The sequence below is a fragment of the Canis lupus genome, chromosome X, assembly GCF_003254725.2.
Source record: "Canis lupus dingo isolate Sandy chromosome X, ASM325472v2, whole genome shotgun sequence".
Lineage (NCBI taxonomy): Eukaryota > Metazoa > Chordata > Mammalia > Carnivora > Canidae > Canis > Canis lupus.
The window spans coordinates 55,420,159-55,557,574 of record NC_064281.1 but is presented as its reverse complement, the minus strand read 5'-3'; the positions used below and the strand labels follow the sequence as shown (position 1 = coordinate 55,557,574).

The window sequence follows — 137,416 nt, the reverse complement described above, 5'->3', positions numbered from 1 at the left end:
TTTGATGTTGTTGTTGTTGTTTGTATATTTTTTATTGGAGTTCAATTTGCCAACATATAGCATAACACCCAGTGCTCATCCCATCAAGTGCCCCCCCTCAGTGCCCGTCACCCAGTTACCCCAAACCCCCGCTCACCTCCCTTCCACTACCCCTTGTTCGTTTCCCTGAGTTAGGTGTCTCTCATATTCTGTCATCCTCACTGATATTTCCCACCCATTTTCTCTCCTTTCTGCTTTATTCCCTTTCACTATTTTTTATATTCCCCAAATGAATGACTTGATGTTGTTATGATGAAAATTAGAGGGGGAGACAAACCATGAGAGACTCCTAACTCTAGGAAACAAAGGGTTGTGGAAGGGGAGGTTGGTGGGGGGGTGGCTAACTGGGTGACCAGCACTGAGGAGGGTATCTGATGGGATGAGCACTGGGTGTTATACTATATATTGGCAAACTGAATTTAAATTTTAAAAATGTAAAAAAAAAGAGAGAGAGAAAATACTCCCCAAAATGATCTACAGATTCAATGTAATCCCAATCAAAATCCCAATGTATTTTTTTTGCAGAAATAGAAAAATCAATCCTAAAATTTATATGGAATCTGAAGGGTCCCTAAATAATCAAAACTATCTCAAGAAAGAACAGTTAGAGGATTCAAACTTCCAGATTTCAAAACTACAAACTACTACAAAGCTAGAGTAATCAGGGGTGCCTGGCCGGCTCAGTCAGTTAAGCGTCTACCTTTGGCTCAGATCATGATCTCAGGGTCCTCGGATTGAGCCCCACGTCAGGCTACCTGCTTAGCAAGGAGTCCGCTTCTTCCACTCCCTTCTACTCCTCTTCCCTGCTTGTGTGTGCTCATTCTCTTTTTTTCTTTTTTTAAAAGATTTTATTTATTCATGAGAGACACAGAGAGAGAAAGAGAGAGAGAGAGAGGCAGAGACACAGGTAGAGGGAGAAGCAGGCTCCATGCAGGAAGCCTGACACGGGACTCGATCCCCGGTCTCCAGGATCAGGCCCTGGGTTAAAGGCGGCACTAAACCACTGAGCCACCTGGGCTGCCCTCATTCTCTCAAATAAATAAAATCTTAAAAATAAAAGTTGTAGTAATCAAAACAGTGTGGTACTAGCATAAAGACAAAACATATAGAACAATGGAATATAGAGCCCAGAAATAAACCCTCAAATGTATAATCTACTGATTTTCAACAAGAATGCCAGAAGATTCAATGGGAAATTGACAGTCTTTTCAACAAAAGCATAGATAACAAAATAAAAAGTAGATAAATTGGAATTTATCAAAATTAAAATCTTGTGTACATCGAAAGATACTATCAAGAAACTGAAAAGACAGGGTACCTGGCTGGCTCAGTCAGTAGATCATGACCCTTTGATCTTGGGGTCATGAGTTCAAGTCCCACATTGGGTGTAGAGCTAACTGAAAAAAAAAGAAAGTGGAAAAACAAAATACAGAATGGGAGAAAATATTTGCAAATTGTCTATCTGATGAGAGGCTTAGATCTAGAACATAGAAAGAACTTCTACAGCTCAACAAGAAAACAATTCAAAAATGGGCAAAGGACTTGAATAGATATTTCTTCAAAGAAGATATATCCAAACAGATAATAATAAGCACATGAAAAGATGCTTAATACCATTAGTTATTATGGAAATGCAAAACAAAATCACAGTGAGGTAAAACTTCATATTCATTAGGATGGCTATGATAAAAACAATGGAAAATAATAAGTGTTCATGAGAATGTGAAGCAATTGGAACCATAGCCAATTTATGTCAAAGGAGGCAAGAATATACAATGGGGAAAGGACAGTTTCTTCAATAAATGGTGCTCAGAAAATTAGGCAGCCACAGCTAAAGAATGAAACTGGACCACCATCTTCCACATTATACAAAAATTAACTCAAAATGGATTAAAGATTTTAATGTAAGACCTGAAACCATAAAACTCCTAGAGAAAACATAGGCAATAACCTCCTTGACAACAGTGCTGGTGATGATTTCTTGAACTGACACCCAAAATAAAAGCAACAAAAGCAAAAATAAACAAGTGGGATTACATCAAACTAAAAAGCTTGCACACAGTAAAGGAAATCATCACCAAAAAGAAAAGGCAATCTACTGAATAGCAGAAAATAACTGCAAGTCATATGTCTGATATGGAACTAATATTCAAAGTATATAAGGAACTCATACAACTCAATAGCAAAAACCAAAAACAAACCAAAAAAAAAACTGATTAAAAAATAAGCAGAAAATCTGAATTAGACATTTTTCCAAAGAAGACATATAGATAGCTAAAAGGTACATGAAAAGATGCTCAACATCATTAATCATCAGGGAAATGCAAATCAAAATCAGGTTATTACATCACACTTGTTAGGATGGCTGTTATCAAAAACACAAAAAATAACAAGTGTTGGTGAGGATGTGGAGAAAAGGGAATCCTTGTACACTGTGGGTGGGAATGTTAATTGGTGCAACTACTTTAGAAAATAGGAGTTTCCTTAAAAATTAAAAATTGGGGGACCTGGTCGACTCAGTCAGTTAAGCATCTGCAATTGGCTCAAGTCATGATTCTGGGGTCCTGGGATTGAGCCCCACACCAGGCACCCTGCTCAGCAGTGAGTCTGCTTCTCCCTCTCTCTCTGCCCCTCCCCCTTGTTCATGCTCATGCTCTCACTCACACTCTCTCTTAAATGAATAAATAAAAAATCTTTAAAAAAATTAAAAATAGAACTACCGTATAATCCAGCAATCCCTCTTCTGTTTTTTTTTTTTTTTTTTTTTTAAGTAAACTCTACTCCCAATGTGGGGCTCAAATTCACAACCTGGGGATCAAGAGTCGCATGCTCAGGCACCTGGGTGGGTCAGTGGTTGAATGTCTGCCTTTGGCTCAGGTCGTGATCCCAGGATCCTGGGATCAAGTCCCACAACAGGCTCTCCGCAGGGAGCCTGCTTCTCCCTTGCTTATATCTCTGTCTCTCTTTGTGTGTCTCTCATGAATAAATAAATAATATGTTTAAAATTTTTTTCTACAAAGCAGTAAGAAAAAGAGAAACAAAGCTAGGCAAAGGATATGAACAATATACACTTATATTCACACACACACACACACACACACAGGAAATACATGTGACTTTGAAGCATATTAGAAAGAAGCTTAACCTTACTTATAATAAAAAGATTGTGTTAAAATACAATGAGATAACATTCTTTTCCAGTAAATATGGCAATATCAGAAAGTTTGACAATACATTATTTTGGCAAGGGTGGGGACAAACAGACACTCTTGTATTTTGTTGTTGGCATTGTAAATTGGTGTAACTTTTGGAAGGCAACATATCAAAAACTTCTAAAGTACATATGCCTTTTTATTGGTAACAGAAAACCCAACTCCAATAGGGTTAAACAATAAAGAGGATTTATTGGTTTATACAAATGCAAATTCCAAGGGGTGAGAGAACTTTGCAGTTGATTTGATTCCACGGATCAAAGATATCACCAAGGACCCAATTTCTTTCTGTCAGATCTGTCTTCAAAAGTGTGAGCTTCATCATAAATTTGACTTCCTTCTTGGTAGCAAAAGGGCTATAGCATTTAAAGGCTTCACATCAGCTACACCACACTGTCCAAAAGAAGAGATAAAGTTGGCTTCTGTTACCTGTCTCAGAAGAGCAAAGAATGAAACCAAAACCAAAATCTTTTCCCAAATACTTCAATGAATATCCTCTAAGATTTCATTAACTTGAATTGGGTCAATGGCCCATTCCTGAACAATCCCCTTGACAGGACAATGGTATGCATTCATTGGCTATGGCTTGGGTTGCCTGAACCAATCACTGAAGCATGGGGGATGGGCTTACCCTGTTTGGGTTGAGGGTGGTACACCCCATCCAGAAGCTGAGGCTGAGATCAATTACACCAATTCAAACTTTATAACCACTAAATAACAGGGAAGATGTGAAATGGATCTTGGGCAGGGAATCACATCAGCCACAAACTACTTTGATCCAGGAACCATACTTGTAGGAATTTATCCTATAAATATACTGGCACATGTGTACAAATAAGTATGTTCAAGGAGATTGTTTATAAAACAGGTTATTGAAAACAACAAAAATGCCTGGGACTGGTCAAATAAATGATAATATAGCCATAAAAAATAAAAGGCAGCTATAAAAGTATTATTATGACACAATTTCAAAGATATGTTAAGTGAAAAAAAGCAGAGAAATAGCCTGCTGCCATTTGTGAAAAAAGGGAAAAGAGATGGAGATAGATTTTTAAAGGGAAAGGGGAAAGTAAACTTGTTTTCATCAAAATATCTGCCAGATAGAGATATCCAAACACATGTGCACACAAATATACCCACTTATACATGCATGATTTGTATAGACTGTATCTGGAAGATTCATGAGTAACCGACAATAGTAATCTCTGGAAAGGAAACCAGGGAACTAGGGACTTAGAGTAGGGGTAATACATAACTTTCATTGTATACCTTTTATACTGCTTGAATTTTCTTACCATGTGCATGTATTTTTAGTTAAAAAACATGTAGTAATTACATGTTTCTACGTGTTACCTGTCAGACTGGCAAAGATAAAAATACTTAATAGTTGGAAAGATGTTGGGAAACATACCCTTATCTATATTGTTATTTAATATATTAACACATCCTCTTTGAAGGCAATTTGGCAGTTTATTAAAACTAATAATGCACATAATCTTTCATCTAGCACTCACAACACACCTAAGATTTTATCCTACTGATTATGCTTATACACATTGGCAAAGATGCGTGAATAGACATGCAGTGTTTGTAGTAACAAAAGACTGAAGAAACTTAAATGTCCATCAACAGGAGATTGGTTAACTATATTATGATATATCCATAAAATGGAAGTTAATTTTAAGAAGGTAGAATTCTAGACAGCAATGAAAAAGAACTACTGATATATTCAACAACATAGATGAAGCTCACAGAAAATGCTGAATGAAAGAAGTCAGAGGCAAAAAGAATACATACCATTTATATGAAATTCAAATACAGGCAAAATTAATCTATAGATGTAGAAGTCAGAATGCAGTTAATCTTGGGAGTGGGTAAGACAGTGAGGGAGCATAGGAAGCCGGCCTGCTATGGTGCTGAAAATGCTCTGTATTTAGACATAGGGTAAGTTACATAGATGTATATACATATAAAAATATATACTTAAGATACATGCATTTTACTAAAATGTATGTTATATTTCAATACATGAAAGAAAGAGGTAGATTTTACAGTGATATGGAATGGATTTCAAGATATATTTTTAAGTGTGTATGGTGAGATAGATAGATATTATCTATCTCCATCCATACACATATATATATATATGGTACACTGAGAGGAAACAATGTATAACTACAATTCTGCTGGGTTAAGTGCTGGAGCACACTTTTGCCCTGAAGTCATTTGATTCCTGGTGGCCTACAGTTTTTTTTATTTATTAAGACTTATTTATTTGAGAGAGAGAGTGAGTAGGAAAGAGAATCTGAAGTAGACTCCCACACCAAGCATAGAGCCTGATGCGAGGCTTGACCTACCATCTCAAGACCATGACCTGAACCCAAACCAAGAGTAATATGCTTAACTGACTGAGCCATGCAAGCACCTCCTTACTGCCCAAGTTTAAAAGGCCCCATGCTTACAGGTGATGTCCAATTGGAGTTCAGGTGACTAACAGAGAAAACAGTGAGTGGAATAGCAGTATTTGAAGAAAAAGTAGCTGAGATTGATGAAAGATGACAATCTCTAAGATTCAGGAATCCTAAACAGGAAAACGAAACAAAGAAATACCCACCCAGACACATTGTTGTGAAACTTCAGAATATCAAAGAGAATATCTTAAAAGGAACGAGAGTCTTGTTATCTACTTATAAAAGTATACAATACTACCTATGACATATTCTTGCCCTCCAAAAGAGGAAAAAATAGAACCTGAATCTAAATGTAATCAAACCTTAGATCTACTCAATATTCAGGAAATAAAAAGAACAGAGAAATAACACCACAGGGATGCAATCACTAAGATCCATTCTATGGGAAACATGACAGGACAAACCACCCAGTTCCTTCAACAAATAAATCCCGTGGGAGAAAAAAAAGGAGGAGAAGAAAGGGGCACCTATAGATAAGAAATTTAAGAAACCTATCAACCAGCTGCAGTGTATAGTCCTCATTTGGCACCTGACAATCCTTGACAACAAACTCAAACATTTATGAGACAATGAGGAAAATGTGAACAGTGACTGTACATTTAAAGTACATGATATTAAAGCATTGTTAATTTTTATGGATAAAATGAAGTAATACAATGTCTGATATTTGCTTCAGAATAACCTTGGTGTGCAGGTGGGGGAGCAGGGGTTAGAGGAATATAGATGAAAAAAGATTGGCCATAAGTTGATAATCACTGAAGCCAGGTGACAGGTACACGGGGATTCAGTATACTACTCTTTTATAAAATTTTTAAAAAGATTTTATTTATTTATTTGACAGAGAAAGAGAGGGAACACCAGCAGGGGGACGGGCAGAGGGAGAGGGAGAGGTATACTCCTCACTGAGCAGGGAGCCTAATGCCGAGCTCGATCCCAGGACCTTGGGATCATGACTTGAGCCGAAGGCAGATGCTTAATTGACTGAACGACCTAGGTGCCCTACTTTTTTTTTTAAAAGATTTTATTTAAAAAAAAAGATTTTATTTTTTGATCAGAGAGAGAGGAAAGAGCACAAGCAGGGGGAACAGCAGAGGGAGAGGGAGAAGTAGGCTCCCCACTGAGTAGAGAGCCTGATGCAGGGCTTGATCCTAGTACTCCGGGATCATGACCCAAGCTGAAAGCAGACACTTAACCAAATGAACCATCCAAGAGCCCCTATTATACTCTTTGCTCTTGTATGTTTGAAAACTTCCATAATGAAAATAGAAAAAAAAGAGCTGAAAAGAAAAGATATGACTCAGAGATGCCTGGGTGGCTCAGTGGTTGAACGTCTGCCTTCGGCTCAGGTTGTGATCCTGGTGTCCCAGGATCAATTCCTGCATCAGGCTCCCTGTGAGGAGCCTGCTTCTCCCTCTGCCTATGCCTCTGCCTCTCTCTGTGTCGCTCACGAATAAATAAAATCTTAAAAAAAATGACTGACAGCTGATTTATCAGCAAAGAGTTTAGAAGGTGTTTATAGTATGACATTCTTTGTATAAAAAATAACATATTCATATATTTTTTTCATATATATTCTATTTACATTGATTTATTTCTGGTAGTTCATAAAGAGTATAGATAAAAACTACAATCATCATACTCAATAGTGAGATATTATTGGCATTCTCCTTAAAGTAAGAACAAATCAAGAATATTCACCTATTCACCTGTTTTTTAAAAATACCACTACTCAACATTGCTTTCCAGGTTCTAGTGAAACCATTAAGACAAAAGAAGGTAAAAGTTATAAATATTATAGAGGAAGAGTCATAAAATGTCCTTGTTTACATAGAATATACAATCTAAGAAAATTGAGAAATAATTAAACAGGAAAAGCATTTGTTTGAAATCAATAATTTCTCTATATAAAAATTCCTCTATATAAAAATATCCAATCAGAAAATATAATGGGGAAAAAAATCCCATTCATAGTGGGAAAAAATGACAGAAGTAAATCCAACAAGAAATGTACAAAAGTGGGTGCCTGTCTGTCTCAGTCAGTAGAGCATGGGACTCTTATCTTGGGGTTGTAAATTCAAGCACCACATTGGGTGTAGAGATTATTTAAAAATAAAATCACACAAAAATGTACAAAACATTTACATGAATAAAACTACAAAATACTTAAGGCTATACATACAAAGACCTGAAAAATAGATAGATGTACAATATTCCTGAAGGATTTCATAATTGAAAATATTTCAAATAACTATAAATTTCCATTAACAATCTCATTGGGATTTTGGGGGCACAGGGTGGGAATACCAGAGAAGTTGATTCTGAAGTTTATCTGAAAGAATATATAGAAAGAGCCAAGAAACTTCTCAAAGATAGAAGGGAAGAAAAAAAGAACAAGGGAAGACTTGCCTACCAGATATAAAATTACTATATAAAGGTGTGATATACTTCAAGAATAGACAAACATGGGTGCCTGGCCGGCTCACTTGGTAGAGCATGCAACTCTTGATCTCAGGGTGTAAACTGGAGCCCCATGTTGGGTGTACAAATTACTTTAAAAAATTAAAATAAAAAAATAAAAAAGAATAGACAGATAACTGGAACTGAACAGAGAGGCAGTTATATGCAGGAATTTATTTCTAAAAGTAATCTCTACACACAATATGGGGCTTGAACTTACAACCCCAAGACCGAGTTGCATGCTCCACTGACTGAACCAGCCAGGAGCCCATCATGTGGGAATTTAGTATATGACAAATACAGCATTTCAGAACACTTCTAAGGCACCACTCAATGTATACTAATATATAAAATACAAACTCAAAGGACAGAAAGTTCCAAGTGTTCTCTAGAAGTAGGCAAGCCATTTGAGAAATGGTAGCTTAAATAGTAGCCAGGAAGAAATCCTAGTCTAGTGCAAAGGATACAGATGATGGCGCACCTGGGTGGCTCAGTGTAAGTTTAAACATCCAACTCTTGATCTCAGGGTTGTGAGTTCAAGCCTGGCATTAGGCTCCATGCTGAGCACAGAGCCTACTTTTTAAAAATGGGGAAAAAAGATGCAGATAAGAAGCAAATTTACCAGTAAAACTATGGAAAGGCCCCAGGATCTAAGACAAGATACAAAAGAGTATGAGCATGATACATGGGGCTGAAAATGAAGTTAACTGAAAGTCTGCACATGAATATTCAGTAAAAAAAAATGCTCACCCTTTGTTTTTTTTTAAGATTTTATTTCAGAGAGAATATGTGAAAGTGGTGGGAGGGGAAGAGGGAAACTCCCTGCTGAGCACAGAGCCTAGCTTGGGGCTCAATCCCAGGACCCTGAGATCATAACCTGAGCTGAAATCAAGAGTTGGACACTTAACCGACTGAGCCACCCAGCCACCCCTCACCCTTTCTTATAATCAGAGAAAATGCAAAATAAAAACAAGATACCGTCATTTGCACATCTAGTTGGTAAGCATTTTTTAATTGATAACAAAGTATTTTTTCCTTTTTTTAAAAAAGATTTTATTTATTCATGACAGGCACACAGAGAGAGGCAGAGACATAGGCAGAGGGAGAAGCTGAAGGGAGCCCGATGTGGGACTCAATCCCGGGACTCCAGGATCATGCCCTGGGCTGAAGGCAGGCACTAAACCGATGAGCCACCCAGGCATCCCTGATAACAAAGTATTGATGAGAGTATTGGGGAAACTGGTACCTTATATACTGCTGGATGGCCATGTAAATTGGAATAGTCTTTGTGGAGGAAAGTCAGACAGTATCTATTAACATTTTTAAAAATTTATTTTTAAAGTAATCTCTATGCCAATGTGGGGCTTGAATTCATGACCTCGAGATCAAGAATCATATGCTCCTCTCACTGAGCCAGCCAGGAGCCCTTCTATTAACATTTTAGATATACAAAATGTATATATCTTCTTTCCAGCAATCCCACTTCTAAATTTAAGAAATATTAGCACAAATAATCAAAGATATGGGTAGCCTGGGTGGCTCAGTGGTTTAGCGCCGCCTTCAGCCCAGGGCGTAATCCTGGAGACCCAGGATGGAGTCCCGCGTTGGGCTCCTTGCATGGAGCCTGCTTCTCCCTCTGCCTGTCTCTCATGAATAAATAAAATCTTTTAAAAAAACAAATAATCAAAGATAAATGTAAAATGATTTTCATTGCTGCATTTCTTTTTTTTAAATTTTATTTATTTATTCATGAGAGACACAGAGAGAAAGGCAGAGACATAGGCAGAGGGAGAAGCAGGCTCCCTGAGGGGAACTCGATACGGGGACCCCAGGATCACGACCTGAGCCAAAGACAGATGCTCAACCACTGAGCCATCTAAGCGCCCCTAAATTTTATTTTAGATATGAGTTTGAAATTATGGCAAAACATGAGTGGAAATGCTAGCAAGAAGTTAACTGTAAATGCAAAATTCAAATTCATGAGAAAAGTCAGCACTGAAAATAGATGAGTATCATCTTCATCAATGTGACATTTAAATATTCAACTTTCATCTTTAAAAAAATTGCAGAAGTGAATAAAATGGAAAATAAATTTTTAAAAAATAATATATTTGAACCTTTAAATTTATTCTTCAGAGAAAGTCACTGTTAGTTTGGTGTGTATCCTTTCAAACATTTTCTATATATTTGTAGTTTGATCTGTAAAGCTCCTCCCTGTGGATTTTGCTGATTACATAGGTATTGTGCAGTTCTTCTATTTCCTGCAAATTGGCAGCTGGATCCAAAGATCTGACCCCAAAGATCAGATCAAACTTGGGTTCCACTCTTTGGTATGACTATAAGATGGACACAATGTCTCTTTAGGATCTTAAAAGCTGTTGATGCTTATGTCTGTTTATCAAGGATTGCTAAAAAGTGATGTTCTGATTTTATTATTTCTTTTTATTCATTGGAATAGTTTTGTAAAAAGACATATCCCCCCATCTATTTTGTTACTCAGTTCAGATAGGAAATACAGGATAAATGCTAGATTCTCTCCCTTTATTGATTAATTTTCAAGATAATGAATTGGTTACCTATCATGAGCTCAGACATGAATGACAAGAAGGAGCCAGTTATTCAAAATCCTGGAAGGAGACTATTCCAGGCAGAGGGATCAGATATAACAGAGGCACTGAGGAAGGAGTGAGTTGTGTTAAGTTCAAGAAACACAGCACAGCATGGCCACATTGCTTGCTTCTTCCTCTCTTTGCTCCCTTCACCCTCATCAGAACTCACCTGTGTTGGCACCCTGATCAGACTTCCAGCCTCCAGAATTATGAGAAATAAATTAGTTGTTTATGAACTGCCAAGTCTATGATACTTTATCATAACAGCCTAAGCTAAGACGTAGCTCTTACATCTATGACTCCATTCTTACTACCACGCCCACTTAGTCTGGGGCTTAGCTTTCTCCCCTGGACCACTGCCAATTATCCTCAACTAGTTTCCCTGCCTCCAAGTATCTCTTCCATCCTACTCAATTAACTCCTTACTCATCATCAAAAGTTTTCAATTCAGTGTATAACTATTTTTGGCAAGAATGCATCTATAATATTTTAACAGATGTCACTGGCAAAATAAGATTAATTTAGTAGAGGAGGGTGTTTGCTGGAAAGTACTGCTTAAACACCAAAGAACATGGGCTTTGTAGTCAAGACCTAGATTAGTGCCCCAGGCTCTGACACTTGATAGTTGTGTGACCTAGGGAAAATTATGTAACCCCTCTGAAGCTCAATTTCCTCATGTATTATAAAAATAATAATGCTTTTAATACACTGTTGTGAGAATTAAACAATATATATTTTCATTTGAGATACATGTATAGGTTATATACAGAGACAGAAAAAGATAACAGAGAATAGACAGATTATTTATTACAGTACTTAGATCACAGTAAAGGCTCAATAAAGAGTAGTTTGTTACTCTTCCCACTATGCCTCTTGCAGAAGCTACAATTTCAGTGATGAACTCCACCTGCTTAAAACCTCAGTTATTGCTAAGAGCTGTTCTAGAGCCATTTGAGAATATCCAAAAACCTAAGGACCCCAGTGGAGTTCTAGAAGAGTCCCTTTGACAAGCCTATTGAGAAACTAATAAGGCCTTGGTTAATCACTGATATCTCACCTAGATATAATACTCTTCCAAACAAGTTTTATGTCTTTGATCTCTTCAACTCTAACTTCAGTGGGACCCCTAGGTACTTTACCTCTCACTTCATCCACATCAGTTATTACCTCCCAGTTACTTCAGATTCAGTGTTAATAGTCTTTGGGATCCCTGCTTCCACTGTCCCCATTCTCTCTTTCTTCTGTTCCCCAAATCCCAGGACACTACTAGAGGGAGAACCAAGCATACCAATATAAATTCATGCTGTCCAATTTCAACTTGGCCCTTGCAGCTGCTCAGCAATCCTTTTAGTTGTCTCATATGTTCCCTGGCACTCTCCCCACAGATGCTGTTCCAGACTCTCTTCATTCTACTTAATATCTCTGCTTCTACTTCCACCGAATTCATAGCAAACACTTTTATCAGGCTACCTGTCCCTCCTGTAACAAATCAGTAATATCTTTCTCCCTTCCAGCCCTGTCCTCTAGCCATCTAGTTCCCTTCCTGGAAAAGCAATCAATATTCTTTTTTTAGGCTATATTAGAGAGAGTATGCATGCATGGTGGGAAGAGGGGGCAGTACAGAAGGAGAGGGAGAGGATCTCCAGCAGATTCTGTGCTGAGTGTGGAGCCCGATGTGGGGCTCCATTCTGTGATCCTGAGATCACGACTTGAGCTGAAACTAAGAGTTGGATGCCTAACCAACTAAGCCACCCAGGCACCCAAAACAATCAATATTCTTGATCTCTTATTTATCCCTTCAGAGATATTTTTATGATTCTACAAGCAAAAATATGGAAAACAAAGAACTTTCACTTGTCATTAAAGATAAATAGGATTTGGATATGTGGCGACAAAGGAGATGATACTCCAAGCAGAGGAAACATCCTGGGCAAAGGCACAGAGGTGGGAATGAATAGATAAGATATATTTAGAAAACAGGGTATATAGCAAGTAGTGTAATCCCCAGAGAAACAATCCCAACTGCTGCTTCAAGTACTATGTCTCCTTTTCCAGCTCTGACTTCAGCCTGATCACTGCTTCATTGCCTGCCCTGCTCTAAATACCAGCAGAGTGGAAATCTGACACTGCTGGCCCCTCACCCATCCTATCTTGCCTGGACCTCCGTTACTATTTATTGAGCTCTGACCCCAACTATCTGTTTCAGTACTGCTAAAGAGTCTTGGCTCTTTCCTGAGTCACTTGCCAAGCCAGACACCTTCCACATCTTTGGTCACATGGACAATTTCCCCACCCTACTGAAAATAGGACAATGAATATAGAAGATGCATTGTACAACACTAATTTTACCAATATATAGAACAGAGGTCAAGGAAACATTTTAAACTATATAGCAGAGATACAATAAGCAAAATCCAGACTGTGTGAAACTCTACTGAAAAATAATCTGATTTCAAAAAAAAAAAAGGAAAAATAATCTGATTTTCTCAATAAAAAATTGTAAGGAAAAAAAAGAGATGAAAGGGAACTGTTAGTTTAAAACTGACATATGGGGCACCTCGCTGGCTCAGTGGGTGGAGCATAGGACTCTTGGTCTCTGGATCATGAGTTCAAGCCCCACGTTGGACATAGAGAGAATACTTTAAAAAAATAGATAAAATTGACATACAATACATATCCACCAATCACAATGTATAGACTTTATTTGGATACTGATTCAAACTAAGAAGCTGTAAAAAAAATTCTTTTGACATTTATGAAACTACTGGAAATTTAAATATTGATTGGTACTTAATGATATTAAAGGGAATATTGCTTGTTCATGTGTGCTAATGATATCACAACTATGATTTTTTAAAAAAGGATCCTTACCTCTTAAAGATACATACGGAAATATTTAGGTAGGGAATGATATCATGTCTGGGATATGCTCCAAAATAGTATAGAAAGGAGGAGATAGATGAAACAAGAGTGTGACAGTTGATACTAGGTAAAGCTGAGTGTTTGGTAAATGGGGATTCATTATACTATTCTGTCTACTTTTGTACATGTTTTAAATTCTCTGTAATGAAAAGCTTTAAAACGTTATTGAATTGTCAAGCATCCCATGAAAGTGTGTGTATTAGTCAGAAGGAGTGGAACAGGAGGAGCTGGAATTTGAGAAGAGGATGGTCTGTTAAGAGCCTCTGTGGGGAGAGTGCCAGGGAACGTATGAGACAAAGAAAAGGGTTGCTGAGCAGCTGCAAGGGCCAAGTTGAAGTTGGACAGCATGAATTTATATTGGTCAGCTTGGTTCTCCCTGTAGCAGTGTTCTGAGGTTTGGGGAACAGAAAGGGAGAAAGGGGACAGTGGAGGCAAGGATCCCAGAAATAGTAACACTGAATCTAGTGTAAAAGTTGTTTAGAAAGTGTTACATCAATGTAAGATATCACTGATTCACCAAGGGCTTCGCTGGTTCCTAGACAGGCTTGTCAAATGAAGTCCACTAGGCTAGAGAGGCTTGGTGTTATGCTCCTCTTCTAAGACCCCTCTTCTAGGACCCCAGTTGGGTCCTTAGGTTTTGGATATTCTCAAACGGCTCTAGGACAGCTCTTAGCAATGACTGAGTTTTGATCAGTAGCTATGTTACTTCATGCAAGATATTTCCTTCCCTGAGGAGGTATCCTCATTTATAAAAATTTGGGATAATAATACTTATCTCATGGAGCAGGTGTGAGGATTAAGTAACATAATGTGGGTAGAAGTGGTTAGCACAGTGGCATTCTACACATGATGCTTTATTTCTTCAGCAGATGAATACAATCTCCCTTAATCCTGGAGCTGAGGCAATGGTATGTTAAATATGTTATCACTTTGTGGTCAGCAAAACCTGACCATCAAGAAAATCTTATTTTCTTATTGAAACACTGTAAAATTGGATATTGAAGATGTGTTCCTCCTCTCCAAGAGTAAAAAATACCCCAACTTTCCTAACAGTCTGAAGTGAAAGCTTTTGGTGAAGAGGAGTAATAGTAGTACTTATAATAGGAAACACTTACATAGTTCTTACTATATATTCCAGGCACTGTTCTAAATATGTGTTAGCTACTATTACCATAATATAAAAATCTGGACCTCAAAAGATATGGCCTAGAGATAAAAATGTTTGAGTCATCTGCATGTGGGTGATATTTGAAATCATGGACATAATTGAAAATGTCTAAAAGAGTTATATATTAAGAACAGTGCAAGACTAGGACTAAGTTCTGAGGAACTTCATTATTCAATGGCCAGGTAGAAAATGAAGAGTCTGCAAAGGAGACTGAAAGGAATGACCAGAGAAGTGGGAGGACAACCAAGAAGAGCCATACAGCATAGAAGCCAATGTATTGAAATGTATTTCACAGAAGAAACCATCATGGGTGTCAAATTTTGCTTGTGAGATCAAGTAAGACAAGGACCAAAACTATCCATTGGATTTAGTGATTTGATGGACAAAAGTGACCTTATCACCACAGACTGAACAGGTTGGAAGTGTGTTTAGAAGGGAATGGAAAGGAGGAAATAGAAAATGAGTATTATTTTGAGAAGTTTGCTTATAAAGGAGAGAAGGGAGTTAAGCAGCAGTTGGAAAGGGTTATGTAGTCAAGGGAAATTGTTTTTGTATAATCAGAGAGACGTGAGCATGTTTAAATGTCAATGAAAATGCCCAATGGAAAAAAAAAAGAAAATGCCCAATGAGAGGGAAAGGTTGAATAAACAGGAGAGAGAGGATAATTAATAGTGTAAAGTTTCTAGGAAGGTGTGAAGGAACAGGATAACAAAGCACAATGGAGAGAAATAAGAAGTGTAAAGGAGGTAAGGAGAAGATTTGTGCTAATTTGAACAAATATGTATATTTGATGGTGGGAAGTGGGGAAGTAAATGAGATAATGCATGCAAAGCACTTAGCATAGTGCCTGGCAGGTTAGTTTGTATGAGAAATGGTAGCTGTGGTTATTGTTGTTATTATTATTGTTATGCACCTGCTTGAAACTTTCTTACATTTTAGGCTTTGTACTACATAAAATAAGTACACTACTTTATTAATTATGTAAACCTGAAATTTTATATATCAAGTTTATATACAAGGGTTACTTGAACTTTTTGATTCCTCACCTTCATCCTCTCCAGGAATTCTGGGTAGTTACTGGTCCCCTGATTTTGATAAGATAGAAAAAAGTTGTACATTAAAGATCAATGCACTTTCTGCACTTTTCTACACACATTCTATGCCTCTAAATTTTTTAAATGTCTACCAAAGCCCCTATTGATGTCAACTCACCTATAGAAAAATGACATTAAAAATAACCTGCTGCCAGGGTTTGAAAGGATCTGAAGGGTTCAGGTCAAGGGGGAGATGTTATTTGCACTTCAAATACATAGAATGAGAACAGAGAAATGAGCCATAAATGTGGAATATCCTGGAGGTCCAGGAAGCCCCTTTAACTCTGATCAAACTTTTCTGTGAGGTAGAGATGCATTCTCCAATATCCTCTAATCTTGCTTCAAGCTCCAAATCCTCAGCCATGCTATCCTGTGATCCCTTACCTTTGCTGCCCACGTCCATTCTTCCACCTCCATCTTACCTGTAGCTCCCAATGAGATATTATGTTCCTTAAATCTGAACTGAGAGCAATGGGTGCTATGAAAAGAACTTGAGATCATTTTGAGGCTTGGTGAAGCTTTCTAGTTTGATGTTTCTTAGAGCCTGAATCACCCAGATTCCTGGCCACCCTGTTGAAGGGGGGTGGGTAAATCTGACTCAAAGGAGACTCAAGAAAGAGATTATCACTCCTTTGATTAAGAATCTACATTTTAGAGGCACCTGGGTAGCTCAGTCAGTTTAGCATCTGCCTTCAGCTCAGGTCATGATCCCAGGATCCTGAGATTGAGCACTCCCAAGGGGCTCCCTGCTCAGCAGGGAGTCTGCTTCTCTCTCTCCCTCTGTCCCTGCCCTTGCTGGTGCTTGTGCTCTCTTTCTCAAATGAATACATAAAAAATCTTTAAAAAGAAGAATCTACATTTTAAAAATGTCTATACTGCCTTTTTCTTTATAAATTTTATTTAAATTCAATTAATTTAGTGTGTTGTTAGTCTCAGAGATAGAATTCAATTCTCTCTTTTATTTATTTTTTTTTAATTTTTATTTATTTATGATAGTCACAGAGAGAGAGAGAGAGAGGCGCAGAGACATAGGCAGAGGGAGAAGCAGGCTCCATGCACCGGGAGCCCGATGTGGGACTCGATCCCGGGTCTCCAGGATCGCGCCCTGGGCCAAAGGCAGGCGCCAAACCGCTGCGCCACCCAGGGATCCCCAATTCTCTCTTTTAAATCATGTTCAAAATCCTGCATCTAGAATTTTAGTCTCCTCCCAATCTAGCTACATTTAACTTTTTGTTCTCTCCCTTAAACACATCCTCCATCTGATATATTAGCAGTGGTTAGAAACAGCAAAGGGACTAAGCTTGGAGGAATTGGAAGAAGAACATTTACTGTTTATATACTTCTGCATTGAGTATTTTACAGTGACAATGTATTACTTTTGGAATTTAAAATAAAACACAAAAAGGAAAATAAAATACTTTCCAGGGGTACCTGGGTGGCTCAGTCAGTTGGGTGTCTGCCTTTGGCTCAGATCATGATCCCAAGGTCCTGGGACAGAGCCCAGCATGGAGCCCCTGATCAGCAGAGTCTCTCTCTTCCTCTCCATCTGCCTCTCCCGCAGCTCATGTTCTCTCTCGCTCTCTCAAATAAATAAAATCTTTTTAAAAAATAAAACACCTGGCCTCAGTTTGGCTCTCCGCACTCTTCCATACCCATCCAAATTTCTCATTCCTACAAATTTCCATTCAAAACTCAAAATTTCTTATCCTTTACATTTTTGGCCAATTGATTTTCAACTAGGGTGCCAAGACAATCCAATGGAGACAGAATAGCCTTCTCAACAAATGGTGCTGGGACAAGTAGATATCCACATTCAAAAACAAAGTTGGACCCCTACCTCATGCCACATACAAAAAATAACTCCAAATGGATCAAAGAACTAAATGTAAAACCATAAAACTATAAAACTCTTAGAAAACATAGGAACAAATCTTCATGGCCTTGATATTAAACCATGGGTTTTTGGCTATGACGTCAAAAACGTAAGAAACCAAAGAAAAAATAAATTAGACTTTATAAAAATTTAAAACTTTTGTGTACCATCAAGGACCCCATCAAGGAAGTAGAAAGACAAAACACAGAATGGGAAAAAATATTTCCAAGTCATGTATCTCACAAAAGACTTGTCTCCAGAACATGTTAAAGAAATTCTTAGAACTCAATAAAAAGACAACCCAGTTAACAAATGGGCAAAAGATGTGAATAGACATTTCTCCAAATAAGAACACAAATGGCCTGGAGGGTATTATGCTGAGTGAAGTAAGTCAGTCGGAGAAGGACAAACATTATATGTTCTCATTCATTTGGGGAATATAAATAATAGTGAAAGGGAAAATAAGGGAAGGGAGAAGAAATGTGTGGGAAATATCAGAAAGGGAGACAGAACGTAAAGACTGCTAACTCTGGGAAACGAACTAGGGGTGGTAGAAGGGGAGGAGGGCGGGGGGTGGGAGTGAATGGGTGACGGGCACTGGGTATTATTCTGTATGTTAGTAAATTGAACACCAATAAAAAAAAAAAAAAGAAAACAAAACAAAAACAAAAAAAAAAAAAAAAACACAAATGGCCAATAAGCACATGAAAAGATGCTCAACATCATTACCCATGGGGAACATGCAGTTGAAACCATAATGAAATTCTACTTCACACTCAGAACGATGGCCATTAAAAAAAGGACAAATAACAAGTGTTATTGAGGATATGAAGAAACTGGAACTACATTGCTGAAAGGAATGTAAAATGGCACAGCCTCTTTGGAAAACAGTCTAGCAGTTTCTTAGAAGGTTAAAGGTACGATTTGACCCAGAAATTATACTTCTAGATACTTGGATACTTCCAAGAGAAGTGAAAATATCAGTCCACCTAAAAACTTGTATATGAATGTTCATCGAAGCATTATTCATAATAATAAAAACAACCCAAATGTACCTCAACTGACAAAATAAACATAATGTGATATATCCATACAGTGGAATATTATTCAGCCATAAAAGAAATATTGATACATGTTACAACATGGACGAGCTATGAAAACTTTATGAGTGAAAGAAATCTTCTACAAAAGACCACATATTATATGATTCCAGTCATATGAAATATCCAGAATAGGTAAATCCGTAGAGGCAGAAAGTAGATTAGTGGTTGCCCACAGCTATGAGTATGGGGGGGGGGACTGGTAGTGATTGCTAATGGGTACAGGGTTTCTTTTTGGAGTGATGAAAATTGATTGTGATTGTACAACTCTGAGCATACTAAAAAAACCACTAAATTTTATACTTCAAATGGGTGAATTGTATGGTATATGAATTTTATCTCAATAAAGCTGTTAAAAGATGTTCTTCCATGGAGCTTTCCTTTTCTACTATAGTCCACATTAATCACTTCACTCTCTCTTAACTCCTATAGCTCTTAATAACTATACTGCACAACGTAACATTCAGTTAAGCTGATAATGTTTATTGTTATTTCATGTAGATTAGCCTGTCAGCCAGACTAATTTTCCTGCGAGGAATAAATAAGTTTTCCAGTTCTCAGATAGCTCTAAACCACCTAAGGTGCAACTGGGCACACATTAAGTACTCAGTAAATTACCTGGTGATTGTGAAGAACAGATTGAATGTATATGTGCTTGTTTTCACACGTGTGTTAAAGACACACAGATGTTGGGGGAATGAATACAATCTTAGTGAGGTGAGAGAATAACACTATGTGAAACTGCAGAATACAAGATTTATTTAAGGGAAAAAACAGCATGGTTTGGACACCTTTGTTCTCCCCTCCTTCAGCCTACTGCTGCTCAATGACTCCTCATGGCCAACCATATCCTGGTCTCTTGAGATTCTAAGGGAACCACTGAGGTCCTATCTAGATACTTGACTGGTGTCACTATTCCCCCATTGCTTCCTCCTCTTCCTCCTCTGTCCAGCTCAGATCATCATCTGAATCCTCAGATTCTTCCTCATCCATCTCTAACACATCCCCTGCCTTAGCCTTCTCAGCTAGTGCATCGGGGTGCTCCAGCTGGGCCCAGGATCCCGGGTCAGCCTTGACCAAGGAGATTTCAACCCGAGATGGCATCAAGGAAACAGAGCTCTGCTCCACGTTTATGACCTGAGGAGGAGGAAAATATAGAGGAACACAGAAGAAGGAGAAAATGAGGACATCAAAGGGGTGGGATGGTAATGAATGACAAAGAAAAATAAACAGATGTAAGGTAGGCAAAACAAGATAGGGGAGGAATAAAACAATATAGTAAGAGAGAAAAAAAAGGAGAGGAGGAGGGGAGAGAAAAAAGGGAAGCAAAGGGGGAGAAAGAATATCAAAGCAAATGAGGAGAAACCTCCACTTTCCCACTATAATTCCATCCCTTAAGATACCCTCTATTCATTCCAGTCAGGTCCTTCTTTTCACCCCATCTGCCTCCCCCTCTTGTGCCCCTTATCTTCACTTACCCCCCAGAGCTTCATCTGTGCCTGGAACACACGGTTACCATCAAAGACAATGTGGACGTGAAGCTGAAAGAAAATAATTAAATGGGTAGTAACAATCCCAGAAGGTCAGAACAAGTTATTACAACAGAGAACCAGGTCAGAGGTGTGAGCCCTACATCCACAGGTCAGCCAGATAGCCCTAACCTACTAGCTCTACCTTCCTCTGAGGGGATTATGGAGCCCACATGTCCACTCCAGACAATGACTCTGTCTGTAAAATTGTAGTATCACCCAATTCACCAGCTTCCCGTCCAGCATCAGACATTCCTCACCTCAGTTTGACTGGCCTTCACCCAGTTGAACGCAGGAAGTGGAATCTGGCCATATATAGTTACCACTACTAAGGAATCTGTCTGGTGCCAATCATGACGGCAAGATGCTGGCAGCTGGAGAAAAGATGTGAAATATGGGTGGTAAGAATGAACTCTCAACCCAAGGGAAGTTATCAGGTGCGTCTAGAGAAGAGACACAGAATCTGAGCGATTAATACTACTTCATATTGCAAAGCCTCTAGGCTGTTGAGGATAAAAGGGCAGAATCTTATTTGGTCTGTACAAAAGGGAGGAGATAGAGAGCTTGGCCATGAGGTACGGGGGGCAGGATTTCTGGAATTGGGTTCTAATCAAGTGTTTGGGAAAGTTGGGGCTTACCTGCTTCCCCCAGTCATGCCTACCAACTCTGCATCCTGGCTGTGCCAGGAATGCCCCAAAATCCAGGGTCTGGATGCCACAACAGCTCCAAGACTTCATCCTGAGGTAGAAGGATAATTCAACTGAATCTCCTTTCCTCTCCCCATGAGCCCCCACCCACCTTATGATCAAGAGTGGGAAAAACTGGTCTCACGGAGCCTACCCAGTCCCCTCTCTCACCCCTCATGGAATCGAGGTGCTCCTGGGTGGTAAGTACATGGAGTAGCATCACTCTCAGGGCCTTGGTAAACCTAAGATGGATAGGGGAGAATCAGGAGAGGAATCAGGTCATTCTAAAATACACCCAGCAGCCTCATATCTATACCCAGTCATCCCAGATATAGCATCTCTCAGCCACATGTTTGCATCCCCTATAAGCTCTCACTCACAGCATCACATGCTGGATTCTGGCAGCTAGAACCAGTTCGGATCAGACTACTGTCAAGTCCTAGGCAAAGGAAACAAGAGTCAGGAACCTATCCATTCCCTCCACCTAATTGCCACTTTCACTAAATTCCAGTCTGCAAAGCCTTCCTACTAAGGACTCACTTACCTGCTCCAGGTTCTTGGTCTAATTCCTTCTGTTCCAATGCCATTTCCAGGGCTTGGGATATATTTAGTGGAAGCAGCTTTGGAGGCAACTCTGACCTAGGGTGCATGGGTGGGGTGATTTAGTTCTGACCCATTAACTTGATCAACAGCTCCAACACTTCCACCAGTGGTAATAGTATCAAAGAAGTCTGGTGAAAGTGGGGGCAGGATTGGAAAAGTTGGTTAGCAACTCCATTGCCAAATATCTTCTTTGTGGACATCCCAAATCTCTGAACCCTGGACAAATCCCTAGAGCTCTTCTTGCCCATCTACTCAATTGCTCTAACATTTCTATGCAGAACTGCATCATATCTGCATCCTCTTCTAATTAATTGTGGACCTAACATGACTTTCTTCTGTTGCTCATGCTACTTCCACAAAATTAATTTATTCTCTGCAGCCTACATGGCTGCTAATACTGCACGTTTTTCTTGATGGAAAACTCATTTTAAAGCTTTTTTCCGGGATCCCTGGGTGGCGCAGCGGTTTGGCGCCTGCATTTGGCCCAGGGCGCGATCCTGGAGACTCGGGATCGAATCCCACATCAGGCTCCCGGTGCATGGAGCCTGCTTCTCCCTCCGCCTGTGTCTCTGCCTCTCTCTCTCTCTCTCTCTCTCTCTGTGACTATCATAAATAAATAAAAATTTTTAAAAAATAAATAAATAAATAAATAAAGCTTTTTTCCAAAAAGAAAAAAAATCAAGTCATTCACAACAATCTCCCTTGTATTATAACTAAGTATGTATTTATGAGGGGCTATCTACTTCTGCTAACTCTAAATACCTATCCCATCACCCACATACCAACTTAAAGACATTATTTCTGGATACAAATTCCCCCTAAGGTATAAAATAGACACAAAGCCCACACACTTACTTGCCCCTCCTCACATCTCTAATCCCCAAACCTGAATGACCCATTAATCACTTCTAGGAAGTTCCATGAATGTAGGAAAAACCCAGGGACCTCCTCCTCTTTACTTGGGCCTCTCCCGATGCAAAGTCTCTGCTGACTTTGGAATCGTATTCAGAGGTTTTTGCTCCTGAAGTGAACTGCTTGTGGCAGGCACCTCGGGTTGAGGGGCCTCAGGGAGCTTCTCAGCACAGTGTGGTCCCACAGTACAGCCCTAGTACAGATAAGGAGAGAAGGATTAGGGATAAAATCCTTCTATTAGGGACAGAATCTAAGGAAGTAAATAATTTACCTTGATGTTTAAGAATTCAGAGAAATCTACAGTTCGCTTCCGGCAGCAGGACCAACCCTGATAACAAAAGACCCAGCTCAGCTTAGATTCTTGGGTATATTTCCTTTAGGAAATGCTTTTGGTATCCTCCCTTGCCTACTTCTCACCTTAAGTGCATCATGGAAGATTGGGACCCCAGGGTGATGGCAACAGGAATCTGTGGATACCAGCAGAAGGATCAAGGAAAGCCAACTATAGCTAGCATCACTTCTCTTACTTTCCCAGATTTATATGCTCATGGTTTTTAATATATAAAAAAAAAGATCTTAGACTACCCAGACCAATTAAACTAGGGCAGATACACCAAATTTCTCTGCTCCCTTAAGACCGCCCACAGCTGATCACTCCCCTAGCACAGAGAGCCCCCTGGCAAATTCAGAATTACTCACCAGGAAGGTTGGCATTGGGGTCAAAGTGCTGCCCACAGCCTTTGTTATGGCAGAGTAGAGACATGATGTTGGCAAAATTACTGAAAGGGTATTTCAAGGAGTCTGGCTGCCGAGTGGGGAACACCTCTTAGTCTGGAGGCTTTTAGCTGCCTGGAAGGGCCAGCTGTTTCTATCTTTAGTTCAGGAGGCGTACACCTCCTAACATGGGCAAGGGAACTTCAATTGGTCTTCTCAACCAATAGGAAAGAGCTCAGGAGTTTAGCTCTGGGGCTCAAGAAAAAAGGATCAGGCAGAGTAGGGCTTGGAACTTGGGTGAGGTCAACTAACCACCGCCCAGACAGTTTTAGATTTACCAGGCCAATTCCAAGCCTCTGACATATCAGCAGCTGCTCAGAAGTGAATCCCGATTTTGAGACCCCTCCCAGCTCAATGAAGGCACCCCAGTTCCTTCAGCTCATTTTCTTCCTCTTTCAGAGCAGCTTTCTTCTCTCATCCTCATTGCTTCTGTATCACCAATAGCTCCAATCTTTGTCAACCACTTAAGCCATAGTATGCATCCAACTTCCCCAAGTTTGCCTAAATCGAGGATTCACTTTTGAGCAAAATAAAGGATTATCTTTATAGAACCTATGCTTATCTGGAGACACAACTCCCCTCCCTCCATTCCCTTTCAAAAATAGCACAGAAAATTAAAAGGCTTAAAACGTATTTTAATAAGTTGATGCTGCATTACTGCTCCATTTCTCAGAAAAACTCCAAAGGTTATCAGGGACAAATCAAACATGGTACACCAATAAAAAAAATGCACAGCGTAACTACATAAGATAGGCAAGGCTAAGAGCTACTGTCTGACCTTCAGCATACAGCAACCCTGTTCCCAAGATTGTTCTAAGCCTATCAAAAGCTGTGAACAGCATCATAGACATAAAAGGGCCATTCCTGGGTTGTTCTTACCCAGAAAAAAGATGGAGGCAACTTAACACAAGATTTTTTAAAGATACACTAAAATGAAAATCTCTAAGAGAAAGGTCTTCCTTAGGACATGAAGGGGTAATATACTGGATATAACAGAATCATATGTATGTTGTCTGTGACCTCTGTGGACATTTGCCTGAATTCCCACCTGTGAGTGAATGGAATGGGGCTAAGGTCATGGGGGATGTTTGTTTTCGTGGTGTATGTGGCAGTGTCTATGGGGTTGGAGGATATAAGAATGAGAAAGCAAAAAGAACAGGATGGACAAGAATGGAATGATCAAGATTAATGGGGGCTCTAACTGGATCCATTTTGCCATGGTTCCACCCCCCCAAAGACCCTCAACAATCACATGAGACTTCAGGAATGCACCACACAGAATCAATTAAACGATATACCACACAGAACTGATTTGTTAAATATCGCCCCTCCCTTGCCTTCAGCCTCCAGTAAACTCCCTCAAAGTAGTACAGGCAAGGAAGACCTAACTATTGGGAGGAATCCCTAACACTTTTCCAGGGCAGAATTCTGGCTAGTCCAAAAAGGGTCCTGCTTTTAAGGGTTTTTGGGAAACTAGACATTGAAATTTTTATTAGTATCGGCGACGTTTGTTTGGAGCAAATTCAGCTCCAGGAGCTGCACGGTTGAATGCAGGAGGGGTTCCACCAATTGCCCCAATTCCTTCCATTGTAGCAGCCTGGCCAAAGCGTTCAGTTGTTGGTGGGGTCTTAAAGAGAAAAAGAGCAATGTTACAATAAAATCTAGTCCCAAGCTTCCCACCCATTCCTAATCCCTCCCCTAGAGGCCATTTCCACCCCAACTATTCAAAGCCTTTGATGTGCTAAGGGTAACTAAGCCTGTTTATAGAGTTCTAGTGGATATCCCTGAATAGGTGGCTATCTGTCAGAATTACAGACCCACCCAACTGTCCCACCTTTTTTATCCCTATTCCTATTGATTAAACTTTTACTATATAAATGTTTAATTTACATAGGAGATTCCCGGGATCCCTGGGTGGCACAGCGGTTTAGCGCCTGCCTTTGGCCCAGGGCGCGATCCTGGAGACCCGGGATCGAATCCCACATCGGGCTCCCGGTGCATGGAGCCTGCTTCTCCTTCTGCCTATGTCTCTGCCTCTCTCTCTCTGTGTGTGACTATCATAAATAAATAAAAAATTTAAAAAAATACATAGGAAATTCCCAGGTTGAGTAAGTTCTACCTAAGTCCTTTTTCCTGAACTAAGTCTATATGGACAAGGACAAGCTAGCACTCTTCAACAACCTTAAGCACACCAAGTTTTAAAATTCTGACACTAGAACTGTAACTCTGGTTTGTATGAGCCATAAAATCGTTTGGATTCTTTTCTATTTTATGTGATTATACCTACCTAACCTTCTTTGCCTTCCTTCCAAAAAGAAAAAAAGAATAAAAAAAAAAGAAAACCCCCTGGTAGACCAGTCAAAGGCATTAACGGAACTCCTAGACAAAGTATAGTTTGAGGTTGGGTTTGTTCAAAATTCAAACAAAAATCAAGACCTTAATGGAAAACAATGGTCCTAAGAACTGATTATCTGTAGAAAAATTGTGGCAGGCAAAAAAAAAGGACTGTGAGAGTAAAGTCCTTTCTCCTATCACCATTTAGAATTACTGTAAATCTTTGCAGTTTATTACCAATCCCAAGGTTCCATCTGGCATCATAGTGGCAGGTCCTGGAGGAGCTGGGGTACCAGCTGGCACTGGAGCAGGGGGCATGGCACCTCTATTGTTTATGCCCATAGCACCTAAAGCAGAGTAGTGTGATCAGTACAAGAGACAAAGATTATCAGTCTCTGTGCAAAACAATTCAACAAGACCTCTGAGCTAAGGATGCTTGTTACTCTCCCCCACCCCCCCAAAAAAACGCTCCCAGAAATGTCAGCCCCTTAAATTTGGACTGCATCTGAGAAGGTACATAGTTCACCAGAAATGATACAAAAAAAGGAAATCAGAACCATTAACCCCCTAAATCCTTACCTCCCATAGCCATCTGCCCCATCCGTATCTCCTGTTCTCTCTGAAAAATAAGAAATACTCAAGACAGTCCAAGACAGCACTACATTCTACCATTCATAATACATTGAGAAGCACACACTAAGGGAAGCAAACAGAGTGAGAACACATTCCAAATACAATGAGATCAAGCTGAGGAAAACCAACATCTCCTTGCTAGTTGTGCAAGTTTAGAGCTATAAAGACATAACTCAGAGTCTCCTATTAGGAACAGAGTCAGTAAAAGACAAGGGGAGAGACAGTTGATTTCTTCTGGGCCCTCAATCTGTGTAACTCCAAGGACATCAGAAAACCAGTTAGGGCTGCTATCGGACTGGATTTTATCTTTGTGCAATGACTGAATCTAAATAGTATACATTGGTCCCAGCCCTTCATCCTGAATTGCCTGTGAGGCAAGAACTCCCCTTCGAACCTTACCTTTCCTTCCTATGAATTCTTCTTTCTAAATGGAGTTTCACAGAATGCAAAAACTGGTCATAACCTGGTTTGTTTTATAGTCCTAGTGGACAACTCATGGTGGGTTTATCATATCATGGCTGGCCTGATACATCATGGGCACATGGGAGATATACCGCATCAGGGAATGTTCCCTTGAATCCTTCCTGCTGTCGCCGCATCATTTCTTCCTGTTGCCGCCGCATCTCTTCCTCTCGGCGCCTGCGCTCCTCCTCTTGCCTAGAGAGTCACCAAGGTATTTAACAGATATTCCAGAACTTGAGCAGATTATCTTAATGGGGGAGATCAACAGCCTACTGAAAACGGTCACAGCTAAGAAACATGCTCAGCTCTAAAGCAACCCAAAGGTGTTCTTGTTGGGTGGGGAGGGGAGTTCTATTGAAAAGGAGCCTCAGGACACCAGCACTCAGCTGCTTTCCCTTTAGTGCAGCTCTGGGCAACTCCTAGGACCCATGGGCAGCTGAAACATTTCCCACCCTAAGGGAGAACCTGAGAAGTGGCCAGTAAGAATTTACAAATGCATGAGGTAGCATGGTAGTAGGAAACAGGAGACATCACCTTTCAGAGTTGTCAGAGAAAAAGGTTTGAGAGTTAGTTACCTGAGCTCCAGTTGCTTTCGTTTTTGCACTTCTTGGTTATGCAGCTCTTCCATCCTCCTAAGTTCTTCTTGACGCCTCATCAAATCTAGAACAACAATGGACTGATTCACAGTACTCTTCATTCTCCTCATATAGATCCAATTATTTTCCATAAACAAAGATCCAGAAAGCAAAGGGGATATATAATCCCTGAGTGGCCATCTGAGCTATCCAGATTCCAAAAATGAAGTCAAGCCTACTATTTCCTTCTCCACAAAAGCCAGTATTCTCTGCCACATCTCCAAGCTTATCTGCCTACTGAGATCAACAAAATATTTCAGAGTATAAAAGCAGAGGTTTAGGCATTTCTCTACCAATCGATACTAAAAATTGCTGAAAAGTCATTTTGTTCTTGTTCTAGATTTAAGACCTATAAGCATACACTCACCCTGTCTCATTAGCATGACCTGGTGCTCATGGCGAGCAGCCTCCATCTCCATCTCCAGCTTCTCACGAGCTTCCTTGATGTTGCGGTCCACTTGGTCCTGCTGCTGCTTCTCCATCTCAATCAGTGCCTTCCAGCGCATGGCATACTCATACTCAAAGGAGCCAGGCTGTGCAAATCTGGGTGGCTGCTCTCGCTCCCTATAGACAAGGTTCCTGGGTTATTAAAACTCTGTCCACGATCCCCCAACTAAGCACTGCATTCCTCCTAAGGGCCAACATTATGGCTGAGAGTGAATACCTATAACAAAGACTTGAATCTTTTACATATCCCTTTACAAGCTTCCTTAAAAATAGACAAACACCTGGCAGGGAACCTCTCAGGACCACATACTTGTGAAATTGCTGATTCTTTATAACCAGTTTCTCTGGAAGTCCCTCTTCATCATCCAACTGGTCCATGGGCTCCACAGTCACAGGCCTAGGAAATCTGGAAGAAAAAAGCTTAGTGTTAATTATAGCCCTACCAGGCTTCCTCTCTACATCTGCCACTGGCATGGTAAAGTAGTTAGAGGTCAGGCAAGATAATTAAACATATTTCTAAAGGAGTTTTTACACCCAGCCCCAAGTAACCAAGTTCTTTTAGTGGCATTATGTGGAATCTGGGGTTGATAGGATGGAGTGAGGCTTTAGATCAGCCTTAAAGGTGTTCAAAGTAAGTAGATAGAATACTTAGTTTAAATATCCAGTATCTATAGAACTCCACACAATGACTCGAAGTAAACGGGATGCTGCATACTCAAAACAACTTTTCAGAGTTCTAACACTTCAAAGGAAGCGGAGATTTAACACTGATTAAAAGACAACCTACTGAAAGACTGATTTATTTCTTAATCCTCATACTATGTCCATTAATTTAAGATTACACTGAAAACCCTACTAAGCTGAATTAATATCCAAAGTCTTTAAGTGAACACAAGAACATGTTTCCTAAAGGCTACCTCCCCACACCACCGATGGAAGTAGCAACCTAAGATCTATTTCTAAAAGTGACCCTTCACTTACGTGGTTAGCAGGAAAGAGCCTTCACTGCACCTGTCCAGAGCTTTCCGAGCAGCTGGCTTCCCTGAGAATTCAACAATGCCTTTTCCTGAGGGCCTTCCTCGATCATCCACGATGACTACAGCCCTCTCCACCTGGCCAAACACGGAAAAGGCTTCCTCCAGCAGTTCATTGGAAACATACTGAGGAAGGTTTCGGACTGTAAGGGATGCACTATGGCAGGCAAAACGCACACGCAGCTGCTTTCCACGAAGTGGCATGTTGTCCAATTCTACTTTGGCAATCTCCGCTAAGGTTCGTGTTTCCTAGAAAGCAAAGCAAAGTTAGAATAACTCAAGTTTGACAAAGACCACATGCACAACCATCAAGAGCCTAAAGTAGCATAGCCGAATACAAAATCTCCCCGCCAAAAACCCCGACAACACACAAAGAAACCTTAATAGTACTGAAATAGAAATTACATGTTTCAGATAATTCTCTTGGATAGTCTAATTGCTGACAGCCCTGCAATAAATCAATTGGAAAGTACAGAAGTTGATACCACTTACATGGTCATCAGTATCATAGGTTATCCTCCCAAGCAGTGACAGACAGATCATTGTGACAATGACCAGCCTAAAACCTACCTTTATAATACAGCAGCTAGCATATTTTAATTTCAGCTAGCTACATATAAGTTTAATGAGAATCATGTACACCCTCCACAAGACCTCTTTAGAAGCACAGACCCTCTCATATTACTAAAGTGAACCCCAGAAAAAAATGACTCGCCCATGGACTCTTGAATTAGTGGTAGATCTAGAATGAAAACTAGTTCTGACCACCACATCTAGTAAACTTGCTAACACATTATGTTCCTTGTTTATGCAGATAATGCCTAGAAAAGTTCCTCCCTCATACACACTTAACACATTTCCTAACCAAATCAGATTGTTAAAAAGTGGTTAGATAATAAATTTAATGTTATGCGTTATTTTAGCACAACTTCAAAAAATTTTCAAAAATAGATACAAATAAAATTGTCTCCTCGTGGTTTTAGTCGTGAGATAATACATGGGGGAACTTTGGAAATAAATTATATAAACCTTAATCTTACTAAGATAAAATAGAGTTGATAATTATTGAAGCTGGGCACTGAGCATATAAAGGTTAATTATACTATTCTGTCTACCTCTGTATGTTTGAAATTAACTATATAAAACAAAAGTTCTAAAGGACATATTTCAGTCTCTTTGCCCTAGACAAATAAACCTATGCTGTCCTTGAAACAAAACATAAACCTGTAAGGATAAATAAAAATAAACCCTGTGTTTTCTGTCCTGTTCTACCAACTACAGTTATTACACATTTAACAAACCACCTGAGAATTATTTCCACTGCCTTATTTTCCATATCTATCATTCCCCAACTTCCCCATCTTTCAGAGCACATACTTTAAAAGCCCAAGGTTAAAAAAAAAAAAAAAAAAAAAAAGCCCAAGGTTGCTCACCAAGCGGATAAAGCCAAAGCCCTTATCCTTATGAATGAAGACTTCGCCTGCTTTCCCGTATTTCTCAAATAGTTTCCTCATCTCCTCTTCAGTGATATCAGGAGGAAGATTGCCCACAAAGAGCCGGCTACGTTGGGTGAAGGTCTTCTCTCCTGGTTTCCTAAAATTCTTCAGGTCAATAGTCAAGCCTTCATCTGAGAAAATACACACAGTCACTCAAAAAATTGGGCAAAGAGATCTACAGTCATATTCTCAAAGAGCTACCACTGCCGCTAGATTACGAAACCGAATTGCTATACAGAAGTCAAATACCATTTCCCAATGCAATATATCCACTAACCACTTATCAGTAAATTGCACCCTAAAGTGTATGCATTTAAGATGAAAGCAATACACAGACATCTGGGAGTACTTCTCAATAGCTCTACTATGGGCCAGAAGCCACCCGGTCTAAGTCAGAAACAGAAAGACAATACAGAATGTATCAGTCAAAGAGAAAATCAATCAGGTCAAGGAGGCTTATGTCAGAAGACATCAGTTTTTAAAATTTGAAACATAACTGCTCCATTTTCCTAATCTCTCACCAATCTTCATAACCTTAACAGTTCCCATCCTTTCATGCTTGGGTTAATGAAATCAAAGGAAATGAGTTAGGAAGCAGAATTCTTTGTAGGGATCTCTGGAAAGAAAAGAGAGTTGAGGTTGGTTCTAGTTTGAGATGCACACAATAGGTACTCAAAGTTTGCTGAGTGAATAGAACCTGCTTTTAAAAAATGTTTACTCTGATTAAAAATGGGTTGGCACAAACCCCAGGCTGAAAGTATAACTCAGTACCAGACTTCTTCTATATTTTCTATCAGTCATCTGATGATTACCTCTAAGAACCTAGCTCTGAGGCAACACACACAGACATCTGTTTAGCAGAATATGCCAACACAGCACAGCAACTTGTACTCATCTGCCACCCAACATGTCTGCTTCTTGTTTCAGTGAATCACCCTTTTTCTATCCTAAGTATTAAGAAGTAAATAGAGGAGGGAAAAAGAGTAAAAAGTGTGCCCCAAGGCTTATTCCTTTATAACCCCAAGAGACTAATCTAAAAACCAAGAAACCTTTCCCAAGCAGGAACTATATCTACCCCCCTTACAAACATATACTCACTTTGGCTGCTGGCTTGTTGCCCATTTGCAGGTATTGGTGGCGGTGGTGGTTGCTGCTGTTGCTGCTGGTGGTGCTGCTGGTGGTGATGCTGATGATGCTTCCTTGGAGTATGGTTTTGCTTCTCCAAGTTAAAGGTTTTATTGCTCTGCATTTTTGCACCCTAAAAGAAAAATGTTAACTGTCAATACATTTAGAGCTAATCAGTCACCTTCTGATGATTTTTTATATGTTACTATCATTTCTGATATCCTGGCTTTTGCAGATTCAAACAACTGGTTATTTTGAACAAGTATGGCAAAGCAATACCATTCAAAAACCTAAAAACAACCAGACAGCAGTTATGTTGCACACAGAAACCAGACAAGTACTAAATGAGAACAGCTTGCATGAGAATAACTTTAAGAAACTTCCAGTTCACGAATTATATACATTAATTGGAAACTATTTTTCCCAAAGAAGCTACCCCCTAAAAATTAGCCCTATCATAATGTTAAAACAACAAGGGAAATAGATTCTACTTATCACAAAGACAAGGACTATTAAATCTTGTTCTCTGGCACTTTGCAGTCCTAGCCTACAGTAGATACTGTGGAACAAATAGCAGAAAAACTATGGGCCGTAGAGTTAGACATACTTAGATTTGAAGCACGGTCCTAGTACTCACTTACTAGCTAAATACTACTTAGTAAATCATTCCTGCACAAATTTAAGCTGTTATAAAGGGTATAATAAAAATACCTACCTCTCAAGATGGCTAAGAGGGCTCGTAAATATGTGAAAACACTAGTTCAGTACTGAACTATAGCAAGCACTTAGTAAATATTGTTATTAATCACAACAAAGATAAATGACTACAAAAACAATTAAAGCATCAAATTAAAAAAGATGAATATGCAATCATAATGTTAAACCACATCTAAAAATCAACATAAGGTTAAAAGAAAACAAAATGAAAACTCCTGGTACAATCCAGAGTGAATTCAAAAATTGATGGCTTTAAAATGGAAATTTTCTAATTGATCTGGTTAACAAGTTGAGGACCATCTTCCTCATTTAAGAAGAGTTCTCCACTAATAAAAGGGCAAAGCCAATTCTAAATCATTTCCCCTAAAAATAAGACGTTCTAGTCAGAATTTAGCTGAAGGAAAATGCAGAGAACTTTTTCATGAATACTTATTAACATTAGGATTCCTCTAAAATACAGAAAACTGGTTTCTTAAACAAAGAAAATGCAACAATAGCTTGGGAACTATTGATTCTGGATGATGGTATACGAAAATACTTTATGTATATAAAAGCTTTCCCAACACATTTCATATCATATCCCTCCAAACTAAAAACAACATAAATATCAAATTCTATATCCAAACTGTTTCATAAGACAAGTAATAACAAGAGCTATCAAAATGTTCATATTCTGTAATTCAGGAAATTCTAACCCTAGAAATTAACCATAAGATTATAATTTTTGGGGTGCCTGGGTGGCTCAATAGGTTAAGCATCTGACTTTTTAAAAAGATTTTATTTATTTGCTCATGAGACACACAGAGAGAGGCAGAGACACAGGCAGAGGGAGAAGTAGGCCCCATGCAGGGAGCCCGTGTGACTTAATCTTGATCCCAGGTCTCCTGGATCACACCCTGGGCCAAAAGGAGGTGCTAAACCACCGAGCCACGGGGGCTGCCCAGCATCTGACTTTTTTAGAAAAAGATTGGAGAGTGAGAGAGGGATGGCTGGGTGGCTCAGTGGTTGAGCATCTGCTCAGGTCATGATCCTGGAGTCCAGGGATGGAGCCTGCTTCTCCCTCTGCCTATGTCTCTGCCCCTCTCTGTCTCTTATGAATAAATAAAATATTTTTAAAAATAAAATAAAAAGAGAGAGAGAGAGAGAGTGCGCGAGGAGCGCCTTTGCAGGAGGGAAGGAGCAGAGGAAGAAGCAGACTCCCCACTGAGCAGGAAGCCCAATGCAGGGTTTAGAAATGCTTAACCAACTGAGCTACCCAGGCTCCCCAAGCATCTATTTTGGCTCAGGTCACGATCTCAGGGTTGAGATCAAGTTGTGTCAAGTTCGCCTGCATAGGATTTTCACTCTCCCTCTCCCCTCCCTTCCCCTCAAAAAAAAAAAATTTTTTTTTTAAATTTAAAAACCACATCCATGAAATAGTCACCGTGATGACCTTTATGGTAATGAAATAATGACTCAAGGAACGCCTAGGTGGCTCAGTGGTTGGCTTAGTGGTTGAGCCTCTGCCTTCGGCTCAGGGCATGATCCCGGGGGTCTGGGATCAAATCCCACATTGGGCTCCCTGTGAGGAGCCTGTTTCTCCCTCTAACCAGTGTCTCTGCCTCTCTCTGTGTCTCTCATGAATAAATAAATAAAATCTTTTAAAAAATGACTTAAAATACCCAAAATTAGAGGTAAGATTTTTAAATAAATTATGGTATGGTATTCAGTGGAGTGTTACACAGCATTATAAATTATGAAGACTATGTAAATGTGAAAAATGTTTGATGTTTTGGGGCACGTGGGTGGCTCAGTTGGCTATGTGTCTGCCTTTGGCTTAGGTTATGATCCCAGGGTCCTGGGGAGAGGAGCTCCTTGCTCAGTAGGAGTCTGCTTCTCCCTCTCCCTTTGCCCCTCTCTTGACCCATGTTCACGCCAAGCATGAGCGTGCTCTCTCTCTCAAATAAAATCTTTTTTAAAAAAGAAAAATGTTTAAGTTTTAAAAGGGAAAAGTTTAAGAGGAAAAGGATTTTCCCCCCTCCAAAATACATAATGTAGACTAGAAACAGAAGACAGGTAAAAATGAAAACTGCCCTGTTTATGGTCTATTGATCATTTTTTACCTTTTTAAAAAAAACGAACCCACCCAACAAATATTCACTGAATGCTTACTATCTGCCAGGTACTATTATAGGTGCTTGGGATGCATCAATGAACAAAAGCAGATTCTTGCCTTCAACTGTGCTTACCTTCCGGTAAGACAAAAATACACATAATTAAATTATATAGTACTTAATAAGAGGTAAGCACTAATGGAAAATAAAGAAAAATGGGGAGGGGGGAAGCAAAGTGGATAAGGAGCAAAAGGGCTAAGACTGCAACTTTAAACAGAGCTGAGGTAAGCCTCACTGGAAGCCAAGACTTGAATCCTATTTATATCATTCCATCAACCTTATGTTTCTCATTAATAAGGTACCTATTACAAAATACATCTTTAATATAGAAAACTTAGAAATAAAAAAGGTAAATAAAAATCCAAAGACCCACCTCCAGAAAACAGTTAACATTTACCCTTCCAGTCATTTATTTGCATGTGCTCTAAATGAAATATTATAAAGACTATTTTGCAACCTGCCTTTTCTACTTTATTACATGATGAAGAGCTTTTTTATGGCACTCAATCTTCTACTTTAATTTTAATGGACACAGTGTTTCAGCTATCAACCAAGCACCTACTGTGTTGGACACTTGGGTTGTTCCAATTTTTTTCACCATTATTTATAAACAATGTTCATAGCTAAATCTTGGGCACATCCATGTGTAAATATTCCTCCCACAATTTACATTTTTACTTATTTACCTTCCAAAACATACATTATCATTTTAATATAATGCAGTTATAATGCACCATTCTATATTCAGTTTTTCCTCACTTCTACGTCAACATAATTATAATTTTTAACAGCTACACAAGTCCATGTGGATATATACTAATTTACTAAACTACTCCCTACTACGAGACATTTAGGTTGTTTTCAGCTTTTTCCTGTCAGCATGCTGCAGTAAATAATCTCTTCTTGCTTAAAGCTTCTTTAGTTACTCCCTTATAATAAATTCTTAAAATTAGAATAATCGAATCTTTGTTACTCTTACCACATAGTGCAGCATTTTTTCCTCTAAAAAAAAGGAAATCATGTTTCTAAAAATAAGACATAAAGATAGGAAATTAAAACACAAAATTTATGAAGTCTTCTCTAGCAACAGTTGTAGATGGGGTTAGGTTGGCATTAGTATCAGATCTTTAACTATTTGAGTCCCAGCTATTAAAACACCTCCCTTCTGACTCCAAATTGGCCTACAGCAGAAACTTGAGCTATCTTCACAGCCATTTCTCTAACTAGGTCTTCTTACTTTTTTATCCCTGGCTAGAATCCAAGGAACCTTTTTTTTTTCCTTCAGCTTTTAATTTAGGAGTCAGTGGTCCCAGCCTCAGTATCTTCCATCCCATTCAGGGATCCACAACTTATATTTACACCTTAATAAAAATCCTCAGAGAGTCACTCAAAATGAAGTATTAAAAATTCTGTATTTACATCTTAACCAAACTTCACCACTCCTTTTCAAAAAGGCATTTTACAATTTCTTAGTAGAAATGATCTACCTCCTTGAAGAAAAAGTGCTAGGATATTCTAAACCATGTAAGATAACCAGGGGAGGTTATTTTTGGTTTTAGAACTGAACTAAGCCTGAACTAAGACAGTGGCCTGTAGTGGCAAGTAGCCTGGTAGTTAAGATGATAATATCAGATATTTACCAACCATTATATGCCAGGCACTGTGCTAAGTCTGCATTATTCTCATTTAGTGCTCAAAACTATTATTCTCCTGAATAAGAAAACTGATGCCTATCTAAAGTTACCCAAATGTGATGGAGCAAGGAGTGGAACTCACAATCTATTTAACTCTAAAGCTCATTCTCATCACTATGCTACCAATTAATCAAACTCATCTTGATTTCAAAGTTGAGAGTCCACAAACCGACTAGACATGTCACCTAACTTCTGAACCTCAGTTTCCTCATTTGTAAGGAGGAGGTAACAACAGCACTTCACAGGGCTAGTTATCCTAAGCACTGAGATCATGTACACAGCACTTGTTACTGCTGGCAACCACTATCGATATTTCTACATTCAGTTGGTGCCATAATTAGACAAATATCATCAATTACATTCTTCCTCCTCTTTTGGGTTCTAGCAAAAATCATTTTTACAACCAAATTGCCTACCTTTGTGTTTTTGAATAAATGTCTCCACAATGCTAATATTTACAATCGTTCTTTACAGTTTACTCTTTACCAAGAAGCCATTCAATGGGGAAGACGAAATAATATTGTATAAGTCACTTAAAACAGTGCCCACAAAGTAGCAAGTACTAAGTATTGTCCCTATCACTCATTTCTGATGATGACCACCAGTATAATTTGGAATTTTGTGCAGAAATCTCTACTGAGCAATAAATTCACTGTCCCCTAACCATTGGGCCTCTGAGAACTAAGCACAAAGATCAGAATCAAAGATTTGCCTATTTACCTGTCCCAAAGACTAACACTGATAAAGAACTTTTCTTGAAAGAAAATATGTACTGCTGGTTTAGAAAGATTGGGGCTATTGGACATAGTACGATTTCACAAATGTGGTTTAGGTACAAGACCAAGCACTACATCACACATATTTAAAATCAATTTTCAGGAAAAGAGGTAACTTTTTGAGTGGAAATCTGGTAAAAATTTACCAACCTAGATGGCTGCATGGATATGGACCTGCCTGAAAGCTGCAGAATGCACTAATACAGTCAGTTGTTTCTTAGGACCTTTCATTTAGTAACAAGGAAGTAGGACAAAGACACAGTATAAATCTGCCAGTGCCCGGCAGGAAAGTTGCCAGATGTATCAAATAAAAATATACAACATACAGTTAAATTTGATTTCAGACTTTAATTTGCTGTCTATGTGAAATCCAAACTTAACGGGGCGTCCTGTATTTTATCTGGCAACCCTACCCCCCCAACATCTACCTCAACTTCAGCTGAAGAGAGCAAAGTGCCACCAAGTCATCTCTAACCTCAACTTCTGCTAAGAACACGAAGGTTTCAGTTGACAATCGTTTTCCCTAGTGCAAAATAGCCAATAGGAAACTCATAAAATTGATTTCCATTTTAAAAAGTGATGCTATAAATGGGTCGAGTAGCTAGGCAACATGACTTAAAAAAAGAAAAAAGCATACAGGAACGTGGCCAGGGAAGCTGCAGGGTCTGGACTAGCAGATGAACTTCCCAGCTTAAGAGTTTTGACAAAGAAACATCGCTCGGGGGACGTGGGGGACGACCCATTTTTCATTCTGAATTAATGGCCTCGCGAAGCTGAGAGGAGGAGCGCCGACAAAGCGCCTCCTCCTCCAGCCGCGACTTCAAGGCTCTCGGATAATAGACCCCACACCCTCAGGCCCAGGGCGGCTAAAGGGCCGAGGAACTTACTGACAGAGATCAGAATCGATGATGAGTCGCACAAAGAAACCGGGCGGGAAAGGCAACGGAGTCAGGTTAAAGCAGAAAGCAAGGCGAGCTGAGAGCGATGGGCCCCTGCGGGTGGGCTGAGGAGGCCGTGTGGGCGGCGGGGACAAGGCCTCAAGGGGCCTTAGAACGAACGCCCAACCTCCCTCCAAAGCTAGCCTCGCCCTAGCCTCTTGTCGCAAAAAATCCTACTCCCCCCTCAAACATGAACTATGTCGTCCCAAAACTCACCCGCTACCGACTGTTCTCTCCTCAGAGTAACGGCGACGCTACACGGCCTCTACCGTCCCGAGAAAAGAGCGCGCGACCGCCGGAAACGAGACGACGGAGCTCGGTACCTCCCAAGGGGTACAAACTGGCGTTTTTGATTAGTTATCTGACTTGCCAATCAAGGTTTATCTCCAGAGGCGGAATCGTTTTTCCGCCATTTCTTCAATCCTATTGGCTACCGAACGCGAAAGATTTGAGTTCGTGAGAACGACAGATGGGGACAAAGAGCGAGGCTTTCTACTTAATGCGCATGCGCAAGTTGCCGTCCTCTGGAGAGGAAAAGGAAGGGGGAGGGGGATAGAGGGTCGGAAGGAGAGACATAAGGGGACTAACGGAAAGACTTGAAGACCAAGTAAGTGGTAGGAGAAGCAAAAGAGAGTGCGAAAAAGGAGAGAGGAAAGTGGAAAGAGAACAGGAGGGGAGAAAACGTGCGGGTAGGCGTGCTCTGAGAACTCTTGCACTGCGCCTGTGCGTGGAGCAAGAGTAACAATGTCATTGTATTCCGTGTGGTAGATCTAGCCTTTTCCTTCTGAAAAAAAATGCCCCGCCATGTTTCTTTTTTCATACTTCCTCATTAGGGCTTGCACTCTGACACTAAGTCAAATTTCCAGTTGCTTCTGCTGCCAGGTCTACTCCTGAAGCCCAACTGAAACAGTCATTACTATAGCTATGTTTATGGTTATAGTTATAGAAAGGGGTGAGGGAGAGATCGGGGATTGATACTTTAGTTTCTGTGATTACCCACAATTGTAACCACCTATTTCCATGGTAACCAGGGAACCTAGCAGTCCAAACACCACTATTGTTCTGTGATTTACAAAGAGATTCAACAGGTGTCATTATTGCCATGGATACATTGTAGACCACCAGATCAGACTGATTATTCTGTAGGATGCCAGTCAGGTAGGCACCTTCATTTTTCAGTAATGCCAAACTAGCCCTGTGGTTAATCAAGAGCTACAAGGCTCAACTAGTAGGTGTTCGTAGTTAGTTCCCGCTAAATTAATTCACATTCCAGGGTGTCCCAACTGGTGCCACATTATGTGGGACACAGTGATCTAGACCTGCACTGTCCAGTAGGACTTCTGCAAGGATAGAAATGTTCTTTATTTGCTCTGTTCAGTACAGTAAGTAACTACTGGCTATATGTGGCCATCGAGATCTTGAAATGTGACTAGTGCGGCTGAAGAACTGAATTGTTAATTCTATTTAGTTTTAATTAGCTAAATTTTAAAATAAAATTTAAATAATCACATATGGCTAGTGGCTACCATATTGGACATATCTAGACCAACTGTTCCCAAGCTCTTTATTTAAGTAACCGCTCTGTTATGACAACAAATATTACCTCTATTCTGAAAAACATTTTCTTACCCTGCTCATGGAAAAAAATTAAATAATATCCAAGAGTATAAAGAGAAAAGTCTCCCCCTCTGGTTACAATTATAACCACTTTCTTGCATTTCTATTTTCTATGTTTGTACTGACTCAGTCAAAAAGAAATGTTTATACTTTTTTATACATGTAGGACTAAGCTAAGCTATACATAGTTATCTGAGCCATGACTTTAAAAAATACTTTAGCTCTCTTTCCATATAAATGCATAAAGATCTATGAGGACTTTTTAATATGAAATATTTTATAGAAACCCACACCATAGTTTTTAGTGTCTCTTAGTGAAAAAATACAAATTATAGAAAAGTTACTGTGGGTTCAGTAACACTTTAATGAATTTATGCTTTGTTAAATCACCAAGAGCTGCTTACATTGGAAAATATTTGGTATCAAATTGAAAAGGAAAATTGTTGTAAATGTGTGTATCTCCTCAAGACAATCACAACGTAAACAGAGAAATGTTGATGTAAACAAATAATTGCAATACTCTAGGCAAATATAATAGCACCATGTTAGAGGTAAAGTGGTAATAACTCAAAGGTAGCAGGGTTCTGCATGATTGGATCAGGAATGGCTTCACAGGAAATAATACTTTTTAAAAATTTTTATTTATTTATTCATGAGAGACACACATAGAGAGAGGCAGAGACACCGGCAGAGGGAGAGGCAGGCTCCCTATGGGGAGCCCTATGTGAGACTCCATCTCAGGACCCTGGACTCAATCCAGGACTCGCGATCCCAGGACTTCAGTATCACACTCTGAGCCAAAGGCAAATGCTCAACCACAGAGCCACTCAGGGGTCCCAGGAAAGAACACTTTTGAATTCAGTCTTAACCAGGAGGTTGAAGTCAGTCAGGCCAATTTGCAATGGATCAGAGGCAGAATGACCTATGTTTTAGGATATTTGACATGGCTGAAGAAAAATGGGGAGGCTAAGTGATAGGAATTTAGGCTAGAGAGATAGGCATAGGCCAAATAATTGAGGGCCTTTGCTATGCTTAGAAGTTTGTACTTTACTCTGTAAGTGATGGGAAGACATTGAAGAGTGTTTTTTAATAATTTATGTTGTTTTGTTCTAATTATAAAAGTAATATATGCTTATTGAAACAAGAGAAGTATGAAAATCATAATCCCATAATAGAATAATCGGTGTTAATATTTTGGTATATTTTCTTCTAGACTATCACAGACACATGTGCATGTGCACTTCTGTGTGTGTAGTTATATATTTGTTTACTTATGTATGTATTTATAGAAAGCAAGAGAGACAAAGACACTGAGAGACAAGGAGAATAAATTATTTCTGTGTATGATAGGTTTGAACTTCAGAAAGAATACTGTATTACTGTCCTGAAGCTGTTGTAAAAAAATTACCACAGAGTAGGTGGCTTAAAATAACAGAAATGTATTCTCTCACAGTTCTGGAAGCCAGAGTCTGAAATTAGTATCACTGGGATGAAATCAAAGTGTGGGCAGGGCCATGATTCTTCAGGATCTCTTACGAGACCCTAGGGAAGACTGAGTCTTGTCTCTTCCAGTTCTTGGTGGTTGTTGTCATTCCTCGGCTTATGGCCACATCCCTCCAATTTCTGCCTCCATGGTTACATGCCGTTTCCTCTGCATGTCAAATCTCCCTCTGCTTCTCTCCTATAAGAACACTTGTTATTAAATTTAGGGCCCACTTGGATGATTTCCCCATTGTAGGATCCTTACCTTAATCATATTCACAAAGTCCTACTTTTTTGCCATGCAAGGCAACATTAGCAAGCTCCAGATATTAGGGCAGGGATATCTTTTGGTGGCTGTTATTAAACTTCCCACAATCACCCTGGCCACAGTGGGTGGGAAATATTGGAGGAGAGAAGCTAGGAGGTTGGGACACCAGTTGGAATCCAATAACAATAATTCCAGGAATAAAATGAGGAAAGCCTGAACTAAGACAGTGGTTGTAGGGATAGAGAAGAGGAAACCAAATCCAAATATGTAGAAGGCAGGATCAAGGGGACTTAATAACCAATCAAATGGAGGGAGGTAAGGAGTAGAAGATTGGAATGATTCCCAGGTTTCTGTTAGTGGTACCTGGTTGTCTGGTTGTGCCCCTAACAAGGATAGGAAACAGGAAGCCCAGCACCATTGTGTGGGTTGGGTGGGGAGTGAGTCAGTGTAGTTTTGGTCAAGTTCAAGGTGAGAAGAACCGGCCAAGCAATAGAGGAAAAGGGTTCAAGCAAGGCTCTGAGAGGTCAACATTTTATAATTATTATTATCAATCACATAATATTTACTGAATACTTACAAAGTATTGAACATAGTAAGATGGGGGGTATTAGTACTAAGGATGGTTTCTGTCCTCAATAAATTACCAAGTAACTAAATAATCAGGAAACATAAATCAAGTTAAAAAAAGAGAAAGTGAACAACCTAGTATGCAAGAATGTACTGAGAGCTATAAGTAAAGCAACCTGTATTCAACATTGGACTCAATGTCTAACCAGGGAAATTGGCAAGAAAAAAATAAAAGGTATCTAAAATGAGAAGGAAGAAATAAAACAATCTTTATTTGCAGATGACATGATCTTGTATATAGAAAACCCTAAGGGATCTACTAAAAAAAAGTCCAAACTAATAAATGAATTCAGCAGGGCTGCAGGATATGAGGTTAATATACAAATGTAAATTGTATTTCTATACAACACTTGCAGTGAACAATTTGAAAATGAAATTAATGGTACATCCGTGTGGCTCATTCGGTTAAGCATCTGCCTTCAGCTCAGGTCATGATCCCAGGGTCCTGGGATAGGGCCCCCTGTCTGGCTCCTTGCTCAGTGGGGAGCCTGCTTCTCCCTCTCCCTTTCTCTCTGCCTGCTGCTCCCCCTTGCTTGTGCTCTATCAAAAAAATAAATAAAATCTTTGGGGAAAAAAAGAATATGAAATTAGGAAACAATTCCATTGATAACATGAAATGGAACAAAATGCTTAGGAACAAATTTAACTAAACTGTAAAAGTTACACTCTGAAAACTACAAAATGCTATTGGAAGAAATTCAAGAAGATCTAAATAAATCAACTTTGATTAACCAGATAACAAGTGCTAGCAAGAATGTGAGAAACTAGAAATCTGCTGATGGGAATATAAAATTTTGCAGCTGCTTTGGAAGATAGTCTGGCAGTTCCTCAAACAATTAAACATAAACTTACCACATGATTCAGAAATTCTACTCCTAGTTATCTATCCAAGAGAACTAAAAGCATATGTTCACATAAAAAATTGTGTATACAAATGTTCATAGCAGTACTATTCATAATAGGCAAATACATCAACTGATGAATAGATAAGCAAAATATGGTATATCCATACAATGGAATATTATTCAGCCATTAAAGGAACACATTCTGATACATGCTACAACGTGGATGAACCTTGAAAACATTATGCTAAGTGAAAAAAGCCAGTCACAAAAGACCACATATTATGTGATTCCATTTATATGAAATGTCTTGAATAGGTGAATCTATGGTGACAGGAAGTAGAATGGTGCTTGCATAAAGCTATGGGGGATGGGAGGATGGGAGAATATAGATTAAGAACACAGGCTTTCTTTTTTTTTTTTTTTTTTTTTTGGCTTTCTTTTTTTTAATGATGAAAATAGGTGGGAATGCAAACCAGTGTGGCCACTGTGGAAAATAGTATGGGGGTTCCTCAAAAAATTAAAAATAGGGGTGCGTGGGTGGCTCAGTTGCTTAAGCGTCTGCCTTAGGCTCAGGTCATGATCCCAGGGTCCTGGGATCGAGCCCTGAATGGGGCTCCCTGCTCCTCTGGGAGCCTGCTTCTCCTCTCTCTGCCGGCCGCTCCCCCTACTTGTGCTCTCTCTCTCTGTTGAATAAATAAATAAAGTCTTAAAAAATTAAAAATAGAACTAACCTATGATCTAGTAATCAAACTACTGGGTGTTTATCCAAAGAATAAAAAAAAACACTAATTCAAAAGGATACAAGCACCTCTATGTTTATAACAGCATTATTTATAGTAGCCAAATTATGGAAGCAACCTTGGTGTCCATTGATAGATAAATGAATAAAGAAGATGTGGTATACACACACACACACACAATGAAATATTCAGTCATAAAAATAATGAAATCTTACCATTTGCAATGACATGGATGGATTTAGAGAGTATAATGCTAAGCAAAATAAACCAGTCAGAGAAAGATAAATACCATAAAATTTCACTCATATGTAGAATTTAAGAAACAAAACAAAGGCAAAAAGAGAGAGAGTGGGCAGCCCGGGTGGCTCGGCGGTTTAGCGCCACCTTCGGCCCAGGGAATGATCCTGGAGACCCGGATCGAGTCGCACATCAGGCTCCCCAAATGGAGCCTGCTTCTCCTTCTGCCTGTGTCTCTGCCTTTCTCTCTCTCTGTGTGTGTGTGTGTGTGTGTGTGTGTGTGTCATGAATAAATAAATAAAATCTTTAAAATAAAAAAGAGGGGATCCTTGGGTGGCTCAGCGGTTTGGTGCCTGCCTTTGGCCGGGGCGCGATCCTGGAGTCCCGGGATGGAGTCCCGCATCGGGCTCCCGGCATGGAGCCTGCTTCTCCCTCTGCCTGTGTCTCTGCCTCTCTCTCTCTCTATCATAAATAAATAAATAAATCTTTAAAAATAAATAAAAAAAGAGAGAAACCAAAAAATAGACTCTTAGCTATAGAGAACAAATTGATGGGGGGTTGGGGGTGGGCAGGGCAGGGATAGGTGAAATAGGTGAAGGTGATTAAGAGTACACTTATTGGGGCACCTGGGTGGCTCAGTCAGTTAAGTGTCTGACTCTTGGGCAGCCCAGGTGGCTCAGTGGTTCAGTGCCATCTTCAGCCCAGGGGCGTGATCCTGGAGACCTGGGATCCAGTCGCACATCAGGCTCCCCAAATGGAGCCTGCTTCTCCTTCTGCCTGTGTCTTTGCCTTTGTGTCTCTCATGAATAAATAAATAAAATCGGGATCCCTGGGTGGCTCAGCGGTTTAGCGCCTGCCTTTGGCCCAGGGCGCGATCCTGGAGACCCGGGATCTTAATCCCACGTCGGGCTCCCGGTGCATGGAGCCTGCTTCTCCATCAGCCTATGTCTCTGCCTCTCTCTCTCTCTCTCTCTCTCTCTCTCTCTCTCTCTCTCTCATAAATAAATAAAAATTAAAAAAAGAAAAATAAATAAATAAAATCTTTGTTTAAAAAGTGTCTGACTTTTTATTTCAGCTCAGGTCATGATCCCAGGGTCATGAGATCAAACCTTGTGTCGGGTTCCGTGTTGGCCATGGAGCCTGCTCAAGATTCTCTCTCTCAGGGCACCTGAGTGGCTCAGTTGGTTGAGTGTCTGTCTCTTGATTTCGGCTAGGGTTGTGGTCTCGGGGGTCATGAGATTGAGCCCTGCATCAGGCTCTGCACTCAGCATGGAGTCTGCTTGGGATTCTCTCCCTCTCTCCCTCTGCCCCTCCCCTGTCAAAATAAATAAAATCTTTAAAAGAGATTCTCTCTTTCCCTTTTCCCTCTCTCTCTCTCTCTAAAAGAGTACACTTTAAAAAAAGAAATAAAAAATAAAAAGTACACTTATCCTAGTAAGTACTGAGTAATGTATAGAATTGTTGAATCACTATACTGTACTCCTGAAACAAATACAACACTATATAAATTATATAGTGACTGGAATTAAAATAATAAAAAATAAAATGATGAAAACGTAAAGTCGTGGTAACTGGGGATGCCTGGGTGGTTCAGCGGTTGAGTGTCTGCCTTTGGCTCAGGGTGTGATCGAGTCCCACATCAGGCTCCTTGTGGGGAGCCTGCTTCTCCCTCTTCCTGTATCTCTGCCTCTCTTTCTGTGTCTCTCATGAATAAATAAAATCTTTTTTAAAAGTTGTGGTAATTTTGCACTTATTGGTGAATATACCAAAATCCATTTAATTATACATATTATTGTTATTTGTATTTATTTACTTATTAAGGAGAGACACAGAAAGAGAGAGAGAGAGAGGCAGATACATAGGCAGAGGGAGAAGCAGGCTCTCTAAGGGGAGCCCAATGTGGGACTTGATCCCAGGACCCCGAGATCATGACTTGAGCCAAAGGCAGATGCTCAACCAGAGACACCCCAGTGTCCCTGAATTACACACTTTAAATGGGCAAATCATATAATATATTAATTCTACCTTAATAAAGCTCTTATTTAAAAAAAAATGTAAGTGTGGGCAGCCCCAGTGGCTCAGCGGTTTAGCGCTGCCTTCAGCCCGGGGTGTGATCCTGGGGACCGGGGATCGAGTCCCGCGTTGGGCTCCCTGCGTGGAGCCTGCTTCTCCCTCTGCCTGTGTCTCTGCCTCTCTGTGTGTGTGTGTGTCTCATGAGTAAATAAATAAAATCTTTAAAAAAAATAAAATAATGTAAGTGGGATTTAAAGAAGTATTATTAACCTGAGTTGATTTCCCAAGCTGTAGTGCCATAGCAGAAAGTCTGTAGAGACCTTGGAACCCACGTAGATCCTAGGGTGTGTCTCATAGTCAGTTTACCTTATGTGGAGGAAATTGGGATATGTTGCCTCCAAAGTTGGGAGAGAGGGCAGCTTGGGTGGCTCAGCGGTTTGGCGCTGCCTTCGGCCCAGAGCGTGATCCTAGAGACCCGGGATCGGGTCCTGCGTTGGGCTACCTGCATGGAGCCAGCTTCTCCCTCTGCCTGTGTCTCTGCGCCCCTCCTCTCCCTGTGTCTCTCATGAATAAATAAATAAAACTTAAAAAAAAAAACAAAGTTGGGAGAGAGGTTTGGACAGGACAGAGGGAATGTTAAAGAGGGGAGTTTAGTCAGAAGCATAAATAAATAAATAAATTAGTAGGTTAGACTCCCACAATTAGGCTTGCTGACAAGGAGGAATAGGCAGGTGCCTTTTCACTACATTTCAGTAATCCCTCTCTTTTTTAAATTTTAGTTCCAGTTAGTTAACATACAGTGTTATATTAGTTTCAGGTGTACAATATAGTTTAATATGTCAACCGGTGCTCATCACAGCATGGGCACTCCTTAATCCCCATCACCTATTTAACTCAACCTTAACTTATTTTGCTTACCATTATACTTTCTAGCTCCATCCATGTCATGGCAAATGACAAGATTTTATTCTTTTTTATAGCTGAATAATATTCCACTGTATGTATATATACCAAATCTTCTTTACCCATTCATCAATGGATGGACACTTGGGCTGTTTCCGTATCTTGGCTATTGTAAATAATGCTGCTGTAAACATAGGGTGCATGTATCCCTTTGAATTAGTGTTTTTGTATTCTTTGGGTAAATACCCAGTACTGTGATTACTAGATCATAGGGTAGTCTATTTTTAATTTTCATATGGTAGTTCTATTTTTTTTAAGCAAGTTCTGCACCCAATGTGGGGCTTGAACTCACCACCCCAAGATCAAGAGTCGTATGCTAGGATAGTTCTATTTTTAACTTCCTAAGGAACCTCTATACTGTTTTTGCACAGTGGCTGCACCAGTTTGCATTCCCAAAAAGAGTGCACGAGGGTTCTTTTTGCTCCACATCCTCGACAGCACCAGTTGTTTATTGTGTTGTTGATTTTAGCCATTCTGACAGGTGTGAGGTGGTATCTCATTATAGTTTGATTTGCATTTCCCTGAACATCTTTTCACCTGTCTGTTGGCCATCTACAAGTCTTCTTTGGAAAAATGCCTGTTCATGTCTTCTGCCCATTTTTAAATTGGATTGTGTTTTTTGGGTGTTAAGTTTGATAAGTTTTTTTTTTTTATAGATCTTGGATACTAACCCTTTATCAGATATGTCATTTGAAAATATCTTCTTTCATTCTATAGGTTACCTTTTAGTTGATTGTTTCCTTTGCTGTGCCAAAGCTTTTTGTTTTGATGTAGTTCCAATAGTTTATTTTTGCTTTTGTTTCCCCTGCCTCAGGAGACATATCTAGGAAAGGTTGCCTCAGCCTATGTCAAAGAGGTTACTGTGCATGCTCTCTTCAGGATTTTTATGGTTTCAGGTCTCACACTTAGATACTTAATCCATTTTGATTTTTTTTGTGTGTGTGTATGGTGTAAGAAAGTGGTTCAGGTTCCCCAGCACTGTCCTTTTCTCATTGGATATTCTTTCTTGCTTTGTTGAAGATTAATTGACCATATAGTTGCAAGTTTATACTAATTCCTTTTATTTTTTTAAAGATTTTATTTATTTATTCATGAGACACACACACACAGAGAGAGAGAGAGAGAGGCAGAGACATAGGCAGAGGGAGAGGCAGGGTCCATGCAGGGAGCCCCATGTGGGACTTGATCCCGGGACTCAATCCAGGGACTCGATCCGGGGACTCGATCCGGAGACTTGATCCGGAGACTCCAGGACCACGCCCTGGGCCTAAGGCAGGTGCTAAACCGCTGAGCCATCCAGGGATCCCCATATACTAATCCCTTTTAAAGAGAAAGATGAAGATTCCTTATTTTTGCCTTCTGCCTTTTCTCCTCTCTTGTTTCACTTTTATCTTTGCCCTTGTTAAGCCTTACATCATAGAAGTATTACTGCAATTTGAGTTCATTGGGGCTTTTTTCCCCTCTCTCTGTCCTTTATTCACCCATTCATCAATTCATCCAATAAACACGTATAGAGTATCTATCGGGAGTATGCTAGATGCCGGAGATAGAGATGAATGAAAACTGGTCTCTGTGGTTGAAGAGCTCACAGTCTAGCATTTCCTCAATGTCTCCCCAAATACATATTTCCTTTTCTTCATTCCAGGGTACTTCAGAATGGTATAAAACATTAAAGGAGAATCCATGTGCTTCCACTGTTGGTTCTAAAGAGTGAACCTCACTCTAATCAAATGATTGCCAAATAGTACTTCCATTTGTTTGACTAAGCTCTATGTAGGCTTGACTGTGGTGCAAAAATAAAAGTTTGACATCCAGCAGTAATTAATTTAAAAAATCATGGTACATCCAAATGATGAAATAATACAGTCATTACAGTTGTGTTGTAGAACATGTTGTGCAAGAGAATTCCAATTTTGCAAAAAACATGTATGCAAAAAAGGACTAGAAAGATATATATCAAAAAGAACAGTGGTCATATCCAGATTTAATAGGTAGGATACAAGTGATTAATGCTTTTTTCTTCAGACTTTTTATATTTTACAAAATTTTTACAGTGAACATTTATTTTTGTAAACAGAAAACATGTATATGTATATATATATATATAATTATATATATAATTAAAATTAAGGAGCTCTCAGGAGGACAGGGATTGAGTTTTTACCTGTCTTATAGTGCTTGCAGCACTTAGGTGCTTTATAAATGATGAATAACAAGTAATAGAATTGAGTACTATGTGATAACTAGCAAGGCCAAAAATGAAAGTGTTGAATTGCAGGCCACATTCTTAACCAACTCCCCACTCTATTCTATATTACAGCCTTTCATCTATGGCTGATACATATTCAGACCTATCAACTGTGGGCACTCCTGGCTTAGTCAAAGACAAAAATACATTTATTTATTTATTTTAAGGATATTAAGGTTTCAGAGTGCAAAGTCCCAGACCATGCATGAAGTCAGATATATTTATTTTATAATGATAATAGTAATCTATGAAGCAGTATCTATTGAAAACCTGCTATAGGGGATCCTGGGTGGCTCAGCGGTTTGGCACCTGCCTTCAGCCCAGGGCGTGATCCTGGAGTCCCGGTATCGAGTCCCACATCGGGCTTCCTGCATGGAGCCTGCTTCTCCTCTGTCTGTGTCTCTGCCTCTCTCTCTCTGTGTGTCTCTCATGAATAAATAAATAAAAATTTAAAAAAAGGAAACCTGCTATATGTCACAAAGGTGTACATCCCACTTAATAGCACTCCTTTGAGGTATTAGCTCCAGTATTTCCTTCCATTCTTTTTCCATGTATACATGTACAGTTGATCCTTGAAAAACAAGGTGGTAGGGGTGCTGACCACTCTGTGGTTGAAAATTCAAATATAAGTTTTGACTCCCCCAAAACTTAACTACTATGGTTGACCAGGAAGCCTTACCAATAACATAAATAGTTGATAAACACATATTTTGTATATGTATTATATACTGTACACTTACAATAAGGTAAGCTAGATAAAAGAAAATATTAGGAAAATCATAAGGAAAGGACAATACACTTACAGTACTATACAGTATTGGAAAAAATTCATGTACAAGTGGGCCCATGCAGTTGAAACCCATGTTGTTCATAGGTCAACTGTATATAGGATTTCTGTACAAAGTTAGCATCATATTTTAACTCCTTTTTAGACAATGTAACATGGGGACATCTGGCTGGCTCAGTCAGTAGAGCACAGGCCTCTTGATCTCAGGGTTGTAAGTTCAAGCTCCACATTGGGTGTGGAGATTTCTCAAAAACAAAAGTAAAAAATGTAACATATCAGGAACATTTTTGTGTGTCAGTTCTTTTAATAGACTAAAGTCTATTTTTAGAACAGTTTTAGTTTTACAGCACAAGTGAGCTGAAGTACAGAGAGTTCTCATATATTCCTTTTGCACCCCATGCCCACCCTCCTGGCACAGCCTCCCTCCTTAAACAGCCCTTACCAGAATGGTACATTTGTTACAATGGGTGACACACCATTATCATGCAAAGCCCATAGTTTACATAGAGTTTACTTTTGGTGTTGTACATTCTATGAGTTTTGATAATGCATGACATGCATTCATCATTATAGTACCATACAAAATAGTCTCACTGCCCTAAAGATGGTCTGTGCTGTGCCGCCATTGGTTCTTTTTTTTTTTTTTTTAATGTAACCACATCTTAATGAGTATGTCTGTTGCCTGAATAGAGACAAAAACTGATTTAACCAATCCCGTTACTGGACATTTCTATTGCTTTCTTATCTCTGTTTTAAAGGTGAGAAAACTAAGACCTAGTGACTTGACAAGTGACTTGTCCTAAGTCAACCAGCTAAAAAGTGAGAATTGAGATCAGAATCCTCGTCTGTCTCAGGGCCCACATACTTTTTAAAAAAAAAAGATTTATTTATATTTTATGATAGAGAAAGAGACAGACAGGCAGAAGGAGAAGCAGGCTCCATGCCGGGAGTACGACGCGGGACGCGGGACTCTATCCCGGGACTCCATCCCAGGACTCCAGGACCGCACCCTGGGCCAAAGGCAGGCGCGAAACTGCTGAGCCACCCAGGGATCCCCGGGCCCACATACTTCTATGCAACCACAGTGCCTCTGAATTAGTAATACACAATTTATCCTTCCTCAGTCTGTGCCCCTTCAACTTGAAACCAGGCGTTCTCCACAACCAGACCAGCCAAGGATCCAAGCATGTGTTGGAAGGGCAGGCAATATAAAAGAATGAGGTGGATTAACTGAGGTCGAACAAATGGGGAGGTACAAAGACATAGAAATAAGCAGAAGGTGGGAAATGGGTACACAGAATACCCCTTAAAATCTAAAGGAAGCTGGGTTTCGGAAACCTGAAGGGGAAAACTCTTGCTTTTATCTCTGTATACAGGAGACAGCAAAGAGAATCTCAAGGCCATGTGGGGAGCCCGGAAGTATTAAGGTGTCTGGGAAGGTGCATGAGACAAGGGAGGATAAAACTCCCTAGGACTATAAGGCTAGGGAGGCTTAATGTGGGAAGGAAGGCCCAGAGCAAAGAGATAAGCTAGAGCAGGCACCGGACAGCAAACCTATGCGTTCCTAAATCCGTGACACGACTCTCCTCTGGCCTGAGCCTCCTCCAGTATCTCAGATACTAAAAGCTCTCCAGCCCTTAGGGGTTGGAAGAGGAAAGTAGGGGGCGGGGACTGCAAAGTGCTCTAACTATAATGGGGACTGAGAAAGGATCCTGGCACACATATTTTTTTTAAAAACCAGTAGGCCTAAAGCTAGTGCCCCCTCCCCCTACCCCACTTCTCAAGCTTCACCCTCAGCCACACCCACATGCTAAGGACCATCCGGGAGGAGGAGGGAGGGAGAGGGGGGAAAGCGTGTGTGCGCGCGCGTGCGTGCTTGTGCCTACGAGAGGCAGAGACAGAATGAGACAAAAAGAGACCCGCAGAGAGAGAGAGAGAGAGAGAGAGAGAGAGAGAGAGAGAGAGAGAAGGAGGAGGAAAAAGACAGGGACAGAAAGAGGGAGGGAGGGAGGGAGGGAGGGAGGGAGAGGCACTGAGAGAAAGGAGGAAACGGAGCTATCGGCTTCGGTGAGGAAAACTACTGAAGAGATAACGCAGGGAGCTCCTGCAGGAAGACTCGGGGAGAACATCCCAGAACTTACCCCAAGACCGTTGAGGGAGTGGGGGAGTATCTTTGCTGGGCCTGGTTTTGGGGTCATCAGGCTGTAACGGTTACTGCATAGGCATTGTCACTGAGCCAGAGCCATTTAACCCGCCCTGGGTGGCTGGAGACCAAGCTTTAGACACCCCACAACTATGACATTCAGAATGGTTAGGGGAGCTTAAGGCTGCAGACAAGGGAAGGAGGGGCACGTGAGGGTTGGGTCCCTGCCTCCCCCTCCAACTCCGCTGTCACTCATTACCCCAACAGTCGCCCAGGGGGCGGGCCCGGGAGAGGTGGGGTTGGGGGGAGGGTAATCTTGGCAGGCGCCTGCTGCATGGCGTAGGTAGGCACTGTTGAGGGGGTGCGGACGCTGGGGGGTTGAACACGAGTGGGAAGCGAAGAGACACGGGGAGGGGGAGGGGGCCGGGAACCATTTGAATGAGAGGAGGGGATCACGGGTAGAGTGGGCTCTAGGAGGCAGGGCGGGCACGGGTGTGACGGGGGGGGCGGTTGGTGGTGGCAAGGGGGAGAAGACTCTTGAACCAGGTGAGAGAAGCAGGTGCGTAGATCTATTTTTTGTGGGTTAGTGTACTTGGCCATTCTGTGGAGAGGAGGTGCTGCCTTTCCCGAGGGCGGGCTTCAAAGCTCCGGAGGCTATCTTTTCCTCCTCAAGTAACGGGGCCCCGGGCGGGGGCTCAAGCTCCATCTCCAACGACTACGCTCCACTCCGCAATTTCCAGGCGGCCACTGGGCTGGGAGTCTCGCGCCGGGGGCCGGCGCTGTCTCGCGAGCCCCCTCCATGAGCCAGCCAATGGGGTTGGTTGCTGGCGCCGCCCGCCCGCCTGGTGCAGAGCGCTGGGCGCTGTGAGCGGCGCTGCCATTTAAAGGGGCCGCGACCCCTGTCCCGGCTGCTAGGGAGGGAGGTGGAGAAGGAGCGCGGGGCCGTCGCTGTCTGCAGTTCTAGGCTTGTAGCCGTTACACTAACCCTGCCGCAGGTAGGGGTCGGGCCTGATCAAGCCGAACCGAACCTGCTGGCGGGATCTCGCAGTAGCTGGGGGGGGGGGGGGTGTCTAAGAAGAGATCGTAGCTCCAAAATGTCTTCCTGTAAATGCCTGAGATGGGGGGTGGGCAACAGGAGAAGGAGGACTAGGGGAGCAATAGGAAGGGGGGACGGGGCTGAGGAAGTGGGCGACCCTGAAAGGTAACTGGGGGGGAGGGGTTAGGAAGGGTAGTTTGTGGGGGCGAAGGAAGGGCTGAGGGAAGACCTTGCAACGCGGGGAGGGGGGGTGGGGCCAGACAGGGTGGGTAAAGACAGGGGAGCTGGGGGGGCTCCAGGGGAGAGGGGAGGGGATAGGAACTGAGACCGCGGGGGTGGGAAAGGCTCTTGGTGGCAAAGGCCCTAGGAGACTCTAAGGGGGCGTTCAGCCCGAGTTGGGGGGGAGTGAAAGGTAAGGGGGGAGGGGAACTGGGAGTTGCAGTGGGGTGGTGGGGACAGGCGGGAGGGTGGAACGACGGACTGCCTGGCGAGTGTGGGCACCCGGCCAGGGCGGGGAACGCCTCTCCCCACAGGGGGCGCTGTATGGGGTGGGGGGAGTGGTCATTCGGACCAAAGCCGATGGAAATGCTTGTCGGTTGTGGTTGGGGCTGTTCATGAGAAATCAAGTGGATGATGGGGTGTGTCCCAGAACCTGTATAAGAAGGAATTCTGGCGAAGACCACCTCTTCTGCCCCCTCTTCTACTCCTAATCTACAGCCCATATCGAGTCATCCTCATGGACCCCAGTGATTTCCCCAGTCCGTTTGACCCATTGACCCTACCAGAGAAGCCCTTGGCTGGAGACCTCCCAGTAGACATGGAATTTGGAGAGGACCTACTGGAATCCCAGACTGCCCCAACTCGAGGATGGGCACCCCCTGGCCCTTCTCCATCCTCAGGAGCCCTGGACCTGCTTGACACCCCTGCTGGCCTGGAAAAAGACCCTGGAGTCCTGGATGGAGCCACTGAGCTGCTGGGGCTGGGGGGGCTGCTTTATAAAGCCCCCTCCCCCCCAGAGGTGGACCACGGTCCTGAGGGGACCCTTGCATGGGATGCAGGAGACCAGACCCTAGAGCCTGGACCAGGGGGCCAGACCCCCGAGGTGGTACCACCTGAGCCAGGGGCTGGGGCAAATCCCTCTTCACCTGAGGGGCTACTAGAGCCTTTGGCTCCAGATTTGCCAATAACACTGCAGTCCCCCCATATTGAAGATGAGGAGACCACCAACATAGCTACAGGGAGAAGGGGTTCCCCTGGGCAGGAGGAGGAGCTTCCCCAAGGGCAGCCACAGAGCCCAAATGGTCCCCCCAGCCCTTCAATGGGAGAGACTCTGGGGGATGGAATCAACAGTTCTCAGACCAAACCTGGGGGCCCTAGCCCTCCTGCACACCCTTCCTTGCCAGGTAGGTTGCCTAATCAGCTGGAGAATACAGGATGGTGAGAGGGTATGGATAAGGAGGCCATGGTTGTATGTTTGGAGGAGGAGGAGGAGGGTGGAGGGATGAGAGTAGGGAGATATAGAGAGTATAGAGGAGTTGGGAGTTTGGAAGGGGGTGTGTGGCAAAGATTAAGGAAAGTAGGGGTAGGGAGGCAGCTCAGTGGCTGTAGGAGAGGAATAGGGGTGAGGTTTCAGGGGGTGCATTGGGAAGAGTGGATTTGTTGGGAGACATTCCCTTTTTCTTACCCCAGTGAGCTGTTGGTGCCAGGGTCCTTCAGAATTTGGAGAGGACACCCTGCTTCTTGGTGCTAAGATCTTTGCAGCTATTTTGTTCTAGAGGATAGCAGGGTTTCTGGGTTTGATGAATGAAACTGGGTTCTGGAGCCACCAACAGTATAGTGATTTCAGGGGAATGGGAGAAATGCAGAGCCTAGAATTGTGTCTCTGATACAATTCAGAGGGACAGTCTGAACTTGAGAGGCTCTCATTTTCCCCCTGTTCTTCCTCTCCCAGGTTGTGACCAGGGTCTTAGGGCTTATATAACCACCTGAGTCCAGGGGAACCTATCCATACCTTAATCTGTCTTCCCCCTCCCTACATTTGGGTGGTTGCATTTGTTTTTGTTAGTGAACTACAAATTTTCTGATGAAAGATGTGCATTACCTGATTTTACTTAACTCCCAATGATTGGGACAGGCTGGTGGGGAGGCTAGGATTATTTTTTTTTCTTGGAGAATAGCCACCCCCCTCCCCTTAGTGCAGAGCTCGAGGTAACCCTGAGAGGGGCCCCAAGAAGCCACAGGCACTTGAGTTTTCCCTTTCAGTTCTGAGCAAGTCTTTCCCCAGGAATGGAGGCAGAGGTTGGGCCAGGGAGGGAGTAGTGAAGGCAAGCTCAAGATTTAGGCTGTTTTCTGCTTCCTTTGCAGGAGACGGCCTGACTGGGAAGGCGAGTGAGAAGCCGCCTGAAAGGGTGAGGGGGGAGGGGATTGGAAGGAGTCTGGTTCCCCCTATAGCTCTGGGAAGGACAGACCCTTCATTTTCCCTCCCAGATGTTGTTCTATGGAGGGTGTGTGTGAGGAGAGTTAGGAGGAGGGAGGGAGCTCTTATGTCTCCTGCTTCTTAAGGAGAAAGTCCAGCCTCCTTTTCTTCCCTCCTCCTAAGGGCTGGGCCAAGGGTCCCTATTCTCCTTTCCTCCTCCCATCTCTGTACCCCCCCCACCCTGCACTAGTGCAGCAGGCCCTTTAGCCTGCCCCTGGTGTCAGCTTTCCTCCCTCCCGTGTTTCTAAGGTACAGAAGAGAAGCGAGCGCGTTAGAAGAGTAGAGCCTCCAAAACCTGAGGTTGTGGATTCCACTGAGAGCAGTGAGTAGGACTTGAGGAAGTGTGACTATGTGGGATGTGGCGGGCCACAGATCCCCTGGTTCCTGTGGTGCTGCGCCCTGCAGAGTGTGAAGTGCCTGTCTCTGCCGTGGGTTGGCACGAGAACCAGGGGCAGTAGGGTAAATTGAAAACAACAGCAGCGAGAATGGAGTTTCCTGTTTCAGCTGAGCCATCCCTGTCTCAGAGTCTTCTCACTCAGAGCCCTCCCATGCCCTTCTCAGGAGATCCTGGAGTTAACTGAGGGAGAGTGACACCAGTGGCTTGAGATACCAGTGTAATGGGCGTGGGGGTGGAAAGGCAGGACCTGGGGGATGGGGAATCACTTGGGGACCCGGTATCAGCTGAGCTACCTGTTGGCTGGGGGACGGCCAGAGACCTGGTCCAGCAGCCTTTGCTCCCTGCCCCCTCTCCCCACCTCCTCAGTTCCAGTGTCAGATGAGGATTCTGATGCCATGGTAGATGACCCCAACGATGAGGACTTTGTGCCATTCCGGCCCCGGCGTTCCCCTCGCATGTCCCTACGCTCAAGCGTGGCACAGAGGGCCGGGCGCTCTGCGGTAGGCGCCAAGATGACCTGTGCGCATTGCCGGACGCCACTGCAGAAGGGCCAGACTGCCTACCAGCGCAAGGGGCTGCCTCAGCTTTTCTGCTCTTCATCCTGTCTCACCACTTTCTCTAAGAAGCCTTCGGGCAAAAAGACCTGTACCTTCTGCAAGAAGTATGTGAAGGCCCCAGGTGTGGGGAGGGCGAGGGAGCAGGCTAAGAATATTGGGTGAGGCAGAGACCATGTTGGCAAGAGCCTAGCAGAGCAGAACTGAGAGAGAGGCAGTGGAGGGAGCCCCCCCACCAGAGTAGAGAATATTTGGGGCCCCATTGTGGTCATTGGTCCCCCAACACCCGATCCCCAGCCCCCAGGAGGGATGGGAGTTGATGAAAGGAGAGGGTGGTGCCTAGTGAATGAATACTGAAACCTGTTCCCACCTCCAGGGAGATCTGGAACACCAAGGACTCCGTTGTGGCACAGACTGGTTCAGGAGGCTCCTTCCATGAGTTCTGTACATCTGTCTGTCTCTCCCTGTACGAGGCCCAGCAGCAGCGCCCAATCCCCCAGTCTGGGGATCCAGCTGATGCCACTCGCTGCAGCATATGCCAGAAGACTGGAGAGGTGAGGAAGCTCGATGGGGGCTGATTTGCAGAGCCTGGCTAGCCCTGACCTGCCCCTGCACTCCTGGGGCTGCAGGGGCCAGGCCCTGTGGAAGAGGGGAGTGGGGAGGAGAGGCAGCCATCGTGAGGGAGCATATTCGAGGATAGAGCTTCTCCAGGATGTATGCAGCCGGCCTTCCTTGCCTCCTGGGACCTCACCATCAAGTCGGCAGCCTGATGTGCAGGTTGGGGGGTCCCTGGGCCCACTGTCTGCTGTGAAGGTGTAGGGTGAGGCGGGGTGGGCCATCCTTGCTTCGGGGTGGGTGGTGGTGCCCAGGCCCTAGCTCAAGGTGTGCATGTATGTGTATGGCAGGTCCTGCACGAGGTCAGCAATGGCAGCGTGGTACACCGGCTCTGCAGCGACTCTTGCTTCTCCAAATTCCGCGCCAACAAGGGACTGAAAACCAACTGTTGTGACCAGTGCGGGGCTTACATCTATACCAAGACCGGGAGCCCTGGCCCTGAGCTCCTCTTCCACGAGGGCCAACAAAAGCGGTTCTGCAACACAACCTGCTTGGGGGCGTACAAGAAGGTGGGGCCGAGGGAGTAGTTTGTTAGAGGGCTGTGGAAGGGGGTGCGGTTCCCGGGTGACGAATAAAGGTGCCTGATAGGGTCGAGGGCTGGGAGGAATAAAACAAATAAAGGGGGCTTCGATTGTATCTGTTATGTTTTATTTTTGAAGCTGGCTGGTGGACACACAGGTCTTTGTTATATCATCACCTATACTTTTTTTTGTATGCCTGAAATCTTTCATGTTTTACCAAATTTCACAAATAAAAGTGAAGGGACAAATCCAGCCTCAGCCTCTCCTTCCCCATCCTCACAGAAAAACACACGTGTGTACCCATGTGTCTGGTGCAAGACCCTCTGTAAGAACTTTGAGATGCTATCACATGTGGATCGTAATGGCAAGACCAGCTTGTTCTGTTCCCTGTGCTGTACCACCTCTTACAAAGTGAAGCAGGCAGGGCTCACTGGTAGGTGCAAAGCCCTCTTCTCTGAGACCCCTGCTGGCCTTCCTTCTACCTCCCATACTCCCTTCTTCTAAAGTAATCCCTGCTGCCCGACCTCAGCCCCGGGCCACATCTTCCCATGGGTTTCCTGTTCCACCTCTGCCCTGCCTTACACCTTCTGTGTGCTCTCTCTTTCTCTCTCTGTCTCTCTCTTTCTGTCTCTCTCTCTGTCTCTCTCTCTGTCTCTCTCTCTCCCCCTTTCTCTCTGTGCCCCAGGCCCTCCCCGACCCTGCAGCTTCTGCCGCCGCAGCCTCTCTGACCCCTGTTACTACAACAAGGTTGATCGCACAGTCTACCAATTCTGCAGCCCCAGCTGCTGGACCAAGTTCCAGGTACTCCAAACCCTGGACCAGGGATTAAAGAAGGGTGTGGTGACAGAGAATGGGGATGAGAGAATTGGGGTAGGTAGCCCTGGGCAGAGCAAAGAACAAGCCCGACCCCCTCCCCTCACCCTTCCCCGCCACCACCACCACCACCACACACCTCCCTTACTTGTCTTCCTTCCCTCCAGCGCACAAGCCCCGAGGGGGGCATTCATCTGAGCTGTCACTACTGCCACAGCCTCTTCAGTGGCAAGCCTGAGGTCTTGGACTGGCAGGTAAGACCCCCGCCCATCCCCCGCCCCGCAACAATGACCTCTGGCCTGGCCACACCACCAGACATCTGTCTGAAGGGCTCTTTCCACTTGGCTATCACCAGACCCAGATGTCACAGCTCTATCCTCCCTGCCCCTGTGCCCTCATCTCAGGACCAGGTGTTCCAGTTCTGCTGCCGGGATTGCTGTGAGGACTTCAAGCGGCTTCGGGGTGTGGTGTCCCAGTGTGAGCACTGCCGGCAGGAGAAACTCCTGCATGAGAAACTCCGATTCAGTGGAGTGGAGAAGAGCTTCTGCAGTGAAGGTAAGGAGGTGGGGAAGGGGCAGAGAGCCCTGTAACCTCACCCCTCTCCCACGGACTGGGCAGGGAAGGGAGGGCTGGAAGTGTGGCCTGTGGGGCACATTCTGGGCACATTCTGCTCAGAATGCACTCCTCTTCCCCTCCCATCTCCTGCTCCCCTCCCCTCCGTGTCCATCCAGAGGCTTTGGGCTCAAGAGGCTGTGGGAACTTTTACGTGGACCACCTTGAGAAGGTGGGGTCTCAGGGGGCCCTAGGTGATCTCTGTGTCTCAGGACTCCTCCCTCTTGCCCTCTTTCCAGGCTGTGTGCTGCTGTACAAACAGGACTTCACTAAGAAGCTGGGGCTATGCTGTATCACTTGTACTTACTGCTCCCAGACCTGCCAACGGGGGGTTACCGAGCAACTGGATGGCAGCACCTGGGACTTCTGCAGCGAGGACTGCAAGAGCAAGTACCTGCTGTGGTACTGCAAGGTGAGGGGTGTGGTGCGTCAGAGAGGGGGACAGGGGCAGCAGGAAGCAGGGGCTGTAGCACTGACATGGGGGAGGTGAGTGGGCCCATCTTCAGGGAGGGGGCTCCAGCTGGCCCATCTCCCAAGGGGAGCAGCATGGCTTCTCCTTGGGGCCAAGGGCCCAGAACATTTTAAGCAGGCAGATCTGACCGTGTCCCATCGACACCCCCAGGCTGCCCGGTGCCATGCCTGTAAGCGCCAGGGGAAGCTGCTGGAGACCATCCACTGGCGCGGACAGATCCGTCATTTCTGCAACCAACAGTGTCTGCTGCGCTTTTACAGCCAGCAGAACCAACCCAATCTGGATACCCAGAGTGGGCCTGAGAGCCTTCTGAACAGTGAGTCCTAGGCAGCGGGTGGGGGCGGCACACTCTGTTAGAACCGGCCTGGACCCTTCTGACCCTGGGCCTGGCCCCTCTTTTCTTCCACTCATGATTACATCTCATCCTTGGCCAGAGCTCCTGGTACTGTGGTCTCTTGTAGCTTCTGGATGGTGCAGCTACTAGGGGGAGCCTTGTTTGAAGGTTCTTAGAGTTTGAGTCTACTATGTCTCTATCAAGGATGTGTTTTAGGGAATGAACCCACCCAGGTGGAATGGGGGATGTGGGCACCGTAGTTAGTTTTCCGAGAGAAGGGAGCATCAGCATAAGCTCTACCTTTAGAGAGACTGAAGACCATTGTTTCTAGAAGGTTACCTCAGCCCCTCCACTGTTTCGGGGGGATTAAGCTTCTGAGGGTCATCTGCATGGAAGGTCTTAAATTGTGAGTTCTTGGGGAAACTATTTTTTGGTCTTCTTGGCAGCCAGGAGCAAAGAATCTTCTTGGCCCCCATTGCTGGGGCCCAGAGAAGACTAGATCTGGGCTGGCAAGGAGGAGACTTTCTAGGTATCCATTTGCATTTAGTGCAGCTCTTAATGGAGCTCTCCTGGAACAGGGGAGGAGAACTGAGAGCAAGGTCCCCAGATGAAAGCATTCATCTGTTGTTGTTGTTTTTTAAAGATTTTATTTATTTATTTGAGAGAGAGAGAGAGAGAAAGAGAAAAGTACCAGCAGGGGGAGGGGCAGAGGGAGAGGGAGAAGCAGACTCCCCACTGAGCAGGGAGCCTACTGAGGGGCTCGATCCCAGGGCCCGGGATCATGACCTGAGCCTTGACCTGAGCCAAAGGCAGACGATCAATTGACTGAGCCATCCAGGCGCCCCTATCTGTTTTGATCTATAGGTCATTCTTCTGAGTCAAAGCCCCAGACACCGTCTCAAACCAAAGTGGAGAACAGCAATACAGTGAAGACCCCAGAGGAAAATGGGAATCTGGGCAAGGTCAGGGCCAAAGCCGAGGGGTTGGATGGCCTCAGAAGAAAGTTTGGTGAGTTGGCAGCACTGACATTCCTGTCTCTGCAGATCCCTGCAAAGACCCGAACGTCTCCTACTGCTTCCACCCCTCCTCCACCCCCACCGCCCCCAGCAACACCCCGCAAAAACAAAGCTGCCATGTGTAAGCCACTGATGCAGAATCGGGGGGTTTCCTGCAAGGTGGAGATGAAGTCCAAAGGGAGTCAAACAGGTGAGCTGGGGTACCTAGACATCGTGGGCTGTGCATTCTGTAGTCCTAGGTCTCTAGTCCTGTGCTCAGGAACCAGATAAAGGTTTTTTTTTTTTTTAAGGTGGCTGAGGTATGGTGCATATAGTTGTCCTAGATCCATAGAGTTATCTCTCAACCTTTGGTGCGAGGGCAGGTTTGTCATGCTGAGTGGGTATTAGAGCTTTTTGGGGCAACGAGCAAGCATCAGGTCCCAGGCCAGCTGTGATAGATCTGGCAGAGGCTCTGAGCAGACCCCCTCTCTTGTCAGCAGAAGAGTGGAAGCCCCAGGTGATTGTGCTGCCCATCCCAGTGCCCATCTTCGTGCCAGTGCCTATGCATCTGTACTGCCAGAAAGTCCCGGTGCCTTTCTCAATGCCCATCCCGGTAATTCTCCCTGCCCTTCGGCCGCGGTTTTTTCTACTCACTTCAGGACCAAGACCTACCCTCCTCCACACTCTGCCAGCTGCCCCCACCCACCACCTGCCGCTGCCGGTTATTGGTGGCTAGTTGGAATGTGTGCCTCCAGGTACCTGTGCCCATGTTCCTACCCACTACCTTGGAGAGCACAGACAAGATTGTGGAGACCATCGAGGAGCTGAAGGTGAAGATCCCTTCCAACCCCTTGGAGGCCGACATCCTGGCTATGGCAGAAATGATTGCAGAGGCTGAGGAGTTAGACAAGGCCTCATCTGACCTTTGTGGTATGCCATGGATGGTGGTAATGAGGGACACAAGGTGCTACCAGTCTTTCTCAGCCTCAGGGGGTGGAGCGTGGTGATCATGGTGCCTTCCCGGGACTAGGGAGTAGTTGGGAGCAGCCCCTGAAGGCCTGTGACATCACTGGGTAGGAGTTGCGGTGATTAAGCCACCTTCTCCGCCTCCCAGATCTTGTGAGCAACCAGAGTGCAGAGGGGCTTCTGGAAGACTGTGACCTGTTTGGGCCAGCTCGAGATGATGTCCTAGCCATGGCTGTCAAGATGGCCAATGTCTTGGATGAGCCTGGGCAAGATTTGGAGGCGGACTTCCCCAAGAGTGAGTAGGATGCAAAGTGTGTCCAGTGAATACAGTAGCATTCTGTGCCATCAGGCGACCTGAGCATGACCTTAAACAGTGCTCCTTGTGACCTGGGGCCGAAAGGCTCTCCTGGGCACTTAGTGCCAGAGATACTGCAACAGGTACTGACAGGTATGCCATTTTACAGCTGGGTCTTGCACTTCTCTTCAGTCATGGTAAGGCACAGAACCTAAAACTTACCATCTTACCCATGTTTAAGTGTGCAGCTCAGTAGTGTAATGAACACTCCCATCGTCATGAGTTTTGGTATTTGTGTGCCCCTGAGCATGTTCTTGGGATGACTTTGCTGGTTCTTCTTGCAGACCGTGAAGCTGTGTAGGAGGCTCACCTCCAGGTGAGCAAGTGGGAGGCTCACCTCTGGGTTGAGGTCTTAAAAATTGAATTTCTTCTTCCTTTCCTCTCTTCACAGATCCTTTGGACATTAACCCTAGTGTAGACTTCCTGTTTGATTGTGGCCTTGTAGGGCCCGAGGATGTGTCTGCTGAACAAGATCTTCCCCGCACCATGAGGAAGGTGAGGGTTGGGGTGCTGGATCCACCAAAGAGGGGAGGAGGCTCAAAGAGCTTGGGAGAGGATCTCATAGCCAAGCCAGCAGCCTTAGTTTGACTGCCCTGGCCTCTGTTCTCTACCATCATGAGAACCAAAAAATAGCCAAACTTTCTCTTTCCCCAGTTCACGAGGTCACCAGGGCTGTTTCTGGGGCTCTGTGCTCTGGAGGCTGGCTGTGCTCTTACACCAATCCCCAGCTTCCCTGGTGGTCCACGCTATCCTAACTAGCTTCCATGGTGCCTGGGCCTTGCCTCAGTCACGCCTCTCTTCTCTCTCCCCGTCCAGGGTCAAAAGCGGCTGGTGCTTTCAGAGAGCTGTTCCCGGGACTCCATGAGCAGCCAGCCTAGCTGTACCGGACTCAACTACTCATATGGTGTCAATGCTTGGAAGTGCTGGGTGCAGTCAAAGTATGCCAATGGAGAAACAAGCAAGGGGGATGAGCTGCGTTTTGGCCGTAAGTACCGGGGCAGAGAGGGTGGAAGTGGAGGAAGGTACCCTATGGGGAGGAGAGTGGGGAGAGGAAGAGGAGGGCCAGTGCTGTGAGGACATGAGAGTGTCTAGAGGATAAGGCTGTGGCCACCCAAGGATATCCTGTGAAGATGGGGAAAAGCTGGAGTTATAGAATAAGGGGAGAGGCCATCTAGGTTTCAAGGCTGAGGGCTTTTTTTTTCTCTTTCTTTTTATTTTTCTTTGAGATCGGTGGGTTTGTTCTGGAGCTGGATGTGACTAAGGGATGAAAGGATTAACAATGGAGCTAAGTGCAATTCTCCATGTGCAATTTTCTTAATCCCATCCACCTCTATTGCATATCACTGCAGCCAAACCTATGCGTATCAAAGAGGATATTCTGGCCTGCTCAGCTGCTGAACTCAACTATGGTCTGGCCCAGTTTGTGAGAGAGATCACTCGACCCAATGGTGAACGATATGAACCTGATAGTATCTACTATCTGTGTCTTGGCATCCAACAGGTACTCCTTCCACACCGCCTAACTTGCCATCATTCTCCACAGAGGAGGCAGGGTCCCACCAGAAATGATTCTGTCCCACTCCCTGTTCCTCACACTGTCTCTTACCCTGAGCAGGTCCCCTCGGTAATCCTCAGACCCATCCTACAAAGGGAAGGATGGGTAGAGCCAGGTTTCTTGAGTCAGGTGGTGGTGGTGATGGTTAGTTCCCACTGAGAGAGGTGGGCTGTGCATTGTGTGACGGAGGGGGCGCTGGCCTGGTGAAGAACCAGCTCTGACACATCTCCTCCAAACTCCCTCCTCTTCTAGCAAGGCCCCAATACCTCAGAGTGGTGGGTGTCCTCAGGAAAGAACATTCTGGGTCCCATAACCAAGCAGCTATTTCTCCCACTGCCTCCTCATCACCAAGGGCGCCATGCTTGGGGCCTTCAGCATCATGTCTTTCCTCTAGAACCTAGAGTCTAGCTTTTGTATGTATGTCTGGTTTTCTTTCTTCAGTACTTGCTGGAAAATAACCGAATGGTGAATATTTTCACGGACCTTTACTACCTGACTTTCGTTCAAGAACTCAACAAGTCTCTGAGCACTTGGCAGCCCACACTCCTCCCCAACAGTAAGGGACAGAGACATAGCAACCCCTATGCCCTTTCCTTCACAGTTTTTCAATATGCCATTCCAAGGGTTCCTGAGTTCCTTGGTCTGCCACTCTTTACAAAGGGTCAGAGGGGAGGAGTTATATACCAGAGGCCTCAGGGTTTAGAGCTAAAGGAGCCAGAGTCCCCATCCTTGGATGTGACTTAGGTCTAAAGAGCCTATCTCTGGGTCTGAAAAAGGTGGCCTAGGTTTGGTTGGTAAGTGAGGAAAGAAAAGAAGGCATTGTGGGACCACTCGAGATTTACATCTACCTGCCTATAACGAGGGTGATGCGAGAGGCCCCAAATGCAGGTGGAAACCATGAAAAAATCCAGTTTGGGTTGCCTAGGTAGTTCATTCAGTTAGATGTCCAACTCTTGATCTCAGCTCAGGTCTTGATCTCAGGGTCGTGAATTCAAGCCCGGCGTTGGACTCCACCTCCATGCTGGACGTACAGCCTACTTATAAAGAAAAAAAATCCAGTTCTGTCTCTACTCTAGCAGAGTATGGGGGAGGGGCTCTTACATGCAGTGGCCACTTACCTAAAGGGTACGGCATGGGAAATGCTCGTGAGCGGGTTATCCAGGGTCAGAAGTGGCTGGGTGTGGGTGGTGGTCCAGTCACTATCACTTCTCACTGGCCCTTTCCCCTTGACTGTTGCAGATACTGTGTTCTCCCGGGTGGAGGAAGAGCACCTCTGGGAGTGCAAGCAACTGGGGGTCTACTCGCCCTTTGTCCTCCTCAACACCCTCATGTTCTTCAACACTAAGTTTTTTGGGCTGCAGACAGCGGAGGAACACATGCAGCTGTCTTTCACCAATGTGGTCCGCCAGTCCCGCAAGTGTACCACCCCCCGGGGTACCACCAAGGTGGTGAGCATCCGCTACTACGCCCCGGTCCGCCAGAGAAAAGGGCGAGGTATGAGGCTGTGCCCACCCCCTTATCCCTGCCTGCTCTCTGCGCCCATGCTACACCATCCCCACCAGCTTGGCCCACTCCTTTGCTTCCCTACCCTTCCGTCCCTGGTCCCCATGTTCACAGAGCCATTATGAACAGCTGGCCCTGCCACCTGCCCCAGCAGTGGCTCTTGCATAAATAGGAGGTAGCTCAGCTGCCTGTTTCCTGGCTTTCCTCAGTTCAAGGTCATTTACTTTCTCTGGGGGCAGGTGGTGTGGCCAAGGGAAGCTAGGTAGGAAAGCTGTTGGGTGTGTTTGGCTGTGGGGGAGAGCTGCCAGTGTGCAGAAGAGGCTCTCCAGTGTTCTTTGGGCATGGTAGAGACTGCACCTTGATTTCCATTCTGGCCCTGGAGTGCCATGCCATCTGAGAGCAGTTTCCAAGGTCCCTGCTTTGGACCCGAGCCTCCACCGGGGTTCCACTGGGACTCATGTGCTGGGGCTGGCACTGTTGCTACTTCTCTATCCTGGAAGGTCAGCCTGGCCTTGCTGGCAGGGCCTGTCTTATGAGCATGTGTGCATAACTTCTGAGGTGACTTCTTTAGGAAATCAATTTGGGAGAGATTATAAAGAGAGGCTTTGGTGGCGAGAACCAGGGAGGCCTGCAGAGCAAACCCCTCACCCCTACAGAATATCTGCTTGGTGTGGGGAGACTGACCGACTACTTCTGCCTTTATTTCTCTTTGAGGCTGTATTTGGTGTCCTCAGGCCTTCTGTGTCCTGAACCATGCTCTTGGAGGTGGTTTTTGCCACCACACTTTTGATGACTCTGGGTCATTTGCCTCCTCTATAGACACGGGTCCTGGGAAACGGAAGAGAGAAGATGAAGCCCCTATCTTAGAGCAGCGTGAGAACCGCATGAATCCCCTCCGCTGCCCTGTCAAGTTCTATGAATTCTATCTCTCGAAATGGTGAGTTGGAGGGTTTGCAGGAACGGCATCAGCATGGGGACTATGGGGACTCCAGGGGTCCGCCTTGCCCTGGTATTGATCTCTATCCTACCACCCCTCCCCCACCCCCACTGTCCTTACCATTGCAGTCCTGAAAGCCTCCGGACTCGCAACGATGTCTTCTACCTGCAACCTGAGCGGTCCTGCATCGCTGAGTCACCTCTCTGGTATTCTGTCATCCCCATGGACCGCAGCATGTTGGAGAGTATGCTCAACCGCATTCTGGCTGTGCGTGAGATTTATGAGGAGCTGGGTCGTCCTGGGGAGGAAGACCTGGACTGAGCCCGTGTGCTATCCATGTCCGTCTCTCACACCAATATCTGTCCTGGGACGCGTCCCACAGGGCGACTGGCCCAGGAACCAATGCTACTCATTCTGAGGGGCCTCGACTGCCCTCATCCATTCCCTGCCCTCCCTAGGAACCCCTGGCTTTTACCTTCGTCCATGCCACTTGACAACCACAGGGCCCCAGTCCTCTGTACTCTGGGGCTGGGCTCCCAGTGATGGGCAAAACGCGGCGAGGCCATTTTCTTTATGCTTCAGAGCAAACCCCTTCTCCTGGGGCCAGACCCTGGATAGGGAGTTACTAGCTCTGGTGATCCTGTTGGCTTTGGGTTTCCTGACCAATCCCACATAGGTAAAGCTCCCCAGTTCCTAGGTGCGGCCAAGGGAAGAGCCCAGCTGCCTTTTCTGCCTGTGTCCACTGCTTTCTCTACTCTTCTCTGGTACCATGCTGAAGGGTCTTTTATGAATGATCTGAAAGAAACTCTGAAAGTGATGAGGGGACCATCTACCTAAAACACAGAGCTTATTAGATCATCTTCCCCTCCCATAAGATAACTGGTGGTTGGAACCCCCTCTCCACCCCTGCAAGCACCAAGCCTTGGTGCTGCAAGTTAAAAAAAAAAACTTCTGAATGCTTTCTTTTCCTTAAAGGCAGAAAATGACTCTAAGTACGGAGAGCTGACTCCTGTCCCCTTGGTTTATGTGTTTGTCTCTCTCTGCCATCTTAGGTTGGCATGAGCCATGATGTCAACATGCTTAGCCCCCCTTCTGTAACTGCCTCCCTTTAGTTCAATGGACAGAGTTTCCCAAGGCAAAAACTACCTTCTGACCTGGACTGGGGCTGGGTGCCCCACCCTTGTTCCTCCCCCATCGTTAAGAGCCAGGCCAAGCCTGTGGGGGCCCCAGGTCATGCAGGATGGGATCTGTGGTCAAAGGATGGGTGAGGAGCCGTGGGCAGGGGTCCTGCCCCCACTGCCTCCATCTCTCTTCTCCATCTTGCCTTTGTAGCTCCAGAAAACTGTTAGTGTCCAGCAAAGGGGATACCCAGTTCTTTCCCTGTGGCTTTGCTGTTCCCCTGCCTCCTTTTTGTGTTTTTATAACTGTCACCAGTTTAGCCACTGTTTAAATTGTATATATTGTTCTGAGGCGTCTGGCCTATCCCTTCAGTGAGCCATGCCCACCCTTGTGTTGTAGTGAGAAGCTGTTGTCATGACTAACCTTCTGTCTCTGGAATTGTTTGTTTCAAATAAAGAATTAAAATTGTCTTTTGCCTTCTCTGGGCGAGGGAGAGCAGTGTTTGGAGGCATGAGGGATATGGAGGACCAAGGCCAGACAGCCTCAAAGCTCTCGAGGGGTGAAGAAGTGAGGTGTCCTGCCCCAGTTTAAGAGTCATTTATACCTGCCTCACTGAATGAATCCACTAGGAAGATGGTCCTCTTTAAGTTTCCAAGTACTTGAAGGGAAAAAATTCAACAGCTACCTGTTAAGGACCTACTATATTAAAGACCTAAGATGACGAGCTTCAGAGAAGACAAAGTTTAATTAGACCAGAGTCCTATCCCAGCAGGCTCCCAGGATACACAGTTGAAAGACAAGCAGAATGAAATAAATCTTTTTTTTTTTTTAGATTTCATTCATTTCAGAGAGACAGAGTGAGAGAATACAAGCAGGGAGGAGGGGCAGAGGGAGAGGGGGAAGCAGATTACTCACTGAGCAGGGAGCCCGCCAAGGAGCTCAATCCCAGGACCCTGGGATCATGACCTGAGCTGAAGGCAGCAACCTAACCAACTGAGCCACACAGGCACCCTGAAATAAATCTATCTAGTGCTATGGGAGAATAGAGGAATAAGGAACTCATTTCCAGCTTATGAGGAGGTGTGTGCACTGAGCTCCCTGAGGGCGATGGCATTTGACCTGGGCCTCAGTAAGTGGGAGGGGTTGGGGGACCCACACAGTCAAAGCCACAGGGAAGGGAAGTGTGAGGCTGAGGTTTGAGGTTTTCCAGCCAGGGGAATGACTGGATCCAATCTGTTGCTTTAGGGAGGAGATCCCCACAGCAGTATAAAGGATGGGGGGTGGAGGCAGGTAGGAACTGGGGCTGATAGGTTCTGTGGGCCTTGATAAGGGCTGTGGGGATAAAGAAGAAAGAGGATGGATTCAGATATATTTTTTAAAGGTTTTATTTATTTGAGAAACAGAACACAAGTAGAGGGAGTGGCAGGCAGAGGGAGAAAGAGAAGCAGATTCCTCGCTGAGCAGGGAACCTGACACAGAACTCGATCCCAGGATCCTGGGATCATGACCTGAGCCAAAGGCAGATGCCTAACCAACTGAGCCACCCAGGTGCCTGGATTCAGATATTTTGAAGTCTGCAGGATCTGAAGGAGAGGAAAAAAGTGAGCGTGAATCCCATATTTCTAGCCTTGACAATTAGGGGAGTGAGATGCCTTTAACCAAGTTTAGAAATAAGGGCAGGGTGGTGCTATTTTGTTTTTGTTTTGCTGGGGAGTAGGAGAAGAATGGGGTTGGTAAGTTGAGGTTTTGGTTATGTTGGATTATGAGACTCTCCTGAAATACCTCGGTTCTGGCTGTGCAATATGGTGAAAGGAACACCCAAATTTGACTTTCTACTCGTGGCTCTGCCACTAAAACCTGGACAGGCCTACCTTTTTGAGCCTCACCTTAAAAGTGCATTCATATTCTGCTCTTTCTCACAGAACTGTTGTAAAATCCAGATGGAAAAACGGACATGAAAGAGCAGTATCAGGGCATCTGGGTGGCTCAGTCGGTTAAGCATCTGACTCTTGATTAGGGCTCAGGTCATGGGATTGAGCCCTGCAATGGGTGTGGAGCCTGCTTAAGATTCTCTCCCTCTCCCTCTGCTCTTCACCCCCTAAAAAAAGAGAAAGAGCAGTATGGACGCTAGATGCTACCGTACACACTAGGCAGTTGGAAATGTGGGTCTGAGGCTTAGAAAAGAGATAAGGTGTTTATTTTTTGGATGGGCTTTATTGGAAGTACACATGGCATGTAACCGAGTATAGGTTTAAGGGTTATGGCTATGCTGATTTGATATATTTAATATATCACAAAATGGTTACCACCATAGTGTTAGCTAACACCTCCAGCCCGTCGCAAATTACCATCTCTTTGTTTTGGGGGTGGGAACATTTAAGATCTACTCTTTTAGTGACTTTCAAGTGTATAATATTGTTGACTATAGTCACCATGCTGTACATTAGATTCCCCAGAACTTATTCATCTTATAATTGGAAATGTAGAGCCTTTGACCAAATGCTTCCTCATTTCCCCCACCCCTAGCCCCTGGAAACCATTTTACTACACCATTTTACTCTCCATTTCTATGACTTCATCTTTTTTTAGGTTCCACATCTGAGTGAGATCATACAGTGTTTGTCTTTAACCTCTTTTACTTCACATAATGCATGAGATGTCAATTTATAGGTCATCTGTAAAGAGCTAGCTAGCCTAAACTCTGGGATTGGAAAAGATCACTAAGGGAGAATTAAGAGAGAAGGGGGCCAAAAAAATGGTACCTGGGAAAGTATCTCCAATTAACCAGACAAAGGCACCAAGAGGGAAAAATCAGAGAAATAGGTGGAGCCCCAATCCGCCAGGTAGAACCACTTGATCAAAAGCACAAGGCCCTCGCTGTCAGGATTATGCAAGTACAGGGTAGGCATTCCCACAACCCTGAGAGGGAGTGCCTCCTTAAACTTTGCACTCTGGGTGCCTCAATTGGCTTATCCTAGTCGTGACCCTGGAGAAGACTCACACATCAATAAAATAACCTGGATACAATGCAATTGTTACTCATTGTTTCCCAGGAAATCAAAAAGCCCACAGAGGTGACCTGGGTGCTGAGTTTCCATGGGAATGAGCATAGTTTGTCAGGCAGAGTAGAGAGGTGGGGATCAATATGCACAAAAGGCATGGAGGTAGAAGAGAACACAGTGTCTTTAGGGGTGGGTGGTTGGGCTTCAGAAAAGGTAGAGGGTATGATAAAAAAGGGTAAGAAGTCACGGGAGATGTTGCTGAGAAAATGGGGACCAGGGTGTGAAAGGCACTGAATGCCGTGCTATGCCCTGCTATTGTGACCAACCAATCTTACTTGGTCTGGGACTTTCCCATTTTTTCCTTTTTTTATTTTTTTATTTTTTTAGAGGGAATCTAAGCTCAACATGGGGTTCGAGCTCATGAACCTGAGATTGAGACTCACATGCTCTAACCCACTGAGCCAGCCAGATGCCCCAGGACTTTCCCAGTTGGGTAATGAAAAGCCAACATCCTGGGAAACCCCTCGGTCCTGGCAAAGCAGGCCAATCATATTGTATCCTCAAAGTAGTGGAAAGCCGTTAACGGATGTTTGCACAGAAATGCAAGATTCATGCTTCAAGGGGACCCTTTCATGTCTAGATGAGGAGGATTGGATCTGTAACTGACCGGCCAGTTACAGGAAGGCAGTGCTACAAAAATGGTTACATGCTTCACCTTTGGCATCTGGCAGACGTGAGTTCCAGTTTCCCGCTCAGCTCCCTTTTTCAAAAAATTTATTTATTCGTGAGAGACACACAGAGAGAGGCAGAGACACAGGCAGAGGGAGAAGCAGGCTCCCCACAGGGAGCCTGATGTGGGACTCGATCCCAGGACTCTGGGATCACGACCTGAGCCAAAGGTCGACGCTCAACCACTGAGCCACTCAGGTGCCCCTCAGCCCCCTCTTTCTGAGCTGTGGGGCCTGGGCAAGTAACTTAACCTAATGTAGGCCTCAGTTTCCTAATCTGTAAAATGGGGACAACAATGCTAGTTACCTCTGCGAGGGTTGAGGAGGGCAGGAGATACCATTGAGTGCATAGCCCAGCACACAGTAAGCAATTAATAAATGTCAGCTTTTCTCATCCAAATGAGCAGTTAGGAGATCATCATCGCCAGGTCCCAAGGAAGGCAGGAGCACAATGCTAATGCTAAGGGGGAGAGGAGCTGGAGAAAGATGTGGGACACAGAATTTCCAAGACTTTGTATGTTGGCAAACTATATTTTCACTTGAATGATTTTTAATTGGTGGGAATTCTCGGGGGGATCTGCATCTTTAGACTGCATTATGAAAGGCTTTGTCTCTTGGAAAGGAAGCTGGAGGGAAAGAGAAAGGGGCAAGGGGACACCGCTGGAAAACAAAGTGTGGCTTTGAGATCCCTCAGGTGAAGGCAGAGAAACCATGGCAGTTTCAAGGTTGATCTTGATTTTACAGGCGGGGGGGTCGGCGGGGGTGGGGAGGAAGTAGGGGTTTTGTTTTAAGCAATCTCTACCTCCAGATTCAAAAGTTGACATTGATTTAACAGGTCAGGGCAGCCTGGGTGGCTCAGCAGTTTAGCGCTGCCTTCAGCCCAGGTCCTGATCCTGGGGACCCAGGATCGAACCCACGTTAGGCTCCCTGTGTGGAGCCTGCTTCTCTCTCTGCCTGTGTCTCTGCCTCTCTCTCTCTCTCTCTCTCTCTCTGTGTGTGTGTGTGTGTGTGTGTGTGTGTTTCATGAATCAATAAATAAAATCTTTAAAAAAAAAGTTTTAACAGGTCAGGAGCGTGGGGTTTTTTTTTTCATTTTTGTTTTTAAGCAATCTCTCCATCCAGTGTGGGGCTCAAACTCACAACTCCAAGATCAAGAGTCACGTGCTCTACCCACTGAGCCAGCCAGGAGCCCCCTTTTGAAATTTGTATTCTATTTTGTTCAGGTAGAGGTTCTGAATAACCATTTCTCGCTTCTCACTGTCTTTCCTGCACTCTCCAAAGTATCTTGCGTATGGACAGTTTTTGAATCCTGCTCCAGGCGGAGCTCCCTGGAGAAGCCCTCTCCCTCCAGACTGCCCTTCTGTCTGAGCACAGGACAGCCTCTTCCTCAACGTCCATCATTTCTCTCTCTTAACCTTAGGGATCCCCAAATGCATATTTCATTTGCCAGCAGGTTCACGTTGAGGGATACTTTGATATATCACACTGAGGTCCTCCCATCCACTGCTGTATCCTGAAACACTTCCTAAGGCAGTGTAGCCCTCTATATTTTGGTATAGAGGAGACAGAACAGATTTTGGATTAGAATAGGTCTAAATTTTGATTCTAGTTTTGCAATTTTAGCGTGTGCAACCTTTAGACATATTACTTAACCTCTCTGAGCCTCCATTTGCTATCTACAAGGACAGGTAGAGCTACCTGGCCATTATTGAGATTATGTATGTAAGTGCTTAATGTAGTACCAAATCTGGTCCACACTGGGTGTTCCATAAACACAGCCTCCTTTCCTTTGATCCACTTACATTCTTTCTTTCTTTTTTTTTCAAGTAGGTTCCATGCCCAATGTGGAGCTTGAACTCATGACCCTGAGATCCAGAGTCTCATGCTCTACCAACTGAGCCAGCCAGATGACCCCACTTACGTTATTTCTAAGTCTGGTAATAAAGTTTAAAGTTTCAGACTATGATTGAGACACATCCTTTTCTTAAAGTGACATTAAGAATTGAGACACACCCCTCACAGCCATCCTCCTATGTATATGTAAATATGGTCATGCAGACTGTGACATATGTATGAAAACATACAGATTTCCTTACTGAAACACACACACATGGCAATTGACAACTGGGCAATCAGGAAAGCATGTTATTGTTTTCTTTGGGTAAATACTCCGTAGTGGAATTACTGGATCATATAGCAATTCTGTTTCTGTGTGTTTTTGTGCGTGTGTGTGTGTGTGTGTCTTTTTTTTGAGGAAACTCTGTATTTTTTTCCACAGTGGCTGCAACCAATTTCTATTAACCATCAACAGTGCATAAGAGTTCCTTTTTGTCTACATCCTCACCCAAGCTGCATTATTTCTTGTGTTCTTTATTTTGGCAATTCTGACAGATGTAAGGCGATATCTCATTGTGGTTTTGATTTGCATTTCCCTGAGGATTAGTGATGTTGAGTATCTTTTCACGTGTCTGTTGGCCATCTGTGTGTCTTCTTTGGAAAAATAACTCCTTGGGTCTTCTGCCCATTTTTACTCAGATTATTTGGGGTTTTCCTGGTGTTGAATTTTATAAGTTCTTTATGTATTTTGGGTATTAACCCCTTATTGGATGTATCATTTCAAAAAGATAAATGCACTCCTATGTTTATTGCAACATTATTCGTAATAGTCAGTACATGGAAGCAACCCAAGTGTCCAACAAAAGATGAATGGATAAGGCACCTGGGTGGCTTAGAGGTTAAGCATCTGCCTTCGGCTCAGGTCATGATCCCAGGTTCCGGGATCAAGGCCCAAGGCCCCTCAGGGAGCCTGTTTCTCTCTCTGCCTATGTCTCTCTGTCTCTTTCTGTCTCTCATGAATAAATAAAGAAAATCTAAAAAAAATGAATGGATAAAGAAGATGTCCTAGACACACATACACACACAGATATTACAAAGCCAAAAAAAAAAAAAAAAAGACTGAGATCTTGTCATTGGCAACAGCAGGGACAGACCTAGAAGGTATAATGCTAACTGATAAAAGTTAGGGAAAGACAGGTACCTTATGATTTCACTTGCACATAGAATTTAAGAAAGAAAACAAATGAACAAAGACAAAAAAGACAAACAGAAAAATAGACTCTCAAATATAGAGAACAAACTGATGAAAAAAAAAACAAACAAACAAAAAAAAAAAAAAACTGATGGTTGCCGGGGAGGAGGTGCATGGAGGAGGGTGTGTGGAGAAACAGATGAAAGGGATTAAGAGTACATTTATCTTGATGAGCACTGAGAAATGTATTGAACTGTTGAATCACTATGTTGTACACCTGAAACTAATATAACACAGTATTTTAATTATATATATAATTAAAATCCCAGGGGAAAAAAGAATAAAGTTGAATGTGAAATTTTTAAAAAATACAGCATGTTACTTTGGTGAGACAGAGGTTAGCTCAATAGCTGAGAGAGTGAATACAGCTGACCCTTGAACAACATGAGTTTGGACTGTGTATTGAACTGCATACATAGGTCTGCTTATATGTGGATATTTTTCGATAAATACAGCACAGTACTGTAATATATTTTCCCTTCCTTACAATGTTTTTAAAAATATTTTATTTATTTTTTTTTTAAATTTTTTTTTTAAATTTATTTTTATTTATTTATGATAGTCAGAGAGAGAGAGAGAGAGGCAGAGACACAGGCAGAGGGAGAAGCAGGCTCCATGCACCGGGAGCCCGACGTGGGATTCGATCCCGGGTCTCCAGGATCGCGCCCTGGGCCAAAGGCAGGCGCCAAACCGCTGCGCCACCCAGGGATCCCAATATTTTATTTATTTGAGAGAGAGAGAGAGAGAGAGAGAGAGAACATGAGTGTGGGGGAGCAGCAGAGGGAGAAGGAGAAGCGGACTTCCTACTGAGCTGGGAGCCAGATGTGAGCTCAATCCCAGGACCCTGGGATCATGACCTGAGCTAAAGGCAGATGCTTAATGGACTGAGCCACCCAGGCATCCCTCGTTATGATTTTCTTAATAAAATTCTCTTTTTTCCAGCTTACTTTATTACAAGAATACGGCATATAATACATATAACACCAAAAATATGCATTAATCCATGCGTTAATCCACTATGTTATAGATAAGGCCTCCAGTTAATGGTAAACTATTAGTAATTAAGTTTTGAAGGAGTCAAAATTCATACAAGGATTTTCGACTGCACAAGCGTTCAGCGCCCTACCCCCACATTGTTCAAGGGTCACTGTAGTTGAAGGATGGCACAGGTAGTGAGATGAAATCATCATATCACATACTTGTTTTTTTTTATTAAAGATTTTATTTATTTATTAATTAATGAGAGACACAGAGAGAGAGAGAGGCAGAGACACAGGCAGGGGGAGAAGCAGGCTCCATGCAGGGAGCCTGACGTGGGACTCAATCTTGGGTCTCCAGGTCTCCAGGATCATGCCCTGGGCCGAAGGCGGCACTAACCCGCTGAGCCACCCGGGGCTGCCCACATACTTGTTTTTTTAAATAAAGTTTTTATTTATTTATTTATTTGAGAGAGATAGTGAAAGAGAGCATAGAGAAGGAGAAGCAGACTCACCACTGAAAAGGGGGCCCCACGCAGGGCTTGATCCCAGGACCTCGGAATCACGACCTGAGCCAAAGACAGATGCCTAACTGACTGAGTCACCTAGGTGCTCCCATACATCACATACTTATATAGAACTTACTATCAGGGCACCAGTCAGTTAAGTATCCAACTCTTGATTTCAGCTCGGTTCATCATCTCAGGGTTGTGGGATGGAGCCCCACATAGTGCTCCATGCTTTTTTTAAAAATTTTTATTTATTTATGATAGTCACACACAGAGAGGAAGAGAGGCAGAGACACAGGCAGAGGGAGAAGCAGGCGCCATGCACCGGGAGCCTGACGTGGGACTCGATCCCTGGTCTCCAGGATCACGCCCTGGGCCAAAGGCAGGTGCTAAACCGCTGCGCCACCCAGGGATCCCATGCTCCATGCTTAATGTGGAGTTTGCTTGTCCCTCTCCCTCTGTTCCTGCTCACACTCTCCTTTCTTTCTCTCTCTCTGATATAAATAAAGTCTCTTTTTATAAAAAGAAAAGAACTTACCATTGACTAGGCACTGTTCTAGGTTCTCTACATATAATTATTACATCTAATCTCCGCTATAGCCCTTTGATATAGTATGATTGCTATCACTGTTTTACCGGTGAGGAAACTGAGCTACAGAGAGGCCAAGTAACTTGGTTAAAGTCATACAGGTAGGAAGTGGAGCATGCTCTTAATCACTATGCTATACTGACTTTCCAGAGAGGTTCCAATTGAAATGTCAAGCCATCTTGGGGCATCTGGCTGCTCAGTTGGAGGAGCACATGACTCTTGATCTCGGGATCATGTGTTCAAGCCCCACATTGGGTGTAGATATTACTTAAAATAAATAAACTTTAAAAAAAAAAAGAAATGGAGAACCATCCTGTGTAAACTATCCTTTCTCCGTGAGGTCCACAGTCAGATCACTCTGCTCATTCTTCCATAGGTCATCATCACTCTTAATGCTTCTGTTTGTGCCAAGGGCTGCCCTGACCTGGATCTCCTTGAGATCTTCACAGTCTATATGAGTACCAAATTGCCTGTAAGTCTAGGATAGTGTAGAGTCTAAGCTCCTGTGCACACTTCTAGGTATGGTATATGAAACCCCTCATGGACTGGCCCCAACCTACTTTGCCAGTCTCACCTCCTACTATGACACCCACCCCATCCCATGCATTCTATGTTCTAGTCACTCTGAACACACCCTACTCTTTGTAGACTCTGAACCTTTGTGCATGCCTCTCTCTACTTCCCTACTGCCCTTAATTCAACAGGCTAAGCACCTACTGTGTGTTGAGGTTATGCAAGCAATTTCCATACAATTGGATAAGCACTCTAATGAATAGACACTACAATGTACTGCAGGAATTCAGAATGAGGGGAGGACTCATTCTCTCTGAGGTACCTGGCGGGGGACTGGGAGGAGAGAAGAGAGGTGAAGCCTTCATACGGGAGATGACATTTGAGCTGAGTCATGAATGGTTAGGAGTCTGCCAGTCAAGGAAGGAGAAGGAAACCTCCAAATCATCACAGGCTCCACATGGGCCATTGCAACAGGTCTATAACTGGTCATTCTGCCTCTCATCCTTCCTGTCCCCAGTCCACTCTCCGTGTGGCTGCCAGAGTCGGCTCCCAGACCACAAATCTGAAGGTGGCACTCCTCTACTCAAAACCCTTAGTGGTTTTGGGGCACCTGGGTTGCTCAGTGGTTGAGTGTCTGCCTGCAGTTCAGGGCGTTGTCCTGAGGTCCTGGGATGGAGTCCCACATCAGAATTCCCACAGGGAGCCTGCTTCTCCCTCTGCCTATGTTCCTCTCTGTGTGTATCTCTCATGAATAAATAAATAAAATCTTTAAAAAAAACCCTTAGTGGTTTCCACCACCGGTAGGACAGTTAAGACTGTCCTCTTACAGTGACACACCAGGCCCATCACAAGCTGGTCATAATTTCCCTCTCCTGTCTCCTCTCTAGCCATTCCACCCTCCAATCCTCCACAGTGGATTATTTGTCTCACTCAAGATAGCATCACACCCTTTTAGATAACCTGTCTGTCCTTTGCCCACCTTATCCCTCTCCCTAGAATGCAACAATCCTTTCCCTGCCTGACAGTTCAGTGGCCCGGCCTAATCCAGGAATCAAAGGGACCCCAGCTCAGGGGGCCTTTATGGCTCCCACTCTCCCATAGGTCACATCTGGCATTTTCATATTGTGGAATCAGGAAATGGAGCAAGCATTCTCCTCTAGCCACCACCGTGTGCACCCAGGCTATCTGATTGGGCATCTGAATCAGTTCATGGTTGCCATGCCAATTCTCTGTGGATACTGCAGCCTGCTTTGAAATTCCAACCCAGTTGGGAGGTGGGGCTTGACTATGCTCCTAGTGTAGCCACTCCCCTCATCCAGAAGCTGACTCTTTTCCTTGTCCCCAGCTCCTAGTATCTCTGCACACGGATGCCTCTAAAACCCCATAAATGTCCCTAAAAGTACCAGTACCAGGAGAAAGAGTAAGTAAGAAGTTCCTGTTACTCAGCTTTTTCTGCCCCCAGATCAGATCCCTTGAATATGCAATATCTCTTGAACTTTGCTGTTTGGATTGTTGTCCACTCCCCAGGGGATCCAACCTTATTATCACCAAGTTCCTTCCGCTAGCCCCAGTCCCACTGATCCAGCCTCCCTCCTTTCTAGCTCACTACAAGTCCTAGCATGCCTTAAGGCTGTGGTATCTGCATTTCTGATAGTATCTTACCTTACTTTACAGTTTCTAACCAGTTTTTGCACACATCTTCTTTGATTCTCACAAAAGGTCTGTGGAAGGAGAGGTAGAGAGGTGATTATCCACCTTCTATAGCAGACGAAGAAACAGAGAACTCAGGGTGAGTATCAGGTGTCCAGGGGGACAGAGCTAATAAGATGGCCAGCCTGGTCTCTTTATTGACAAGCCCTCTTCGCCACTGTGGTCACACTTCGTAGTTTGATTGTCTACGCAGCAGGTGCTATACCCACTTGCCTCCCATTTGGCCTTTACACACACTCTTGGGACAAGCCTCAGATCAAAAAGTCAGTCCTGGGTTAGCCCTGACCGACCCTCCTCCCTCCCTGCAACATCATGTGCTCCAGCCCTCCTCAGAGTCCTCTGGCCCGCTCCCATCTGGGTCACAGGACACAAGGGTAAGTGTCCTCCCTTTGGCTGCATTGCCAGTTTGTGGCTTTACTGTCCCACCACTGCCCCCTGGAGAGGAAAGCCTTCATCTGGAGTTGGAGCTTCTCTGCCGAAGGAGATTTGTAGGATCTTTTGAAGAGAAAACTAGATAATCTGAAGTGATGGGAGGTATGGAGCTTTTCAAATGTGGGGAGGGCAGGAGGTTCTTGCGTGGAACCAGGAGGACGTTTTTAAAGAAAATCATTTTCTTGATGGCCTTTTGGACAGAGAGGAGAGATGCTCTGTGTTCCTTGTGCTCTGTTGGGCTCCAGGGGCAGGGGGAGGATTTTGATAAGAAAAGGAATTTCTGGCACCTGGGTGGCTCAGTGGTTGACCTTCTGCCTTTGGCTCAGGTCATGGTCCCGGGGTCCTGGGATCGAGTACCGCATTGAGCTTCCTATAGGGATCCTGCTTCTCCCTCTGCCTACGTCTCTGCCTCTCTCTGTGTGTCTCTCATGAATAAATAAATAAAATCTAAATGAAAAGAAAAAAGAAAAGGAATCTCTCCCACCTTGGGAGACCTGGGGGTGGGGACCTCTTTTGTCGCAGGATATGGTGGCATTTTCTAAAGAGAAAGGAAATCTCTTGCAGAAAAGTAACCTCTCTCTTTTAAGGAAGGGGGAAGCTGTTTCTCAGGGACTGCTGAGTATGGGAGGGTGGGGGGCAGCACAGGCAGGGGAGGCTTACTCTTTCTTCTCTAAAGGAGAAACCTCCTCGAATGAGGAAACCTTCCATGCTTTCTGTCTGAAGGGAAAAGACTGTTTCTAGAGGAGAACAGTTCTTTTTTAAAAATTTTTTAAAAGATTTATTTATTTACTTATGATAGAGAGAGAAAGGCAGAGAGAGAAAAAGGCTCCATGCCGGGAGCCTGACGTGGGACTCGATCCTGGGACTCCAGGATCGCGCCCTGGGCCAAAGGCAGGCACCAAACCGCTGAGCCACCCAGGGATCCCAGTTCTTTTTTTTTTTTTTTAGATTTATTTATTTATTTATTCATGACAGGGAGAGGGAGAGGGAGAGGGAGAGGGAGAGGGAGAGAGAGAGAGAGAGAGAGAGAGAGAGAGAGAGAGAAGCAGGCTCCATGCAGGGAGCTCAATGTGGGACTGGATCCCGGGTCTCCAGGATCACACCCTGGGCCGAAGGCAGTGCCAAACCACTGAGCCACCTGGGCTGCCCTAGAGGAGAACAGTTCTGATGAGATTATGCCCTATTTGTTCTTCCTTTCTGACGTACCTGTCACAGTCACCATACTCTGACAGGGAGTGGCAAATCATTTTTTCTAGTAAGAGGTAGAGGAACTTGCTAGGGAGGAGGTGGGGAGACTTTTACTCTGGAAGGCTCCCTGGTGAGGGCAGCGACTCTAAGATGGGGAAAACCCTGTGACTCTGGGGAAGCCTTTTAGGAATCCCAGAAGCCTAGAGTGCCAAAAGGAGCTTAGACATGGGTGAGGCCAGCCTTCATTTGCTCGCAAGGAAACTAAGGCTTGGCGCAGGGAGTGTCTGACACCTAAGGGACAGAGGTAGGACTTGAACCCAGCCTGGGGCTTTTACCATCACAGCTGCCAGAGGGTGGGGAGGTTACCTGCTGCTTGGGAGTGAGGTGATGCCTGATGCCCTGATGACAGGGAGGAGACCTGGCTGTGAAATGTCTGACCTGCATTTGGAGACATCTCTGGGATGGGAGGTTGATTCCTGACAGAAGAAAACTGGGGACAAGGGTGGAATTAGAGGCTCTGTCCAATCCAGGAGAGGGGTCAGGGTCACAGTGCAGTCCAGTGGGTAGCTGGCAGGGGGAGCATCAGTTTGTGGTGAGCACCCAGTTTCAAGGGAAGAGGGGGGACAGTTCTCCCAGGGGTGTGGGGGAGGGGCCCTCATCCAGGGAATGTGTGCTACCCTTTCTGAGACTTGTGAAATCTATCATTTCCTGTCTCTCCAGATGGAGTTGTCATTTTGATGTTTTTCAAATCAGAGGAAGGTGCCCAAGGAAGCTTATTGAGGTAATATAAATGTTTTCTAATATATGGTGGTCATGTTTACAAGACTGCACGCAATTATGAAAAACTTGATAAACTATACTTAGACTAGATGATAAAAATAAAATGAAAGAAGGAATTTAAGGTATTTGTTCTCATAAAGCTGTTATTTTAAAAAAAATGTTAAGTCCCCCCTCAAAAACAAAACAAAACAAGACACACAAAAAAACCAGACAAGTGTGGCTCACGGTGTCCCTATGTCTGTTGCCCATTGCTTTCTAGATCAGCAAAAAACCAAGGCCAGCTCATCCAGGGGGAGGTCAGAGGTTGCAGGAGAAAGAACTTGACAAACACACAAGCCACCTCTTCGTTTACTGTAAAATCCTGTTTAATGTGTAACATTCCAGGCAGAGAGAGGCCTTGGGAACTAGAGGCAAGGGTGGCCCTGACCAACTCCCACTTGAACTTATCTGCCTGCTCCTCCCTCCCTCCCTAATTCCTCCTCCCCAGACCTGTCCTCCTTTTCCTCAAGACCGGCACGCAAAGCCCTATTCTTCCTTTTCTTGCCTCTCCTACCCTCCCTTCTCCACCCACACATCCACACCACCCTCCTTCCATTCCACTTGCCCACTTCCCTCCCCACTGATGTGACTCCAGAAATAGGGTATCTGACAACATGGGGTTAAGATTAGTTTCACAATTGGATGCTGTCAGAGCATCCTATCTCCTGTCCCCAGTGGCCGCAGGGAGAGGGAGAGGGAAGAGAAAGGGGGTACAGATGAGAAGAGCTGCCCACACCCCCAACAACCTTGAGCACTCATGTGGGTGGCCTCTGGTTCCCCACTCCTGGGGCCCCCCAGACAGAAAGCCCTGGGGTGAGGGGAAGGAAGGGAACGAGGGAGAGAAGGACAATTTTGATCCAGCAGTCCCTAGCAGGCAGAGGCCTGCACCCTGGCAGAGGGGAAGGAGGGGCAGGCCTGAGGCAAGGTGGTAGAGGGGGTGGGGGGAGGCGGGATGGGAGGTTGCCTGGTGTGTGGCATCAGCAGGCCGAGCAGCGGTCGCTCTTCTCAGCCAGCCCGGCCCCAGTGCCGGGGCTTCGGCGCAGTATGTCCTTCAGAGAGCCGTCCTGCTCGCTCAGCAGCTTGTTGATCTCATTCTGTTTGTATTCAGGTGAGAGGCGGTGGCCGAAGCCCGAGCCCTTGCGGGAGGGCGGATTGGAGCGGCGCTGGGCCCGGCGGGCGCAGGCCCGGATGATGAGGTACACGACCTCGGCCACGTTGAGGATGATGCAGATGCCAGAGGCGGCCAGCATGAAGACAGTGAAGACGGTTTTCTCCGTGGGGCGGGACACGAAGCAGTCCACTGTGTTGGGGCAGGGGTAGGCCTCACACTTGACTAGCCGCACCATGGCGTAGCCAGGGTAGAGCAGATAAAAGACGTACATGAAGGCGGCCTCAAACAGTAGCCGGAAGACCACACTGATGACGTAGGTCCACCACAGCGTCCCTGAGATGTGGACCTTGTGCCTCTTCACCTCCTCCAGGTGCAGCGGGTCCCCATGGCCCTCGAGTCGCAGCATTTTCTTTTCTATGTGCTGCTGGTGAGCCACGTGCATGGCCACGAGGAGCGCTGGGGTGGAAACCAAGATGAGCTGTAGAGACCACAGCCGCACGTGGGAGATGGGGAAAAAGTGGTCGTAGCAGACGCTGTTGCAGCCAGGCTGAAGGGTGTTGCAGATGAAGGACGACTTCTCGTCACCCCACACACTCTCCGCGGCCACCACCAACACCATGATCCTGAATATGAAGATGACGGAGAGCCATACCCGGCCAATGGCGGTAGAGTGCCGGTTCACGCCACTGAGCAAGGTGTACAAACCTGTCCAGTTCATCCTGCCTCATTCACACCTGCAAAACAGGAGCCACAGGGCAAGCTGGCAGAAAGCTGGGGCAGAAAAGTGGGTGCCGTAACATTGCCTGACACACCCCCTCCTGCCCCCGTCACCCTTTCCGAGAGCCAGTGACAGGAAGGGAAGAAGGATAGTCATCGCTTTCCTCATCACCCCATGTCCACTGCCAGCCTCTCCTCCTCCTCCTCCACCTCTTCCTCCTCCTCCTCCTCCTCCTCCTCCTCACTTGACTTGACTTCCCTGAGCCCCATCTGCCTTCTTTGCTTTCATGCAACGTTCTTTCCTCTCTAGCCCCTTTCTTCACCAGGCCCATTTTGTTCTGCCATCAGCCATTCTTTTTAGCTCCCCATCCCCCAGCTCCTTAGCTCTGGACCTAGGGCGAACCCAACAAATCCCGTTACCTTGGGGAGCGCCTATCCCTGAGGCCACCCAGACAGGTCCCCTATGGTCTCATGTCTGTGCAAGGGGAGTGGTCCCTGGGTCCACGCCTGCGTTCCAATTCATCGCCGCCCGGTGCTGGGGAGTCATATGCTGCTTTATACCCAGTGTCTGCACAATGGGACCTTTGTGGAGCTCTGAACAACGCCCTTTAGAATTCAGATCAAACGCCCTGACTTCCGCCCACCCTACACACAGAGCACTTGTGTCCCAGCGCCGGACACCCAGCCTGCACCCACCTGTTCTGTGCCCGCCCGGTCCATCGCCGCACCCGCCCCACAGCCCCACCAGAAGAATGGCCATGGCAGTGGGGGGTGGGGGGAGATGGAACAATACAGGTGCATGTACAAGGGGACCCAAGGGGACCAGGAGACTCTGGGCTGAGGCCGTCCCCCATGACTCTACTAGAAACTTAGGGTCAGCAGGATTTTACCTAAATTGAGATCCCCTACAGGGGATGGGTGAGTTCACTCATCTGTCCCAAGCCAGGAATTCTGTTAAGCTTTTTCCCATACATTCTCTCCTTGGACCCTCTCAGCAAGCCTCCAGGGACTTTACCCCAGTCTTTCCAGATGAGGAGGCTGAAGCTCAGAGAAGTTAAGTAACTTACTCAAGGTTACACAGCTAAGAAATGTTACAGTAGAACGAAACACAAAAGTATCTGAAGCAGAAGTTTCAGCTCTTTCCACCATATGCTCTTTGGACTTTTGCTGCTGGTGTTGGCAAAAGCAAAAGCCAGCCATTCAGAACGACAATGAAAGCAAGGGTTAATGCTACCCATTAGGACACAAGAAACATGGGAGCAGAGGACCTGTAAATACTTTCCGACTCCAGTGTCACGGAGCAAGGCCTGACCATCCCTCCTTGAGCTTCAGGACAGAGAACCCCCAGTGGACAGGTGGGCACACAGGGAGTACAAACCAGAGGGAGAAAGCAAAAATTAGCAGGCAAACAGAAGGTTAAAAGATGGAATAGGTAAGAGTCATACACCTTTGGGTTCGAATCCTGGTTCTTCGCTTGATATGACCATGGGCTAGATCCCGACCTTCTCTGAGCCAACTTGCTCATCTACAAATGGGGTTAGTACCCAGGGTTATCATGAGCTTCAGTGAAGCAACCTGCAAAAGTTCTCAGCTCCAGTTTCATAGCTGATGATTAAGGGAGGTAAGCACCTTATCAGGAAGAAAAAACATGTTGCTCCAGGGACTGGGTGGTCTGCCAAACCCAACACCCCTCTTTTTGCTGCCCAATGCTGCCCATTGACCTATGGTGTCTGTCCTGAGATAGAACAGACTGTTCTGTGGCTGCCCTGCCCCCAACATCAAATGTACATTGTAATCTCCTGGTTTCCTGAGCTTGGCTATTGCTCTAGGGAAGAAATTCCCCTTCTGTGCTTTAGGCAGGCAAAGAAGGCCTCCTCTTACCTCCCACCACTTATTCCACAGCAGGAAACTGGATGTGAGGAGAATACACAGGCCTGCACCCCTAGGAAATGTAGGGCATTTCCTGCCCCCAGTGCAGGGGCAGTGCTGGTGGCAGAAGCCCTGTATTCAGGTCAGTGGGAGGGGGGTTCTTCTCTGTTGTAGTGGGGAGGGGGAATATATCAACCACAGAAAACTTGGGGAATGGGATGCAAGAAACTAGAGGACGGAGGGATGGTCCACGGGACATAGATTACTTCTCTGAACAAGGTTTTATTTTTTCAAAAAAAAAAAAAAAGCCTGAGTGACCAGCATAGGAACAGGGGTGCCCTTTTTCCTAAGCCCCTGGTTCCAAAGGCAGAGCTGCCACAGGAGGTATAATGGTTAATGGTAAAGTAATGCTTCATCTGGTGACACACGTTAGTTCACAAACAGGTGGTCGAGGAACATTATTAAGAATAATCATTTATGGGGTGCCTGGGTGGCTCTTGGTTAAGTGTCTGTCTTTGGCTCAGGTCTTGATCCCAGGATCCTGGGATGGAGCCCCACATCAGGCTCCCTACTCAGTGGGGAACCTGCTTCTCCCTCTCCCTCTGCCTGCTGCTCACTCTCTCTGTCAAATAAATAAATAAAATCTTAAAAAAAAAAAAAAAGAACAACCATTTTCTGAGCACCTGTGAGGCCAGGCCTTGTGTAAACTTCAGAAACTCATGTAAACCTCAGAACAACCCCAGGAGGTAGGTGTCCCTTTTCATCCTCATGTCACAAAAAAGGAAACTGAGGTAAAGAAAGCTGAAGGGACTTGTCCAAGGGTCACATGGAGTTAGTGCAGTTAGTATGTGATGGGAATGGGATTGCAGCCAGGCCAAGCTTACTCCAGAGCCCATACTTTTTCCCATAAGCTCTACCACCTTGGCTAGAATTCTAATTTTTCTTTCTATGAGTGTTTTTATTTTGTATTTGTCTTTTGAGAGAGAGAGCTGGGGGCGAGAAGGGGGGGCAGAGGGAGAGAATATCAAGCAGACTCCGTCCCCAGCACAGAGCCAGATGCAAGGCTCGATCTCACAACCCCAAGACCCCGATCTGAACTGAAACCAAGAGTCGGACACTCAACCAACTGAGCCTTGCAGATGCCCGTCTATGAGTGTTTTTAGAAAAAGGGAGATCCAAAACTGGTCTGGCTTATATCTTCCTCTAGCCCCTTCTCCCCTTTCCTATTGACTGCTAACTCATCCCTCTTCCTTCCTGGGGCTTGCGGCTCACTGCCTCTGTATCTGTTCTATTTTCCCTGCCTTACCTTTCTCAGACTGCTTCCTCAGACTCTGAAGCAAACGTCAGCTATTCTCTGTGCTCCTCAATGGTGCCTCTCAGTCAGCCTGGCCACTCCTGAATTTTTAGGTTGTGAGCACTCCACCTCTCATTTTGCGCCTTCTGGGACATAGCCAGCAGCTCCCTTTGGGGCCCCTAAGCACCCTTGTGTGGGCACTGAGATCTCGATTTTTGCTCTCTCCTTTGGATGGAGAGCTTATCCCTATGTCAACATCAGTACCTCAAGGGTCTCATTCTAAAAACATCCAGGGGAATGACCTGATTTTGAAATCCAAACTGTTTTTGTGACTTTGGGTTAAAGTCCATGCACTGATATGCTCTGTGTTGCTCCAGACCTGTTTTTACCCTGGTGTTTCATTAGACAAGACTTCTCTGGCTGTGTCAGGCCCTGGTCTTGGCTTCGGATTCACATGTGCCCGGGCACTCCAGCACAGTTCAACATCAGGAGATCGCACTTAGTCCATACAACAGTCCTGTAATACTATCCCCATTTTTTGGACAAGGAAGTTGAGGCTCAGAGAGGTTAAATAACTTGCCTCAATGGCAACTCTGCAAAAGGGTAGAGTCAGGTTTCTGTTTTCTTTCTGCTCTCAGAGCCTTTACATCGCACTGCCTTTAACAGCCTCTCTTACTCTGCGTTCTAACAGAGACCAGGCCCACAGCTCAGAACTTCTACTCCTTCCCATGTGCACTCACCTGTGCAGGTCTGGGCACACATACGCACATGCATATCATACATGCTCATCAAGTCTCTCTCTTTCTGCCCCCACCTCTTCCCTGTCCCTCTTTCCAACTATAGGAAATCCTGGTGTTTTTTGGTTCAAGAGGAGGGCCCTGACTGGACTGGATGAGGTTATATTCAGTCTCAGACTCACACTTGCTCCCCCATTTCATGAGCAGTCCCCGGCCAGGAAAGAACCAGGGGCTTCCTTTGAGATTTCTTCCTGAATTCCAGGCCACCTTCATCTGTTTGGTGTGGCCAAGGCCAAGCTTCCCTGGTCCCCTCCTTCCTTCCCCCGCTGCCCTTCCCTGCCTCCACCCTTGTGGCCTCACTGCACCCAGGGCACTTGGCTTGTCCTCTCCACCCTACCATATATGTATTGTGGCCAGGCTGGGGTCAGGGTCACTTCAGCTCATTCCGGTTTTCTCCTTCCCTCCCTCGGCCACGGTCTTTTCCTAGGAACTGTTAATGTCAGCTCCCTTCCTCACTCTGGACTATACCCTCTTAGTCCTCCTTCAATGATCAGACTTCCTGTTGCTCTCTACTTGGGCTTATTATGACAGCCACCACCTGTGGAATGCCTATAGTGTTCTAGAGGCTGTATGTTCATTAACTCCTGTCCTCACAACAAGCCTGTGAGCTGTGGACTATTGTCTTCAAGTCACAGGTGGAGCTACGGGGGCTCAAAGACACTGAGTAACTTACTAGGCAGCTGCTAAGCAAAGGTGCTGATAGTTAACTTCGGACTCACGGACTCACGTTGATCCCTCACCAGAGCCGGCAGTGGGGGGGAGGTGTCCCTCCCTATTGCTCTTGCTGCATTCTCGTATCTCAGTCTCTCTCTCCAAACCTCTCTGGTCTATATCCTCTCCCGTGTCTCCTTTACTTAGTCTGTGCCCTCTGCTGGGGCCATCCCCAACAGCTGCAACAGCTTTCAAACAGCTGGGGGGCTACCCCTCCTTTCCATCACTAAAATCATCAAAGTTGCTCCAGGCTCAGCTTGAGTCTGCCTAAACTCCCTCAGGAGAGAGGAGAGCCATGCTCCTAAATCCCGGCCCCATTGGCTGTCCCTCTCCACTGCTGAGTGCCCTGCATTCATCCGTCTGTCTGTCCATTGGCAGCCCTGGGTTGTTGCATGCCTGCTTTACCTTCTAATGGGTGGGGGGAAGAAAACAGCACCTGGAAGTGCCCAACAGTACCACCAAACCTTAATCCTATTTGGCAGGAAATGTCTGAAAGAGAGGAACTTGGCCACCCTGTGCCTTGGGGGTGGGGTTGGCGGTGGGGGGCTCAAGTCTTCCTGGGAATTGAGCCCTGTGAGGATGAAGGGAATCCATGGCTGGGAGTAAACGAGGGAGAGAAGAAGCAACTCTGAGCCTGAAGAGAGGATAAGAGTTGAAGGCTCCAGAGAGAGGCTAAGCAACCCTGGCCCCTGGCAGGAGGGGCCTTGCTCTACCCAGAGGGAAGCACAGAAGGGATCTCAGTGGCTTAATGCTGAGGCCCAGAGAAGGCAAAGCCCAGGCCTCTCTCCAGCCCCCATCTCTTTCCCCCTGTGCCACACCAGTTCCCCCTCCCCAGCCTCCTCACCTGGTTGCTGCTGCCCTTTCCCAGGGAATGTCTGCAGGTGTGTCTGCACTATGCCACTAGGTGCTGTCAGCCCAGGCCAGGGGAGGGACAAAGAGCCCAGGGCCGGAGCCAGATATGGCCCACAGCCCAAGAGGAACCAGACAAACATTAACCAGCCCCGCCTCCTCCCACAGTCATTAAATAAGATTGATCCCCTGAGCTCCCAATGGGTTTGGCAAGACAAATCACATAGCCTGCAGTTACTGCCCTGTCCCAGAGGGAGAGAGGCTTCATTGTCACCCATGTGCCCATGTTTAGCCCATCTGGGAGGCTGCACTGGACCTGGGCTCATTAACAGCCCTCAGGCTTCCCCCATCCCTGGGCCATAGGTGGATCTGGTGTGTGGGGCGAGTTGCAGAGAGGGCTCTTGCACTGGGTGCCATCCCTCTCATCCCTTATAGGTCCCAGCCCCTAAAATGATATGACTATGGGGAGAAAAAAAAGACATGGGCAGTGCCTACTTGTACCTACTGACATCAAGGCGGGGGATGGCAGTGCTCCCTCCATACAGCAGGACCACGATGTTCTTTGGCCTTCTGCTTATTGTCTGTGTCCCGAGTGGCTGGACATGGACCAAAGTATTTCCAATCCCATCCCAGAACCCTGAAACCTCTTCAAAGCTTGCCTTCTACCCTCAGGGCCAAGGCAGTTGAACCGCAAAGCATATCGTGTGCAGCAACAGATCTTGGCAATCATTAAGGTAAACAGGGAGTGTCAACCATTAATGAAGGGTCATCCAGTTTGAAGGAGAGTTTGCCTTTGCCTGAAGACCCTGCTAATTCTGTGGCCTGAGCAGCTGTGAAGAAGTGAAGTCAACAGAAACCAATCCCCTGGCTTCTGCTCTTCCCCATAGCCCAAGCTCACTGCCAGAGTGTCAGAGCCTTGGCTTCCCTTGACCAGACACAGGTATGTGGACACATCAACCAATAAGTCTTACTGGACACCAGCTGGGCACCCAGGCTGAGAAAAGTAAGGAAGGGGTAGGTAGCAGAAGAGGGGGAAACCTCCCAGCTGTTTTTAAGGAAGTTATCAACTTCCCAAAGAGACAGGACCAAGACTCAGGAAGTCACAATGAAAACTGTTTAGTTATGTGGTTCTGACTTACACTGCTGAGAAAGTTGAAGGAGGGAAAGTGGGTGTTAGCTGAAGCGATCGGGGAAGGCTTCCTAGGGGAGGTGAGGCTTGAGTGGAGAAATCAAGGATGGGTAGGAGTTTGAAAGGGGAAGGGCAGGGCCAGCATTGCAGGGAGGAGAAAAGGTGTGAGTAAAGGCCCAGTGGTAGGAAGGAGCAGGGCATGTTTGAGGACAGACGGGAGGCAGGGCTGTGGTGGGGTGGCTGTGGAAGATACCATCCATCTGCTAAAGGGATCAGAGTATGAAGGACCCTTAAAGCCAGGTAGGAAAGTTCTTTAGTGAGTGTCTGGTAAACTTGGTATAAGGCAAAATTGAGCCAGATACCATGGGGGTGAGGCTGACTGGGGGTGATCCTTTGGTACCTGGTGATTCCCGCTTTAATGTACGGTGGTGCCGAATAGATAAAGAGGAGTGGCACTTTCTGAGTGCACCATGTCTGAAAGGCAATATTCCAGGCACTTTGCAAGTGTTACTTTGGTTGATCCTCAGAGTAACCCCATGCACTGGGCATTATTAATATTCCCATGTTACAGGGCATTGAGGCACACAGATGTTAAATGACATAACTGAGATCACCCAGCTTCGTTGTTAGCAGTCTGGCTCCAGAATGGGTTCTTTTAACCACTACACCATAGCTTGATGAGCTCTATGGGTCCCACTGAGAATCAGAGTAAGGACTGGTTCCTGACTCTAGAAAGTTCTTGGCTAGCAGGAGAGGTGGGTACCTACAATAATGGAGGTATATGTGGCTATATATATGTAATGTATATGTAGCTATGAGGTGCCAGAAGGCATTTAGAAGTATGAAGAGGGTAGGTTTAGTGGAAGAGGCAGAGTTGAAATTGGATCACAAAGGAGATGGAGAGTCCAAGCGTTCCAAGTGACAGCAAGCAGTGAGATGTGTTTAGGGAATGGTAGGCAGACCTGTTTGACCAGAAGAGAGAGCTCCTTTAGCAGAGCTCCTAGGAAGGGAAACTACAGGTCAATATCACTATGTACTCACTGTTCCTTGGAGTTCTGGCAGGATCTCTCTAGGGTGAGTCTAGCTGTGTGTGTAGTTCTGGGCTACAGGAAATCTATTTGAATAGTTTCTAGCTGTATAAAAAAATTGTCGCTAGTATCAACTTGTCCTCTTCCTATTTACTGCAACTTGCACATGTCTTCTGGATGGGGTCCTGCCACTGCAAGAGAGAAAAAGAAAGAGGACGAGCGAGGAGCGAGAAAAGTGGGCATGGTGGGGTGGGGGGAGACATGAGGAGAAACTGTACTACAGTGAGCAATGAAAATCCATTTGCTCCTGGGAAGCAGCTAAAATCAGCTTCTGCCTGGAATCCTAAGCACGCTTTCTGCTTACAATGGGTGTTCGGGGAGAATATTTTTTTAAAGATTTTATTTATTTATTCATGAGAGACACACACAGAGAGAGGTAGAGACATAGGCAGAGGGAGAAGCAGGCTCCATGCAGGGAGCCCAATGCGGGACTCAATCCCGGGACCCCAGGATCACGCCCTGAGCTGGAGGCAGATGCTCAACCGCTGAGCCACCCAGGCGTCCCATGGGGGAGAATATTTTAAAATTTTACATCCGCCGGCTTATTTCCTCAGATTCACTCAGGGAGAGCTTCTTTAGGTCTTGAAACATGCAAAAGAGGCCTTAAACATAAGCCTGCTGTCTCCGGCATGGCTCAAACATCAGCCTAAAAGAGAGCTTTCCCCAGTCCTATTCCACCCAGGACCAGAACAGTTGGTGGAGGAAACCAGTCCCATTATTAAGAGCACAGCTCACCAGCCACATCATCTGAGTCCAGAGCGTCGGACCTCATCAGCAGAATCAGCAGGCTGGTGGGAGCTCTGATCATTACATTACAGAGCAATGCCACTTGTCTCCACACAGCAATCCTGAGGCTTCCTCAGATGGCATGCAGCAGCACTGCCTCGCATGTGGAATCCATCATCCAGCCTGTCCCTGGGCTTCATTACCAAACAAAATATGGCATTTTGTATGGCTTTGATCAATGAGACAGCATTAATGCACGGCTCAGAAATCAAAGGAGACAGCTTTCAATATAAATGTTGCTTAAGACACACAGGCAAAAATTCTTCCCAAATGGGTCCATAGGATAAGGAAATTGCAAACCCCGAAAATTTGCAGAACATTTTCAAAATTCTCCACCCCATAGCTCAGGCTGTGGAAGGTTTGTGCGAACTATTTCCAGGAAGGGCTGCTAGGGAAAGATAGAAGTGGTCCTGTATTCATAATTGGTGTTGGTTTTCACAAATCCTTTACAAAAAGACACATAATTACATGGATGAGTCTGTGCCCCCCAGGGATTCATTTTTTAAAAGAGGTCAACTTGGGGCACCTGGGTTGCTCAGTCGATTAAGCATCTGCCTTTGATTAAGCATCTGCCTTTGGCTTAGGTCACGATCCTGGGGCCCTGGAATTGAGTCCCCAGGTTCAGAGTCGCATTGGGCTCCCTACTCAGCGAGGAGTCTGCTTCTCCCTCTTCCTCTGCCCTCCTCCCTGATCCTTCTCTCTTTCTCAAAGAAATAAATAAAAATCTTTTAAAAAATAATAAAAGAGGCCAACTGGAGGGAGTTATCCATATTTTTTCAAAGGGGTTTCTGAAGAACTTACCCAGATAGTACACCAATTCACTTGACAAGTAGACATATACCTTTTGCTCTAAGAACAGTTTGGAGTGGGGAACAAAAGCAAAGTTGTTTCAACCCCTCCCACCCAAAAAAACCCCTAATTGTATGAAATATCCTACAACCAGCTCCACATAGGATGGCACACTCATTCGACCAATAGTAAAGCCTAAAGGTGAGGTGGTGTTACTTGCATAGATTTCCTGGAAATAGAGCCTTAACCAACACCATATGCACTCCCTGCAATTTGGAATTCACTTTGCCGCTGTTTCTGTGTTTTAGGAAGACCCTAATTCCTGGGGTTCGAGGAATGGTACTATGGTTCACTGATGTCTGATCGGTGCACAAACAGAAGGTATGCTTGCAAATGATTCCAGAAAGTTCTGCATCTTTTCACTAGACCAAGTAGCAAAGTGAAGAAAATGAAGTGGAAAGTAGGAATTTGGGGTCTCCTGTCCTAATGTTGCTTGTTTCAGCCAATACAGCCTGACGTCCATTTCCTGATCCTTCTGTTCTTGCGGGTATGTGTGTGTGTGGGGGGAGGGGGTGCAGTGTAAGACCTAGGGAGTCCTACAGGGATAGAATGTTCCCAGGTTGAATTCAGTCCTGGATTTTTACCCAAGGAGACTAGAGGTAGCGTGGTGGGGTGAAGAATCAGAGAGAAGTCCAGGTCACAGCCGGAAAAATGGGGCCAAGTGTCGAGTTTGAAGGGAGAAGTGAAAAGGACCCAGAAGAATTTAGCTCCTTCTGCTAATTGTCCAAGTTTGGGCAGTCAACCTGATGAACTGATGCCCTGTCCATTAAGTGGCTAGTGGTTTAGTCCTTTCCTTCCAGTTTTCTTTCCTTATATACACATGTCCATCATTGAAATCATATTGTATATACAAGAGATCTTGTTTTTTCGTAGGAACCATTCCCAGGTCTTCCAAACAGGAATCTTCTGATCTCTCATCCACCCCCTCAAACTGATGAGCCAATAAAACATGTAAACCTGGCCCCAAATAGAAGCCCTGGTGTTCACCGTCTCTGTTTACTCTTTGGACTCCTCCGCCCTTCCCTCCTTGGGCCTCAGCCAAGTTTGCCAACGGTAGCACCATGAATGCTTCATCTAGAATCCCCCTGCCTCAGCCATCACAACCACTATCCCTGCTATGTCCCCAAACCACCCAGCACTACCAAGTCAAAACCTAGGGAAATGCCGGCTGCCAATGACACCCTGAAGGTCCAAGCTTCTGCTGAGAAGCGCTGCTCATAGGAGCAGTGGTGGGCTGGCCAGGTTGGAAAACTCAGATGTTTTTGTTTCTACTCCACATGCCCCCGCCAACCCTGCTACAAATTATAGGGCTGATTCCTTGGCCAATTCAGATCTCTGGAATCCCTTGTCTTCTGCCTGAAGCCCCTCATCTCCCTGTCCACGAACATCCACCCATCCTGTGGTGGATAGGGAGCCAGAATATGTGTTACAGGGATTCCTGGACAGCTCTCCACCAGTGTGGATTCTAGCACCTGGTCAGGGGAGAAAACTGTGGACCCGAGATGCACCCATAAGAGCTGACGCCTGGGTGGTTCAGCGGTTGAGCATCTGCCTTCGACTCAGGGCATGATCCCGGAGTTCTGGAATCGAGTCCCAACCAGGCTCCCTGCAGGGAGCCTGCTTCTCCACCCTCTGCCTATGTCTCTGCCTCTCTCTCTGTGTCTCTCATGAATAAATAAATAAAATCTTTTTTTAAAAAAGAACTTAGTCCAGTGCTAATTCCCATCCATAATGCTTTGTGCCTTCTATGAAACCAACTCAGCTCCAGCCTCAGCCAATTCAGTGTGTGTGTGTGTGTGTGTGTGTGTGTGTATGTGTGTGTGTATGTGTGTTGTGAAGGGGAAGATTGGGACCTAGTCCTGTGTACATTCTTTAAACTGCCAAATCAGTCCCCGAAATAGGCTCTGAGCCCCAGATAAAATGGTAAGCTCTAATACGTCTTCATCTTGAACAGCCTCCATTCTAAGTAACCTACTTTCCTTTATCTGTTCCTTGCACCCGAACAGGACAATCTTGCTCCCAAGCCTCCCAAGCAAAGATTTTGTCTCACTTCTATTTCCATCCCCATCTTGCCTTTGGTTTGCAGATTATGGTTCACCTCCAAGGCTTTGCCACCCCGGGCCTCCTCAAGTAAACCCTCTTCTGGTTGGGGGCCCCTAGGATTTCCCCCCGCCTCACTTCAGATGCAGACACATCCAGATGAGGGATTCTATAATTTGTGGGGCATCCACTTCAGATCCTCTGATTAAGCCTCCATTTTGGCCATTTTCATCCAACAAAAGACAAGGATGATTGAGCTACTTCATTGTCTCCTAGGAAATTGGTGCTTGGTGGCATTGGATTTGCCAGCATGAGGGTGCTTTTCAGAATGTCAAGCAGTTATTGATTTCTGAATCTGAGCTCATGCTTTACAATAAACACAAACCTCTCATTCTTGCTGTTGATGTCTCACCTCATAGATCTGGGGCTGGGCTGAGCTGTAGAATGCACTGAGTTTTGGCATTATTCCTAGAGAACGATATTGTCTATAGAACCAAGTTACACACCTTGATAAAGAAGCCCTGTTATCACATGAGTCATAAGAACTTCCAATCTATGATTATTTCACACTCATCACAAGCTCTTTTCCAAGAATTAATCTGTATTCTAAATTATGTAGCCATATACATTGCACTGGAGTGTTCTGCTCAGTTTGGGTGACAATGAGTTTTCCTCTGAGCCATGAAGAGCAATTTGTGATGTCAATTCCCTGAGCTGACTGCTGTTTCCAATTCCACACTCTGCTGTACCCCTCACACTGGAAATCTGAATGTCAGAAGACCTTCGCAACCTACGTCTGGATCCCAGGACATCTCTACGCCACCAAATGGTGTGGCATTCTCAAACTGGATGGTATCTTCAACTGGGCTTTTGCCCTATCTCTTTTCCTTCTTAACCAATTTTTTAAAAGATTTTATTTATTTATTCATGGGAGACAGAGAGAGAGAGAGAGGCAGAGACATAGGCAGAGGGAGAAGCAGGCTCCCTGCAGGGAGCCCAATGCGGGACTTGATTCCAGGACTCCAGGATCACACTGAGCCGAAGGCAGATGGTCAACCACTGAGCCACCCAGGCACCCTTTAACCAAGTTTTTAAAAAGACACTTCTGTACTTGCTGTCTGCACTTCATCTCCCATTCACTGTTCAGTTCCATTCCCATCTGGCTTCTGCCCCTACAAACTACTTCATTGAAATAGTCTTCACCACAGTCACTTTGCTGCTAAATCTAATGGATAGCCCTCAGAACAAGTCTTACTAACTCTGACGTGTTTGATTCAGTTGACCACTCCTACCTTGAAATCTTCTTCCCCATTTGATATTTTTCTCTTTTTATATTAATTTTTTATGTTTGTCAATTACACAAGTAACACATATTCTTTATGGAAAAATTGGAAAATCCCCCCATAATCATAAGGATAAAAATTACAATAGTCTGTAACACCACCACCCAGAGATTAACATCAACAGGTGTGAAACCTTATAGTTATTTTTCAGGATCCCTGGGTGGCGCAGCGGTTTGGCGCCTGCCTTTGGCCCAGGGCATGATCCTGGAGACCCGGGATCGAATCCCACATCAGGCTCCCAGTGTTGGAGCCTGCTTCTCCCTCTGCCTATGTCTCTGCCTCTCTCTCTCTCTCTCTCTCTCTGTGACTATCATAAATAAATAAAAATTTAAAAAAAGAAACCTTATAGTTATTTTTCAATGAAAATACATACATATATTCTTTTTGGTTTAAGCCCAATGCAAGGCTTGAACCCATGATCATGAGATCAAGACCTGACCTGAGATCAAGAGTCCGATGCTTAACCAACTGAGCCACCCAGGAGCCCCTATATGTATCTTTTCTTTTAAAGATTTTTTTTGAGAGAGAGAGAGAGACACACAGAGAGAGAACACAAGCAGGGGGAGCAGCAGAGGCAGAGGGAGAAGCAGGCTCCTCATTGAGCAGAGAGCCCACTACAGGACTCAATCTCAGAAGATCATGACCTGAGCCGAAGGCAGCCACATAACCAACTGAACCATCCAGGTGCCCCACCTGCACGTACTCTTTTTTTTTTAAGATTTTATTTATTTATTCATGAGAGACAGAGAGAGAGGCAGAGACATAGGCAGAGGGAGAAGCAGGCTCTCTGCAGGGAGCCTGATGCGGGACTCGATCCCAGGGCCCTGGGATCACGACCTGAGCCAAAGGTAGATGCTCAACCACTGAGCCACCCAGGTGCCCACTTACATGTACTCTTAAAATACAATTGTCATCATATGATATCTATTTTTTTATTGAAGCCTAATTGACATATAACATTACATTAGTTTAAGGTGTACAAGATAATGATTTTATATTTGTATATACTGAGAAATGGTCACCATGATAAGTCTAGTTAAAATCTGTCGCCATATACAGTTAGAAATTTTTTCTTGGGATCCCTGGGTGGCGCAGTGGTTTGGCGTCTGCCTTTGGCCCAGGGCGCGATCCTGGAGACCCGGGATCGAATCCCACGTCGGGCTCCCGGTTCATGGAGCCTGCTTCTCCCTCTGCCTGTGTCTCTGCCTCTCTCTCTCTCTCTGTGTGACTATCATAAATAAATAAAAATTTAAAAAAAAAGAAATTTTTTTCTTGTGATGAGAACTTTAACATCTACTCTTGTAGCAACTTTCATATATGTAATTGACTATAGTTACTATGCTGTACACTGCACCTCCATGACTTATTTCTTTTATAACTGAAACTTTGTACCTTTTAATCCTCTCCACCCATTTCAACCACCCTCCATCTCCCATCTCTGACAACCACCAATCTGTTGTCTGCAACATATTATCTTATATCCTCTTTCACTTGCCATTATATCATGACCATTTAAAAATGTCATTAGGGATGCCTGGGTGGCTCAGTGGTTGAGCATCTGCCTTTGGCTCAGGGTGTGATCTCCAGGTCCTGGCATAGAGTTCCACATTGGGCTTCCTGCATGGAGGCTGCTTCTCCCTCTGCCTAAGTCTCTGCCTCTCTCTCTTTCTCTGTCTCTCATGAATAAATAAATAAAATCTTTTTTAAAATGTCATCAAAAGCAGCCCTTTCTGTCCATGGATCCAATCTCCATGCTTTAATAGAAACACCTTAAAAATAAAATAAATAAAATAAAAATGCCATTGAAGGGATGCCTGGCTGGCTCAGTCAATGGAGCATGTGACTCCTGATATTGGAATTGTGAGTTTGAGCCCCATGTTAGGTATAGAGATAACTTAAAAATAAAATCTTATAAAATAAAGGTAAAAAGGCATTAATATGGGCAGCCCCGGTGGCCCAGCGGTTTAGCGCCTGCCTTTGGCCCAGGGCATGATCCTGGAGACCCGGGATTGAGTCCCACGTCAGGCTCCCTGTGTCTCTGCCTCTCTTTCTCTCTCTCTCTCTCTGTGCCTCTCATGAATAAATAAATACATAAAATAAAATCTTAAAAAAAGGCATTAATATTTCTCTAGAACTTGGTTTATGACTATATAATCTCCTTTGACTTTTGTTACACTTTTCTCTATTGGTCTCTCTCTTATCTTTGCTCCATGCTTTACTCTTACTCCACCCCTTAAAATTAAAAAAATTATATTTTATTTATTTGAGAGAGAAAGAGAGAGAGAGAGAACAAGCCAGGGGGAAGGGCAGAGGGAGAGGGAGAAGCAGACTCCCTGTTGAGCAGGGAGCCCAATACGGGGCTCAATCCCAGGATCCCAAGATCATGACCTGAGCCAAAGGCAGCTGCTTAACCAACTGAGCCACCCAGGTGCCCCCAAATATTTTTTATTAAGTAGACTCTACATCCAGTGTGGGGCTCGAACTCACAACCCCAAGATCAAGAGCTGCACGTTCTACCCACTGAGCCTGCCAGGCACCCCTGACTCTACCCCTTAAACGTCAATCCTCATGGTTCTGTTCTCTCTCTTCTCATCACTCTTGAAATTCTTCCTGAGCAGTCTCATCCACTCCATTCCCATGGCTTCAGTTACCGACAGTTGCAAACCTGTATCTTCATATTTCCTTCCTGGTTTCCAAATACAGATATATTACATGTCGATCTCATCTCTCCTGCTCTCAAACTTGTAGCTCCTCTAGTTGTCCCTTATCCCATTGAACCGTATTATATCCACCTATTGCCCAAGCCAAGAATCTGGGAAATTGGCATGAGTTTCCCCTTCCTGATCACTCTCCTACATTCCATATCCAATAAATAACTAAACCCTGTAGGTTTTACTTCTTCATATCTTTTGACTCCTTCTCTTCCTTTTTATCCCACTTCTACTGCCCTAGTATAGATTCTGATACTTTTACAATTGGAGACAGTTCCCTGTCTCCCTACCTTCATTCATGATCTCTTCCAATCCATTCTCTAAACATTCTTTAGAGTGGTCTTTCTGGAATGTATATCTATCTAATCATGTCACTCCCCTGCTTAAAATCCTCCATTGGCTCCTCACTGTCTTTGGAATAAAATCTGCCCACAACAGCTTTTCCCTGTTTACAAACTCTTCTTCAAAAAAAAAAAAAAAACAAACTCTTCTTCATTCTCTGAAATTTAGCTCAGATAGTCTACTCTTCACATGCAAAGGCTGAGGAGTGGTGAGAGGTAGCCAGCAGCCTTTTGTGCTACATTTAAGACTTTAGGTTTTATTCTCTCCACTTTCTCTATCCCTCTGTTTCTCCCCTGTACTGTATTTATCCGTGATGGCACTTATGATAGTTCACCATATTGTCTGTTTACCTGTGTGTCTCCTCCATTAGAACAGTACTTTTCAAGGGCATGGGCCATTCATCTCTGTATCAGAACCTATGTTCCTGGTGCACAATGGGTGTCTACTAAATGACAATTGAATGAATGAATGGAGGTGGCCAACAAGGAAGTGAAATTGTGGGGCACCTGAGTGGCCCAGCAGTTGAGCATTTGCCTTTGGCTCAGGGCATGATCCCAGGATCCAGGACTGAGTCCCACATCAGGCTCCCTTTTGGGGAGCCTGCTTCTCCCTCTGCCTGTGTCTCTGCCTCTCTCTGTGTGTCTTTCATGAATAAATAAAATCTTTAAAAATATAAAAAATAAATAAAATTAAATTTAAAAAGGAAGTGAAATTGAGGCCTGTCTTTAAGCTGTCATCATGAGAATGCAGTCATCTTTCATCTTGGCCATACCCCAGGCCTCACTTCCAGAATTGGAATGAGCCTCACAGCAGCCTTAGCTAAAAGCTGTGTCCAGAATGGCCTGGAAAAGATCCAGCCACTGAGAAACCATAAAGGCATGTCACACATGCCAAGCTACTTGGCCTGCATCACTCATCACAGTTACCCACTCTTCCAAGGGAAACGATCCAAGGACCTCAGTCAAGATTCCCTTTCCAGGAAACATTAATTTCTGGATCATGGTAGCCTCCTTTTACAAATGGCTCCAAAGAGCTCCTGCTTCCACCTCTTCAGCCCCAGTCACTGCTTTTCACTTACTGGTAACCCACTCACTGGCTGGGGGTGATGGGCCTGCATAAATTTCAGTTTACTGAAAAGAATGTGGGGATAAGAGCTTTACCTGTCAGGTTGAAAGTTTCTAAGGCTGTTTTGAAGCACATTGTTGGAGATTTACCAATAAGGGTTCCCAGATTTTTCTTCTCTCAACATGTCACTCCTTGTCGAGCAACAGGAATTGATCTTGCTGAATTACTAATGAGAGGGCAGCTTGAGACTTGGCTCTGCTGTTTTTGTTTCATTTTGTTAAATATTTGTTAAGTACCTATTGTGTACCAGGAACTCTGTGAGGGGCCATGGAGGATGCAAAGGTGAATGAGATGAATTTCACTAGTTGTTTAAATAACCAGCTCTAGGGAGGCCTAGGTAGCTCAGTGGTTGAGGGTCTGCCTTTGGCTTGAGTCATGATCCTGGGGTCCTGGGATGGAGTCCCACATTGGGCTCCCCGTGGGGAGCCTGCTTCTCCCTCTGCCTATGTCTCTGCCTCTCTGTGTGTCTCTTGTGAATAAATAAATAAGTAATCTTTAAAAAATAACCAGCTCTAATATAAGGTGGGTGACATAAGTGTTAAACAGAGGTATAAGCAATATATTGTGGGAACACAGGTGAAAAAGAAAGGGGGGATGGAAACCCACATTTTCTACATGCCTAGCTATGATGGAAACTCCTGTCACATATATTATCATAGAGATTAATTCTGACTTGGGCAATCTGAAAAGTCTTCGTGCCCTAGACATTTGAGTTGGGCCTTGAGTAAGAATTAGACAGAAGGAAAATCAAAGTGAGGGCACTCAAAAGTCAGAGAACAGTATGTAAAAAGTCAACAGGGCATGAAGGTACATGAGCTGCTCAAGGAACACAGAGTATTGGACATGGCTGGGCCATGGAGTATAAAAGATAGTGTGGGTAATAAAAAAATGAAAAGGTGGGCTGACAATAGATTTTGGAAGAGTTTTGATGCCTAGCTTGGACATTTGGGTTTTATTTAGTAGGCAATGAGGAACCACTGAAACCTTTTTAATGAGGGGAACAACAAGATGGAAATGATGCCAATTAACTTGGCAGGATGAACTGGGGATGGGGTAGATGAGAGATTGCAAGAGTAGTTAGAGGTGACTGTCAATAATCCAGGCACAGGTAATAAGTATCTTTTTAAAAAAGGATTTTATTTATTTATTCATGAGAGAGAGAGGCAGAGACACAGGCAGAGGGAGAAGCAGGCTCCATGCAGGGAGCCCGACATGGGACTTGATCCTGGGTATCCAGGATCAGGTCCTGGGCTGAAGGCAGCGCTAAACTGCTGAGCCACCCAGGCTGCCCCAATAAGTATCTTATTTAGAGAGGTAGCAGTGGTGACAGATCCAACAGGGTTATAAGAGGCAATATGGTGTAGTACAAAATGCATTGCCCTGAAGCTTCAATAGCCCTTGATTCTAGTCCTAATTCCTTTTTGCAGACTATGGGGATTTACGCTTTAGGGGTTCACATTTCTTTTCTGAAAAAGGTGAAGTTTGCAGAAAAATGTATCTTTTTTAAAAAATATTTTATTTATTTTTTATGAGAGAGAGAGTGAGCAGGGGGAGAGGGAGAAACAGAATCCCAGGCAGACTCTGTGCCAAGCACAGAGCCCAGCATGGGGCTCAATCTCACCCTCCTGAGATCATGACCTGAGCCAAAGTCAAGAGTTGGATGCCTAAACAACAGAGCCATCCAGGCGCCCCAATAAATATGTACCTTTAAGGTCTCATCTGGCTCTGACGGCTTCTAAGTCACTTACCCAAGATCACAGAGCCAGGATTTGGTCCCAGGCAGTTGTGTTCCTAATGGCAGTGTGCTTTGCCACGGCCCTACATGGATGTTTATACAGGACTCACCGATCAGATTTGGTAAGGGGTTAGCTGACTAGGAGAATGTAGGTGCCATTGATAGGATGGTGGAGTCAAAGAAGGAAGCTAGCCTCATGGGGAACAATTATGTTTCAGACATGCTGAGTGTCAGGGGTTAACGGAACATCTAGCTAACTGTTGGAAGGATGGTAGAGCAGCTCTAGAGAGAGACAGGGAGGAGATTTCAATTTGGCAATCGAAGACTTAAAGGCGATACTGAAAGTTATGGAAACAGACAAGTTTATAGAAAGAGGAAGTGAGTATAGGAGAGTGAAGAGCAAAGAACTGTCGGAAGTGAGAAGAGGGGGAGAAAAAGCCAAGAAAGAAACAATTGAGTGTGCACCTCGAATTAGCTACTTCCATTTGCTGGCTCTTTCATCTCTTCATTTGTAAAATGAAGGGGTTGGAGCCAGTAAGCTACAAGGCTTTCAGGTGAGATGTTCTATGCATAATCAGAAAAGGTAGAAGAGAACAGAATGCAATGGAAACTGAAGAAGAGAGTTTCCAAAAGAAGGGGTCACTTGCATCCAATGCTGCAGATGAATCAGGGAATGAGGACTTAGGCAAAGCCACTGCAATTGGCAATTTGAAGATCCTCTCCACGGTAAGGACCTCTCTGTCCATCTTGTGCCACTAATTTTCTGAACCCTTTCTTCTACCACTTCTATATGTGAACATTCCGCAAAATTCTGTTCTCTGCCCTCCACAGAGGTTCAGTCACTCTCTGAGATTGACAGTTATCTCTACAAGGTGAATTAGAAACCTCTGGTTTAATTTCTCTTTTGCCCTTTGATTCACATTTCCAACTGCCTGTTGGATATTTCCATCAGTTACTGAAATTTGGCTTGCTGTAAACATAAGAATATGAAACATAATAGCTAACATTTATTGAATATTCAAAACAATAGCTAATGTGTATAACTTACTCTGTTTAGTCCTATGAGTAGATACTTTCTTAGCTTATTTTGCAGTTGAAGAAGCCGAGGCTCAGAGATGTTAAATAGATGTCACACAACTGGGATGTTGCAGAGCCATGATTCTTCCTGATTCCAGAGCTCAAGAGCTTAATAATTTCACTATGATCATTCTAAAATCAAGTCATCATCATTATTTCCTAAATTAGCTCAACTGCCTTACTTCCCTATTTCTGCCTCTTTCTCCTCCAACATCTTGCCTGTCTTTTAGAACGGGTTCTCATCCCCTTATACTCAGATAGCTATGAAACTTTCTGCAGTTTTCCCCCTCCCAATTCTGGACATGTGACTAGCTTTATGAAATTCGGAAGACTTCCCTTTATCTACGTTAAAGCCCAGACTTATTAGTATGGCCAAAAGATCCCCTTTACAATCCAGCCCTGCACTTTATCTGCACTGAACACCTAGGCATCAACAAACATGACAGAAACATTTATATCTGCAAGCCTTCACTTATATGGCCCTCTGCCTGGAATGCCTTCACCACCCTTCACCAGAACTTCCACTAGTCTTTCAAATCTCAGCTCTATTGTCATTTCCTCTGCCTGTCAAGACTTCTCGGATTCCCAACTCTTTCTTCTGATAGAATTTATGTTCCCTCCTCTGTGCTCCCTGACAGTGACCATTTGTGGATATAATGGTGTCTATCAGAAGCACATTAAACTGAGGTGAATGAATCATTTAAAGAGTTATATATATAGAAAAAAATATATATATACATACCCCCTAACAATTCCCAATTAATAAACATTCTGGGCACCTGGCTGGCTCAGTCCGTAGAGCATCTGATGCTTGATCTTAAGGTTGTGAGTTTGAGTCCCACATTGGGTGAAGAGATTACTTAAAACAATTTTTTTTATTATTTATTTATGATAGGCACACAGTGAGAGAGAGAGGCAGAGACACAGGCAGAGGGAGAAGCAGGCTCCATGCACCGGGAGCCCGACGTGGGATTCGATCCTGGGTCTCCAGGATCGCGCCCTGGGCCAAAGGCAGGCGCTAAACCGCTGCGCCACCCAGGGATCCCTAAAACAATTTTTTTTAAAATGCGCCCTATAGTGAGGTACATAGAAAAAATGGATCTAATGTTTTCTCTAGCCGCATGGGCCTCTCATGACACCAAATGGGGCTCGAATTTATGAATTTTTCAACAACATGGGTCCTAACTGCATTTCCATGATTCCTCAAGGACTCAACTCATGAAATAGCAATCTGTCACGACCTGATTATGTAGAATTTCTTGAGAGAAAGTATGTTGGTCTCCAGCATGACATCTTTCTCATAGGTTATTTTTTTTGGGGGGGTGAAGTAAACTATAGTTTCTTGGGAGGAAGCAAAAGTGCAAAAGGAAGAGGAGTTGATTGAAAGACAATTAAAAGAAAAATGTTGATTAAATAATAGCACAAGTGGTCACATGGATCTGGCAAAAATTGTGAAGGTCATTCTTGGATGACTAAAGTTTGGGAAATATTGCCACTCCTGTGGTGACTGGGAGAACTGGGCTAAATTGTATCCTTGGAGAGTCCAGCAAGATACTCTTACACTGACTTGCAGAGAGGATTACATTACAGTCTAGTGGGTTTGTGGAGGTGGATTCCTGGTCCTGACTTGCTGGTCTCTAATAGAGGGCTGAGGAAGCCTATTCTGAGAGGGCAGGTGCATGGGCAGGCCCATCAGGAGAGGCTGGGTCAAGGCAAAGACTGAGACAAGGGCAGAGCAACCCCAACCTTGATAGCTCTAAACCTGTGTTTCCAATGGCCTTCTAACTATTTCGTGGATGTTCTTCAGGCACCTCTCTTAGTATGCTGGAGTCAGCTGGTACTGGCAATGGATTATTAATTTTTTAAGGACTTAATTTTTTTAGAGAAGTTTTAGATTCACAGTAAAAATTGAGAGGGAGGTACAGAGATTTCCTATGTACCCCTGCCCCCATTCACAATGGCTTACTCCATTATCAATATCCCCCATCAGAGTAGTACATTTGTTGTAACTGATGAACATACATTGACACATCATAATCACCCAAAATCCAGAGTTCACCTTAGGATTTACTCTTGCCGTTGTACATTCTATGGGTTTAGACAAATGCATAATGACATATATCCACTGTTATAGTATCACACTTAGTGTTTCCACCATCCTCCAAATCCTCTGTACTCTAGCTATTCATCTCTCCCCCAACCCCCAGCCCCTGGCAACCACTGATCTTTTTACTGTCACCATAGTTTTTGCCTTTTCCAGAATGTTATATAGTTGAAATCATACAGTAGGTACCTTTTCAGATTGACTTCTCTGAACATGTTTAGTTTTATATGCAATCACCAGACCATTTTTCTTTTCTTTTTTTTTTTCAGACCATTTTTCAAGGTGTCTTCCATTTTACAATCCTGTCAGCAATAAACGACTGTTCCTGGTGCTCCATATTCTTCCCACCATTTGATATTGTTAGTACTCTGGATTTGGGGCACTCTAATAAGTGTGTGGTGGTATCTTGTTGCTGTTTTAATTTGCATTTCCCTAATGGCACTTGATGTGAAGCATATTTTCATGTGCTCATTTGCCATTTGTATATGTTGTTCGATGAGGTGTCTGTTAAGGTCTTTGGCCCGTTTTTCAATCAGATTGTTTTCTAATTACTGAGTTTTAAGAGTTCTTTGTATACTTTGGGTAATAGTTCTTTATCAGATATGTCTTTTGCAAATATTTTCTCCCAGTCTGTCATTTGTGTTCTTATTCTCTTGTCATTGTCTTTCACCGAGAAGTTTTTAATTTAAAATTTAAGCTTATCAACTCTTTCTTTCATGCATTATGCCTTTGCTGTTGTATCTAAAAAGTCATTGCTTTACCCAAGGTCATCTAGGTTTTCTTCTATGTTATCTCCTAGGAGTTTTAGTTTGGTGTTGTACATTTAGTTCTAGATCCATTATGAATTAATTTTTGTGAAGAGTGTAAGGTCTCTTTCTAGATTTTCTTTCTTCTTTCTTTCTTTCTTTCTTTCTTTCTTTTCTTCTTTCTTTCTTTCTTTCTTTCTTTCTTTCTTTCTTTCTTCTTTCTTTCTTTCTTTCTTTCTTTCTTTCTTTCTTTCTTTCTTTCTTCTTTCTTTCTTTCTTTCTTTCTTTCTTTCTTTCTTTCTTTCTTTCTTTTTGCATATAGATGTTCACTTGTTCCAGAACCATTTGTTGAAAACACTATCTTTGCTCCATTGTATTGCCTTTGTTCCTGTGTCAAAGGTCAGCTGACTATATTTATGTGGGTCTATTTCTGGGCTTCCTATTCTGTTCCACTGATCCTTTCCTCTATTCTTTTGCCAATGCCACAAGTCTTGATTACTGTAGCTTTATAGTAAGTTTTGACATTGAGTTTTGTCAATCCTCTGAATTTGTTCTTCTCCTTCAGTATTATGTTAGTTATTCTGGGTCTTTTGCCTCTCCATTTAAACTCCATAAAATCAGTTTGCTGATATCCACAAAATAACTTGCAGGGATTTTGAGTGGGGTTGCTTTGAATCTCTGGATCAAGTGGGGAAGAGCTTACACCTTGACAAAATTGAATCTTCCAGTCCAAGAATATGGAGTATCTATATATTTAATTCTTCTATGGTTTTGTTATCTTCCTATAGATCTTACACATATTTTGTTAGATTTATACCCAAGTATTTCATTTTAGAGGAATGCTAATGTAAAATGTAATATTGTAATGTAATATTGTGGGTTTTTTTTACATTTTTATTTATTTATGATAGTCACAGAGAGAGAGAGAGAGAGAGAGAGAGAGAGAGAGAGAGAGAGAGAGGCAGAGTCACAGGCAGAGGGAGAAGCAGGCTCCATGTACCGGGAGCCTGACGTGGGATTCGATCCCGGATCTCCAGGATCGCGCCCTGGGCCAAAGGCAGGCGCCAAACCACTGCGCCACCCAGGGATCCCTAATATTGTGTTTTTAATCTCAAATTGCAATTGTTCATTACTGGCATTTAGGAAAGTGATTGACCTTTGTATATTAACCTTATATTCTGCAACCTTGCTATAATTGCTTATTAGTTCCAGGAGTCTTTTGGTCAATTCTTTCAGATTTTATGGACAATTATGTCATTTGCAAACAAAGGCAGTTTTATTTATTACTCCTCAATCTGTATAACAACTTTTTTTCCTTTTCTTGTGTCATTTGCATTAGCTAGATCTTCCACTACCATGTTGAAAGGAGTGGTGTGAAGGGGACATGTTGGCTTGTTCCTGATCTTAATGGGAAAGCTTTGAGTTTGTCATTCCGTTGTGGTCTGAGGGCAGACATTGTATGATTTCTTTTTTTTGAATTTATTAAAATGTGAGGATTTTTTTGTCACAGAATGTGATCTCTCCTGGTGAATGTTCCATATGAGTTTGAGAAGAATGTGTATTCTGCTGTTGTTGGGCAAAATAGTCTATGGATGTCAATTGTATCCAGTTGATTGATGGTGCTGGTGAGTTCAACTATGTTCTTGCTGATTTTCTACCTATGGATCTGTCCACTTCTGACAGAGGGGTGTTGAAGTTTCCAGCTGTACTAGTGGCTTCATCTCCTTGAAGTTCTATCAAATTTTGCATCACATAAAGATAAGGAAGACTTTTTCAAGATAGGGGAGAGAGATCAGGCTTAACTCTGAATACAAAAAACAAACAAACAAACAAACAAACAAACAAAAAACAGACAAATGGGGATTTAGAGCCAAGGAGAAAAAGGAGAGGGTCATTGGATGGAAAGTTACAAAGAGGAGATGTTAAGGATGGAGGATTCTTGCTAAATTTACCTCACAGTCTTGTTAGAGACGGGCCAAAGACTTAGAAATCAAATATAGGAACTGGAGAACTTGATCAGATATCAAAGGTAGGAGGATGACGTAGCAGGAGTCTTTGCTAAAACTGGGCTGGACAGGCCAAAGACAGAGAGGGCCACAGTTGAGGCCTAGTGAAAACAGGACTTACAGGAACCTAAAGTGTGGTTAAGGGGAGGGTCTTTGTCAATTTCTCCTCCTGTTCAAAGAAAGAAGAGACCTTCTTCTTTCCTCTAAAGATTTAGGTCCATTTATCATCTGATCACCCTTTTGTTCATTAAGGACCAGTTTTTGAGACTTGGTAGTAGAAGGTATTTGTTGGATGGTGTGAGCCATCAGGCACTCAGTAATGGGAACTTCCATGAAAAAAAAAGTAAAACAAAGATTAATGTTAGAGAAGGTTATAAATCCAGTTCCTGAGCCTAGAGCTAGTCAGAAAATGTCTATATACTGGGCTCAGAGCATCTTTCAATGGTGGAATGAAGACAACAGTGGAAATCTGACAGATTTTTTTGGTTTGAAGTTTGCATGGTTATTTCTTAGAGGAGACCATGGAAGATGCACATATCCCAGTGAGTGTCCTACAGGGCCCACAGAGCAGCAGGCACAAAGATCACCCATATATGATCTGCTGTGGTGATGACTCTTTTGAATTCATATCAAGTTGTCCAGCTTCAGTATATAGGGCTTCTTTGGATTCTGGGGGAAAGGTCAGCTACAAGACAACCTGCAGTCCCAATAAGTTCTGGGCATTCATGGTACCAAATCAGGAGAGAGGGAGAAAAATTGGAAATACAAAGTTGGAGAGTTGTAGCCAGACACTGAAGGAAATGAAAAGAATTAAGAATTGGTAAGGACTGACATAATGTGTAGGATGACAAGACCCAGTCCAATTTATAGATAGATAACAAAGTGGTAAGTAAAATGAGTTTAACAAGAGTTGAAAAATAGCTCAAAGACAATGAATGGGAATAGCATCTAATAAGCCACAAAGACATGCTATGGTTTTTGATTGAGACATAAAATTTCTCTTAGTCACCCCCACCTTTTTGATTCTTGCTTACAAAATAAGACTGATCTCATTAAATTTGGCCTGATTACTAACATAAATGTGGGAAGAGTGGTAAGTGACCACATAGGCCTTTTTTAAGTCTGCCTTGCTGAAACTTTTTTTTGAGATGGGGTGGTGTGGGGGGGGGAGCAAAGGGAGAGGGAGAGAGAGAATCTTAAGCAGGCTCCACCTCGCACAGTGCAGAGCCCAACACAGGGCTCTATCTCAAGACCTTGTGATCATGACCTGAGCCGAAATCCAGAGTCAGATGCTAAACCAACTGAGCCACCCGACCACGCCTGCTGGAACTTTTCATAAGTAATCTCACATTAGACCTTCAAAAGCCTTCTGGAGCCAAGCCAAGAACTTGCCACCAGATTTCGCCTGTAATACCTATAGATTTGGGTGAATTTCTCTCTTCTCGAGATTCCCCCCCACACACACACACAAACAACCTGCTCAGAAGTGACCCTCCTTATTCATCTGTAAGGCTGGGAACCCTGTAAGTCAGGTACCAGGCAGTTTTCTCAAGAGGGCTTTGCAGGCATTGGTTCCATAAAAGTCAACCTTGTTCCTTAAAACTGGTCATATCTGATTCTGTGCACATCATTCTTAAATATGACATTCCGATCAAAGCTTTGGTTATATAGGCAATGTTTCCAATTATACCCTATTACAAAGAAGATAGATTCTTATTGAATTTGTGCAAATAATTATATTGCCACAGAAATAAAAATGCTCAGTAAGAGTTTTCAAATTCTGGAGAGATTAGTTTGGGAGAAAAGATAAATGTTTCATTTCTGTTTACAAAAGAATAATTTACTAGTTGTTACAAGTATAGATAACTTGACAGAAAAAAGTGTTTATTAAATCCAGCATCAATATTCCAAACAAAAGCCATAATTATCCTTCATCAGTTCACTCAGTCCCATGGAATTCATCCTTGCTCTGCTTGATCTTGGGTTGGCAGTTTTATGAACCCACTGGAGTTCTGAAAAATATTTTTTTAAAAAAGTAATTTCTAGGGCAGCCCTGGTAGCGCAGCGGTTTAACGCTGCCTGCAGCCTGGGGTGTGATCCTGGAGATCCAGGATCGGGTCCCGCATCGGGCTTTCTGCATGGAGCCTGCTTCTCCCTCTGCCTGTGTCTCTGCCTCTCTCTTTGCTCTCTCTGAATGAACAAATAAATAAATCTTAAAAAAAAAGTAATTTCTACACCCAATACGGGGCTTGAACCTACAACCCTAGGACTAAGAGTCACAGCTCCACCAACTGACCCAACCAGGTGCCCAGAGTTCTGAAAATCTGGACTCAGTTCAGTGGTGTGGTCTCAAAATCATTTAAGCAATGCCATCAGAAGCCTGTGTCCCAGACTACATGGCACAGTCCTTTCCAGGGCTCGCTGAGACTATTAAATTTTCAGGATTTTTGTGAGTGGGTGGCCATCACATTGGTAAATCTGAAATTGGCCAGTGTGGGCATATTTACACCATAGGAATCATCAAATAAAGTCTCCCTCCACCACCCACCCATATCTGGTTAGTGAACATTTACCAGAACACCACTGGGCACTTCCAACTCAATTTGTCCTAAACTGAGCTCCCTATCTCCTCCCATAACACCTGCTTCTCATCCTAAATTCTCAATCTCTATGTGAATTATGTTCCCATAGACCCAGCTATCAAACAAGAAATCTCTGGAGCTGTCCATGGCTCTTTCTCCCCATCACTCAGCGTTATCAATCACTGAATTTTGTCAACTCTTCCTCAGGAGTATTTTCCTGAACTGATCCTCTCTGTCAATATCTTAGTTCACACTCCAATCATCTCTTGCCTTCAAGATTGCAGTAGCCTCTTGAGTGATTTGCTTACCCCTACTACATCTGGACATTATTTCCCACGTAATCCTCCTAAAAACCCTCAGTGCAGTCCAGTCACTTGCCATCATATAGACTATAGGAAGCTTTCCTTCACCTGTGGAAGAATGTCCAGGACCTTCAGCAGCCCCCACAAAAGCCTGCATATTGTGGCCATGAGTCTTCCTCAGACACATATTCCCACTCCTTCCTATGATACACCCATTGTCCAGTATGAATTGCTTATCGTTCCCTCAGTGTGGCCTACACTTTCAAAACTTTATGCTTTGGCCTATGTCATTCCTTCTGTCTAAAATCCTCTAAACCACTCAGAGCCTGGAAAATTTCTCCTCTTCTTTAAAGACCTAGCTCAGAGGACACCTGTGTGGCTCAGCTGGTTGGGCATCTGCCTTTGGCTCAGCTCATGATCCCAAGGTCCTGGGATCGAGTCCCACATTGGGCTCCCTGCTTGGTGGGGAGCCTGCTTCCCCCTCTCCCTCTACTGCTCCCCCTGCTTCTGCTCTTTTTTTCTCTTTCAAATAAATAAATAAAATCTTTTTTAAAAAGATCCAGCTCAGGGCAGCCCTGGTGGCTCAGCGGTTTAGCGCCGCCTTCAGCCCAGGGCGTGATCCTGGAGACCTGGGATCGAGTCCCACGTCGGGCTCCCTGCATGGAGCCTGCTTGTGCCTGTGCGTGTGTGTGTGTGTGTGTGTGTGTGTGTGTATCTCTAATAAATAAATACAATCTTTAAAAAAAAAAAGATCCAGCTCAGAGTTAATATCCTTGGTGAATTCTCCCAAGAAAAGACAGTCTCCTCCCCCCACCACACACGCAGTCTGCTTGTGCCTCTAATAGGGAACTAATCACACAGTGTTGTTGCTATGTTTTAAAGGTCTGGCCCCCTCACCATACCGTGTCTTACCCCAGAGATTCGCACAGCACTTGCAACATAGTGAGGATGCCAAAAATGTTGAAAGAATAGATGAGAAGGAGAATGAATGGAATTGATTCCTAGCTTTAATAACTGGATTGTTTCCCTGTTTATTGCGTAAAAGCCCCAGCCTTAAGCCCCCACTCTGGTGCCCCCAGCTTCTTATTCCTACCTTGGTGCCCTGTGTGACACCTTAGTCTTCACAAGAGTAGTGCTTTATCCAGCTCTTGCCAAACCTTTTGACATCTGGCATCCTGCTCTGGAAGCCTGGGCCACATGGCAGAGCCTCTTTCACTGGCTGCCAACCACCTGCCTGCCTGGGCTTCCTTCTAGTGTCTGATGCATTCCAGATGTTTGCTCTGTCTGTTGAAACAGCTGGCTGGGGTTTCTGTTGCTGCTCCTGGGATCTTCTGCTTTCCCCCAGTCTGCCCTCAAAGTTTTGGCCATCTCCATTCTTGCTTCCACTGCTACCAAGGGAGTCTCATTTTTATCACTATCCAACCAGAAGATTAGGTAGAGCAAACTGATTAAATTCATGGACTCCAGACTTTAACTGTCTAGATTCAAATCTCACCTCTTCCACTTACAGCCAGTTGTGCAATCTCGGGGCAAGTCACTTCATCTCCTTGAAGCACAGTTGGCTCACCTGCAAAAGGGGCATGATAATGATAGCTACATTATAAGGTCAATGTGAGATTTTTTTCAAAGATTTTATTTATTTGAGTGAGAGAGAAATAGAGCAGAGGAAGGAGAGGGAGAGAGAATCTGAAGCAGACTTGCACTCAGCGCAGAGCCTAATGTGGGGCTCCATCTCACGACTGACCACAAGAGCATGACCTGAGCCAAAACCAAGAGTGGGACCCTTTAACGGAATGTGCTATCCAGTCGCCCCAGGTCAATCAACGTGACATTTAAATAGGATAATGGGCTTAACACAATACTTGGCACATATTACTCAATAACTATTTGCTATCATTATTATTTGTATGTTTCCAGTATCTAGAACAGAGCTGGCACTCAACCAACGGTATGTGTTGAGAGGGAAGGAGGAGAAAGAATAACAATCACTGGCTACTTAAGGTTTCCTGATCAAAGTCTACTCCACCTGCTAATTCCACTCCCACCTCACGATGTAAATACATTATGGCCATTTGTTTCTGCCACTCACCTATTTCTTTAGTTCCACCTTCTCCAGGAACCCTTTGTAGTTGAGAGCCAATAGCTTCAATCATCCCCACCTGACTTGTAAAACTCTCACAATTGCCCACTTGCACTTTTCACTGCAATTACATGCATTTATCCTGATTCCTTAGCCGCTGCCACCCCCACCCCCGCCCCACCCTGGTTGCACTGACCCCAAGATGCATCGCTGGCATCTCCGGGCTATACATTACACTGAATCTTAGCCACTTCTCCCTCCACCACGGGTATGTGCTTTCTGCATTTTCGGCATTAGCCCTTGTTGCCTCTGATCGTCAGGGCAAGGACTGCATGTAAACTAATGAGAACAGCCAGAGCCTCGAACAGAGAAATGCTTGAGAATTGTTTCATGGGCAGCCCCGGTGGCGCAGCGGTTTAGCGCCGCCTGCAGCCCGGGGTGTGATCCTGGAGACCCAGGATCGAGTCCCACATCGGGCTTCCTGCGGGGAGCCTGCTTCTCCCTCTCCCTGTGTCTCTGCCTCTCTCTTCGCTCTCTCTGAATGAATAAATAAATAAATCTTATTAAAAAAATAACCACTCTAAAAAAAAAGATAAAAAAAAGAGAATTGTTTCATGATGGAGAGAAGGCGGAAGCAGAAGCTGGGGAGGGGATAGGATTTGTGTATTCACTTACTTTTCACCCCAGCAGGAGCAGAAAGCATGCCTCTTCTTTTCTGTTCTTTGGCTACATTCCTCTCAGAGGCCAAAGCCGGCAAGCTTGGACAATGCAAATGAGCTGTGGATGGGACTTAGCCAAGGGGTCCCCAAAGGGCTGGCTGGGAGGTATTAGAAAGGGAAGGTGCCCTACATATTTTTCAGCACCTTCTTTGTTTCCCCCAGTGGCAAACTACTCTTTTCTCCTAAAGACACAATATCAAAGTGCAAAAGCTCCCTCCCAACAGATGCCTGAGTCTCAGAGCATTTTGCAGACTGGGTGGTCCCCAAGTCTCTGGGGATACTCAGACTCCCGGGAAGTTGTTGTGCACTCTCTATGCACAAAGCCCCATACAAGGCAGTGTAAATCCCAGGCGGAACTGGAAGCTTTCAATCACAGGCTCTAGCTGTGGCATAAGAGGCACAGCAGAGAAATGGTGATGATTGTGTGAGCATGAAAGAGCAATTGAGCCTACCAGCGCCGAAAGGGGACAAATTTAGGCAGTTCTTTGCTAACTTCCTGCTATAGATCTACTGGTTTCATTTGACCTTACCCAGGAAAGCACGCTGTGAAGAGGGGCGTGGGCACAGCATGGGTAGGGCCCCTTGCCCAGGTGAAAGTCCATTCATTCACCTATTTAAATGGACTGGGTCTGGGACAGATTCTTAGTTCAGTCTCAGTCCCCCTTCCCTCTCCCCACTCATTAACGACTCATGGTCCATTTCCTCTCTAGGACTGTGGTCTCCAGCAAAGGTGCCATAGGTGCCCAGTACAGACGCCCCAAGACCCCACAGAAATGCCTGAAAACTCCCCATCTAATTGTGCCTTCTTGGACCGCTGCCTCAGCGAGGTCGGCCATTGGAGCCGGGACAGCTTGACCTTTGCTAGGAACTCAGAGCTGCCGGAGGTCTAGAACTGAAGGGAAACCGAGGCAGAAGCCCCGCTGGCGTCTCTCCCTCACCACTTCCCCTTCCATCAGGGAAGTGAAGGGAAAAGCTTTAAAGGACAGCGATGGGTTAAGCTCCTTATAAGGAAGCGAGCCTCCTCTTTCCTGTACAGCAATCGTTTTGCGCTCCTCTATGTTTTAAAGTACGCGGCAAAGACGACGCCGGACAGGCTTCACCCAAACCATTCCCCCGGGCGTGGGGGCCAACTAGGAGCTAAGGGAGAGAGGACGGAGCGGGGCGGGGAGGAGGCAACCGAGCGAAGCATCGGAGGGATGAGTCATCAAAAAGAAGCGAGGCAAGAGAGCGGAACTAGTCACCGAAGCCGGGAAGGAGCCGAGCATTCATTAGACGGGCGTGATGTCAATCACATCCGCTCCGCAAATGCCCTGAGAGCCTTCGGGGCCTCCCAGACCGGAAGAAGGGTCTCGGTGGGCGGGTCTAACGGCCTTGAAATCGGAAAAGACCGAGCGGAGCCGCCTTCAGAGGAGTGCGTTTCGGCACCGGCAGGCTTCTTGGAAAGATGGCGTTTGCCATCAAGGTCACATGGCCACCTTACGGGACTAACGGAAATACTAACTGGGAATAATAGGAACGGCCCTCTGTGGGATCCGGATTTTCAGAAGCAGTCTCAAATCAAAATCCACCCCCCTCTCCAGTAGACTCATTTGTCAGAACACATGTCCTAAACTACAACATCAAAACAATATGTGGAGGGGTGGAGTTTCACCAGGGCTCTCCTCTCTCTAGGAGCAGGAGATCTTGAGGGAACCCAGGGGCCAGGGTGACAGCAGAGTCCCAAGGCAGCACCGATGCTCCCCACTGGGTCTGCCATCTCACCAGATCTATGTTAGGCTAAAGACTGAGCAGCTTGGTCTAACCTCTGACTTCTCACCTGTTTTGAAAGGTTGCCTTGTACATTGAACCAGAGAAGTTCACCTACATTTAGGCTTTACTTGATTGGATAAGAAATGTGAGTTTACCCATAAATTCATCTGCTTGTATGTTCTTTTGTTCATATTCTTGCTGACTCTCCTAGCAGCTGTTACTTTTTAAAAATTTCAAGCCTAGGGGATCTGTGGGTGGCTCAGCGGTTTAGAGCCGCCTTCAGCCCTAGGATGTGATCCTGGAGACGGGATCAAGTCCCACGTCAGGCTCCCGGCATGGAGCCTGCTTCTCCCTCTGCCTGTGTCTCTGCCTCTCTCCCTGTGTCTATCATGAATAAATAAATAAATAAATCTTTTAAAAAAATTTCAAGCCTGGGGGCATTGGGTGCCTCAATGGTTGAGCCTCTGCTTTTGCTCAGGTAGTGATCTCGGGGTCCTGGGATCGAGTCCTGCAGGACTCCCTCTGCCTATGTCTCTGCCTCTCTGTGTCTCTCATGAATAAACAGATAAAATGTGTTTAAAAATTGCAAGCCTGTTGAAGCTAAACTACAGGATAAAACGGGATTTGTTAACTTCTTCACCTATCTAGGGAGGGGGCTTCCACTTCTGTCGCCCTGTAGCGTAGAGACCCTGGAAAAGCAGGGCATATAAAAGTAGGGATCTGAGAATGGAATCCTTTCAATCGAACTGATTCCTTGCCTTTTCACTTAGGCCATCTCCACGCTCCTGCTCACAATCCAAAGGCCAGACTAAGAGCTAGCCCAGGATTCATTAGCACTCAGAAGAGCCTGAAAAGGTAATGCCTCTAGAGGGTAGCACACAGCAGAGAATCGGACTCTAAGAGGGCCTGAAAATGGAGGCAGCATAGGGGGGATTGGCTTTTTTACTGGTTCAGTCTTGTCCTTGCCCAGTTGGGGCCACCCCAATTCAAGCCACCTCCTCAATCTACCCTCTAACATTGCCCCATCGTGAGGCACCATCAGACCAATCTGGTTTCACTTTTATTGATGGCTTTGAATGTATTCAAGAATGGGGTTTGATGGGGAAAGTTTGCCACCATTTATTCTGTTGTCTGAGGCCCTGGTTCTCCTTCCCCTAATCTTTCAGAAGGGCTGTAGAAAGCCTAAGTGTAGCCTCACAGAGCGGATTTCTTTTGGAGGAGCTTGGGCTCAGTCATTCTAGAACAGTATAGCCCACTTGGGAGGAAACAACAGTTAAACCTGAGTGCATGGAGGAACCAGACCCTTTTACCATGACTTCCTTGGCCACCCTAGGGACACGTGACAATTTCTTGTGCTCAGGTGTCAAAGAGAGCTTCTATCATCTGTTGAGGATATTCAAGCAATCTTGAGAGTGTGTGTGAGTGGGCGGTGGGTGGGAGGAGTGGGGACTTGGCAAATACGGTCCTATAATTCTAAGGAAAATACATGTCCCCAGGGGTACTCTGAGGACAAGAGCAACTTTGGAGGCAAAGGGAAGGACATCCATGAGGCCTGGGGTGGCACTTTCCCTTTCTCCCTCTTCTTTTCCCTCACCCAAACTACCCCCCTCCACCAGTGTCTACCCTAAGGAAAATGTTCTACCCTAAGGGAAGGAAGCTAGCCCTATCCCTAGATGCCTGGAGGCAGTCTGGTGCCCTAAACTTAGGAAGGAGACTGCTACACCATTGTGCTATAGTCTTTTTCTGACACCAGGTGGCACCAAATTATAATCATAACTGAAGAAACAGGCAGGAAATGGACCTTGAGAGCCCTTGAACTATCTTCCTCTCCCTCCCTGCTCCCCACACAGATTGAAGAGGAAGAACCCTTTATGATATGGTGGATAGCTCTGCCTCAGTGAAAACACTCTAGTCTAGCTTAAGCTAGAGCCACTTCCAGGTAAAGATCCCTAGGATTTATATGTGGCCTTGGTCTCTGCTCTTCCTGGAGACCTATGTCTCAGTCAGAAACAAGGTGACTTTCCTGGAATCTTTCCAGATGCCTCCATCCTGTAGAAGAGTTGCTTTTCTGCAAGGAGGTTAGCGAAGAATTACAGGCATGAGACCTACAAAGGCTATGCTCATCCCCCCCCCCCCCCCCCCCCCCCCCCCCCCCCCCCCCCCCCGCCATGCTGATCTCCGTTCGGAAGGACTACATACTCTTTCATGGGTATGCTGGGAATGACCATGTGTCTCCAAGTTGCGATGTGGCCGACCGGACCGGCCTCATCACCTCTTGCAGGCAAATGGGACTGCTTCCAGCACCTCTGACCCACTCCATAAATTCCCACTCCTAGGCTCCTCCACCTAAAAAGCTGTCCTCTCTCAGCCATTTCTGTTTGTCCAATCTATCCCACTTATCGAGGTGCAGAGAGACCTCCAAGAAGCCTTCCTTGATTCCCTCCAGTCTGAAGGGGCCTCCCGCTCTGCTAAATTGCTATAACAACTTGTGCCGTTTGCCTTATTCTTATACTTTATATTGTAGATCTCTGTGAACATATCTCCCCTACAAAATTGTGAGCTACCCAAAGGCAAGGGCTATAGATTGTATTTCTTTCTTTTTTTTTAATAAAGATTTTATGAATATATTCATAAGAGAGAGAGAGAGAGAGAGAGGCAGAGACCCAGGCAGAGGGAGAAGCAGGCTTCCTGCAAGGAGCCCGATGTGGGACTCGATTCTGGATCCTGGGATCAGGCCCTGACCTGAAGGCAGAGACTCAACCGCTGAGCCACCCTGGCATCCTTTTTTTTTCTTTTAAATCCTGTACTGACGAACACGGTAGGCACTCAATAAATAATAATAGTGTCTTACATTCGTATAGTGCTTACTGTTTACAAAGCATATTTACATCCATTTTCCCATTTAATCCTCACAACGGCCCTGTGAGGTAGGTGTTACTGTCCCCATTTTGCAGATAAGCCAACAGACTCAGAGAAGCCAAACAACTTTGCCAAGGTCATACAGCTAGGAAGAGGCAGAGATGGGCCTGAATGCACGTTTTCTGGCCCTAAATTCAGTTCTCATCCTTCTGTGGCCAAGCTGTTGGCTGGAAATCGCTTCATGGAGACTGAAGCCATGGGGCTCATCATGGGGACTGGGAAATGGGAGATCGAAAGGTCAGACTCCTCCTGTTTCATTTCTGCTCCCTTCTCTCCTCCCTCCCTCATTTCCAAAGAGGATTTCAGAATGCGATCTTATTTTGTTTAAGAATGTGCTGGAGTGAGATGTCCTTGTGGAAAATGTGGGGTGAAGACAGGACAGTAAGGTGTATTCACAGCCAGTGACTAATGGATCTTTGTCAGCCTGGAGGGAGGTCCCTGGTCTCTCTGATAATTTAATTAACAATTTGGATGGGGACATTGATGGCGTGCTGATCAAATTTGTAAATGACATGAAGCTGGATTCAGGAAGATCCCAGGAGGCCATAATGAACCAGGAAAATGAAATGTAATGTTTCACAGTTTGTCACAACCAAATGCTTCAGTGCAAGGTAGGAGAGACATGACTTAATAACAATCAGTGTGAAAAGGTTTCAGGAGTTTGAGGTGCCTGTAAGCTCATTATTTTTGACACTAGCTGCCCCAAATGCTAATGCATTGGAGGCCAGGATGCAGGAACCCACAGTTGGGCTTTCTTCACTGCTCATTAGACCACAGTGGAAGATTGTCTTCAGTCTCAGACACCACATATGAACAGGGGCATTAGCATCCTGGAGCATGCACCATGAGAGACAGACACCAGGAGGGTGGGAGGATTTAAAACCGCCATGTATGAACTACCGGAGCTCTTTAACCTGGAGAAGGGATCACCAGGATGATGGTGGTGGTTCAGGAACGAGTTTTCAAATATTGGAAAGTTTGTAATATAGAAGAGGGATTCGCCTTATTTTGCTTTGTAAGAGGGTGCCATTAGGAGCAAAAGGGTGAGTGTTATGGAAAAAGATATTTTGACTCACCCCAAGGAAGAACTTTATAATGGTTTGAGATGCCCAAATATTGTGCAATGATCTCCTTTGAAAGAACAAGATTTTCGCATCACTGGAGGTATTTAAGCAGAGACAAGATAACTATTTGGGAAGGAGGTTACAGAAAGGAATCAAGCATCAGATCATAAGGGTGGGGAATTAGGCAACCATTAAGGCTGCTTTTGACACTGTAATTTTGAGATGGGGGGGTTGCTGGAGGTGAAAATAGTCTTAGCTTTCAGAGTAGGTACCTCTTAACCTGTTCTTATCTCTGTTTCTAGTCTCTCCTCCTCCAGCCTGCCCTGCATCTAGGCTCCAGAAATATTTTCCTGAATACTTTACCATGAGACCTACCAGCTCAAGTATCATAAAATCTCAGTAACCCTGGTCATCTGGTTTGAACCTTTATCAGATGCTTCCATTGCTTTTACATCATCCATATGGAGTGGTTGTCCAGTGGTTGCTTGATTATCTCTGGAGCAGCCTACCTTTTGGGAGAGCCCATTCCAATTCCAGAGAGTACTACCAGTACTACCAGTCATTAAAAAGTTCTTGCTAAAAACAGCAGTGTGCTTATATTAGACTAAGCAATGAGCTTAGAATCTTTTTTCTCCTCTGTTTTTAAAATTGTTGGTAATAAATTCTACAAGGACTTCAACGAGGCTGGCGTCATAAGCTGAAACTTTTATTGTCACTTTTTCATTTTTAAAAAAAGAGGGGGAGAAGCACCTTTCTGATGTCAAACCAAAATCTGCTTTTCTTTCACTTTCATCCATTAGCTCTCAGAGCCCTTGGAGTCATACACAGGACAAATCCGCAGCTTCCTCTTCCCCATGAGCCCAGTCATGATTTGCTGACAATGGACACATCTCTTGGGATTTGCCAGTTCCCACACTATTCTCACCACCTTTTCTCTGCACATACTTTCATTGACATCTCCCTTGAAGTGTGATGCCTGCACTGAACAGACAGGTCCTCAAGTATGGTCTGACCAGTGCAGAGTAGCACAGGATGATCACCTCCTTCATTCTGGACATTATACCCTTACTAATACAGCCCAAGGTCACAATACTTTCTGTAGCAACCAAACCATGCTTCTTACCCATACTCACAATGAGCTTTCATTTACCCCAAAACTCCTTTAAGCGCATCTCTCACATCCTACATTTGCAATGTTAAATTTGGGACTTCAAGGCAGGGCACCTGTGGGGGGCTCAGGGGTTGAGCATCTGCCTTTGGCTCAGGTTGTGATCTTGGGGTCCTGGGATTGAGTCCTGCATCAGGCTCTCCGCAGGGAGCCTGCTTCTCCCTCTATGTTTCTGCCTCTTTCTCTGTGTTTCTCGTGAAAAAATAAATAAAATCTTTAAAAATTTTTGGGGGGACTTCAAATATATGACCTTATCTTTGTCCCTATGAACTTGTATTATCTTGTAGTGAGTCCATTACACCAGCCTCTTGACATCTCTGTGAAACCTGATTCTGTCATCTCACCTTTTGGCTCTCTCTCCCAGCTGTATGTAATTTTCAGGTTTGATCTGATGACAGTAAAACAGAACCCTGTGGTATGCAGTCATTCAACAAGCTAATAACCAGCCTAGGTTTATCTTTACCCACCCCACATTTCTCCATGGTGTCCCAAGTATCATGAGAGGATGTTCTGTTGAACTCCAGATACATCATAGGTCTAGCATTCTCCTCATCTATCCATCCAGACACCCTAGCAAAGGAAATGAGCTGAGCGGGGAGTTACTTGTTTGTCGTGACTCTACACAGGGGCTGAGAGAGTGTCGCTTCCTTTTGTAAGTGCTCACCAGCCACCCTCTTAATCATTTGTTCTAGAATCCTGCCCTCAATCAATATCAAACGTATTGATCTGTACCTTGTGGGATTCATGTCTTCCCATTTTTTAGAGTGTGGTGTCACGTCTGCCAGTCTCTAAGCTTCAGTGTGCATCTTCTCCGCTCTCCATAGGGTTTTCAAACTTGAGCTGCAAGTCCTTGCAATGCCCTGGGCTGTTTATCGACCCAGACTCTGAGACAGAGTTACTCAGGTAAGAGCAGCTGAAAGCTCTCTTCGCCTGAACTCCCTTTTAGGAGTCTCTCCGTGGTGCTCACTTTGTCCTTTCTACTCTGAAAACCCTTCTCCTTACAGAAGAGAAGAAACAAAAGAGAAGCTGGGAGGGGGCTGTTTTCTCTCCCTCAAGCCATTAGCAGAAGACAAAAGCAAGGTGTCCTATCACATGCAGCAACACTCCAAGTCTTCTGCTGGTATGAAGACCACCTGGCTTTTGCATCTGATGTTCTGCCCTTTAACTTGAACCCTCTGCCCTCACTGCATCTGGAGCATACCTAGACCTTCTTGTCTCCATGCTTGGCCTGAGGCTTGTCTCCTAATTTGAAATGCCCACTCTTCCAGCAGGACATTCAAATCCCTCTGTAGCCTTTCTCTAGTTCCTTTAACCTTTACCATGCAATTGAAGTCACATGCTAGATTCTGCACTTTGTTCGTTTTATCATAGTTCAGTCTTGTATTCCTGACAGTATGCATCCCAAAGGGGCTGTCTTCTATCCCTCATAGGATATAAACTAACATAGGGCCTGGCCTCCAGTCCTGATCATCATACTCACTTCCTATGGAGATTTCCATATTGATCAACCTCTGGCCCTTCACACACACCACAAGATCCCAAGATAGCTGTGTCTAGCTCCCCAAAGGACTAATATAGAAACCAGATAAATCTAAGGATGCAGGCTGGACCCAGTCTAGGCAGGAATGATTTTTGCAATGTGAAATAAAATACAAGGATAGCTTCCACATCTCTTCAAACAAGGAGCTGGGCTTTGCAGCTGGGGCTCAGGGCTGGTGGTCAGTAATGGGGCTGAGAATATTCAGGCTAGCTGGTCACAGGACCGACTGTCAGTTAGGTTGAAACTTTGCCTGTCTTGCAGGCTACCTCTTCCACCTAGGCCTTCCAAAGGTGTGAAAGGCCAACTGTAATCTCCCATTGATGGGCCCAAACAGGATTGGACCTGTGTTTGCTGCAGAACCTTGAGCTCTTAGAGGAGAACTCTAGAATATCTAAAGCCTTTTCACACAGAGAGCCTCCTAATTCAGGGGCGCACACACACACACACACACACACACACACACACACCAGAAGATGAGGTCCAGTTTGGTAATATCTGTGATGGAACAATCACAGGATCATAACAACAGAGACTCTGAATTGACCTGAAAAGTTCATGTAATCCAGTGCTCTGCTTTCAGAAGGATGAACACCAGGGCTTTCCTGAGTAGCCAGTTATTCAATTTGGCAACTATTACTGAGGACTTACTGAGTGTGTAGTAAAGTCTTTTCTTGTGTCTAATTTACTCTTTCCCCCTCTCTCATTCTCGGAAGAAATGGAGACTAGATCATCAGCTCTGCCCTTACTTAAGAGGTACATTTTTGAGGATGATATAGCACACTTGGCACACAATGATTGAATGTTATCTCATCAGCTTCTTCCTTTCTAAATAATAACAATTTTAAAAGACCTGGTCCTTTGGCACATTGATTTTGCTCCGCTCCAGACCCTCTCCAGCTTTTCCATGTATGCTGAAAATGTGTTGGCCAAGGGTAGACCCATGAATGCTTTAAAAGGCTTAAAAAGAAAAGGACCAGGGCAACTGGGTGGCTCAGTGGTTGAGTCTCTCTGTTCGGCTCAGATCATGATCCCCTGGTCCTGGTATGGAGCCCCACATCCCTCCCTGCTCAGTGAGGAGTCTGCTTTTCCCTTTCCTTCTGCACCTCCCCCACTCATGCTCTCTCTCTCTCTTTCAAATAAATAAATAAAATATTTTAAAAAAATAAAAAGAAAAGGACCATGGGAAAGGTCATATATGATTGGATGGAATCCTGGGTCTGCTTCTAACACTAACTGTGATGTCAGCCTTTCCTGGGCCCATTTCCCCAGTTATAAAATAAGTGGGTTGGACGACATGCCCCTGAGGTCACTTCTAATTTGAAAACTCAGATCACTTCCCAGCAACTGCATGCTATATTTTTGTTATCATATGCTAGGGTTCACATTAGTTTTGGAAAGAAGACAGGGAGAGAGCTAGGGAGAGAGGGAAGGAGGAGGGAGGGAGGAGGAAGAGAGAACACCAGTTCTACACTATGGACTCATTCAAATTGTGACCCACCCCGTCACCCTCCCCCTACTTCTTTTTTTTTTTCTTTTTTAACCAAACCGTGTCAAGTCAGTCACTGCGCAACTCTCTTGTTCCCATGTACCCTAGTAGTCTATTAGTTCTCAGTTTTGGTCCTTGTGCTATCTTGTGCTCATCTCATCTGAACATCATCCTGTTGTGTTGGTTCATCTCCCTCCCTTTGCCAGGGTCACTCTGAAGGATTCTATTCCTGGTTTCTGAGGTGTCAGCAATAACCCTGCCCAACTGTCACACTTGATGAGCAGACTCCTGGTTTGGCCCTGGGAACAATGCAAACTACCATAACGCTAACCCTGTGGAGCCACATTGAATCAGCAGCACCCCCTATGTTGATGAGGAGCCACAGACCTCAATCCTGGAAAGAAATCCCTCCCAGGGCTCCAGTGACTTCTCCAATTGTAATTCACAGAACAGGAAACAAATATCCCTGGGGAGGAAGAGGCCCCTGCTCTGTCAGTCCCCCAAGGCCAGGGGGTCCACATATCTGATGCCACACTGGATTCAGATATGAGAAAGAATTTCAACCTGTTAGAGGTCACACCTCCTCCCAGCCCCCAGTCCAGGATGGGGGCAAGATGGTGCTGATGGTGGCAGTGGCAGCTGCGGGTGGCCACAGTGGTGGTGTGAGGCTGCACAGGCTGAAGTGGCAAGGAGGAGGAGGAAGTGTTATTTTTTGCCATTTCATTAGGAGGCCCAGGGTACTGAGAGAAGGCTTGAGCCGCAGGAATCCAGAGCAGAGCTTTGGGGGGTGGGGCAGAGGGTTATGGGGACAGCAACCTGCTTAAGATTGGACAGACCTGTGTGTGGGGCCCAGCAGGGTATAGCCCGGGCTTGACTCAGCTTAAAGGCACAAGATGCAGAAGCAGGCTGAATTCCTAGCCGGCAGGGGCGCCCTGCTGGGAGGTCTGTTGGGGCAAGGCCTGTGCAAGGGAGGCAGGTTGGGAGTGCTAACTGGATTTTTTATTTTTATATCAAGACACTGTGTTTAAAATTTTTACAAAGGACAAACTCCATGGGTTTCCGTTAGTGTTTTAAGAACTTTTCTTTAAAAAAAAAAAAAAAGCCAACAACAACAAAAAACACTGCCTTTTTGAAAGAGAAATGACAGACACAAAAGAGACTCTGTAAAGAAAATGGGGCGAATTTCTGATACCATGACCCCAAGGGCAGAGGCAGAACCCAGATTACACTCAGGGGCCCAATAATGACATGGTCTCCACCAGAACCTCATTCACCAAATATAGGGTCCCCTGGTCTAGCCAGGCCAGTACTCCTGGCCTTTGGGGAAAGCAGGTCACCCTGCAGTCTCTGCAGCCCTCCACAGGGACACAGAGATGGCTGGAGAGTTCTCCCCTATGGCCCTCCAATCCCATCCAGCAGTAGCCCCTTCCTCCTTCTACCCCATGGTCTTGCTTGAATCCGTTTCTTTCCTGGGGGCGGGGGTCATGTTCCTTGACTGGATTGTGTGAGCACTGGGGGTTCCACACCCAGACAGACATAGGCCTGGAGCCTCCCTTCTGGAGCCTCTTTGCGCTCATGGGTTGGAGAGGCATTTGTTCCAAAATTATTTTTAAAATCAACAAAAACAAGACCCAGAAAAAAGACCAAGTCTGGGGGAGAAAGAGCTACTCTGCTCTTTAAAGCTCCCAAGTCTGGAGTTGGTCGGTGGTGCAGTTCCAAGAGAGGCGGAAGGCGAGCACCAAGGGGGTGTCCAGCTGGTGCTTTCAGGCCCCCAGAAGTGTCTGTGATCAGGCTCAAGGAGCTGGCTTCAGCTGCTGTTCCACAGGTCCTCGGTTTCCCAAAGACTCATTTGCGTCCCTATTTGAAGGGTTTGTTCAGGTTTACTTCCTTATTTGTGTTTTTGTACATGAGGGTGCATGTCCACATCTGTCTATGTTTGTGCAGGTGGGTCTGCTGTCGGGCGTGGGTGCGTGCGTATACATATATGTCCATACGTGTCTCTGTGTGTGTGTCTGTGTGTGCATGTGTCCGTGGGTGTGGGAGGGAAGGAGCCGGGAGATAGGCTGTGCTCTGGGCTGGAGCTATACCCGGGTGGTGGAGTGTGAGTGGGGCAGCCCAGTACTATTGAACCCTGCGGCAAAGGTGTTATAGGGGTGCAATGTCTGCAGCCCCACTAAGGAGTTGGGAATCATAGTGATGGTGTTGGGTGTCATGAGTGGGATGTCATCAGGGGAGCGACGCAGGGTCAGCGTGTAGTCAGGCAGTGCAGTGAGGCGCAGTGTGTCATGGGGGGGGGCAGCCTCACATTCATGGTGGGTGGGGCCCAGCTGTAATGCTGCCAGCTCCTCCTCAGGAGCAGCTCCCAATTCAGGGGCCCCGGCTCCCCTCTGAGGGCTAGGCTGCCGCAGGGGCTCCTGACGCCGTTTGTCCTTGCGGTAGTAGAGGGCAGCAAAGGCCAGAACGTTCAGGAACAGGAGGGAGGCCCCCACAGCGATGGTGACACTTAATTCAGTGGAGTAGTCACGAGGGTTCTCCACCAGGAGTGGCCCTGCATCCTGGTCCCCATTCCAGGACCCTTGGGCATTCTCATTGCTGTAGGCAGGGGAGATGGCTGGACGCTTGGTGCTCCAGGTCTTGCCGTTGGGCCTGCGGGTGATGTGGGAGCTGTGGGTGGTATCCGGGGGCGGCACTTTGGTGGTTGTGGACGTATAGTGGAACATGTCATGCAGGTTGTATAGGTGGGGCACCAGATGTTTCCAGAAGGCCACCTTAGTGGCCCGGTAATGATCGCGGACCCTTGGTTTCAGCCCGATGTGAAGGTAGAGTTGGTCTCGGGGATTGTATTTGGACCAGGCCACTTCCTCAAAGCGGTTGGCCTTGGTGTGAATGAACTTGGTATCCTGGGGGACCGGCTTGTTCGGATCCCTGAAATACCACATGGAAATCTGGGGTCACCACTCTACCTGGATGAGCAAAAGGCCCAGAATTCTTCCTCTCACACCCACTTCTAAACCTCTTCCCCAGCCCATAAATTCCCACATTTCCATCATTATTCAGGGCCCTTTCCTCTGTCCATGCCCCTCCGCTTTGCCTGTTGCTATGGCATCATGGAAATGGTCTCATCCTTCCCTGTGCCCAACCTGTAAGGTCATGCTATAGATGCTTTTTCTTCTCACATGCTATCAAGCATCCATCAAACTTTTCAGCCCAATTTTTCCAAGAACCCTTGAAAGGCTCTTTATGAATGTACTTTATTTCCATTTCACTCGGCCTCTGACCATCTAACTTTGAATCCTATAGTTTTGCCAGTAACTCCCAGGGCTGCTTGGTCCTAATGCTAGCTAATTCTGAGCCTCCACAAAATTTTTGAGGGAAGAAATGGCACGAAAGACTCAAAAGGAGGAAGTAGGAAGGGGGTGAGGAGGTTACCAGGCAGGATTTGGGGAATATCTCTTAAAAAGATGACAGAAGATGTTTAGAGAGAGGAACAGAAGAGAGGACATGCTGGGGTCCCAAAGAAGCACAACCCCCACTTTCTCCTTACCCGGTCTTGGCAAAGTTGGTCCAGTAGGTCATGACGACAGCGCTGAGCATAACGTCATTCTTGGAGAAATTACAGGGGAAGAGGTCAGTGGGGCCTACCATAGGGACACCAAAAACATAGGGTACTTCGTCCCCATGAGCTGCATCTGACCAAGCAGGCTTCATGAGGCTCTGGCAGTGATGGTAGAAGGCATAGAAGTAGGTGGGTGAGCCATAGCGGGCGTGCAGATCAGCGGTCACCACCGAGGGCTCCACCCACTGGTGGTCAGTGAAGAGTGCCACCAGTGTTTTGCGGCGGGTCTCCGGATTGTCACGGTCTGCCCAGTCTGTGTACATGAACTTGATGGTCTCCCGCAGGGTGTCCTTACCCTCAGGATAGCCATATAGATTGTCCACAAAGTTGGAGACTGAGTAGTCAAAGTCGGTGCCAGAGACGCCGTCCTCAGGGTCAACCACCCCTTCCACGAACTTGAGTCCCTCGCCCTGGTTGACCCCTAGCATAATGTCATAGTTGAGGAACTCGCCCTGCTCCATGAGAATCTCGGGGTCATCAGGAATGACGTCCCCATCGATCACAGGGCCAAAGGCCACATGGTAGCGGGCTGGCTGGATGTCCTGCTCTACTAGCTCCTTGGCACTCTTTTGACGAAGACAGTCCACCATGTCCACTGTGTCTAGCACGTTACAGCCTACCTTGTCTGCCAGCAGGCTGGTATACTTCACTGGTTGGTAGTTCACAGCCCAGCTGGACAGAGCAGAACCACTTTGGATGATGGCCCTCTGGAAAAGCCCTACAGAAGATAGGCATCCCCGGATCAGATCCATCATGTCACCCACAGCCTAGGCCTCTCTTACCTGTCTCTGAGGGGCAAATCAAATACTTCCTCCTCATTCCTTTGTCACTGAGGCTGCCCTATGGGTGAAAGAAGCTATGAAGGAAGAAGAAACCTTTTATCTGGGATGATGGATCAGGACCAGAGGAGGGGTTGCTGGGCCCCTGCACTGACTTATCCCCTGCCTGTTTCTTGCTTCCTTGTTCTGGGATGATGGTTGGTAACTTGGGGGTTAAGGAAGTGCCAGAAAGAATTAACCCCTTGGGTCCCAGACATCAGCTTCCTTCTGCTCTCTCTCTTTATCTCTCCTTGTCTTCCCTTCTTGCTTCCTGCCCAGCTGGGCCCAGCTCTGTGCCAGCATACCACCAGGGAGCTGGCGCTTCCACCACAAAGGGGTCTTTTTCATGAGAGATGAGAAATGCAGGCAGGAGAGAGCCTCACATTCTGGGAGTTTGGGGGAAAGATTCCTGAGGGCAAAGGCCTTGGGATCTCAAAGTCTTCGGGGAACGCGCTCTTCCAGGGTGTAGTCTCTATAGAGACTTTCCTTTTCCAGAAACTACTGATGCCTCAGATCCAGTTTTTTCCTAAGCCAAGAGGGAGCCAGTCCCCCAAACTCAAAAAGTGGATTATTCTTCTTCCCTACCTCCCCTGAGGGGAAAAAAAATGGTATCATGCTCTCCCTGGCCCCAACATTCCCAAGTAAGGGATAATCTGGCCCTCAAGTATACAATTCCTTTCCTCTAAAAGGAAGGCAGTTTGCAAGGGTAGAAAAAGAGGGAGAGAAATATAGATTACTACTTAAGAGAAAGCCTTGCTTTTCAAAAAATTATTCTCCATGAATCAATTGCAGAAAGACAGAGGGAACAACTTTTTACAGCAGCCAGGCCCCTCGGGAGACAGAATACGGCAGCACTCCAAGAAAGGCCTTCTCCTCTCAAGGAAATAGTTCTCTACCAGAGGAGGTGCTATTCCTCTTTTCAGACAGGGGCGCCCTCACAGACGGTCACCTCACCCTCCCCTTTGTGGAGAAAAGTATTCCTGTCACCTAGAAACACATTCTAAAGTGTGATGCAGATTTCACCCTGGTCTTCCCTCACTAGGGTAGTCCCTGGAGGGACAGAGGCAGAATGTCTAGGTCAGATAGGGGTGATTTGTCTCTCTCAGAGAGACGGGCCTTCTTCAAAGAGGGACTGGAAGTCTTCCTGTGAGAATATCACTCACTCACAGGGTTGATTCCAGCAAAACTACCTTGTCCTCTCTCACAGATTTCCTTACTTCGGAGAAGAATGTGCTCTAGAGCCCAGAGGTGAAGAGAACTTTGCCTGCTGTGCCAAAAAAGGGGCCTGTTCAGCTCCCTTGAAGAGTCACTGGCAGAGGGACCCATGGCAAGGAGAGAGGCTTTCGTCTGGGCTAAAAATGAGAGTCTTCCCTTAGGGGTTGTATAGGGAGGAAGTCTGGTGTGGGCTATCAGATGGCTGCCCCTCAGAAAAAAAGCCCACCCCACAGGTTAGTGATCCTCACTGTTCCGACCCATCTCCCCACTTAAGGACAGTTTCTCTCCTGTACAGACTTGTTCTTCAGGGAGAAAGGCAAAGAATGAGTGTTTCTTACACCTAAAAACTAATTCCCACCCTAGATCTCTACCCTGAAGTCACATGTCCTTCCCAAACTGAAAGAGTTGCCCTGCCCCCAAAAACCCTCCACTGTCCCTTCAGAGACACATTCTACTCCCACTCAACCAAATCCAACTTCCATCATGACAGAAGGAGCATCTTGCTTTCTCAAGATATAAACGGGATTCTCTTTTTCCCTCTCTCACAAGGGGAGAATTACTTCTTCTCCTAGGGGAACATTCCTATTCCACTTCTCCCCAAAGGGATGCCAAGCTGTTAGAAGAGGGCTAGCTGGTTCTCCTGGACACTCTGGAGCTTGGGGTGGGGAGACGGGGGACCTGAGGCTCAGGGTGGGCAGCTGACACTTTGCTAGCTCACGTTTTGCCCCAAATGCTACTCACCCTCCGAGTGATGCGACAGAGTGAGGAGGCTCACACAGGATGCACCGATGCCTGAGCCAAAGACAGTGATACGGCGGGGATCACCACCAAAGAAGGCAATGTTCTCGCTCACCCAGCGGAGGGCCTGGATTTGGTCAAGGAGCCCATAGTTGCCCTTGGCAGCCTGATCACCGGTGCTCAGGAAACCTGGATTCAACAAAGGGCATGAGGACAGTGAAGGTAGAGGGATGGGGGATTTGGGTTATAATGGCAGGCAGGAGACTGGGGATGGCGGCGGGGGTGGGGGCGGAGGGCATGAGGACAGAGGATGGGCATGCAGTGTGGTTCTTTCCACCTGGCTACCCTCTACCATAGCTCCTTTCTGCAAGCTCCAGCACCATCAATATAGGAAGGATCAATTCCTTGCCACCCACCCATTCTCCAGTTTGGAGGAAGGGGTCTCCAGACTATTCAAGGGGGACCCTCCAGCTAGGAGACTTAAGCTGCAGGAACTGCAAATGGCCAGGCCCCGGATGTGCTATCCGGGACATTACCCTAGCCCCTGGCAAGACAGAGTGGAATAGGCAGGGACTCTGGAGTCAGATGGTCCTTGGTTCGAGTCCTGACTCTACCTCTTACTAGTCACATAGCCTTGGGCCAGTTATTTAAAATATCTGGGCTATAGTTTCCTCTTCTGTAAAATGAATATAAAAATACTTCAAAGGGCTGTAGTCAGGGTAAAACGAACATAAGCATCTCTAATATGCACCGCACTCTCTAAGTCTATAATTACTTCTCTCTCCCCTTCCTCCTCTCTCTGAGGGAAGTGAGGATCCCAAGAGGCAACAATCCCTAGGCTCTGCTTGCCCTTCTCCTGCAAATGAGCCCATCTACACCTCATTCCAGGGCCTCGAGTGGCCCCTACCTCTCATTCTCAGGGCCGGTTCTCATTTCCCTTCCTCCAAGACCTAATGAATCAGAAACTCTGGGGAGGAGGCCCCGCAATCTGTGTGTTTAACAAGCTCTTCAGGTGATGTGGTGCTTGCTAAAGTTAGAAAACCACTGGGTTAGACCATCTTTTTCATCTGGTGGAGAAATGGGAAAGTCAGTGCAGTGTGTTACCAGAGAAACAGGTCTGCCCGCCCACCCACTGGGATTTGCTGCTGAGGAGACATGTCACCATGGAGACTACCTTCCCGCCCACCTGCTGGGATTTGCTGCTGTGGAGACTTGCTACCATGGAGACTACCTTCCCGCCCACCTGCTGGCTATCCCACAGAGATGTCCTATATTCCTCCCCCACCACACACACACCCTGCTTCCATTTCAGACTGATCACGCTGCCTCGTTTCATCTCTCGTCCTTGATCTCTAGGCTCCATGGAAGGGCTCTATCTTGTCCTGCCCTAGGCTTTTGGAAGGGTCCTTTCCAGGTGGGAGTCATGGCGCTCCTACACCTTGGAAACCCACACCTAGATCGGTCTATTTTGACTCCATGTTTACGAGCTCGTTCACAGCACCTGGGATCAAGTTTTTGCAAGGCCATGTCTGGGCACCCTGAGCTCACGGAGAGCTCTCAGGCAGTCCTGGCAGCCCATGGGCAGAGGCTGGATTCGAACAGACTCCAGCAGGCCCAAGACCTCATCCCTGTCTTTCTCAGGTCCTCCTGCTTCTAGCTTCCATGAAAGAAAAGGGTTTCACCCTCTTCAAGGGTGTTATTAATTTACATTTGGTGCAGTTAAGTATGTAAAGTACTTAGTTATTCCTCTCAGGACTCAATCACAAGCCCTCTTCAGGCGAGGAAATGTGAAGGAATTAGAGAAAGCCTGAATGAGGATGAACGGAGGAGCCCTTGTTCCTCCAGACAAGGGAACCAGCTTCTCCTCTGCCGGGCCCATTCACACATTGAAGCCGCTGCTGCAAGTCTTCAAAAGTCTGCTGACCAAGATCCAACCCAGCTGTCCAAGCCCGAGACCTTCCGGCAAAAACCACTATGTGCTTCCCCCAGCCCTCCTGTCCCCTCTCTCTTCCTTTCTCCCTCCTCCATATTTTCTTTCCCTTTTCTCTTATGGAAGCCAGAGTGGCCGGGGCTTCAGCCTCGAGCCAAGGTAGCAGCAGGGGAAATGTATCAGTGTGTCTGTCCCATCAGCGGGAGGAGCCTGTGCCCAGATGTAGTAGGGGAGATTTCTCCAATGTGTCTGGATTCCCCCGGTTAGGAGCAAAGGCCTGAAAGGGCTGGTTGGAGGAGTCAACTGTCACTTGTAGCTCCCCGAGCTCCCACCGATCTTGGGATGAGAGGCGCTGAAGCATGCGGATGATGCCCTGTCAACCATCCCCTACTACAAGAGTCCTGTGTGAAGTGCCATATTCAACAGGCTCGGGCACATGATCCAGCAAATGTGATCGACCGTGAGCACACAGAAACCTGGCAGTGCAGTAGAGCAGTCATTTGCTGCTAGTTCCCCAGTAACTCAGCCATCCACAGAAACCACATGACACTGAGAGCTGAACTGCCTAACTCCTTAAACTGTCAGAAGAAATCTGAGACAGTCTCCCTGAACCCAGGTCTATACTGCCATCTACATAAGGTGCCCATCGACAGAAGATGAGGGAGTTTGGCACACTGTCCCCAAACCACAGATCTCTCACTCAAGGCTTAACATTTACCAGGTTTTTGGTTTGCCTGAAGGGTACCAGAGCAAAGACGTAGGATTAGATTCTGGAACCCAGAATAAAAATCTGGCAAGCCCCTACTTCCTCAGCCCCAGGGATATCTACATCTGGGATCCTGCTGTGGTCCCTTTCTTTGGATGGTCTCCAGCTCAGTGTGTTTTGTGGGGATGCTCCTCAAATAATAAGATGGGATCCATGGACTGGCCTGTGACATTCTCCAAATAAATGAATCACCCAAGATGTCCAAAGAAGCACCTCAGAGTAGATCATCTTTCTGGGCTCAGTGCTTCCAGAGAAGCTGAAGGGAGGGTGAATGTGCATGCAACTGGGACCCCAAACTGGCCGCCTGATCTGGGATGCTTGAAGACACAAAACAACAAAGTGTCAGCAACACGGCAAAAGCCCCAAGTGTCAGGGACAGATCTATGTTCTACATCTGGCACCAAGAGACAAAAACATCTTGCATGGACCCAGAATCTAATCAGCGGCTTATTGGTTACATTTGTGTTGTAGAGCAGGCAGTGAAGGAGACATAGGAAGTGGTGGGGGAACTTCTGACCAAATCTCAGGTTATGACTCCTTCTGAGGTTTGGGCAATATGTCGATCATTAACACCTGAGGCCCAAATAATAATATTCCTGCTCCTAGATGTTCTGTGCTGGTTATCCAAATGAGAGGAGGCTATAAAAGGAGGGGGATGGGGGCAGTTCCTAACCTGAGCTCCCTGAATGACTTTTGGTGGTGACCACGGAACCATTTCTATAACTTCTTGAGTGTGTGTGTCCATTTTACTGGGGGAGAGTCCATAGCTTTTATTAGAATCTCAAAGGGGTCCAAGACTCTCCCAAAGGTCAGAAACTTCTGATGGAGAAACTTAAAGATTAGAGAAGTGGAAGGTTATCAAGTACTCAGCAAACCAGGATGCCATAGTGAGCACTCCCTGGCAAGAGCCTCTACGGAACCCACAGCTCTCACAGTGATGCTTCTCATCCTGACTCTCTCCATCCCATCTCCTCTTCTCTTCTCACTTTCTCCCCTCTTCCCCCCGCCCCAGCTCCTCCTCTCTTTCTTTTCCTGCATCCCTAGCTGGTCCAATCATTGAAAACCAAAGTGCATTCTTAGTACTCTCTAGTGCTTTCCAATAAAACCAACAGAATGGAGCTTGGTATGTCTCACTTTTTAAAGCAGCCATGTCACTCTCACTAACAAAATAAGGTCGCAAAATTCCTTCTGGCCTTTAACTACTGTGTATGTGTGGCTGGGTGTCTGTGTGAGCTTACTTGTGGATATTCCTGACTCTCCAGGAACTGTGCAGCTAGCTTATGGATTTAAGGCCCCCTTCACCTCCCCTTCACTGTCAGAGACTCAGGTCCACTTCCTCAACAGGACAGAACCCTCAAGAGAGCCTCGCTGGGAGGTCTGGGGCAACTTGGAAAGATAGAGGAACAGTGGCCAAACCATGAGACCCAAGCCCACCAGATGTCTTGCGCACTTCATCCCTGAGATCCAGATGCCATTGAAGGGACATGGGCTCCGCTGTTTTCACGGAATATCATTTCTCCAGCCTGAACCCCCAAGACATGTCTTGCTGGCCCACCGAGTAATAACGGTAAGTCAAGAAAAGATTGCCTTTCTGTGTTCATAATTGGCACTAGAAGTGACATGCAGTACCAGGGTCTTTGGAAGTAGAGCTGGCAAAAACAATACACTCAAAAGCAAATTAAAATAAGGTCCTGTCAGCCAAGTGGCCAAGTGGCTGCTGGTCCAGCATCTAGGCCTCCAGCCCTGATGCATGGCATAGCCACCCTCTCCCCGCCCACTGGAACTTAGAAGACACAAGCTCTTTGGACAAGTTATCTTCTTCATGTCCTTATGGGGCCATATGGCTGCATGTGCCCTCGGAGGCCTGGGTGAGTGTCTGAAAGGGAGTAAGACCCTGTATGTTGAGTCACCCTCTCTGAGGTACTTGTTTACCTCAGGACCCTGGCCACAGATAGGCAGTCCTAGTCATCCAGGAAGAGACAACACAGAGGGGCAGCCTACATCACAAAAATAAGTGGGCAGATGAGAGAGGATGTGTAGGGAAGGGCAGCTAGGTATATATGATGAAGCATTTGAGAAGTAAGCATGTATATGTGGGAGTGCATTCGTGTAATGAGGTGGGAGGATATGGGGATACAGGCACAGAGAGAGTAGTGGACATTTGTACATGTGTATATATATATGGGGTAAGTGTGGGCTATGTACAAATGTGGGGGTATGTGCATGGATGGATCTGGAGGTCAAGCAGGGATATATGGATGTGTATGTGTTTGTTGGCTGGGGGGCTATGTACATATGCATTCTGCATGTATATATGCAAGCTCTGATTGGGAGGAGTGTCCATGTGTGCACATATATGTGGGATTGTGGGTATACATGTAGGAGGTCCATGGGTATGTGCATACAGTGGAGAGATATGTAAGTGTGGTGCATGGGACACATATTGTAGACGTGGAAGCAGGGATATGAGGGGTGTGTTATAGTATTTGTATATGCATTGGGTGGGGAGATGTGGACATGCGAATATGGATACATATGCATAGGGTGGGGGAATATTGGCTTGTGTTTACATGGGGAAGTTGAGGGACATATGTGTGTATGTGGGTGTTGGAGTGAATGAGGAAGTGAGGTGTGCAGGGGGATATGTGGGTATGTGTAATGTGTATGGGTGTAGCCGTGCCTATAGAGATGTAGAGGGGCGAGATATATGGGAATGGGGGCAGTGCGAGAAATCTGTGTACATATGGGGTACAGATGTTGAGTGTACAGAGGTATATAGTATGTGGATATGTGTGGGGGGAAAACTGTGTGGAGTGTTTATGGAGTGGTGGGGAATGTGCGTATGTGAGAGGCAGTTTGTAGATGTGGATTTTGGGGGGTTCTATATGTGTATGGGTATATGTGTGTATTTGTGGGGTGAGAAATAATCGTATGCATGGGCAGCATGGATGTGTGGCCATGTGAGGGTATGTGAGCATATGGATATGTGACAGGTTAGAAGGAGTATCTGTGTATGTGTGGGGTTTTTAGGGATGTGGGCCTGGGAGGGTAGTGATAGGGGAATGACACTAGAAAATTAATGGACCCTGCAAAACTCAGCTAAGCGAAAATCTGAAAGCAGTGACTTGGCTTGAAACTTAACAGAAGGTGTGGAGGTTGAACTGAGTTTCCAGTTGCAGCTAAACATTCCAGGAAAGGGCCTGGGGACACGGGGAAGCTCCCAGCACTTGGGTAGGGACTGTGTGATAACAAATGGCATTTGACTAGGTCATTGGCATCCGCTGAGAACCAAGGCCAGCATTAAATCCCCAGCATTTTTTCCTCCTTCCATAAGGACTCAGTCTTCCTTCTAGGCACCTAGTAGGGAACCATACCTAGTACCCCAACCCGATAGTTGAGGGTGATGACGATGACGTTGCCGTAACTGGCCAGGACACTGCCATCAATCATGTTGCCCGTCCCTTCCATGTAAGAGCCTCCATGGATGTAGACCATGACGGGCTTAGCACCACTGTCCCGGATGTCTGCAAGGAGAAGGGGTGAGAAACAGGCTGGGTAGGATGCCCTTCCTCCCCCACCCCCACCAGCCCTGGCCGGGGCGGGGGACGGGTTGTGGGCAGCAAAGCTATCCCAGGTGCCAGGACACCACCACCAGCTCTGAGGGCAGGACTCATGGGGCTGCTCAGCCTGGACTCAAGTGTGGGCCAGAGACTTGGCCAGAGGACTTCAGCGCCGTTTTTAAAGACTCTGGTTTCAGCCTCCCAGCTGAAGGCAGTCAGCCACACCTGTTGGGCAGGGAGCGGGAGGAAGAGGAAGGCCTGGTCTCCTTAGCTGGATCAAGTGAGTCCCTGCCCCGGGGCACCCAGGAGTCCTGGGACCTGACATGGCTTCAGAGAGCAGAGGCTGGGGAGCCCTGAAACCCCCAAGACTAGACCAGTTACATGGAAATACGGCCACTGGCAGCAGCTGGCCCCCCCAGTGCAGACAGAGACAAGAAGGGTGGGAGTAAGGGGTGGCACGGGAGAGAACAAGGAAGGTTGTGGATAAAAGGGAGTGAATGGCAGAGACGGGGTGTGGGGGACCTTAAGTGACATGGTTTCTCAGCCATGTGCCCAATTACCCCATTCTCCCTGGGCATCAAGCAGACTTAACTGGAAGCACTGGGGATGGGGAAGAGGAGAGGAGGAGGCCGAACTAAGAATGAGAGAGACCCCTGCCTCGCCATCCCCCACCCCCACCCCAGTCAGCATTAAGATGAAGATGGAGCCTTCCCAAAGGCCATTCATTGAGAGACCTCCAAGCGGCTGCTCCCAAGCCCAGGCAGTACAGTGGCGTTGGAGCTGGGCAGTCAAGAGAAGGCTCCCGGCCTGACCACCTCTACCTGCAGCCTCTCAGTGTGTGAGCTGGACCACCACTCTGCCTCACCAGCACAGCCCTACCAGCCACCAGCAAGGGGTGGGTAGGGGGGAGAGGGGGCCCCCCTGAGCTGTTTGGCACCTCCAGGGGTGGAGGGGCAGGGCCAGGGCCAGGGCAAGGAGGTAAAAGGGAATGCTTTCTGTTGCCAAGCAAACACAACCTGTTTTCCCAAGGAGGAAGGAAGACTGGTTCAAGCATCACACGAGGATCTTATACCATCTATGGACTGGGCCGTGGCGTTCTGGCCTCAGCATTTTAGCCCACAGCCTTTCTGGCCCTGTCCTGAGCCTATTGTGGCCCCTGACCCCGAGGACAGGTCTCTCTTTCTGGGAGGGGGCTGGGGAGGTTCTAAGTGGTGCTAATCTCCAGCCCCTTGGGTTGTCACTGCCTCACTCCTTCGTTCAATATCCTGCCGGGCCCCTCTCGCAGGAGCCAGTCTCCCCGCAAAACACAAGTGTCTCCTCTGCCAGTGAAACACAGGTATGTCCTCATCATCCAGTTCCCTTCATGCCTCTCCCAGCCTTCCCTCTGCTCTGCCTTCTCTCCATTCTCCCTGCTGATCAGTAGGGGCAGGTGCCCGTGAACCACAGAAGACGGGGGAGGAAGCTGTCTCTGTCAGTGCCTGCTGCTACTGGAGGGCAGAGGATGGGGGTAGGGGACTGGGGCGAGGAGGAGGCCTGCCCCCTGGCTCTGCTCGTGGTCTCTTGCTCCCGCCAGCTGTGTCCATCACCCCGGAACGCCCAGTGGCCAACCAGGCCAAAGATGGATGAACAGCCCAACAGCCTCGTATAGGAACAGAAACACACCAACGGACGGACAGACAGACAGACGGGGCTTCTCCCCATCGAGAGGGGGAGGGGCTCTGTGCCATGCACCAGCCGCCGCGCCCTGCAGCCCCCAAATACCTTCATCTTCATCCCCGTCATTATCCGCTAAGTCCTCGCCCTGTTTCTTAGCGCCGGATCCTGGGGACCAGACACGGGGAGACACAACAGCACAGAACAGAGAACAAAACAGAGAGAGAATTCAAAAACAGCATGACTGCAGTGTGGCCCAGCAAGCCAGCTCTGGGCTTGGGCCCAGGACAGGCAGGAGGGATGGCAAGAACCAAGGGAATGGGTGGGCTGAGGCCCAGACCTTCATCAGGATGATGGTGTTGCAGGCCCCTGCTGTGCTGGCTTCCCTGCACCTCCCTGCCCTG

General features: G+C 45.3%; 5 protein-coding genes and 1 long non-coding RNA gene across 27 annotated transcripts in view; 2 read left to right on the top strand and 4 right to left on the bottom strand.

Moving 5' to 3' along the window:
• Positions 1 to 3,423: 3,423 nt before the first annotated feature.
• Positions 3,424 to 23,916, bottom strand: ITGB1BP2 (integrin subunit beta 1 binding protein 2). 5 transcript variants are annotated; one of them, XM_049107800.1, is made up of 13 exons: positions 23,375 to 23,916; positions 23,093 to 23,142; positions 22,947 to 23,003; positions 22,723 to 22,868; positions 21,705 to 21,799; positions 21,541 to 21,599; positions 21,332 to 21,402; positions 21,113 to 21,212; positions 20,735 to 20,848; positions 20,424 to 20,486; positions 17,404 to 20,082; positions 15,925 to 15,963; positions 3,424 to 3,644 (listed from the first exon to the last, which is right to left on the bottom strand). In XM_049107800.1, exons 1-11 carry the CDS (start codon positions 23,436 to 23,438, stop codon positions 19,858 to 19,860), a joined length of 1,044 nt encoding a protein of 347 aa, XP_048963757.1. In that variant the 5' UTR covers positions 23,439 to 23,916; the 3' UTR covers positions 3,424 to 3,644; positions 15,925 to 15,963; positions 17,404 to 19,857. The 5 variants fall into 5 exon arrangements, with proteins under 5 accessions (XP_048963757.1, XP_025321936.1, XP_025321937.1 ...); XM_025466151.3 differs by lacking the exon at positions 17,404 to 20,082; XM_025466152.3 differs by lacking the exons at positions 15,925 to 15,963; positions 17,404 to 20,082.
• Positions 23,917 to 24,063: 147 nt separating this feature from the next.
• On the bottom strand, positions 24,064 to 38,306 carry NONO (non-POU domain containing octamer binding). The gene is made up of 11 exons (XM_025466149.3): positions 38,110 to 38,306; positions 31,589 to 31,748; positions 30,428 to 30,621; positions 28,942 to 29,243; positions 28,271 to 28,366; positions 27,881 to 28,077; positions 27,454 to 27,538; positions 26,971 to 27,073; positions 26,363 to 26,402; positions 26,021 to 26,130; positions 24,064 to 25,076 (listed from the first exon to the last, which is right to left on the bottom strand). Exons 2-11 carry the CDS (start codon positions 31,737 to 31,739, stop codon positions 24,942 to 24,944), a joined length of 1,413 nt encoding a protein of 470 aa, XP_025321934.1. The 5' UTR covers positions 31,740 to 31,748; positions 38,110 to 38,306; the 3' UTR covers positions 24,064 to 24,941.
• Positions 38,307 to 52,145: 13,839 nt separating this feature from the next.
• On the top strand, positions 52,146 to 67,592 carry ZMYM3 (zinc finger MYM-type containing 3). 8 transcript variants are annotated; one of them, XM_049107799.1, is made up of 25 exons: positions 52,146 to 52,206; positions 53,617 to 54,302; positions 55,264 to 55,307; positions 55,631 to 55,697; positions 56,139 to 56,433; positions 56,703 to 56,880; positions 57,232 to 57,450; positions 57,745 to 57,895; positions 58,148 to 58,263; positions 58,443 to 58,529; positions 58,680 to 58,830; positions 59,127 to 59,299; positions 59,510 to 59,675; positions 60,558 to 60,655; positions 60,737 to 60,899; positions 61,189 to 61,301; positions 61,444 to 61,618; positions 61,803 to 61,949; positions 62,401 to 62,504; positions 62,826 to 62,994; positions 63,359 to 63,510; positions 64,006 to 64,120; positions 64,804 to 65,058; positions 65,887 to 66,004; positions 66,133 to 67,592. In XM_049107799.1, the coding sequence occupies exons 2-25, from the start codon at positions 53,636 to 53,638 to the stop codon at positions 66,323 to 66,325; spliced, it is 4,116 nt and encodes a 1,371-aa protein (XP_048963756.1). In that variant the 5' UTR covers positions 52,146 to 52,206; positions 53,617 to 53,635; the 3' UTR covers positions 66,326 to 67,592. The 8 variants fall into 8 exon arrangements, with proteins under 8 accessions (XP_048963756.1, XP_048963755.1, XP_025321929.1 ...); XM_049107798.1 differs by having other exon boundaries at positions 61,186 to 61,301; XM_025466144.3 differs by having other exon boundaries at positions 55,625 to 55,697; positions 61,186 to 61,301.
• A 13,390-nt stretch (positions 67,593 to 80,982) lies between these two features.
• Positions 80,983 to 113,101, bottom strand: GJB1 (gap junction protein beta 1). Of its 7 annotated transcripts, XM_035711901.2 has the most exons (3): positions 112,747 to 113,101; positions 111,487 to 111,558; positions 80,983 to 82,523 (listed from the first exon to the last, which is right to left on the bottom strand). In XM_035711901.2, the coding sequence occupies exon 3, from the start codon at positions 82,505 to 82,507 to the stop codon at positions 81,656 to 81,658; it is 852 nt and encodes a 283-aa protein (XP_035567794.1). In that variant the 5' UTR covers positions 82,508 to 82,523; positions 111,487 to 111,558; positions 112,747 to 113,101; the 3' UTR covers positions 80,983 to 81,655. The 7 variants fall into 7 exon arrangements, with proteins under 7 accessions (XP_035567794.1, XP_025321926.1, XP_025321924.1 ...); XM_025466141.3 differs by lacking the exons at positions 111,487 to 111,558; positions 112,747 to 113,101 and adding an exon at positions 90,197 to 90,326; XM_025466139.2 differs by lacking the exons at positions 111,487 to 111,558; positions 112,747 to 113,101 and adding an exon at positions 88,022 to 88,176.
• Positions 87,013 to 93,542, top strand: LOC112671819 (uncharacterized). Of its 2 annotated transcripts, none has more exons than XR_003143874.3 (4): positions 87,013 to 87,159; positions 88,699 to 88,966; positions 92,127 to 92,365; positions 92,752 to 93,542. It is a non-coding gene; the product is annotated as an uncharacterized LOC112671819 (long non-coding RNA). The 2 variants fall into 2 exon arrangements; XR_003143875.3 differs by having other exon boundaries at positions 92,127 to 92,199; positions 92,752 to 93,541.
• A 10,592-nt stretch (positions 113,102 to 123,693) lies between the features above and the next one.
• The window catches only part of NLGN3 (neuroligin 3), a 21,708-nt gene continuing 7,985 nt past the window's right edge, over positions 123,694 to 137,416 (bottom strand). For 3 of the 4 annotated variants that reach the window (XM_025466127.3, XM_025466130.3, XM_049107133.1), the window contains 5 exons: positions 137,121 to 137,180; positions 135,174 to 135,323; positions 129,107 to 129,292; positions 126,261 to 127,050; positions 123,694 to 125,641 (listed from right to left, as the gene is read on the bottom strand). In XM_025466127.3, the coding sequence (XP_025321912.1) occupies positions 124,798 to 125,641; positions 126,261 to 127,050; positions 129,107 to 129,292; positions 135,174 to 135,323; positions 137,121 to 137,180 (2,030 nt within the window). In that variant the 3' untranslated portion in view covers positions 123,694 to 124,797. The remainder of the gene's footprint in view (positions 125,642 to 126,260; positions 127,051 to 129,106; positions 129,293 to 135,173; positions 135,324 to 137,120; positions 137,181 to 137,416) is intronic. The other variant, XM_025466131.3, reaches the window with a different exon arrangement.

Bases quoted from the DNA above. Each gene is read 5' to 3' on its own strand.
- GJB1 (XM_035711901.2), bottom strand. From the start codon at position 82,507: ATGAACTGGACAGGTTTGTACACCTTGCTCAGTGGCGTGAACCGGCAC.
- ITGB1BP2 (XM_049107800.1), bottom strand. From the start codon at position 23,438: ATGTCTCTACTCTGCCATAACAAAGGCTGTGGGCAGCACTTTGACCCC. The intron at 21,800-22,722 runs GTAAAGAGGAGG...CATGCACCCTAG, and splicing joins TTGCATCGGGAGAGGCCCAA to GTCAGAGTTGCCTCCAAAGC. The intron at 20,487-20,734 runs GTGAGGAATGTC...ATTTTCTTTCAG, and splicing joins TGAAGGCCAGTCAAACTGAG to CTTCACGTCCACATTGTCTT.
- ZMYM3 (XM_025466144.3), top strand. From the start codon at position 53,636: ATGGACCCCAGTGATTTCCCCAGTCCGTTTGACCCATTGACCCTACCA. The intron at 58,530-58,679 runs GTAAGACCCCCG...CCCTCATCTCAG, and splicing joins CTGAGGTCTTGGACTGGCAG to GACCAGGTGTTCCAGTTCTG. The intron at 60,656-60,736 runs GTCAGGGCCAAA...CTGTCTCTGCAG, and splicing joins AAAATGGGAATCTGGGCAAG to ATCCCTGCAAAGACCCGAAC.
- NONO (XM_025466149.3), bottom strand. From the start codon at position 31,739: ATGCAGAGCAATAAAACCTTTAACTTGGAGAAGCAAAACCATACTCCA. The intron at 27,539-27,880 runs GTGAGTGTATGC...TTGTTGTTCTAG, and splicing joins GGTCATGCTAATGAGACAGG to ATTTGATGAGGCGTCAAGAA. The intron at 26,131-26,362 runs GTAAGGATTTAG...ACTCTGCTTTAG, and splicing joins GGGGCAGATGGCTATGGGAG to GTGCTATGGGCATAAACAAT.